At 36.9% G+C, this 144,179-nt stretch overlaps 1 long non-coding RNA gene across 3 annotated transcripts; it reads left to right on the forward strand.

The window, feature by feature from the left end:
• Positions 1 to 20,616: 20,616 nt before the first annotated feature.
• On the forward strand, positions 20,617 to 85,794 carry LOC144315525 (uncharacterized). Of its 3 annotated transcripts, none has more exons than XR_013381242.1 (4): positions 20,617 to 20,660; positions 41,303 to 41,404; positions 51,189 to 51,317; positions 85,207 to 85,794. It is a non-coding gene; the product is annotated as an uncharacterized LOC144315525 (long non-coding RNA). The 3 variants fall into 3 exon arrangements; XR_013381241.1 differs by lacking the exon at positions 85,207 to 85,794 and adding an exon at positions 53,833 to 55,100; XR_013381243.1 differs by lacking the exon at positions 51,189 to 51,317.
• The last annotated feature ends 58,385 nt before the right edge of the window (positions 85,795 to 144,179 follow it).

The raw sequence follows: 144,179 nt of genomic DNA on the forward strand, positions 1-144,179 counted from the left end.
CTCTCTCTCTCTCTCTGTGACTATCATAAAAAAATAATAATAATAAAAAAAAAAAAGAAGTGGGATAGACCACCACTCCATCTAAATTTTGGTTCAAATGTCAAAACTGATAAGGCCATATATACACCAAGAGGGTATGAAGATAATTATTACTCAAATGAGAAGGCTTTCTAGAGGGAGCAGAGCCCAACAGGTCTGAAAATGATTTGAGAGAATAAAGAGGGATTATTGACTTTGGCTTTTATTGTGATTAGAGGGTGGGGCTATCAGGTCCCAATAGGTGGTAGGGCTTTCCTTGTTTTGAATTTCCAAAAGAGGGAATGCACACACCTTTTCTTATCCAGATGTGGGACAAACTGGAAGGAGGGTGATGTCATTCTTGAATTCTGTCAGAAGTCAAATGTCAAAAATGAAGTCAGTAGATTTATTACAAATATTCTCATTAGTGTTCTACTAAAGTGACGGCCCAAGTAATAAATAAATCTTCTGACAAGGAAGCTGTTTTAATAAAGCCAATCTACACTGATGGGAGGAAAGAATCTTATATCTCAGCAGCACACCAGTAATAATTTTGGCAGCCAAAAAAGAGAAGAGTTAGTAGCACTAATAAAGCCTAAGTGAGGGAAAGGTTGGTAATCTAACAGAGGAAAGTGTTCCCTGTGTACATGTGTCAAGATGTATGTGGTTCTAAACAAAACAAGGAATACATACACACACAAACACACACACACACACACACACAAATCAATGTGGACCTAAAAGGATCAGAACAAAACCTATTCCATCTAAGAGGAAAGAAAGTAGAAAATATATCTTAGTTAAGTAACGACAACTCCTGTCTCTAAGATACTGTTATGTGACTGATATTAATGATACTTCCAGTGTTTTAATTCCCAATTATACAACATCAATGGAGTGCCTATTTTGACTATTGAAACTTTAAAATAGATTTGGGTCACACATCCTTGCAGTGTATCTATTGCTCAGCATTATTACTGTATCACTTAGGATGATTTTGACTGTAAGTAACAGTGTACCCAACTAAAACATGATTAAAAAGTAAAATCAAGACTTTTGCTTCAGCCCACATGGAGTAATACATCCCCTTATATAGAATAAAACGCTGCCTAACACAATAAACAAGCACAGGAAGATTCTGAAAGGTGGGGAGAAAATAGTGACCTCAGCCTTGAGAAATGTCATGGTGGTGAATTCTCTGGGTTTCCTTATCATCCTACATTTCCCAGATATGGTGCTACAGAAGCTTCTGATCCAGAATTGTCAACAAGTACAGACAAAAAGGAGCTCCAAGAAATGCCTGTTTCTCCTAGCCAGAAAGCTGGGAAAAGAGTAACTTAAAATCAGAAAATGTTTTTGGCAATACCAACCCTATTCCAACCACACAACCCCATCTCAAAGTTTAAGAGGGGGGGCAAAGCAGGAAACTAGTTTCTTGTTGGTGGTAGCACGTGGTGATTTAATTCTACATCAGGACAGGGCTGGTGAGGTCTAGTGATAGGCTGAGCCTCCATCTCCACCCACTAGCTAAAAGACTTTATAAGGTGGTTCAAGGCAGAGCTAGTTACCATTGGGCTTCAATACCACTCCCATAGCAGCAAGGTCTAGTGGGCCTCCATCTGCACCTGACATCCACAAGTGACCAAGGCCATGCAAATTAAGGTGGAAAGAACTCCATTTTCCTCCTCTTCTGATATCAGAGAGGCTCACCACCACTCAGCATCAATGAAACTGAGTGACATGGTTCAAGGTGAGGTGTTCAACACCCCAGCCCCCTTTTCCTACCATGGGAGCTAGGCTGCCCAGTGGGAGGCAAATTGCTGCACTCACTCTACAACAGCAAAGCAATGTAAGTTAGCCCCTGCATCCCCCTCCCCTAGTGACAATGAACCCACCCAGGAGCTGATCATAAGCCTCTACTTACAAGCAATCAGGAGGCGCAAATCAGTCCCCATTTTTACTGGGAAGGTGTCAACAGAGCTGAGATGGTTGCTAAGCTTCGAATCTATCCATGTACAATGAGACAATGTGAGTCAGCACTCCAATTTTGTAGAGGTGGTATTATCAGGGCCCAGCAGAGAGCTGAATATACAGCCCACCAGCCTCCTAGTGCTACATTTCAACAAGAGGACTGCTTACTAAACAATGAAGACTAAATAAGATCCACAGTCTCATAATGTAAAGTACACAATGTCCAGGATATAATGAAAAGATCACTCATCATACCAAGAAACAAACATGAATGAGAACAGGCAACAACAACAACAAAAAAAAACACCATTACCAAGATGAATCTAATATTGGAATTATCTGACAAAGATTTTCAAGCAGTAGTCATAGAAATGCTTCAGCAAACAAGTAACAGTTCTGTTGAAACAAATGAAAAAAGTCAGAAAAATCTCAATAAAAAGCAGAAATTACCAAAAGAACCAAAAGGAATTATAGAATTGAAAATACAGTAACAAAAATTAAAAATTCAGGGTTGCCCGGGTAGCTCAGTTAACTGTCTAGCTCTTGATTTCAGTTCAGATCATGATCTCAGGGTCATGAGATGGAGCCCCACATCAGGCTCTGTGCTCAGGAGAAATTCTGCTTGGGATTCTCCCTCCCTCTCCTTCTGCCCCTCCCCCAACTCATGCACATGAACCCATGCGTGTGCTCTCTCTCTTTCAAATGAATAAATAAATCTTTTTAAAAAATTAAAAATATATGGGTGGGCACCACAGTAGATGGAGATGACAGAGGATAGAATCAATGAAATGTAGTCCAGATCAAGAGAATTTCCCCTATCTAAAAATCATATGGAAAAAGGCTTAAAAAACTTTTTTAAAGATTTTATTTATTTATTCATGAGAGACACACACACAGAGAATCAAAGACATAGAGGGAGAAGCAGGCTCCATGCAGGGAGCCCAATGTGGGACTCAATCTGGATCCTGGGATCACGCCCTGAGCCAAAGTCAGACACTCAATGGCGGAGCCACCCAGGCATCCCAAGGCTAAAAAAATTAACAGTAAACCCACTTATTTAATCTCATCAAAATAATTCCAGAAGGAGGACATTTTTAGGTTTGTTTTGGCATCTTAGTGATAGCAATAATTCTGCTTGACTATCTTCAGTTTCTAAAACTTTTCTTCAAGCTTGTTGCTTTGTACCACAGATGGTTGCTGCAGTTCTGGGCCTCACATTCAATGACAAGAGAATTTTTTTTTTTTTGGTTTGGTTTTTGAATGTTGTTCTTTTTAGGGGAAAAAACATTCCCAGAAATCCATTTTATATGACTTCTTTTTAGCCATTTAAACATATATTAATCCTCTAGGTGAAAGAAATACAGTAAAACCAGGCATGTGACATTTTCAGCTTCTATGAAGAGTGACATACTCAGCCAGTAGTTGCAGGGAAAAGGCTGGGGAATGGTTTTTAGATCAGACCCAACAAAGTTTAACAAAGATTTCGATTTTTTTGTCACTTTTTCAGCTCCTAAAGAAAATTCGAAAATTTCACAGATCATTCCTTCCTCTTCCATTTCTAATGCCATAAAATTGTTTCAAACCCTACTGTTTCATCAGCTTCCCTTCCTTCAGTTTCAATCTGCTCAATCCACAAAATAAGCCATATTTTCAACAATACCTTTGATTACACCATTGTGTTATTCCAAACTCCACAGTAGTTCACAATTGCCTTTTCAACCAAATGAGATCATGAAATGATTTTTTTAAGCCTTTCCATTTAAAAAAAAAAAAAGTCTTTCTCTGGCATTCTCAAGGTCTGATCTCATCACAAGCATTTTAAGAATAATCACATTAAAAAAAGACAAAAACAGCAAAAATAAACTGAAAAATACAAAGATCATGAAATTCTTACAGTCAGGGATCTTTTGTCTGCAGTTCCTTATCCCCTTACTCTGATGCTACCTAAGGGGGAATTTTACTCGAATATCCCACTACTATTGACCCACATTCCCCACCACTTCATCTTCGGTTCCAAAGTGTCAAGTCTTAAGAAAGAAGAGGGCATCTCATTTCTGGGAGGTGACTTCTCCCCTAAGAAATTCAGACTAGTCAATGCCAATTTCAGTAAGTTATTCTGAACTGCACAAAAGTGATATTCTGTGAGCAGCACTTGATAGATCTACTTGATAAATGACCCAAAGCTTCTCCCACCATCTCATTTGTTTAAAAAAAAGAAATCCCTCTTGGTCTTTCTCTCAAGATGGAAGAGTAGGGTTCCTCAACTCACCTGGCCCCACAAACTTACCTAGATAACCTTCAAAACATCCTGAACACCTATGAATTCGACCTGAGATTTAAAAAGAGAACATCTGGAATGTTACAGAGAGAAAAGTTTAAGCTTCTAACAAGAGTGTATTTTATTTAAGTTGTGATTGGTATTTTTGACTCAGCCTGCTCATACAGCGACTCTGCACAGGACAGAACAACTAGAAGGAAGAATTCACCCCAAAGAAAGAACCAGAAACAATACTCTGTGCCAAAGAGTTACAGAATTTGGATTTCAATACGATGTCAGAAATTAGATTCAGAAGTACAATTATAAAGCTACTGGTGGCTCTGAAAAAGAGCATAAAGGACTCTAGAGACTTCATTACTGCAGAACTGAGATCTAATCAGGCCAAAATTAGAAACAGATTAAATGAGATGCAATCCATATTGGATGTTCTAACTGCTAGGGTTAATGAGCTGGAAGAGACAGTGAGTGACATAAAAGACAAGTTGATGGTAAGGAAGGAAAGAGAGGAAAAAGGGGAAAACAATTAATAGCCCATGATGAAAGGCTTAGGGAAATAAATGATACCTTGAGAAGGAAGAACACACGTATAATTGGGGTTCCAGATGAGACTGAGAGAGAGAGAGGACCACAAAGTATATTTGAACAAATCATATCTGAGAACTTCCCAAAACTGGGGAAGGAAACAGGCATTCATATCCAAGAGATAGAGAGGACCCCTCCAAAAAAACAAACAAACAAACAAAAAAACAAAACAATAAAAGCCATTCAACACCTCAACATTTCATAGTGAAACTTGAAAATTTCAAAGATAAAGAGACAATTCTTAAAGCACTACGAGACAAGAGATTCTCAACTTATATGGGGAGAAATATTAGATTAACGGCAGATCTCTCCACAGACACCGGCCAGGACAGAAAGTGTGAATGATATACACAAGGTACTACATGAGAAGAACATGCAGCCAAGAATACTTTATCCAGCAAGGCTTCATTCAGAATACAAGGAGAGATAAAAAGCTTCAGGATAGGGAGAAACTGAAAGAATATATGACCACCAAACCAGCTCTGCAAGAAATATTAAGGAAAACTCTGTAAAAGAAAGAGGAAGCCCAAAGAAACAATCCACAAAAACAGGGACTGAATAGGGGTTATGATGACACTAAATTCATATCTTTCAATAGTAACTCTGAACATAAATGGGCTAAATGATCCCATCAAAAGATGCAGGGTTTCAGTCTGGATAAAAAAGCAAGACCCATCTATTTGCTGTCTACAAGAGACTCATTTTAGACCTAAGGACACCTCCAGCCTGAAAATGAGAGATTGGAGCACCATTTACCATTCAAATGGTCCTCAAAAGAAAGCTGGGGTAGCTCTCCTCTTATATAAATTAAAGTTTATCCCAAAGACTGTAGTAAGAGATAAAGAGGGACACTATATCATACTTAAAGGATCTATCCAACAAGAAGACCTAACAATCATGAATATTTATGCCCCCAATGTGGGAGCTCCCAAGTATATCAATCAATTAATAACCAAAGACATGCTTAGATAATAATACACTAATAGTAGAAGACTTCAACAAGCACTTTTCAGCAAATGACAGATATTCTAAGCACAACATCACCAAATAAAGAAGGGCCTTAAATGATACACTGGACCAAATCGATTTCACAGATACATACAGAACTTTCCATCCAAATGAAAATGAATACACATTCTTCTCAAGTGCACATGGAACTTTCTCCACAATAGACCACATTTGGGTCACAAATCTGGTCTCAACTGACACCAAAAGATTGGGATTGTCCCCTGCACATTTTCAGAACACAATGCTTTGAAACTAGATCTCAGTTACAAGAAGAAATTTGGAAGAAACTCAAACACATGGAGGTTAAAGAGCATACTACTAAAAGATGAATGTGTCAACCAGAAATTAGAGAAGAATTGAAAACATTCATGGAAACTAATGAAAATGAAGATACAACCATTCAAAATCTTTGGGATACAGCAAAAGAAGTCCTAAGAGGGAAATATATTGCAATACAAGCATCCCTCAAAAAAACTGGAAAAAACTCAAATACACAAGCTAACCTTGCACCTAAAGGAATTGGAGAAAGAACAGCAAGTAAAACCTACACCATGTAGAAGAGAGATAATAAATATTTGAGCAGAACCTGAAGAAATGGAGACTAGAACTACTGTAGAACAGATCAACAAAACCAGGAGTTGGTTCTTTGAAAGAGTTAATAAGATATATAAATCCCTTGCCAGCCTTATTAAAAAGAAAAAAGACTCAAATTAATAAAATCATGAATGAAAAAGGAGAGATCACAACCAAGGAAATACAACAATTTTTAAAAATGTATTATGAGCAGCTATATGCCAACAAATTAGGCAATCTAGAAGAAATGGATGCATTTCTGGAAAACCAGAAATTACCAAAACTAGAAAAAGAAGAAATAGAAAACCTGAACAGGACAATAACCAATGGGGAAATTGAGGCAGTCATCAAAAATCTCCCAAGACTCAAAAGTCCAGGGCCTGATGGCTTCCCAGGGGAATTCTATTAAATGTTTAAGAAGAAATAACACCTGGGATCCCTGGGTGGCTCAGCAGTTTAGTGCCTGCCTTCAGACCAGGGTGTGATCCTGGAGTCCCAGGATCAAGTCCCACATCAGGCTCAGAGCCTGTTTCTCCCTCTGCCTATGTCTCTGCCTCTCTCTCTCTCTCTCTCTCTCTCTCTCTCTCTGCCTCTGTATCTCATGAATAAATAAATAAAATCTTTTAAAAGAAGAAGAAATAACACCTATTCTACTAAAGCTATTTCAAAGGATAGAAAGGGACAGAATACTTCCAAATTCATTTTATGAGGCTAGTATTACCTTGATTCCAAAACCAAAGACCCCACCAAAAAGGAGAATTATAGACGAATATCCCTGTTGAACACAGATGCAAAAATTCTCAGCAAGATACTAGCCAATAGTATCCAATAGTACATTAAGAAGATTATTCACCATGACCAAGTGGGATTTATCCCTAGGATGCAAGGATGGTTCAACACTCATAAAATAATCAACATGATAAATCACATCAACAAGAGAAAAAACAAGAACCATAATAGATGCAAAGAAAGCATTTGACAAAATACAGCATCCATTCCTGTTTAAAGTCTTCAAAGTGTAGGGATAGAGGGAACATTCCTCAGCATCTTAAAAGTCATATATGAAAAGCCCACAGCAAATATCATTCTCAATGGGGAAACACTGAGAACCTTTCCCCTAAGATCAGGAACATGACAGGGATGTCCACTCTCACCATTGCTATTCAACATAGTACTAGAAGCCCTATTCTCAGCAATCCGGTAACAAAAAGAAATAAAAGGCATTCAAATTGGCAAAGAAGAAGTCAAACTCTCCCTCTTCACAGATGACATGATACTGTATATAGAAAAATCCAAAAGACTCCACCCCAAGATTGCTAGAACTCATACGCCAATTCAGCAATGTGGCAGGATACAAAATCAATGCCCAGAAATCAGTGGCATTTCTATACACTAACAATGAGACTGAAGAAAGAGAAATTAAGGAGTCAATCCCACTTAAAATTGCACCCAAAAGCATAAGATACCTAGGAATAAACCTAACCAAAGAGGTAAAGGACCTATACCCTAAAAATTTTTCTTACAGAACACTTCTGAAAGAAATTGAGGAAGACATAAAGAGATGGAAAACATTCTATGCTCATAGATTGGAAGAAAAAATATTGTGAAAATGTCTATGCTACCCAGGGCAATTTACACGTTCAATGCAATCCCTATCAAAATACCATGAACTTTCTTCACAGAGTTGGAACAAATAAACTTGATTTGTATGGAATCAGAAAAGACCCCAAATAGCAGAGGAATGTTGAAAAAGAAAACCAATTCCAGGGGCATCACAATGCCAGATTTCAAGCTGTGATCCTCAAGACAGTGTGGTACTGGCACAAAACATACACATAGATCAATGGAACAGAATAGAGAACCCAGAAATGGGCCCTCAACTCTTTGGTCAACTAATATTCAACAAAGCAGGAAAGAATTTCCACTGGAAAAAGTACAGTCTCTTCAATAAATGGTGCTGGGAAAATTGGACAGCCACGTGCAGAAGAATGAAACTGGATCATTCTCTTACAGCAGACACAAAGATAAACTCAAAATGGATGAAAGATCTAAATAGTGAGACAAGAATCCATCAAAATCCTAGAGGAGAACACAGGCAACACCCTTTTTGAACTTAGCCACAGTAACTTCTTGCAAGATACATCTATGAAGGCAAGAGAAACAAAAGCAAAAATGAATTATTGGGACTTAATCAAGATAAAAAGCTTCTGTACAGCAAAAGAAACAGTCAACAAAACGCATAGACAATCTACAGAATGGAAGAAGATATTTGCAAATGACCTATCAGATAAAGGGCTAGCATCCAAGATCTATAAAGAACTTATTAAACTCAACACCCAAGGAACAAAAAAAAATCCAATCATGAAATGGGCAAAATATATGAACAGAAATTTCACCAAAGGGAACATACACATGGCCAACAAGCACATGAGAAAATGCTCTGCACCACTTGTCATCAGAGAAATACAAATCAAAACCACAATGAAATACCACCTCACACCAGTGAGAATGGAGAAAATTAACAAGACAATAAACAACAAATGTTGGAGAGGATGAGGAGAAAGGGGAACCCTCTTGCACTGTTGGTGGGAATGTGAACTGGTGCAGCCACTCTGGAAAACTGTGTGGAGGTTCCTCAAAGAGTTAAAAATAGAGCTACCCTATGACCCAGCAATTGCACTTCTGAGGATTTACCCCAAAGATACAGATGCAGTGAAAAAGCCAAGACATCTGCACCCCAATGTTTATAGCAGCAATGTCCACAATAGCCAAACTGTGGAAGGAGCCTCGGTGTCCATCGAAAGATGAATGGATAAAGAAGATGCGGTATATATATATACAATGGAATATTAGCCATCAGAAACAACAAATATCCACCATTTGCTTTGACGTGGATGGAACTGGAGGGTATTATGCGGAGTCAAGTAAGCCAATCGGAGAGGGAAAACATCATATCGTTTCACTCATAAGAGGAATATAAGAAATAGTGCAAGGGGTTATAAGGGAAAGTAGGGGAATGGAGTGGGAAATATCAGAGAGGGTGACAAACTATGAGAGACTCCTAATTCTGGGAAATGAACAAAGGGCTGTGGAAGGGGAGGTGGGTGGGGGGTTGGGGTAACTGAGTGATGGGCACTGAGGAGGACACTTGATAGGATGAGCACTGGGTGTTATACTATATGTTAGCAAATCGAACTTCAATAAAAACAAATGAAAAAAATTTAAGTTTTTAAATCCCTCTTTTCCTTTCTCCTTCTCTATTACAATTTCCATTAATTGTCATTATGGTTATATGTGTTATACCAAATATCAGATATAAGTGAAAAATGAATACCGTGAACATCAGGAAGAGAAAAAGAAAAGGAACTTAGCACACAATGATTTGTTTCATCACAAATACAAGCCACACTTCATTTTTTTAGATCTCATGCAAATCAGCCCATATGTTCATTTATTCATTCAACAAATATTTATTAAATATCTACTATGGATTGTCATATGAATTTGTTAGTTTGTAAATGAGTCAACTAGTAATGGAAATGTTAATAGTTCTAAATGTTCTAAATGTTAATAATGCATGTCAATATTTGTCTGAATCAATGTGGCCTCAGTACAACCACTGTTGTCACAAAGCTTGTGTGCTGACATCAAGATACAGAGGGGTGGAGACGAGGTCATACCTTGTTCCTTGGTAATCCAAGCCTGCAGAATGTGGTCTTCCTTGGTAATTCCATAAAGATTTGAAGAGTGTCTTGGATGCATCTAACACAAAACAAATTGAACTGATTTAGATTGAACTTCTGATAATTTTTAAAAACAAGATTTCTTACTATTCATAGCAAAGATTACATAAAATATCAAATTTATTAGTAAAGAAAACTAAAATTACAACTCAGACAAGTACCTGATATATTTACGGGTTTGAACATCACAGATAAAGCAGCCTTTAAGATTGTGAAAATCCTGTCCAAGAAATTATAGATTATATATATTATATGAGGGAAGAAACATACTAGATTACATTTACTGTAGCCCTGGCATGGGTTTAAAAAAGAATATTATGAACATTGCCAGTTTGAAACAGCTTCATCTTGGTGCCCAGAACAGAGTATAGAAAAAAATCATAATGGGTCTTTTTGATGGCTTTATTCTCCAAAAAAATAGAGGATGGTTTTACTTTAAGAATGAATTATCGTATATCCTGAAGTCAAATTTTAAAGGTCACAAATCCATGTGTAAAAACTGTAACTTTTATTTCTGTATCTTCTCTTGCTTTGGCATTCCTATTTCCATGATGGCAGCAGTCCAGGGGTGGAGGAGAGAAAAGGATTTTTTTAAATGCTAATTAAAAGTAATTCAGTTTCTTCCAAGTTAATAAAGTCCCATTCAAAAAATATAGTCTCTTTCAAGTAAATACTCATTCAAGTACAAGTTAAAATTCTTAGAGAAGTGTTCACACCATCTCATTAGCTCCTCCCGTACCCTTCACCCTCTACGTGTTGAGACCTGGGTGCTGAGGGAAATACGGCAGCCAAACAGAGGCTTATAGTCTTTATTCTGTCTTTTGGGACATAACAGCATCCAGAAAGATGTCTCTTGCCCTTTGAGGCAAAGTAGGTGTCTCCTGAATTGTGGCCAGTTCTGTTCCTAGGTATCAAACTGCACAGTATGCTGTGACTACTGTCCTTAACCATAAACTCCCACTGGAGGCTGCCTTTGCTCTACCACCTTCCTAACAGATTACACATTTCCCAGTTTCTCACCATATCCTCTTGCCTTACAGGACAAAGGGGATGCTTAGACATCCCATAAACCACCTCAAGTGGTGATAAGTGGAAGCAGAATAATCTCCAGCCAAACAGGACACTTCTCACCAAGCTACTGATGTGGGAAAGAGCATCAATAGTCATATACAAATAGCTCCAAATCTATGAGGATATTTTAACTATCCTCATCCACTTCCGATAAATTTCAAAGAAAATCTCTTAGAAATAGGGAAGCTCTCTTCTACCTTTCTCTCCCTGAATACTTCCACCTGCAATTCAACACTAAAAGTGTTTTTCTTCGCTTGCCTACCTACCAGACACCACCTCTGATTCTCATCCTCCTCCTCTCTAAGTGGTCTTCAACTAGAACTGTAATTTAGAAACCCTGCAAGAAGAAGAACTGGGTTGCTGAGAGGATAAGATACAATAGATAAGTTATAACATTCTCAGTGAGCAGTGGGAGAGTTACAAAAGCGCAGTCAGTGAGTAAAAGAACTATGAGTAAAAAAACAAAAACAAAAACAAAAAACAAGAACTATGAGTATCCTTCAATTTTAATGGTTTAGTGTTTCAAAACTGGATGTGACTATCATCATTAGGAAGGATTCCTCTGAATCATGTGAGATTAGAGGTCTCTTCCAGGGCCTTGGAGAGCTTGTAAGGTTGTGGATTTGGCATTGCTTTGGGAGTTTACCATTTTCAAGACCCAAAGGCACAGGTTTGCTAAGAGAAATCCAATTGTCAGGATGTTTTCTGATATGATATGGAAATTAAGGCTTTGTTGCCAATGATGACTCTATAATAAACTTGATAGCAATGATTAAGTGGTTATATGTGAAATCTCAGAGGTTACTATTTTTCATTATTCTTAGTTTTAAAATAGAGAAAAATAACATAACAAACTCAGATACCTCCACAACCTATTAGTTGTAGTACCTCTACAAAAATTTGTTAAAAAAAATTAGTACCTCCACAAAAGCTATTAATATTTTACCGTCTTTTTTCTCTAAAGTACAGGTAAAGTTCCATTTCTTTCTCGAAGTCTCTTACACATGTTACGTGTCAATTATATGTCAATTAAAAGCAAACAAACAGAAGCAGGAACAGCCAATGCCCCAATTCAAAAGCAGTCAGGCAGGAGGAATTCTCTATTACTAGGGAAGGATCAGTCATTTTGTTTTCTTCAGGTCTTCAGTTGATTGGATGAGGCCCTGCTTTACTCAGTCTACCAATTTAAATGCTAATCTTATCTAAAAATACTTTCACAGAAATACTGGGGATAGTATCTAACCAAATACCTGGGCACCCTGAGGCCCAGTCAAGTTGACACATAAAATTAACCATCATGCTTACTCACATATTTATCTGAAAAACATAGGAATGCACATCCACACCAAAAACTTTATGCATTTACTTTTACTGATTTATTCAAACTTTGGAAACTATCAAACATTCATCAGCTGGTGAAGAGATAAACAAGTTGTGGTATAACCATCAATGGATCACCATTTGGCAATTTTTGAAAAATACAGATACATGCTACAATACAAATAAATTTCAAAACATTATGCTGGGATCCCTGGGTGGCGCAGCAGTTTGGCGCCTGCCTTTGGCCCAGGGCGCGATCCTGGAGACCCAGGATCGAATCCCACATCAGGCTCCCGGTGCATGGAGCCTGCTTCTCCCTCTGCCTATGTCTCTGCCTCTCTCTCTCTTTCTCTGTGTGACTATCATAAATAAATTTTAAAAATTTTTAAAAAGCTGCCTTCAATTAAAAAAAAAAACATTATGCTAAGTGAAAAGGGCCATATTCAAAAGGCTATATATTATGATCAATTTATACGATTCACTGGAAAAGGCAAAACTATAGGAACAGGAAAGACATAAGTGGTTGCCAAGAACTGGGGATGTGAGAAGGACGTTGACTATAAATAAACACAAGGGAACTTTTGGGCTGATGGAAATATTCTATATCTCCATTATGGTGGTAGTCACATGCCATATGTTTGTTAAATTTCATCAGACTTTATCATATAATCAGGGTGAATTTTCCTTCATGTAAATTATACTTTAATAAAACCTACTTTATCATATAATCAGGGTGAATTTTCCTTCATGTAAATTATACTTTAATAAAACCTGATTTAAATAAATAGTACAAACTGTGAAGGGAAGGAAGTCCAATTTTGTGATGCTGTCTGGTTTATTAAGACTCTTCCACCATTCAATGCCTTCTTTACTTTTGCACTAAGCCTCCAAAAGATATTTTTGCTTCTCACTTAACCTTCTTTCCCAAACATGGTGCCTTAGCTAAGATTTCACCTCTGGTTCCACTTACCCGCCAACTCCCTTCATTTTGATTTTCGTGTAGCCAGTACTTTGATTCGATCTGCTCTGAGTAGGAGCAGATCTGACAGGGACCCTTTTCTTCAGAAAGTTTGTTCTTCCATGCTAAAACATCACTATTCTTTCCATTCTATGCAATTCCCACCATATTCCATTCTGAAGGAGCTCCCAAGATGGATCTTCTGGTGTTGTTCATTTCCAAACTTGTGAAAATTGGGTTTTATCGAATTGGCTGGTATTTACTCTGTAAATTATATGTAATTTTATTTGTTTTCCTTTGTTTATATGGTTTGGGAAATATAGAGAGATTTGTATTATCTTAACTGGTTTCCAGTTGTACTGCATTAATTTCATATATGTTGCTCTGCATGTTATCTGTTCTTAAGAATTTGTTGATTCTATGATCATATTTGGTAAATTTCCCATATGTTCTTGAAATATATGGGAAATACATTCTGGAATATACTCTTGAAAATAATGTGAATTATGGGGGGGGAGGGGGGCTATAGGAGCCATATAGTAGGTCATGCTTATTAACTGTATTGATAAATTCATCTGAAGCTTACCAAATTTTTTTCTGGTTAATGAAGAAATTTCTGATTACATGAGTGTCAAAATAATCCGTTAAGCGGATAGATTATTCAAATATAATACATATGAGTTTTCAAAATAAAATAACCTATGTGAAGTAACTTTGCAAAAGGGAGTGCTACATATATTATATTAACCACAAAAACAAAATAAAATATATGACAACATGGGGCATAAAAGTACCAATTAGAATTGTCCTGAAAAGAATTCATATTGGATAATACAGTCAGTGTGACTCAGAGCATTACTTAAAAGCCAAAAAGGCTGCCTTAAAACCTTTGTATAACAGTAGTCAAAAATAGTATAACCTTGATGTCTGAGTTACCAGAAGATTTTATCTTGATGTCAGTTCAACTAGAACAAGTACTGTTCCCAGGGCATTTCATGGATATATCATTTTAGCTCTTTCTCTTCCAGCAAAATGTTATTTGATTTTAATAAATCTCAAATAATCTTTCAGTATAAGACATAAACCTCCAAGACTTAAGAGTGTCAAAGCAACTTTTTCTAGCTATTTGACAGAGTCCTGGAAATTGAACTTTGAAGTATTTTTAAATTTTGATTACCAGGTTCTACTCACTAACAGGGTAGCTGGCAATGGAAGACTGGCAGCAGATGAGCAGAAGGTTTTATATTTTAAAGTTCATTGTTTTCATTTGTCTTTTCTGTGGAAGAGAATCACATCAGATATAAGGATTTCAAGCAAACATTATACAGTCAATGCAAGACATAATTGGGTGCCATGACAGTGGAGGAAGAAGGCCTCTAGTGTTTTTCCATAATATTCTACTCTATCAACTTATGAACCATTACTAGAGCTGGAACTGAAATATTTTGTCCCTTTGCTAAGGGTTCTGCTACTCCCTTATGCAGATGGGAAACAAAACCCTTCTTGAATAATACAAGACAAATTAGCTTTTCTCTAATGAATAAAGGGATTTTCAATGTCTTTCAAGGCTACATTTGACACACTGTATGGAATGAAGAAGGGCCAATTTTTTACTGTGCACATTTTTGCATTCCAAAGCTTTTCCTAATCACTTATCTTGAACAGAGGAAAAGATGGCAATTGGTTATGTTTTTAAGGTCACTCACTTTTAGATAGTTTGTGACTCTAGGAAGTTAGTAGCAAGGGGGATTCGCTCTGTCTACATAAGGACATTGGAAGTCATAAATTATGATTATGTGACTGTTTTAGTATTCTGTCTGAATGGAATTAAGGTGGTAGTCCAGGTCGCAAGTGGCCTGGAAGCCACTTTGACAGTCTTCTCAAAGAGGCATCAATAGCAAAAGTCAAAATCTGAAGAGAAGGTAATGTATGTTTGCATCAAGAAAATACTAAGGTAAATCCTGAAAACAAGATAGCATGAGAATATATCTACTGACCTAGTCAATGGCCATCCCTAATTTCAGCAAGAGGACATTCTATTAGCAAAGCACATTTTATCAGTGATATTTATATAATTTCACAGACTTGAGGGGTGAGATATTAGGTGGACACGGTTAGCTAGAATGAGCTTGCTTTTCTGAGAGTTTGAATTGAACTTTTAAATATACTTCCTGGGACAAAAAGCCAATATTAGATATAAATCTTCTCTGTTATTTGAATTTATGTGGGTTTTTTTTTTTTCCATCACCCACCAGATTGGGAAAGACCAAGGTTGGTCCCAAAGAGTTCCCTTTGAGACCGCTATTTGAAGCCTTTTTCTCTTACTCTTCTAGACAGAATGTAGCCTGTCATAGCCCCTGTAAGCTTCACTAAGACACTTAGCATTTCCTTGATGTTTTGGGAGGTTCAAGGGGTGGCAAGGAGGAATAGCCACATAGGTACCATATTTGCAATTGCTTTCCCTTGTTTACAAAAAGAAAGTCTTGTTTTCATCCAAGTTTATCAAAAATGTAACTTTTCCCTTATCTAGCTCAAGCTGTAAAAAAAAAAAAAAAAAATGGTGAGACTATAAAATGAAACAAAAGAGGGGCACCTGGGTGGCTTAGTGGCTTAAGCATCCGATTCTTGATTTCGGCTTAGGTCATGATCTCAGGATTGTGAAGTGAGCCCTGCTTCGGGATTCTGCACTGGAGCATGGAACTGCTTAAGATTCTCTCTTCCCCTCTCTTGCTGTCCCTACCCTGCCCCAACCTTTTCTCAAATAAATAAATAAATAAATAAACCTAAACAAAAGAAAAAAACAGGGAGAAGGCATTGTTTGTGAACAGACATGAAATCTTAAATGTGAAATTGGAAATCTTACTCCAAACAACATATTTTTGTTTTTTTAAATGAGATGCCTTCCCTCATCTCTTGAGAACTACAAAATGTCATTCCTCCCTTGCAATTTCTCCTACTGCCTCTATTTTCATTGTCAGGTGAACTCATTCTTTCATTAAATAAGTCAACCAAGATGAGAATGAATGCCCATTATTTGAGCAGATACCTGCAAACATGACTGGGCAGAAGTGGAGGAGCAAGTACCAATATGTCATGTTGACTCTAGATTTCTTTCTCCTAGAGAATCATCATTCTTGAATATAATATTTTTTGCATATTTAGGAGATATGCAGTAAAGAGCTTGATGATGCAATGGTCATGGTTGTTCTCAGAGAACAAAAGTTTTAACCATTCTTGCTAATTCAAGGTTAACTCAATTTATACAAGGAAAGTAGAAAGGACATCAAGGTTTGGCTATGGATTTAACTACTTTATCAAGGAATAAATTACCCAAGGTTGGAAAACCAAACATGAAACTTGGAGGCAGTGGGGTGACGAAGGCAGGTAAAATTTCGGAATTCTATAAAGTATTTACATACTGAAATATAAAGGATATAGATGTAGATATTTAAATTATATATGAAAATTCTCACTTATATTCTTTGAGAACAAGGGTCATAGGTTAATCGTTTTTGCATCAGCCTTAATTCCCCTGTTCCAGATTATTTCAGCCATTCCTGGGACCTTAAATGCCAGTGTATATCATGACAAGCAATGTATATTGGCATTTAAATGTATGACTTTCAAAATTCGTATCTACAGCCTGGTCTCTGTTGAGCTCCATACTAGCAAGTCTAAGTATTTGACCTGGATATTTAATTTAATAGGAATCTTAAAATGAGCCTGTCCAAAGCAGGATTCCTTATTCCCCCCCCCAAAAAAACCTGCTCCACACAGCATTTTTCATTCCTGTACATGAAACCACTACCCAATTACTAAAACCCCAGATAAAGATGTCATCCTCATTCTGCCTTTTCTCTTTTATCACCATCACTTAGCTCATCAGCAATTTCTATTGGCTCTATCTCCAAAATGTTACCCTCATTCACCCACTGTTTTTCAAGTTCACTACCATCACCTTTATCCAAGTACCATGATTCCTTGCCTCTTCTATGGCAGCAGCTCACTTTTGACCTGCTACAAACTCTTCCAAATAGTTTCTTAAAATGTAAACCAAATAATGTCATTGCACTGTTTTCTCACTACAGAGAGAAAAAAATCCCAACCCACCACCCTCACCTATAAGGCACTACATAATCTACCTTGACTAACTCTCTAGAGTCTAATACCAGCAAGTAAGACTACAGAGATAGGGCTGGCAATACATGTTAGTTACGTTTTAAAAACATTGAAAGGCCTTCAGAAAAGGAAAATGTGTTTAGGGAAAGCGAGTCCTCCAACTCATTTTTGGCTACTTTTCTAAGAACTGGAGATTTTCACTTACAATATAATCACCTCAAGAGAAAAAAAATCTAAGGTGTTAATGAGAAAACGCTAAACTGCAATTCCTCTCTCATAGAGAGCATAGGATCTAAGAAGAACTAACATGGAATTGAATAGCTATCCTGGGATATCACAGCATATACCCCAACAATTCTTCATCCCAAAATGTGATCTCCAACCTGTGACTATGCTGTCCCCAAACTGACCACCTACAAGGAGCTTGTGAAATGATCCGCCTCAATATTTCATTTCTTTGTAGTATCTCCTTTATCTTTGCAAAACAACTTGAATTGCACTGAAAGTTCATTAAAGTATTATCTTGGGAGCTCTTTTCAATATTAACTATTAAGTTCTAAGACTTGTAATTGAATCCTTTGGGCACTTTATTACCTGAAGGATATTGAGTGTAGCCTAAAACAGGTAACATTTTACCAAACCCAGACCAATGGTGGGAACTTTCAGGATGGGGCTCCAATGTGCATTTATTCATAGTTGTTGGTGTTGCTACTCAGAAGTTTCAATGGTAGTTTGAACTTCTCTAGGGTTAAACTGTGATTTCTCCTATGTATTGCTCTATAGTATTATGGATTTAGCCACTTTTGAGAGTATAAATAACAGCAAAAATCCTTCTTTAAATAAACATATAGTATATAGTCTCCTAAGCATAAGCATATAGTCTCCTAAGATGTCATGACAAAATACCACAGTCTAGGTGGTTTAAACAATAGAAATTTATTTCCTCACAGTTCTGGAAGGTGGAAGTCCAAGATCAACGCGCTAACAAGATCGGTTTCTAGAGATGTCTCTCTTTCTCATTGATAGACAGCTACCTTTTCACTATATCCTCATATATCCTCTTCTCTATGCATGCCCAGAGAGAGAGAATCTCTGATGTCTTTTCCTTTCCTAAGGACATCAGTCCTATCAGGTTAGGGCTTCAAACTTATGACCTCATTTAAACTCAATTACCTACCTAAAGGCCCTATCTTTAGAGATAGCCACAAGGTGATTAGGGTTTCAGCATATGAATTTTGGAAGGAACACAGTTCAGTCCCTAACAAAGAGATTTTGCAATATTAAAAGAAGCATCTTAACATAAATGTCTGTTAAAACCAAATGACCCAAATAACTGAACTATAAACTAAAAGTGGTGTCACAAATTTGGCACTATGGGACATGTAAACTGAGCTGAACTTTGTAGACAACATTGTAAATCTAGTTAATGCCAGTCAGAGCAAAATACATCACAACTTCAGCTTTAAATGAAATAATGTGCTTTATTTTTTGTTACTAAAATTCACTTATCATAAATTAGGTATAAATAAAGCATATAAGCAGCAAACTTTGTTTTTTTTTCTTTCAGAGAGGAGAACATTTAATGCACTGTAGGAGTAATTTACTAAATAGTACTTTAGCTTGTTACTAATTAAAGAGTGACTCAGGTCATGCATTTAAGTGTATAGAGCCCCAAATGTCTCATAAGTCAACAACACTACATAAACAACACTATTTTATCCTGAATTAGGCATGTTGAACGTTGCAAAGTTCAAACCTGCTAGAATACAAGCTTTATAACCTGCACTCCATTTCAAGTATCTTGAGCAAGGAAAGTTTGTTGGCATACATTTTTTTTTTTGCTTTGTTGATTCTGTGGTATAACACAATTGTTCAACCATACTAATAACTTTGACAATATCCCGAACTACCTCATCAAATTTATGAAGGCACTAGAACTTTGCCAAGCCATAACTCTCTAATTGGAGTCAAATAGCTGTTTCTTTGACACTAAGTGTTGCCCACCTAGATTTTGTAAACTAATTTGCTTAGCTAATGAGAACAGTGTGTCACAGTAGATGGAATTGGTCTGAAAATTAAAGCAGCAAATGTAACAGAGTTTTCTTTCCCAGGGAGGATTACTTTGAAATCTAATAAGGACACCACTGATTTTAAAAAGAGGTAGTTTAGGTTTCACTAGGATTTCCAGCACATATATTCTTGCATATATAAATGATAAGACCAATACATAAAGTTAGTCAGAGTCAAGGAGGATGTTCACTTATGTAATCATTTTCACTCCCAGGTTAATGGTATAGCTGAAAACTGACATGTCTAAAAATGGCTACTAAAATAACTCAGACAGCAAGTAAGAATTTGGAGCTGAGCAAAGTATAGAATTTTTGCTGATAATAGAATATTCAGAATTATAAAAACTTATACTAAGACAATTATTTACAGTTGGAAGCTTATTGAAGTTCCCTGGGGTATTTTGTATGTAAAATTAGGCCTTAACCATCTGTGAAATTGTGAACCTTTGCACACATCTATTTGCATAAGGACAAATAAATTTATAAATCTAGATCCAGGCTCTATCACTGTCTCTGGATTATAGTGTCAACTTTATCTCATAGCAGAGCATTTCAACAATGCCTTCAATGAATACTGAGACCTTCTATGTGCCAAACACTGGGCTAGGTGTAGGAGCTCACAGCCCAGGGGAAGAATAGACAATAAATAACTTAAGAAGCAGACTAAATAAAAAAAAAAAAAAAAGAAGCAGACTAAATAATTCCAGATTGTGGTTCATGCAGCAAACAAGAGAGTAATAAGTTAAAGAGTAATGGGGTATGAAGACAATACTATAAATAGAGTGATCAGAAAAGCCCTTTCTGGACATATGATACCTAAGTTGAGAACTAAAAGACGGAACCATCTATGTTAAGACAACAGAAGAGTCTTCCAGACTGTTGAAAAATCTGAAATGAATTGGAACGTGGCATTCTTGAAGAACAGTAGGGCCGGTGTGGCTTAACAGAAGGTAAGAGTAGTAGAAAGGAGTTAAGGTCAGGAAGCTAATTTTATAACAAGTGGCCCAACCCTAATGTCTACAGGAAGAGAGGACATGGGGGAGGGATATAATTTCCAACTTTCTATCCAGGAACAGGGAGAGGCAAAGTGGAGCTTCAAAGGTGCTAGAATAGAACAATCTCTGTGCTCCCTTAATATTATGATTATTTTTCTTTCTAGAGAAAGGGTCAGCAAACTTTTTATTTCTCAAGCAGGGGCTGAAAAGGGATTAAGTTATCAATATTTTAGGTTTTGTGGGCCATAAAGTCTCTGTCAAAACTATTCAGTGCTGCTGTTACATAAATAAATGAAGGAAGGTGATTATGTTCCAATAAAATTTTATTTATAAAAACAGGCAGTGGGCCAGCTTTGACCTGTAGGTTTGCTGAGCCCTATACGAGAATCTTTAAAGAATTTCACATCTGTGCAGTTCACTTCTACTTCAAAAATATTATCATTCTAACGTAGTATCTCTTTAAAAATACTAGGTTCCTTTTATTATACTGATGCTAACTGAAAAAAGAAATTCTCTGCGAAAGATCTGAGCTCCAAGCATTTAATACTTAAATTAATTTGCACATCCTCAACTGATACATGGTGTCAAGGAGGCTCCCACACTATGTTTTCATTATCTCACTTTTCCCATCATTCATACAGATTGCTCCTTGGTAATTTCATCCTTCATTTCAAAACTCTTGTTACGAGGCAATAAACCATTAATGCAGCACATATATCTTCCTGAAATCTAGATGAAGAACTTAATGAAGCTACAGGACACAAAATAATTGCCAGTAGAATACATTTTCCTAAATCCGTTATGGTATTATCAACAACTTAATGGTAGTATATATTTCCATGTAGGCTGCATATTAGGGAAGTATTAATAAAATTATAGTATTTAAAGAAATCACTACATCAGGGAAGAATTATGTGTTTGTTGCAGCGAAAACACACGAAAAGGGATAAAATGACACCTTTAAAAATGAAGATTGAATCCTGAGCTAAGAATAGAAAAGTAGATAATTTCATGGATGAGTTTTAGGTCAGAATAGGTCCATCAAATGCTAATGTTTCTTCCTCCAAAATACTATTCTTTGCTTAACCCCTTGTTTTCATGTGGACTGTTCCTCACTTTGATCAGATCCTCATCGCTTCTATGCCTGGTATAAAAATGCTTTTTTATCTCTAAGTCTCCTATTTCTAAGTGAGCCTATTATTCTGTAGCCCCTAGAACAAACTCTAAATAATATTTTCATTAATATTTTACGACTGTGCTTAAAAATTTTAGAGTAGCATACTCACTTATACATGGAATCTTAAAAACAAAACAAAAAAATGAACTCATAGATACAGAGAACAGATTGGCAGTTGTCAGAGGCAGGAAGTGGGGGTGGGGAAAATAGGTAAAGGGGGTTAAAAGGTACAAACTACCAGTTAAAAAATAAGTATGTCCTGAGGTTGTAATGTACTGCATGGTGAGTATAGGTAAAAATACTGTATTGTATATTTGAAAGTCACTAAGAGAGTAACTTTAAAAGTTCTCATCACAAATATATATATATATAACTGTAAGGTAATGGATGTTAACTAGACTTACTGTGATCATTTCACAATATATACAAATATTGAATCATTAGGGTTGTACATCTGAAATGAATATAATGTATGTCAATTATATCCCAATTTATTTTTTTTATATCCCAATTTAAAAAGAGAGACATACTAGTGTATTTTATTCCCTATACTCATAGTTTAAAAAAAAAAATCATTACAGTTCATTTAAAATTTTGTTGAGAGTAGCCTGGAAATCTCTCCCTAAAAGGTAACCATTTCTTATTGATTCTTTAGCTTTCCCTTGGAATTGACTTTGAACTACATCAATCTACCAGAATTTGCCTAATATATCTAAATCTCATTATTATTCTCTTCCTCTGCTCAGTACAACTCCCGCATACCTGCCTTGGTTTTCCAGTGGTGAAGCCATTCCCAACCTCACCAAGCATTAAGTCACTTCCTCTTCTCCCCTGCAGAATAGTGGCTATCCATCTAGTTTAAGATTATCACATTGTATTATAATTATGTGTTTATTCATCTATCTTCTCCCAAATGAACTATTCACTCTTAAGAGTAACAGTTTCACATTCATCTCTTTATTCCTATTGCCTGGTTCATAGTGGGCACTCAATATGTGATTATTGAATAAATTAACACATTAATCAGCAAAAAATCTTCAGCTATGTCAACTATTTATGTTTAATTTCACTATCTTGAAGATAAGAATCGCTTCCTAATCCAAGATGTGCTACTTCCAGAATTGAAATCGATTAAAGATTTCCTCTCTAGATGTTCCAACTCAGTAGGTCTGAAGGAAAGGCCCAAGAATCAACCCTTTTCATTAGCATCCTGGCTATTTTGTGGCAGATGGCCCACAGACAATGGTTTGAGAAACTCTGAAATGAGATACTTGGTAGCTGTTCTCAAGAGAGTACCTCAAGAGGTTTAGAGGCATGGTTGCCCTTTACTATGATTAATTTCATGTATGGATGAATATATGAAATGACATAATATTTTGATTCGGATTTTACACTAAGTTAGCTTTTCAAATGGATCTTATCTTTACTGAAAATATATTTATGTTCTGTGAAATAATACATAATACACAAGAAAGAGAAGAAAGCAATATTTGAAGAACTGCAAAGTTTCATTGGATAACCTTTGACTAATTCTAATGACTTAACTCTGATTTTTTAGGAAAATCTTTTGATTACATCATCTGTCCTAGATTTAGATACCTCATAAGCTGTGCTCAAATGGGTGCCAGGGCTTTAGTACAGACTTTTGTTCAAGTCCTTACAAGAGAATTTTATATCCAGCTGTTTATTCCTTATGATAATAGAGCACTGTTTTTTCTTCCACAGTTTGTTGGCATGCACTATAGTCAGCTCCCTATAGCAGCTTCTAGGAAGGAAATAGATTCCACCACTGGAAATTGGAGTCTCAGAAATTCTGTCATGTGAACAATCCAACTTAAAACTGCCAACAAATTCACCAGCAAAAACAGGATCTTCCAAAACAAGTCTGTGTTTTTCTATTTAGATCCAACCAAAGGACCATTCATTGGAAGAATTATATATTTTTCATTTTAAGGAGAAAATTTTTTGAGATATTTAAGTATAAAATAAAGTTTATGAAACACATACTAGTGGACAACCCAGTGTTTTCCAAATACTAAGCCATATGAAAGTTTTCTAGGACCAAAGGAAAATAAGGAAAAGAAGCCCTTAAGACAAGCATCAGTTGCTTCCTGTTCACAAAGTCACATCTAGAACAGAGCAAAAACGCAAATCAGAACTGAAGTCCCTTCTATCTCTATAGGAGTCAAGTCTTGTAACAACTTCTATAATTCTTTACAAAATGTACCTATATCAGGCCACTTTAGGAACAGTATTCTGAAAATGATTATCTTTAATTAGGTCATCAATACTGAGTGTTGAACTCTTTGGTCAGCATTTATTGTTACAAACATAACTATGAAACAGAAGGTGTAAGTTCTTTTTTTTTTTCTTTCAAGATTTATTTATTTATTTGAGAGAAAGAGCAGTAGGATGGGCAGAGGGAGAGAAACTCAACCAGACTCTGTGCTAAACACAGAGCCAGATGCAGGGTTCTATCCCATGACACTGAGATCATGACCTGAGCCAAAATCAGGACTGACTCCACCAACTGGGCCACCCAAGCACCCTGAGAATGTACGTTCTGATGCTGACCCCTCCCTGCAGCACTCTGTCCCTGGATCTCTGAAGATGTCTTCTGCCCTGAGTGGAACAGGAGCTATGAACATCCCTCCTCGATCATCTCTTCAGGCTAGCTGGTTCAGGATCACATATTAACTCATGTCTTAGAATGTAGAAAAGTTGTCCAGAAAGAAAATTGCCCATGGCATAAAAAATATTCAGAAACTGATGGTTATCTATTCACAAATAACCAGCTTACATTCCTATCCTTCAATAGTCTATTCTACTAGATTCCATAGTAGAATTAAAAAATAATTCAAAGATAGCATTAGTATTTCATTATATTCCATCTTATTCCATACTTGATTTAAGGCAGCCAGGAACTAACACTTAGTAAGCACTTGTATATCATGAAATGAGTCTTGTACTTTGCATATTTTCTCATTTATCCTAACAATTTGTTATATTTTAAAATTCCCATTTTACTGATGCTGAAATCAAGGCTGTCTGAGGTTACCCTGAATATTACACAGAAGCAATATTAGGATTGAAACCTACATCTGTTAGACTTCAGTCGATCACAACACCATGCTTTCAGCAGCCAGAATCTCTCTGAATGAAACTCTTTGGCAAACCTATTTCTGCTGATTTAAAGCTGACTCAGGTAGCAAAAGCAACGTAAGGGGACAAAATAATTTGTCAGGTACCTACTGTGTCAAGGGGAATCTACTTTGACAAGCTTGTCACTCAAAACATTTTGGATTTTCTTTTATTTTGTATACAAATGATTTCAGACACATATTGAAAGGTCAGTCATATTAGTTTGCAACTAATGTTTTCTTTGCTTTAAATCCAAATGATATAATTCACCTTCAACATACATCTTTCCCCCTAAGAGTCATCTCTAAGTTACTTCTATTTTCTACATATGTGATCTTTTGAGAGAGGACAAAAATTTGTCGATATTGAAGATATTCATAAGAAAATGCCACAGGCTACATCAATAATTTTAAGATAAGAGCTTGGGAAATAACCTGAACAGTAATAGTATCAATGGAATAAGTAATTAGCATTCTAATATGACTAATCTGAAGGACATTTATTTAAATGTAAAAATTCTGGTATATTTTGATGTTTTAGAAATTATACCATAGTTAATAATATTGTTCTATTGATTTCATGACTTTAAGTAAATTCAAATGCTAAAAAACACTAGTTCCCAGTCTGATGAAATGAAAGTACAACTGTAAAGATGATAAGAGAGAGACAGAGAGAGAAAGCCAGGGGAGATTATTCAGTATAAATCAGCATTTCCTAGGTATTGCTTTTGAAAAATTTGCTTTTATGTCTAATAAATCTTGACTGCCATTTTAATAAAAGCAAGTATCTGCTATTCATAGACCATCAATGAGTACTAAGTATGCATTTAAACCAGAGTTTTTGTAATTTGGAGGCCCAATGATACAAGAATTGTGGTGCTGAAATGGAGAAAAGAAGAAACTTATGATACACACTCTGGCAGTCTAGTCCCATCAATACATGGCACCTCTACAGCTATGTCTTTTTCTAAGAAAGTCACTCACAGACATTTTTTCCCCACGTAGTCCTCAGGAAGCCTCACAACTCTTCTCAATATAATAACCCCAGCTTATGCTTTTAGCAGATTAAAGTTGGCACTAAAGATGAAGCTCATCTCCTATCCTAGGAGAAGACACATGAGTATTATTGACTCTAGAGGAGAAATGGACATCTGAGTATAAGTTTGCACTCCCTCTACCACCACCACATATGAACCAATTAGGAGAGACATTACAATAGGTCCCATTCTTAAAGGAAGGACAGAACCAGTGTTTATTGAATGATTACTACATTCAGTTCTTAGAAAAGCTCTTACAGCTAAAGATTCTTTTTCTGCATTTTTAAGCTGAGAAAATGAAGTGCAAAGAGGTTAACTGTATCTGGTGGTGTCTGCTATAAATACATAGAGTGCCTTTCCTCATCTAGATATTCTAAGTAGTTGTAACTTGCAAATACAAGTTACATTAAGTTCATGTTAGCCCATCTCGCTTTTATTATTGTTTTTGCATTTTTTTCTCTTGATTAGTTTTACTTTTTCCATGTGTCCCATAACAGCAGCTGCAAAGAGTGATCATTCCACCTTATCCTTTTCAAATTCTGTGCCTCTAATTTCTGTCTTTTGTCTAATTGCAATAGCTGGTATCTTTAAAATGATAGTGCTGATCATGGAAATCCTCACCTTCTTCCATGTGTTTATGAGGAAATAGTACTGCTTCCTCCATCATGATTGATGTTATCTTTGGAGTTGACCCAACCATATTTTTTTATCATTAAGAATATTTTACTTAAGGTTTTAAGTCAAGAATGAACATGGACTTTTTTAGCAGCTTTACAGAGATATAATTCACAGGCTATCCAATCTAATGGCTTTTAGTATATTCAGAGTTGTGCAACCTATACAATCTAATAAAATTAGATTATTTAATCTAAATAATCTAATCTAATTTAGAATTTGATTTTCATTACCCCCGCCCTAAAAAAAACCTCAGGTCTATTAGTAGTCTCCCCCTTCCTGACTCCAGCCCCAACCTTAGACAACCACCAATCTACTTTTATTTCTATAGGTTTGCCAATTCTGGATATTTTATGTAAGCAGATCATACAATATATGGTCTTTGGGACTGGCTTACAACAAAATATTCACAGATGGTCATATGACCCACTTTACATCTATTACTAAGACAAAGTATGTTGATATTTTCTAATTAGAACCACCTTCACATTCTTGGAATGACCTCTTTAAATGACAACTGAATTACCTTTTGCTAGTAATTTACTTAGGATTTTTAAACCAATATTGTGTTGCATATTGTTTTATGTGATTTTTTGCTGGATTTTTGTTGGTAATAATGTTATGTATACTACTTCATAAAATGGATTTGGAAGATTTTCTTCTTCATCTAGGTTCTGGAGCAATTTAACTAGCATTGGATTTATCCCCTGTGTAGCTGTCTGAACAGGGTCCTTTTTAAAGGATTAACTTTAAGAACTTTATTTCTCCTTAGTTTTTCAAAGCTGTCTTCCTTTTTCTGGAATCTATTTTGGTAAACTTTATTTTCCTAGAAAACTATCCATTTCAAAATATTTCAACTGTATAAACATGGAGCTTAGAAAACCAGTCTGTGATTTACTTAATTTCATCTGCAACTGAAGTAATTTTTCTGTTTATTATTTCGTATATTTGTGCTTTCTCGCCTTTACTTTCCTATTTAACTGACATTTATCTCATTTATTTCTCAAGACTCAGCTTTGATACACATACAGCTTTACCACTTTTCAGTTTTTTAGTTTATTGATTTTTACTTTACCTTACTAATTCCATACTTCTGTTGTCCTTTTGGTCTTTTTCTAACTGCTTCAGTTATGTGTTTAATTCATTTATGATCATGCTTTCTTATTCATTAATGTAAATACATAATGCTTTATCCTGTAACCCTCGCTTTCACTATAAACCCTCTGTACTATTATGTAGTAGTTTCATTATCAACGAAATTATCACTCTGCTACTTCATGTTTATGAATTATTTAAGAGAAAACGTCAACATTTCTATGTGGTAGGACCTTTTTATTGATTGCTTAATTGATTGAAATATAGTTGGCACACAATGTTATATTAGCTTCAGGTATAAAACACAGAGATTCAACAACTCTGTAGGTCATGTTATGCTCACCACAGGTCTACTAACTGTAATGCTATGCTATTACAATACCATTAACTCTATTCCCTATACTGTTAACTCTTATCCCTGTAAATTGTTCATTCCCAAACTGGAATCCTGTACCTCCCACTCCCCCTCACCCATTTGGCCCAACCCTTTAGCCCCCTCCCCTCTGGCAACCACCAATTTGTTCTCTAGTCTGTTTCTGCTTTTGTTTGTTCCACATATAAGTGAAATAATATGGTATTTGTTTTCCATGTCTGACCTATTTCACTTAGCATAATACCTTCCAGATCTAATCTTGTTAGCAATGGCAAAATCTCATTCTCTTTTATGGCTCAGTAATACTCCATTATATATACATATACACGCAAACATATATGTGTGTGTATATATATATATATCATCACATATATATCTCATATATCATTTTTAAATATGTACTATATATACCACATATATGTAATATATATGTATATATCACAATCCATTGATCTATAGATTCATTCATCTCTTTATCCATTCATGTATGGATGGACACCTGGGTTTTCTCTATACCTTGATTATTGTAAATAATGCTGTGATAAACATAGAGGTGAATATATTTTTGAATTAGTGTTTTTTGTTTTCTTTGGGTAAATATTCATTAGCTAAATTACTGGATCATATGGTATTTTTACTTTTAATTTTTTTGAGGAACCTCCATACTGTTTTCCAAAGTGGTTGAAGGAATTTACACTCCCACCGACAGTGCATAAGGTTCCCTTTTCTTGTGTGGGACTTTTGATTTTCTGATTTTAAGTTCTAATTTATTGCATTTATATTACACAATTTTGTCTACACTATTTTATGACATATGATATAGTCATTCCTTGTGACTATCCCAAGACAGTTGAAAATACAGCATATTATCTATTTTTAAGGCACAAAGTTCAACATATACCAGTAAATCCACCTCATAAATCTATCTTGTACTTGTATTTTCCATATCCTTAGTGTTTGTTTTTACAATTTGTTTTTAGGTTTTATTTATTTCTTTCTTTATTTACTTGACAGAGAGAAAGCACAAGCAGGCAGAGCAGCAGGTAGAAAGAGAGGAGACGCAGACTCCCCACTGAGCAGGAAGCTCAATGTGGGGCTTGATCCCAGGGCCCTGAGATGATGGCCTGAGCTGAAGGCAGATGCTTAGCCTACTGAGCCACCCAGGAACCCCCTTAGTGTTTGTTTTTAATCCTTAGTTGTTTCTGTCCACTTGATTTTTTGTCCCTTTGATGAGTTAAAATCTATAATGACTACTGTGTTTCTACTTCTTCCTATAATTTCCTAGCATTTTCTTTATAAATGTTGATTTTATATTACTTAGGGCTCAATAATCATAATTTTTGTATTTATTTGAAAGTGTTCCCATTAACGGTATTGGTACTTTTCTTTGGTGTGTTTATTTTTTGCCATAAATTACATATAAATAGGCCAAATTCTCACTGTTAAACCTTCTGCCATCATTTTTTTCTCATCACTTGGAAAACTAAAGTTCATCCTCTCATGATTTCTTCCAGAAAAATTCATGAGAACAATATTCCCTAAGTTCTTACATATTTGATGTATGTATGTATTGTCTTTACACTTAAATGGCAGCTTGTCTGAGTATAAAATTTGGGGAACACATTTCTTTTCCTTGAAGACTATTAAGAATTGTTTCATTAGTATCAAATGCTGCTATACAACAATTTAAAGACAGGCTGATTTCTTTTCACTTTTAAGTGACTTAATTTTATTGCTTAGCTTCCCAAATGATTCTTTATTTTTGATGTCTCATTATTGCCTATTTCCTCGTTGGCATAGGCTAAACTGCTGTCATAAGTTACACAAACTCATTATGTAAGAGCTAAAAAAGAATAGAAATTATTTTCTTGTTAGGGGATAAATATTCCAGGTTAGAATTTAAGGAACTTCTTCTAATCCACGTGGCCATTCAGTTCTTGTTTCTTTGATCATTGTGGTCACAACAGCAGCCCACTGGAAGGAAGAAGGAGCACTGAGGAATGCTCATGTATATTATGTGGGCTATGTTAAAAATAGGACAGACACATAAATTCTGCTTACATGCCATTGACTAGAATGCAGTCATCTGACACAAAAGCGGCCAGAAAATGTGTTAAGTATCCAAGAAGAAAAATTTTAAAAGCTTTTTAGGTGGGCACTAGCAATTTTAGCCACAATCTGCTCCTGGACCACCATATAACTATGCAGATCCTACTGACCACACATAAAAAACATTCACTTCTCCCCAAGGGAAACACCCCAACATTATTCACTAATTTAATCTAACTGAAAGTCCATGATTTCTATCCTTTATATCAGGTCCAATTCTGGTTCCTTAAGAATTAACCATCTACAGATTAAAAATACAAGTTATCTAATCACCAATCTCATGAAAAAACACACATCCAACATACAATAATGGATTACAGACATGATAACCACAATAACAATTTCCATTTTAAAAAGGATAGAAGAGAAGCACCCAGTAATTACAGCAATGATGGAATCCAGCTAGGCAAGCATTGTGAAGTCTTAGCAAAGTTGGAAGTTTCTCAATTATATCTCAGAACTGCTCTCTCTAAAGAGTTTGCTGTTTCCCATATCCTCTTACTCTACCCTCCAGAAGATTCTTCTTTGTCTCTTATCCATGACCATATCTGAAGTGAGGATTGGGAAATATGACCCCCTTGGAAACTGTATATTGGAAACAATGTGTGCTAGAGAGGTATATTAGTCCAAGATCCAGCCCATACCCTTTCTATGGGCTACAATGGCAACAATGTGACCCAGAGCAAAGGATTAATGAAAATGTTGATTGGGCCTATGTAGCAGACTTTGATGGAATAAGAAGCCCGAATCCCTGAACGACTATGGAAAAGAGGTCCTCTTTCATGAACTTGGAATATTTGACCTTGACGATTATGTTAATAAGCAATGAATTCTTTTGTATTTTGATTATACTTGTTAAAGTACTCTAGCCTTCACTAATTAATATGGCAATTCATAATAGGAATGAGACAATGCCATAAATCTGACTTTAAATATATGATATTGGCTTAGAGGTTAGACAGTGAGTGGCAAAGAAAATGACATAAGCTAAAGAGCTAGAGACCCATGTTATGCGAGGGCAAGCCATTAAATATGATTCAATCCAATGAATAGAACTATGTCACATGGTCACTCCTAAACTAAGCAGAAAAGTATGATCTAGCTCTGTGCCCAGGAGTAGGAAGAGAAGATTTTGGTAGTCAGCAGTCTCTGGCAGATCCATCTTGTATCAGTTTTGTTTTGTTTTGTTTTAGGGTTTTTCTTGTTTTTTGTTTGTTTGTTTGTGTTGAGACTTGCTGTGCTCATTTACTCTGTAGATTTAATGCTTTTGTTCATGAAGAATGTTTTCAGAAGTCTTTGTACCAATCTAATACTTCCATTTTCTTCTTTAGGGCCTCCATTTAAACTTACATTTTATCTGCTTTGAGTATGTTTAATATCTACACCTACATTTAACCCAGGCCATTTACAAAGGGGATAAGCTATCAAGGAGTACTTGATGAAAAGAATTATTTCAGAAAATTCATTAAAATTTTCACAGGATTACCAAAACAAATGAATAAAGAAAAGTAAGCAGTTGTGGATAATATTACATATCTGGTAGACTCTTCTATTCATACTCCTTAATTCTAATCTGAATACTTATTATTATTACTTTATACTTAATTTTTCAAAACATGTGATACATATTTAGAAAAATTAGACTTCTAGGGCAACATTCCCTAAGTGACACACCATTCCTCTGACTTGTCCACTGTGCACACAAGAATCTTGGCTACAAAAGGTAATTAGAGCTGGAGTAATAGCACCCTATGAAGTCAACAAAAGAGGCATTGAGAAAAATTAAATGATTCCCATGAAAAAGGAACAAAATGGAAGTCTAATTACAAAATAAGCAAATGTGTATAAAAACTATAATGCTACAGTAGGATTGAGATATTAATTTTTTCATAACAATCTAGTTATTTTAAATAAACCAACCAAAGCTAAGAGAACAGTATCTAATCTGGTTCTCTGAATTTTCATTTTTGTTCACTGTCTACTTTCTCCTATTCCTTTTCTATGTATCTACCAAAATATTCTAAATTGAGACAGGACTTTCTTATGCCCGATTCTTTGTTATTATTATTCATTAAAATTATTCCATCTCTTAATTTATAATTTGATGTTAATCTTATATATCTAGGATTCATTTACTACACACTTAAGGAAATTGGTTTCACAAAAATGTTATTTTAAAACACATATTTCTTACTACTTATTTCCTTAAGAATCAACTCAACTTAGTCATTGGAGCACTCCAAGATTTCCCCCATTCTATTCCTTTGTTTTTTATTCTACACTGTCATGATGAAATATATTATATTTAATTTACAGTGGCAGAAATACTAATTCCTAGATTGGGTTGTGAGTTCACATTTAATCCTTCAATGAGCTGAAATATCATGGTTAGAATACAAGCTGTATCACAACAATAACATTTCCAGCAATTGAAGTAATTTGTGGATTTTACTATTCAACAATTCCACATATACATTTTACTATACTTTTACATACTCTCTTCTTTTGTCTTTCAAAATGATGACTTCATTTTTAACAATGTTGAGATTACATAGATACTAGAATCTTCTTTATTCTCTACATTGATATTTTACTGTTTTAATCACCTCCTTCCCACTCTATTGGTGAGAGAGGAATTCCCACCCTAGAGTTGGGCAAATGGCCCAACACACAGTACCCAACAGAGGACAAATGAGAGCAAGAGCAGGTATTAGTCACATACACTAGGAGAGAAGAACAATGGCCCAGGAGAGAACACTATACTGGGCCACGCAGCAATTGCACTGGGGGACAAAACAGTGAACAGCAGGGACTGTGGGAGGCAGGTGGGATGGCCCCCTCTTAATTCAAGGTTCCCACAGAAGAATGCAATTGGCTTGTTTGAATAATTCATAGAATGTGAAAGAAGTGAAACCCAACAGTCAGAAATAATCTAGAACTGCATTTGGTCATTTTAATACAGAGCATTGTTTGACTAGGAGATCTTATCTGCAGAAGCAAAGTGGGAAATGGAACTTGTAGTAAGACCTCTGAAAGCCCTTCTCATTTTACCAATCTCAGGCCTTATACCATATTTACCTGCATAAATATACAGTAGTAACCAAAGAACACAAACTCTACCAAATTTTCAGGCATAATTTTACTCACTGTGACTTATAAAATTTCTTAGATGTCATCTATCTTGAGGGAAAACAACTTCCTCTTATCAAATGTACGTACCAGTGATAGGGGAATTATTTGTTCCTTACAATTCTGGCAATGACTCAGTGCCTTAACAGTCCCTTCGTACCCAGAAAAGCAAGCTACTACTTTGTTATCTCAGTATGTCATCCCCAGTCTTGATGTTAAAGATGGTTTGTATTCCCTGAATAGTATTTGTGTACTACACTCATGTAGGCATACACATGCCTTCAATACAGCTCTGGGGATGTTCTCAATGGTGCATCTTCAGTTACCATTTCTTTCCTGTGGCAAGATTCAGAAATGCTTAAACCTCATGCTTCTCAAAAAGTGTTTTCTGAAACTGTTTCCTGTCTGATACAAAAACAATAAGCACCAACACCTCCTCAGGGGTGACTGTGTTAGGAAGATATTTGGAGTCCCACCAGGGTAATCTATCCGTAACTACTAAATAAGTGCTTTGAATATGGCTGAGAGATTTGGTTTCCTTATCCAGGTTAAACATATCCCAACAATATTGCTTATATTATTCTTTTTTCGTAATACAAAGGTAAATGTCAGTCCCTTCCAAGTAATCACAAATTCTTAATTTTAAAAAGTCTGAATTGATGTGGCTTTATTTTACTTTGGAATAAAAGAATATTCTATGTCAAGGGCCTGCTTAATAAGTGTCCTAGAGCCTAAGGGAATCTGACAAAGAATAAAAATCATTCCCAACTATTTTTAATAATAGAAAAAAGCTATATTTCTTTACTCAAAGTGTAGTTTTATTTGAAGGAACACTGGGGACTCAAGATTTTAGAAGATTATGGGCATATGAACATCATCCATTCTCAGCTTAAAGACCAAATTGCCAAAATAATTCAACCCTAGAATGCTATCAAAAGCCAGTTTGAATCTTCAGTAAATGAGTTAGCCACCTATTAGGGAGTCCTGGTGAAGGAAATGAACACAACAGGGAATAAAATCAGAAGATCTCTAGCTAAACATATCGAATATCAGCTTTCAGAGTCAGAGCTGCAAAGATGATCCATAGCAAGGTGAACCTGCTCTATAAGCAAAAGCTCGTAAGGGTTTTCTGACCTCTCAGTTTTGTGTAACACTGAAATGCATAAATGTAGTCTCAGACTCCTTAAGAAATGCATTTCTGTGCACTTATGCTTCATCTGGGCTTCTCTATTTTATTCTCTCCTGAAACTGCATTTGTTAAAGTATTACAGTTCATTTAATGCTGTATATGTAACTTTTGATTTATGCTATTACCCTTCTTTCTTGGCACATGGCACTGGTACTTCTCATTTCTACCACAAAATAAATCATCCAGATTTCGAAGAAAAGTCTATTCACAGTTGTTTATTTTTAAAGTCTCTGATGCATTGGTACTGGAAAGTGATACAAAATATCTAAATAAAATCAAGTTGTGTCTGGATGAAAAACCATCCAACAGCAAACTCACTAGCCTACAATCATATGATTTCTATATTGAGGCAAAATTTGCATAATTTGGTTTCAGGTAGCCCCCTTGGTCCTTCCTTACTTTCCTTCTTTATAGCATTTCTCTTTTATATGTTCCTGGACTCTGCTGCCATCACTTTCCATTAAATGAGATGATTTTTATACAAGTACCTAGCATGTGGCCAGATTATAGCACTCAACACCATTCCTCTTTGCTTGACTAACTACAAGATGAAATCTAGTAAATTACTTTACACCAAGGTATCAATGGCCTTCCAGTTCTCCCTTTGTAGTGGATACATTTTGCTATAAATCTGGGGTGCACCACTTCTCTCTCCTATACCAACTAAATGTTTTTCTTCAAAGAATTTTCCTTTCTCCTTTCCATGTTTCCGGGGGGGGGGGGGGGGGGGGCGGGTACCAATCCCAGCACATCTTTCTTTCTAGGTGCCAGAGTGGGCCAGTGGTCTGTTCTAGGCTTACTGGGTTCCTCTGACACATATCTGAATCTAAAGCAGAGAGCCAAAGGACAGATAATCAATAGGTGCCAAGTACTCAATGGTACTCAACTCTCTAGGGAGAAATCCCACAAGTTCCCACTATTAACAACCTAAGCCTTCCTAGCTCTTTACCCTTTCTGAGAAAGGACTATTCACCTCTGTCTTTAAATCAGTCACCTCTGACCAGTCACCTCATAATATCACATACTTTGCTTAAATCACTCAAATTCAGTTTCTGTGCATATAACCTAGGACACTTAACACACACCACCACTGCTGACACCACCACCACCCCAGAGTGGGGGTAGAGAAGAGCTTGCATTTTTTTAAGAGAAATCTAAAAGGCAAGATAATCATTCATTCAGGGATCCCTGGGTGGCGCAGCGGTTTGGCGCCTGCCTTTGGCCCAGGGCGCGATCCTGGAGACCCGGGATCAAATCCCACGTCGGGCTCCCGGTGCATGGAGCCTGCTTCTCCCTCTGCCTGTGTCTCTGCCTCTTTCTCTCTCTCTGTGTGACTATCATAAAAAAATAAAAAAAAAAAAAAAAAAAAAGATAATCATTCATTCAAATAAATAAGATTCTGATAGTGAAACATCAAGGGTCAGAAAGATAAAAATAAACAAAAAAAATGGGCTGAAGGGGGATCCCTAAGGGGCTCAGCGGTTTAGCACCTGCCTTCCGCCCAGGGTGTGATCCTAGAGTCCCGGGATAGAGTCCCAGGATCAAGGCCTACATCAGGCTCCCTGCATGGAGCCTGCTTCCTCTGCCTGTGTCTCTGCCTCTCTCTCTGTGTGTGTCTCTGACGAATAAATAGATAAAATCTTGAAAAAAAAAAAGAAAAAAATTAGGCTGAGGGCGAAAGTTTCTCATCCTTATATTCCTTGATTGATACTGTGTATCTAACTTATAGCCTTCTTAAACTCTTCAGAACCTAGAAATATTTAAAACACATCTAACTATTTTAATTCATCTGAGTTAATTTTTAAAGAAATGAAGAGATGAAAGGCTTCAGGATCTCCTTAGACATTAGAAAAAAATATTATATTTTTGATACACAAAATATGGCCTTAAATTATTTTTGTGTATGTATATAAATTTATATTTATTTATGTATATGTATTTATGTGTATTTGTGTGTGAATATATATGTATATATGAATTGCATTAAAATTTTGAAAGATTTTATGATGTATGAAATTCTTCAGGCTTCGAAACTCTGCCACTGTGGTGCTCAGGATAAGTAGCATTAGAGTCCAGGTTCCTTCTACTGAGGAACTCTGCATTCCTCCTAAGACCTACAAGTCATCTGCTGGATTGTCTCCATCTAGCTGGCTAATGAAGCAAAGAAAGAGAAGGTGGAGAATCATCACCATGATGAGGGAGACAGTCTGGAAGGGGCAAACATTATTTCCCCATACATCTTGTTTTCAAGAATCAGTTACATGACCCCACTTACATGCAGTGGGGTCAGGAAGATAGCTTAAATGTATTCATGAGGCATAGAAAAGGTTATGAGTACATGGCTAGTTATCTCTCACTTTACCTATTTCTGTAGAATCTTCCAGTGTGATATCAGCACTGTGTTTGTAAAAACTATGGTTTATGTTTAAACAATACTTCGGTTTTTTACTTTAACATTTTTCATAAACAGGTAAAACATAAAATTTTCATAGCAGAGAACAATTAAAGAATTGTTTAAAACTTGGTTTTACTCATTCTTCTAAAATTAAACAAAACATTCTGTGTGTGTCCATTTCTATCTGTCTCAATAAATAGTTGATGAAAGATAGGAGTGCCTTGCTGGCTCAATCAGTTAAGCATTTGACTCCTGATTTCAGCTCAGGTCATGATCTCAGGGTCATGAGATGGAGACACGAATCAGGCATTGGGGGTGGAACCCACTTAAGAGTTTCTCTCTCTCTCTCTCTCTCTCTCTCTCTCTTTCTCTCTCTCTCTCTCTCTCCCCACCCCTGCTTCTCCCTCTCTCTTACTCACACTCTAAAAAAAAGAGAGAGAGAGACAGATGGATGATATATAGACTATTTCTTTGTCTTTGATTAAGACTAAATAAGATAGGGGTGCCTGGGTGGCTCAATCAGCTAAATGCCCAACTCTTGAATTTAGCTCAGGTTGCGAGATCGAGCCCTGCAATAGACTCTGCACTCAATGGGGAGTCTGCTCAAGTTCTCTCTCTCTCTCTCTCTCTCTCTCTCTCTCTCTGCCCCTCCCCCATTCCCATGCTGTCACTCTCTCTCAAATAAATAGATCTTTTTCAAAAAAGTAAATAAAACTGGTTTGAAAGGTTAAATGAGCAGATATTTAAGTCCCTCCCTTATATTCAATACTTAGAGGAATTACAGATAAAAATAGAAAAATCGGTTTGACAACAGTGACATTAAAAACTACAAAAATAAAATAAAATGAAGTATTCAAATTGCTGGGAGAAAACTGTCAACCAAAACATCACATTCAGTAAAACAATAACCAATAATGAGGGATAAATAAAGACACTCTTACATAAAATTGAAAGAGACTAGTCCAAACATATTATTAATTGCAATATTTATAAATAGAATAAACTTTATTAAAAACAGTGAACATTTTTTAATCCAGCCATATGCTTTTTTGCAAAAAAATATATCTAAAACAGTTTAAGATTTAAGATGAAAGGATGGGAAAAGATGTAGTAGCAAATATTAATCAAAAGATAGCTACTATATGAATATCAAATTTTTATATACTAATAAGAGGGTCATAACAGCCTATAATGCACAAAAAACAAATTAGAAATGTAGCAATATTTCCTAAAAATATACTTACTAAAAAAATTTAAACATTTTACTTCTAGAAAAATTCTTACAAATATGTAAGAAGCGTTCAATATGGGGATATTCATTACAACAATGGGGGAAACGGTAAAAACCAAAACTAAAGGCAATAACAGGCATGCCCATCAAAAGGGAAGTGAGTTAATAAGTTGTAATGTTGTCATACCATACATACTTCAAAGTAGTTAAAGTAAACAAATCATATCTGTATCAATATGGATAAAAGTCTTAAGAGAAAATTGAATGAAAAAATTATTTTAAAAATTTGATAGGTTGTACAAATGTTCATAAATTATTTTCCCTTTATTCTATACATTTGCTGAGTAACTTTGAGACACTCTTTAGACTCTAGACTCATCTTTGTTAATTTCTTTGTTCAATTTGCCAGTTGAAAGTATGACCCAAGAGGAGATTTATAAACCACTTCAACCTTAGTGCTGACCCACTTGTGGATTTTTTTTAATATATTTAAAATTTTAATTCCAGTATAGTTAACATACAATGTTATGTTAGTTTCAGGTATACAATATAGTGATTCAACAATTCCATCCACTTGTGGATTTTATTTTTTTTTTTTTAAGATTTTATTTATTTATTCATGAGACACAGAGTCAGAAACACAGAGGAAGAAGTAGGCTCTATGCAGGAACCTGATGTAGGACTTGATCCGGGGACTCCAGGACCAGGCCCTGGGCCAAAGGCAGGCGCCAAACCGCTGAACCACGCAGGCGTCCCCACTTGTGGATTTTAGAACTCTTTTACCACCATGGGAATAAGCCTTGCTGCTGCAGGCTAAGAAACAATGTGAAACAAAGGCAAGCATTACCCACGAGTCCTTCTGGTCCAACCAATGCACAGCCAACTTGGGAGCGGAACATAGATGTGGGAGTAGACCAAGAAATGCTCAGTTAAGCCCAGCCCAAATTACGGACTCACAGACCATAAGGTAAACAAATGGCTATTGATTTAAACCACTACATTTGGGGATGATTTGTTATACAGAGAAAAGTAAGTGATATGCCCATGTAGAAATGAAACTTTGGCAGCCAACTTTGTGGCTCAGCAGTTTAGCGCCGCCTTCAACCCAGGGCCTGATGCTGGAGAACCAAGATCGAGTCCCACGTCGGGCTTCCTGCATGGAGCCTGCTTCTCCCTCTGCCTGTGTCTCTGCCTCTCTCTCTGTCTCTCATGAATAAATAAGTAAAATCTATTAAAAAAATGAAACTATATCATTTTCATAAGTTCACAAAACAAGGCTTGTGTAACTTGCTTAGCAGAATTATTAAACACAGATCGAGATATGCACATGGAAGTTCATGATAGTGATCAGTTTTGGAATGAAGGATGGGAATACAAGTAGGAAAGGATGAAGAAGCAATTTTTAAATTACCTATAGAATCATTTTTCTTAAAAAATAAAAGAACTGTCCAGAAGAAAACATAGGAGAAAATCTTTATGACTCTAGGGCAAAAGTGTTATGACACAAAATTCACAAACCATAAAAGAACAAAATATTGTTCAATTGGACCTCATCAAATTTTTAAAAGCTCTTTGCAAAACATTACTAAGAAAATATAAACATAAAGGAAACTGGAAAACGTATTTGCAATGCATATATCTGACAGAAGACTTGTATCCAGAATATAGTTTTTCAGAAATAAGAAAATAAATAGGTCATTTTTCTAATGGGAAAAATAAATAGGCCATTTTCCAATGGGAAACAAATACATGATGAGATGCTCAAAATTGTTAGCCATCAAGGAGGTGCAAATTAAAGCCACAATGAAATTTCACCAACCATCAGAATGGCTGAAATTAGAAAGACTGAAAATAACAAGTACTAAGTGAGGATATGGAGCAACTAGAACTCTAGTCGGAATATAAACTGGTACACTTTGGAGGAAAATATGGCAGCTCTTTTAAACTGGACTAACATCATACATCCCAGAAACCCTTCTTCTAGTATTCAGTGCATTTTTTAACTTATGTCCACATGAAGAATTGTACTTGAATGTTCCTAGTTGCTTTATTTATAATAGTCTAAACTTGGAACAATCCAAACAGTCATCAACAGGAGAAAGGATAAACAAAGTATACATCCATATAACTTTACACTACCTGCCAATAAAAAATAATTTCCTGATAAATGCAACATGGATGAATCTTGAAAACATTATGCTGAGCAAAAGAAGTCAGATACAAATAAGCACATACTATGATTCCACCTAGATACTATAGAATACAAACCTAATCTCATTATAGGAAACAGATTAGAGGTTGCCTGGGGGGGTCTAGGGTGGGAGATTGGACCAAGATAGGGTACAGGATAGCACCTGGATGGCACAGTCAGTCTTGGTTTTGGCTCAGGTCATGATCTCAGTGTCATGAGATCAAGCCTGCATCAGGGGGCTCTATGCTTGGGATTCTTCCCCTCTTCTTCTGCCTGTATCCACTGGTCTCTCAAATAAAATAATTAATTAAAGTCCAAAAAAAAAGCGCACCAGAAACTTTTGGGGAGCAATGGACATACATTTTTTATTGTGTTGGTGGTTACACAGGTGATATATTTACCAAAATTCATCAAACCATATGACCAAAGTGGGTGCATTTTATTGCATATAAATCACATCTCAATAATGTTGATTTCTTTAAAATATTTTAAAATATATGAAAAATATTGATAGTTTTAAATTCTGAATATTGAATGCTGTGTTATCCAGGGTGCTAACAAGATAGGGCAATCTCACCTAAAATTTGAAGAAAATTTCATGAAGGGAATTTTAAAAGAGATATGTGCAGGGGCGCCTTGGTGGCTCAGTGTTTGAGCATCTGCCTTCAGCTCAGGTCATGATCCTGGGGTCCTGGGATCAAGTCTTGCATCAAGCTCCTCATGGGCTTCTTCCTCTGCCTATGTCTCTGCTTCTCTCTCTGTGTCTCTCATGAATAAATAAATAAATATTTTTTTTAAAAAAAGAGGTATGGACAGAGTTAAGTATGTTGGGGCATTCAGGGATTTGTACCTACAGGCCAAAGCAACGAGAAGAGTATAAACTGTCCGGGTCCAGATGAATACCCGATGAACAACCCCTCTCATCCTCTCAGATACAGAAACAAAGACAATGAAGTAGGTAAGAGAGAACACAGACATTTGGATTTCTTAATGTTACTGGAGAAAATCTACTAGGAAACAATGACCAGAAATAAGGTTAAATAGGTTTTGAGTTTTTTTAAGCTGAGGGCATGGGTGTAGACAGGTAGGGCTTCATAAGCCAAAATAAGGACCTTAGTCTTTATCCTGAATCCATTCAAAAGTTTCATGTTAAGGAATGCATAAAAATAATTTCATTTTTAAATGATTACTCTAATTTTTTTCTTAGATTCTAAAAGTGTAATCACTATTAGGCATGGATTTTTTTCACTAAATTTGATTTAGAAATAGCATATACTGCAGCATCGCTGATATAGCAAGTTAGAACTATTATATATACAGTTCTTTTTTTTTTTTTTTTCAGTTGGTATTTATTTATTTATTTTTTTTTATTGGTGTTCAATTTACTAACATACAGAATAACACCCAGTGCCCGTCACCCATTCACTCCCACCCCCCGCCCTCCTCCCCTTCTACCACCCCTAGTTCGTTTCCCAGAGTTAGCAGTCTTTATGTTCTGTCTCCCTTTCTGATATTTCCCACACATTTCTTCTCCCTTCCCTTATTTTCCCTTTCACTATTATTTATATTCCCCAAATGAATGAGAACATATAATGTTTGTCCTTCTCCGACTGACTTACTTCACTCAGCATAATACCCTCCAGTTCCATCCACGTTGAAGCAAATGGTGGGTATTTGTCATTTCTAATAGCTGAGTAATATTCCATTGTATACATAAACCACATCTTCTTTATCCATTCATCTTTCGTTGGACACCGAGGCTCCTTCCACAGTTTGGCTATCGTGGCCATTGCTGCTAGAAACATCGGGGTGCAGGTGTCCCAGCGTTTCATTGCATTTGTATCTTTGGGGTAAATCCCCAACAGTGCAATTGCTGGGTCGTAGGGCAGGTATATTTTTAACTGTTTGAGGAACCTCCACACAGTTTTCCACAGTGGCTGCACCAGTTCACATTCCCACCAACAGTGTAAGAGGGTTCCCTTTTCTCCACATCCTCTCCAACATTTGTTGTTTCCTGCCTTGTTAATTTTTCCCATTCTCACTGGTGTGAGGTGGTATCTCATTGTGGTTTTGATTTGTATTTCCCTGATGGCAAGTGATGCAGAGCATTTTCTCATGTGCATGTTGGCCATGTCTATGTCTTCTTCTGTGAGATTTCTGTTCATGTCTTTTGCCCATTTCATGATTGGATTGTTTGTTTCTTTGGTGTTGAGTTTAATAAGTTCTTTATAGATCTTGGAAACTAGCCCTTTATCTGATATGTCATTTGCAAATATCTTCTCCCATTCTGTAGGTTGTCTTTGAGTTTTGTTGACTGTATCCTTTGCTGTGCAAAAGCTTCTTATCTTGATGAAGTCCCAATAGTTCATTTTTGCTTTTGTTTCTTTTGCCTTCGTGGATGTATCTTGCAAGAAGTTACTGTGGCCGAGTTCAAAAAGGGTGTTGCCTGTGTTCTTCTCTAGGATTTTGATGGAATCTTGCCTCACATTTAGATCTTTCATCCATTTTGAGTTTATCTTTGTGTATGGTGAAAGAGAGTGGTCTAGTTTCATTCTTCTGCATGTGGATGTCCAATTTTCCCAGCACCATTTATTGAAGAGACTGTCTTTCTTCCAATGGATAGTCTTTCCTCCTTTATCGAATATTAGTTGCCCATAAAGTTCAGGGTCCACTTCTGGATTCTCTATTCTGTTCCACTGATCTATGTGTCTGTTTTTGTGCCAGTACCACACTGTCTTGATGACCACAGCTTTGTAGTACAACCTGAAATCTGGCATTGTGATGCCCCCAGATATGGTTTTCTTTTTTAAAATTCCCCTGGCTATTCGGGGTCTTTTCTGATTCCACACAAATCTTAAAATAATTTGTTCTAACTCTCTGAAGAAAGTCCATGGTATTTTGATAGGGATTGCATTAAACGTGTATATTGCCCTGGGTAACATTGACATTTTCACAATATTAATTCTGCCAATCCATGAGCATGGAATATTTTTCCATCTCTTTGTGTCTTCCTCAATTTCTTTCAGAAGTGTTCTATAGTTTTGAGGGTATAGATCCTTTACATCTTTGGTGAGGTTTATTCCTAGGTATCTTATGCTTTTGGGTGCAATTGTAAATGGGATTGACTCCTTAATTTCTCTTTCTTCAGTCTCATTGTTAGTGTATAGAAATGCCACTGACTTCTGGGCATTGATTTTGTATCCTGCCACGCTACCGAATTGCTGTATGAGTTCTAGCAATCTTGGGGTGGAGACTTTTGGGTTTTCTATGTAGAGTATCATGTCATCGGCGAAGAGGGCGAGTTTGACTTCTTCTTTGCCAATTTGAATGCCTTTAATGTCTTTTTGTTGTCTGATTGCTGAGGCTAGGACTTCCAGTACTATGTTGAACAGCAGTGGTGAGAGTGGACATCCCTGTCTTGTTCCTGATCTTAGGGGAAAGGCTCCCAGTGCTTCCCCATTGAGAATGATATTTGCTGTGGGCTTTTCATAGATGGCTTTTAAGATGTCGAGGAATGTTCCCTCTATCCCTACACTCTGAAGAGTTTTGATCAGGAATGGATGCTGTATTTTGTCAAATGCTTTCTCTGCATCCAGTGAGAGGATCATATGGTTCTTGGTTTTTCTCTTGCTGATATGATGAATCACATTGATTGTTTTACGGGTGTTGAACCAGCCTTGTGTCCCAGGGATAAATCCTACTTGGTCATGGTGAATAATTTTCTTAATGTACTGTTGGATCCTATTGGCCAGTATCTTGTTGAGAATTTTTGCATCCATGTTCATCAGGGATATTGGTCTGTAATTCTCCTTTTTGGCGGGGTCTTTGTCTGGCTTTGGAATTAAGGTGATGCTGGCTTCATAGAACGAATTTGGAAGTACTCCATCTCTTTCTATCTTTCCAAACAGCTTTAGGAGAATAGGTATGATTTCTTCTTTAAACGTTTGATAAAATTCTCCTGGGAAGCCATCTGGCCCTGGACTCTTGTGTCTTGGGAGGTTTTTGATGACTGCTTCAATTTCCTCCCTGGTTATTGGTCTGTTCAGGTTTTCTATTTCTTCCTGTTCCAGTTTTGGTAGTTTGTGGCTTTCCAGGAATGCGTCCATTTCTTCTAGATTGCCTAATTTATTGGCGTATAGCTGTTCATAATAGGTTTTTAAAATCGTTTGTATTTCCTTGGTGTTGGTAGTGATCTCTCCTTTCTCATTCATGATTTTATTAATTTGAGTCTTCTCTCTCTTCTTTTTAATAAGGCTGGCTAATGGTTTATCTATCTTATTAATTCTTTCAAAGAACCAACTCCTGGTTCTGTTGATCTGTTCCACAGTTCTTCTGGTCTCGATTTCGTTGAGTTCTGCTCGAATCTTTATTAGCTCCCTTCTTCTCTTGGGTGTAGGATCTATTTGCTGTTTTTTCTCTAGCTCCTTTATGTGTAAGGTTAGCTTTTGTATTTGAGTTCTTTCCAATTTTTGAATGGATGCTTGTATTGCGATGTATTTCCCCCTTAGGACTGCTTTTGCTGCATCCCAAAGATTTTGAACGGTTGTATCTTCATTCTCATTAGTTTCCATGAATCTTTTTAATTCTTCCTTAATTTCCTGGTTGACCCTTTTATCTTTTAGCAGGATGGTCCTTAACCTCCATGTGTTTGAGGTCCTTCCAAACTTCTTGTTGTGATTTAGTTCTAATTTCAAGGCATTATGGTCCGAGAATATGCAGGGGACAATCCCAATCTTTTGGTATCGGTTCAGACCCGATTTGTGACCCAATATGTGGTCTATTCTGGAGAAAGTTCCATGTGCGCTTGAGAAGAATGTGTATTCAGTTGAGTTTGGATGTAAAGTTCTGTAGATATCTGTGAAATCCATCTGGTCCAGTGTATCATTTAAAGCTCTCGTTTCTTTGGAGATGTTTTGCTTAGAAGACCTATCGAGTATAGAAAGAGCTAGATTGAAGTCACCAAGTATAAGTGTATTATTATCTAAGTATTTCTTCACTTTGGTTAATAATTGATTTATATATTTGGCAGCTCCCACATTTGGAGCATATATATTGAGGATTGTTAAGTCCTCTTGTTGAATAGATCCTTTAAGTATGATATAGTGTCCCTCTTCATCTCTCACTACAGTCTTTGGGGTAAATTTTAGTTTATCTGATATAAGGATGGCTACCCCTGCTTTCTTTTGAGGACCATTCGAATGGTAAATGGTTCTCCAACCTTTTATTTTCAGGCTGTAGGTGTCCTTCTGTCTAAAATGAGTCTCTTGTAGACAGCAAATAGATGGGTCCTGCTTTTTTATCCAGTCTGAAACCCTGCGCCTTTTGATGGGGTCATTAAGCCCGTTCACATTCAGAGTTACTATTGAGAGATATGAGTTTAGTGTCATCATGATATCTATTCAGTCTTTGTTTTTGTGGACTGTTCCACTGAACTTCTTCTTAAAGGGGAATTTTAAGAGGCCCCCTTAAAATTTCTTGCAGAGCTGGTTTGGAGGTCACATATTCTTTTAGTTGCTGCCTGTCTTGGAAGCTCTTTATCTCTCCTTCCATTTTGAATGAGAGCCTTGCTGGATAAAGTATTCTTGGTTGCATGTTCTTTTCATTTAGGACCCTGAATATATCCTGCCAGCCCTTTCTGGCCTGCCAGGTCTCTGTGGAGAGGTCTGCTGTTACCCTAATACTCCTCCCCATAAAAGTCAGGGATTTCTTGTCTCTTGCTGCTTTAAGGATCTTCTCCTTATCTTTGGAATTTGCAAGCTTCACAATTAAATGTCGAGGTGTTGAACGGTTTTTATTGATTTTAGGGGGGGATCTCTCTATTTCCTGGATCTGAATGCCTGTTTCCCTTCCCAGATTAGGAAAGTTTTCAGCTAGAATTTGTTCAAATACATATTCTGGCCCTCTGTCCTTTTCGGCGCCCTCGGGAACCCCAATTAAACGTAGGTTTTTCTTCCTCAGGCTGTCGTTTATTTCCCTTAATCTATCTTCATGGTCTTTTAATTGTTTGTCTCTTTTTTCCTCAGTTTCCCTCTTTGCTGTCAACTTGTCTTCTAGGTCACTCACTCGTTCTTCCACCTCGTTAACCCTCGTCGTTAGGACTTCTAGTTTGGATTGCATCTCATTCAATTGGTTTTTAATTTCTGCCTGATTAGCTCTAAATTCTGCAGTCATGAAGTCTCTTGAGTCCTTTATACTTTTTTCTAGAGCCACCAGTAGCTGTATAATAGTGCTTCTGAATTGGCTTTCTGACATTGAATTGTAATCCAGATTTTGTAACTCTGTGGGAGAGAGGACTGTTTCTGATTCTTTCTTTTGAGGTGAGGTTTTCCTTCTAGTCATTTTGCTCAGTGCAGAGTGGCCAAAAGCAAGTTGTATTGGGAAAAAGAGAAAAAGAGAGGAGAGAAAGAAGGAAAGAAAAGAGAAAGAGAAAAAAAAAGGGAAGAAAAAGAAAGAAAAACGAAAAAAAAAAAAAGAAAAAGAGAAAGAAAAAGAAAGGAGAAAAAAAGGGGGTGGGGGAAGGAAACAAATCAAAAAGCAAAACAAAACAAAACAAAACAAAACAAAAAAAAAAAAAAGGAAGAACCACCGGGGAGTATCTTCTGATTCTGTGTACTTTAAGTCCCTTGGCTTCCCCTGGAAGTTGTCAGTCTAGCTGGTGTTCTGGGGGAGGGGCCTGTTGTGCTGATTCTCAGGTGTTAGCAGTTGGGGGAGCTGCTGTGCCCCTGCCTGGTGCAGGGCTCGGTGGGGGTTGTTTGCCCCGTGAGGCCGCAGGAGGAACAGCCCCAGTGGCGGGGCAGCTCTGGAGCCCTGGATTCAGCTCCGGCAGGAACTCCGTCTGCAGGGCCTGGAGGCTCCGGGGCGGGGCCGCTGATCTGCTCAGCTGGGGCAGGAGCGTCCTCGCTGTCCTGGGCCCTCCCGGCCTCTGCCTGTCCCGGGGGAGGCGGGATCCTGGGCTGTGTCCCGGCGCCCTGTGCTCCGGAGCCTGCGCTGTTGGATTCGCGCTCCCGGGCCGCGCAACCCCCTCCGCGGAGCTGCCGCCCGAGCCCCTCCGAGCTGCTCCTGGAACCGCGCAGGCCCCTCCGCACGGAGCCTCTTCTTCTGCCCGAGCCCCTCCGAGCTGCTCCCGGGGCCCCGCAGCCCCCTCCGCGGAGCCGCCGCCCGAGCCCCTCCAGCTGCTCCGGGTCCCGCCGTGCGCGCTGCAGCCCTTAGGGAGCTCGGCGCACTCTCCTGGGCGCGCAGTTGCTCTGTTACTGTCCCCGGGAGCCCGAGGGCCTCCTCGCCCTCCTGGTCCTGCTCCACCTCCCCACGAGCCCCTTTCCGCCCGGGAAGGTCGGTGCAGCTCCTGCTCCTCCGGGACGGGGCTCTCCTGTCCTGGGGACACTCGCCCCGGCCTCAGCCCGGCTCCTCGCGGGGCCCCTCCCCCTTGGAGGCCTTTGTTCCTTTATTTCTTTTTCCCCGTCTTCCTACCTTGATAGATGCGCGAACTCTTCTCACTGTAGCATTCCAGCTGGTCTCTCTTTAAATCTCAGGCCGAATTCATAGATTTTCAGGATAATTTGAAGGTTTTCTAGGTAGTTTGGTGGAGACAGGTGATTTGGAGACCCTACTCCTCCGCCATCTTGCTCCTCCCCCTCTATATATACAGTTCTGATGAAATATTTTCTAATTATTTTGTTTTTACCATTTTCTCTAGTTTTTAATTTGGTTCAGGGTGATTATTTTGAAGTAGAGTAGTTTAATTTGGTTAAAATTATTAATTATTTATTTTTGTGATTTAATCTGCTCCCTATTTGGAGGTATTGTTTTCAGCAATATTTTCTTCTTTATTGACTTTTTAAAATTACATCCTTTAATTCATCTAAAATTAATTTTACTATGTTATAAAATAGATGCTTAAAATGATAGTGAGTGCAGCAGCCAAGAAGCATTTAGCAGTGCCTTGCATATAATAGGCCACAGTGATGATTTGTAGAATGAGCCTTTGATTGTCAGGACTAATGATGATAACATTTTGCCCATGCATTTTAATGTTATAGACATCACTTTTATCATTAATTACACTCGAATATTCATACTACAGTGTTATAATAACAAGATGCAGTTCTTTTTTCATTAATTTTTAAAATTCAGTTATCTATTAATCATGATCAACCTTCTACAGTTAACTTAAAAATAATGAGTTGACTGTTTAAAAATTTTAATGGATTCATAAGTCATCTATGAATTTTTAGATGCAATGAGTGTGTGGTGTTGACCTAAATACCAAAAAGCAAGCACAGAATATATCCTAATTGACCTGAAAACAAACACTTTTCCAACTTATGTACCAATGCCAATGCTCCAATCCTATGGCTGTTTTTGGTTTTGTTTTTCCCTCATGATAAATGCACTCTTTAATCCCCATCACCTATTTAATCCATCCACCCATCCTCTCCCCTCTGGTAACCATCAGTTTGTTCTCTGCAGTTAAGAGCCTAATTCTTAGTTTCTCTCTCTCTCTCTCTCTCTCTCTCTCTTACTTTGCTTGTTTTGCTTCTTAAATTCCTCATATGAGTGAAATTATATGGTGTTTGTCTTTCTCTGACTTATTTTGCTTAGCATTTTACTCTCTAGTTAAATCAATGTTGTTGCAAATGGCAAGATTTCATTATTTTTATGGCTGAGTAATATTCCATTGGATGGATAGATAGATAGATAGATAGATAGATAGATAGATAGATAGACAGATAGATGATAGATAGATAGATAGATAGATAGATAGATAGATAGATAGATAGATAGATAACCTTTACCCTTTCATCCATCAAAGGACATTTGGGCTGCTTCTGTGTTTTGGCTATTGTAAGTAAGTAATACTGCTATAAACATAGTGGTTCATGTATCCTTTTAATTAGTGTTTTTGTATTCTTTGGGTAAATACCTAGCAGTGCAATTGCTACATCATAGGGTAGTTCTGTTTTTGACTTTTTGAAGAACCTCCATACTGTTTGCCACAGTGGCTGTACCAGTTAGCATTCCTACAAGAGTGTACAAGAGTTCCTGTTTCTCCACATCCTCACCAACACTTGTTGTTCCTTGTGTTCCATTCTGACAGATGTGAGGTGATACTTCATTACAGCTTTTTGATTTGCATTTCCCTGATAATGAGTGATGTTGAGCATCTTCTTATGTGTCTACTGGCCATCTGGATGTCTTCTTTGGAGAAATATCTGTTCCTGTCTTCTGTCCATTTTTAATTGGATTATTTATTTTTGGGGTGTTGAGTTTTGTAAGTTCTTTACTTATTCTGAATACTAACCCTTTATGACTATGTCATTTGCAAATATCTTCTCCCATTCTGAGGCTGCCTTTCAGTTTTGTTGATTGTTTCCTTTGTCTTGCAGAAGCTTTTTATTTTGATGTAGTCCCAATAGTTTAATTTTGCTTTTATTTTACTTTATTTTATTTTATCTTATTTTAAAGCCCAGAATCTGTGTCATCTTTTTCTCAAGAACACCATTCTTACAGCATCACAAATACTAAAATAACAATGGAGACATTTATAGTAAGGTGACAAAGGGAAGCTGTGTCTCCAGGACAACTCCAGTACTTATTCTTCATTACTCGAAGCAACACACAAAAATATGAACCAGAAAAGTGCCTAAAACCCAACTTAGACTGAATAAGAGAATAAACATACTTGCATCATTATTAAGTATATCCTATTATCTCATCCAATCTGCTGTATGTCTTTACCATAAAATGTTTTTAATTTCTGTCCAGAAGATAGGGAGCCCTTCAGTTACACCCAAAAGAGCGAAGCCATCCAGAAAGGAGACAGATCAAAAGCATCTGAGAGTAGTTGGGTCTACACAAAGGAAGCCACAATCATTGGGCAAGTGAGATCCAAAAAAGCAAATCTCTTCGCCTCTTAGCCTTTAATAGCTTATTTTTTAAATAGACACTTAGATTTAGATTATCTCTAGGAATTCTGAAGTTCCGTGCTTGGGAACCATGATGTTGGAGAAAAAGATAACAAAGATACTGGACAATGAAAACAAACCAGCTAATGACTGAGTGCAAAATGGAGCAGAGGTACAATGTTTGGAGAATGTGTCTCCAGAGGCCCAGGCATGATAGTGCATACAGACATACAGACATAGTGCATACAGACATACAGACATAGCTCAAGCATCTGGTGTGTAAGTTGGCAGCAGGAAAAAGTGAAAACATGGAGGGTGATTCTCAACAGCACCTGAATGTCTCTCGTAAGGATGTGCAAAATATTTCTGTAAGTAAATGGGAAGCCCTTCAATCAAACTGGGTTTGATCAAAGCCAAACTTTGATCTGACTCAACATCATCCTGAAACACAACTCTTTCTGATCACACCTGCTGTCATCAGAGGCAGCTATCCCCGCAAGAGTTGCATGCCCCCTTCCTCCCTATAGACTGCTTCAGGATATTGGTAAAGCCATTTCCCAAAACCATGTAAAAATTTAAACAATCTTTTTCATTTTTGAACGATAACATATTAATGTGTATAATATTTAAACAATATCAAAGGATATACAATGAAAAGTAAGACTTCCTCCTATGCCTAAGTATATCAATTTCCTGTGCATCCTACCACAGGACTTATATCATAGACACACACACACACACACACACACACATTAGAAGTATATACTTTTCTTACAAAATGGTATATACGTACAAATGAAGAAACTGAAAAGCTTCCTCATTTTGCTTTTGTCTGCCTAGGATTCCAATACATAGCTTTTCCATAGTATATATAACCAGCTCCTACTGATGAACCTCTGTTTCCAAACTATTGCTATCATAGACAAGGCTGCAGTGAATATCTATGCACATTCGTCATTTTGTACATTTGTAAGTAAACCTTCAGGATAAAACCCTCACTATGAGATTCCAGGGTTAAAGCAATCGTGTATGTATAATTTTTAGTATATATAATTTAGAGGACAACAATGGCTGAGTATACCTACTTGCATATCTTTAGCCAGACTTGTTTGTTTCAATTTCTACTCCTGCCACTACTTCTCTTTTTTTTTAAGATTTTATTTATTTATTCATGAGAGACACACGGAGAGAGGCCAAGACACAGGTAGAGGGAGAAGCAGGCTCCATGTGGGAAGACCAATGTGGGACTCGATCCCAGGACCCCAGGATCACACCCCGAGCCAAAGGCAGACACTCAACCACTGAGCCACCCAGGTCGTCCCTGCCACTTACTTACTTAGTGATTAGGCAAATTGCTCCTTTCTAGACTTCAATTTCACCATCTAAAAAAGAAATGATAATCATACTTGCTTTTCAGGATTATTTTAAGAACTAGTTAATGAATATATATAACACTCTTAGAATAGTGCCTGCCACAACATAAGCACTCAAAAATGCTAAGTATTTTTAGTTCAATTATTAGCCCATAGCACACACAAATGCAAGTTTGCATTATCAAATTTTTTCACCTTTGACAATCTAATAGCATTATCCCCTAACATACCATGGTTTTAATTTATATTAGGCTCCTATTTCAGAAGTAGTTAAGTATGTTTTCATACTTGTAATTTCACTTGTTATTTCTTTCTGTGGACTATTTATGATTTTACTCCTATTTTTGTTGGATTATTTATTGCTTCCTTATTGATGAATATAAAGTCTTTATAATTAAGATAATTAGCTTTTTGCCAATGATAGGCATTACAAATTTTTTTCTAAATTTCTTGTTATTTTTATTTTCTTAATAGTTATTTTTGCCATGCAAATGTTATTTTTATTTTTAGTCAAACTTATGAATCATTCTTTATATGGCTTCTGGATTTTATATGGCATTTAGAAATACTTTTTTACAGCAAAAATTACTTTTTAAATTTTTTCTATATTTTATCCTAATACTTTTATGGACTAACTTTTTACACTAAAATTTTTGCTTCTTATGAATTCAGGATAGGAGCCAATTCTATTTTTTTTCCAGATGGCTATGCAATTGTCCCAGCATCGTGCCTTGAATGAGTCATCTTTTCTCAACTGGTATCTCAATAACCACCTTTAACACACACCAGATTCACAAATTTATTGATCCTGCATCTGGACATTTTATTTTGTTTTATTCAACATTATTTATACAAGAACCAAAACCAACCTTTAAATAACTATATTATTATAATATATTTAATATCCTATAGGACAAACTATACATCCCCTCAGTGTGTACATTCAAAAAACAACAACTTTTTTTTCAGAAGTTTACTAGTAATTAGTATTTATTTTAACATAAGAAAATTAAAAACAGCTTGTGTAGTTTATTCTAAAATCTCCAAGGATAGTTTTCAAGGAGAATGTTAAACATACAGATTTACTGGGAGAGAATAAATATTTTAATAATATTGAGTTTTCATATCTAAGAGAAAATGTCTTTCTATTTATTTAACTCTTCTTGAGTATCTCAGTGGTATTCTAAATGTTCACTCATTTATATGTTTTATACTTATTAAGTTTATTCCCAGATATTTAATCACTTTGTGGTATGGTTAATAGGTGCTTCCCTTCAAACGTATTTTTCCATTCTGTTTTCTCTTCTATGTGGGAAAGCAACTACTTTTTCCTTTTATTTTTTATTTTTAAATATTGTATTTATTTATTTGAAAGAGTGATAGCAAGAGAGATCATGAGTAAGGAGGAGAGAGAGAAGCAGGCTCCCTGTGAGCATGGAGCCCGTTGTGGGGCTTGATCCCAGTTCCCCAGGCTCATGACCTGAGCTAAAAACAGAGCCTCCAACAGCCACCCAGGTGCCCTGCAACTACTTTTTTCTTGATTCATTCAGCCAACCCACTGAATTTTCTTATTGTTCTAGTAGATTTTCAAGTGACCCACCTGTATCTTTCCTTACTTTTTTTTTTTTTTTGAGAGAGACAGAGTAAGTGAGCTGGGGGAGGGGAGTAGGGCAGAGAAAGAAGGAGAGAGAGACTCTTAAGCAGGCTCCATGCCCAGCATGCAGCCTGATGCAGGGTTTGAGCACATGAAGCTAGAATCATGACCTGAACAGAAATCAAGAGTCACACTTAACAGATTGAGCCACACAGGCGCCCCTTACCCACTTGGGTTTGTTCTTTTTTTAAGATTTTATTAATTATTCATGAGAGACACACAGAGAGGCAGAGACACAGACAGAGGGAGAAGCAGGCTCCTTGCAGGAAGCCTGATGCGGGACTCGATCCCAGGCCTCCAGGATCAGGCTCTGGGCTGAAGGCGGCGCTAAACCACTGAGCCACCCGGGCTGCCCCCAACTTGGGTTTTTAATGCAACATTCCACACTACCTGCAAATATTTACTTTGTCTTCTTTTTTTGGAATTTACCCCTCTTTCTCTAATTTTATTACATTAGCCAGACTTCAATAAAGAACAGTGTCTTCATAGATCAATGTAACAGAATAGAGAATCCAGAAGTGGACCCTCAACATTATGGTCAACTAATATTCGACAAAGGATGAAAGACTATTCACTGGAAAAAAGACAGTCTCTTCAATAAATGGTGCTGGGAAAATTGGACATCCACATGCAGAAGAATGAAACTAGACCACTCTCTTGCACCATACACAAAGATAAACTCAAAATGGATGAAAGATCTGAATGTGAGACAAGATTCCATCAAAATCCTAGAGGAGAACACAGGAAACACCCTTTTCGAACTTGGCCATAGCAACTTCTTGCAAGATACATCCATGAAGGCAAGAGAAACAAAAGCAAAATGAACTATTGGGACTTCATCAAGATAAAAAGCTTCTGCACAGCAAAAGAAACAGTCAACAAAACTAAAAGACAACCTACAGAATGGGAGAAGATATTTGCAAATGACCTATCAGATAAAGGGCTAGTATCCAAGATCTATAAAGAACTTATTAAACTCAACAGCAAAGAAACAAACAATCCAATCATGAAATGGGCAAAAGACATGAACAGAAATTTCAGAGGAAGACCTAGACATGGCCAACAAGCACACAAGAAAATGCTCCGCATCACTTGCCATCAGGGAAATACAAATCAAAAGCACAATGAGATACCACCTCACACCAGTGAGAATGGGGAAAATTAACAAGACAGGAAACAACAAATGTTGGAGAGGATGTGGAGAAAGGGGAACCCTCTTGCACTGTTGGTGGGAATGTGAACTGGTGCAGCCACTCTGGAAAACTGTGTGGAGGTTCCTCAAAGAGTTAAACATAGAACTGCCCTATGACCCAGCAATTGCACTGCTGGGGATTTACCCCAAAGATACAGATGCAGTGAAATGCCGGGACACCTGCACCCCGATGTTTATAGCAGCAATGTCCATAATAGCCAAACTGTGGAAGGAGCCTCGGTGTCCATCGAAAGATGAATGGATAAAGAATCTGTGGTCTATGTATACGATGGAATATTACTCAGCCATTAAAAATGACAAATGACACCATTTGCTTCGATGTGGATGGAACTGGAGGGTATTATGCTGAGTGAAATAAGTCGATCGGAGAAGGACAAACATATGGTCTCATTCATTTGCGGAATATAAAAAATAGTGAAAGGGAATAAAGGGGAAAGGAGGAAAAAATGAGTGGGAAATATCAGAAAGGGAGACAGAACATGAGAGATTCCTAACTCTGGGAAACAAACTAGGGGTGGTAGAAAGGGAGGTGGGTGGGGGGGTGGGGGTGACTGGGTGACGGGCACTGAGAGGGGCACTTGATGGGATGAGCACTGGGTGTTATTCTATATGTTGGCAAATTTAACACCAATAAAAAATAAATTAAAAAAAAAAAGAACAGTGTCTTAATGAACATCCTTCTCTTTTCCTGAGGGAATGATTTCCTAAAGAAATGATTTCTATATATTTTAGACACTGTCCTTAAAATATGGAACAATAATTCTATTTTTATTATGTTAATGATATGTTGATATATTGCATGGTATCAAGAATTTCTTATCAAGAATGGAGGATGAATTACATCAAATGCTTTTTCAGCTATAAAAAGATAATCATAGTGGGGTCCCTGGGTAGCTCAGTCCATTCTCTGCCTTTGGCTTAAGTCATGATCTTAGGGTCCTGGGATCCAGCCCTGCATCAGGCTCCCTGCTCCTTGGGGAGCCTGCTTCTCCCTCTCTCTCTGCCTGTCTCTCCTCTTGCTTGTCTCTCCCCCTTTTACTGTCAAGTAAATAAATAAAACCTTTTAAAAGAGAGAGAGAGATGAAAGAACCATTTTAAAAAGAATCTTATGATTTTTTTTTGTATCTACTAATTTGGTGAGTTATACTATTGTGTTTTTTAATATTGAGCTATTCCTTTTATGTTTCAAATCTGTAACTCAGAAGCACTCTTTATTGCCTCTATGACTCTAATCTCTTGTTCTTGTTCTATTTGTGAGTTTCGTGAGGATACGGACTTGGGTAAAATTTCCCCAAGTGCTACAATGTATTAAAAAACACCACTGCACGCTTTTTACAGTATTTTAAATGGCATAGACTATCTGCTAAAACAGAAGGACAAGGACCCTGTACAGCATATTTTCACAGATGGAGTTCTCACCCTTGATCTAGGAAATGGGAGGTGGGGAGCATGGGATTAGGTAAATGGTTGGTTAGGAAGGAAAAACAGAATTGAATCAGAGTAAAAAAAAACGTTACCAGTAAAACAACAAATAATAAATCGATTTTTTTCTGGAGGCATCAATTACCTTGAAACTGAGGTCAAGAAACAAAAGCAAAAACAAGTTAGGACTTTGGGGTTTGAAAATAGAAATAAGTATATAAAATTTATGTGAGCTAGTGAAGTCTAGTAATTTTATAAAATCTTGTAGAAACAAAAATTAAAAGTTTTCTTTAAATATTAGTGTTCTGGGCACATGGGTGGCTCAGTGGTTGAGCATCTGCCTTTGGCTCAGGTCATGATCCCGGGGTCCTAGGATTGAGTATTGCATCGGGTTCCCTGCAGGGAGCCTGCTTCTCCCTCTGCCTATGTCTCTGCCTGTTTCTGTGTCTCTCATGAATGAATAAATAAAATATTTTTAAAATAAATAAATATTAGCTTTCTTTAAAATATTAACTTCTAAGATAATACCTACTGGAATTGTGAGTTGTTTCTGTGTTTTAGAGGATATCATGACTCTTTGTGACAGTAGTCTTCTTGGGGCCCTCAGAAGTATTCTGGTTGACTATTGCTAACATAAATCAGTTCCACCTTAAAATGACTCCAAAAATAAAAACTTAAACTGAGAGGGAGATGGGGAGCACATTTTATTTCTATTTTGGGGAAATTAAGGAAGAGGAATCATCACTGAAGAAGGAATACAAAACTGTACGAAGGAAAAGCTATGGGGGCTCCACCGTGTTACAGTAAAGTTGTTTTTACTATACTCTTTGTTGTATGCACCAGTGTGCAATTCCCACAATCACCAACAAAATCCTAATTGATGCTACTATAACTGTAGGCAATACCATACATCACAATCAAGTCCCCATGGAGTGATACCTTAAGCTTAGTAAGTGTTTCAGTTATCCCTCCAACCAATTCCCCACACAGTCATCAATACAGACTCATTCTATGTTACTCTTTTCTGCCTAAGAAAAATAACAGGATACCAAGGGAAGTACTTTTTCCTATTCAAAACTGTGACTATGAAGAATAAAATGCAATGATGTGGAGTCTGAGTTTTCGAAAGCAGGTACCCAGTTGCAAAGAACAGTCCAAAAGAGCAGTGGGGCAGAGCAAAATAAGTCTTGCTTTACTTTTCAGAATTTAGATTTGATATGAATGAATGAATGAGGATAAGAGAATGCCATTAAGGTGAGGTGAATATAAAAGTTCACTTATTTATTCAACCTATACTTAATATATGGCATATTTATATTGCAAAGTATGTGCAATAAGACATGTATATCATCTTATTCAGGCTGCTATAATAAAATACCATAGACTGGGTGGCTTAACAACAGATATTTATTTCTCACAGTTCTGGAGGCTGGGAAGTCCAAAATCAAGGTGCCAGGAGAGCTGGCATCTGATGAGAACCCTCTTGCTAGTTTACAAATGGCTGTATCCTCGCATGCATGGCAGAGAGAACTCAAGTCTCTTCCTCTTTTTATAAGGGCATAAATCCCATCACTAGACTGCATCTTCATTACCCTAATATAATTCTAATTACTTCCCAAAGCTCCCACCACCAAGTACCAGCACATTGGGAATTAGAGCTTCAACATATAGATTTGGGGGAATAATAAACATTCAGTCTAGAACATATATGCAATATATATACTCACATAATTAGAAAATATTAGAAAACTTAAAGAATAAACCATGAAATCCCATGAGTGGCAAGCCCCTCATCTCATTGACTAACCAATAAAAGATCCTCAGCTCTCAGTATACATACAGAATGAAAAAAAAAATCCACACTCTTGTGCTGAGAACAGGAGCTAAGATCTGAAAAATACTCATTGGCTAACATGAAAGCTAAAAGTGAATTACCTATGAGTCCATCACACTTAGGAAACCACACCAATCAGAGATACCCCTAGTTCAGATATTTAGGCTAAAACCGCCTTTAATCTTCATAGTTCAAATATCTCTGACACAAATATTAGTTTATATGTTTCAGTTAATCCTGCAATGCAGTTACATGATGCAGAAGAAAGTTTTGTGGGTGGTTTACTTGCAACCTAAAATAATATGTACCTTGGGAAACATGTTCTAAATCCCAAACAACTGTTTTAAAGAAACTAATTTTGAAAGAACTTAAAGAATTTAAAGGAAAATTAACTGAAAGACCCAATGTTAAAGAAATGTATGAAATCTTCTGGAAAGAGAGCCAAGTGCACCTTAGTTCCAAATGAGTAACCAGGGGCTAATATCCCTCTCAGTGTCTTTCTTTCTTTCTTTCTTTCTTTCTTTCTTTCTTTCTTTCTTTCTTTCTTTCTTTCTTTCTTTCTTTCTTTTATTTGACAGAGAGAGAGAGAGAGGACAAGCAGGTGGGAGGGGCGGAGGGAGAGGGAGAAGCAGAATCCCAGCTGAGCAAGGAGTCCAAAGATGATGACAATGAGGTGGGGCTAAATCCCAGGACCCTGAGATCATGACCTGAGCTGAAGACAGACACCTAACCAACTGAGCCACCCAGGCCTTTCCCCCCCACCACTCAACCCAGTGTCTTCTTCTCAATTTTTAATTGATTTTATGAGGTCAGTGAAAATGTGTAAGTCATGTTTGACATATCAGAATATAATTTTCTAGTGAAAAAGAACAGATATAAAAAAACTAAATTATTTGAGACTCTGCTATAAAGTACCATGATAACAACATGCTTCGAACAATGTATTTGTGAATTCTCATTGTCAAGTCTCTAAGAAGAGGGTGTGTTCTCACTTTGATTCTACAAGTGGTAAGCTCAGAGAAGATATGTGATTTGTCTGCACAATCACACAGCTGTGGTGATGCTTGGATGCACACTTCAGTCTTGTGAATCCAAGTTCAGGGTTCATAGGTCTCTACTACAGCAATCCCCAAGGGGTGGAGAAGAGATTAAGAAGAGCTAAGACATGGGATCCCTGGGTGGCGCAGCGGTTTGGCGCCTGCCTTTGGCCCAGAGCGTGATCCTGGAGACCCGGGATCGAATCCCACGTCGGGCTCCCAGTGCATGGAGCCTGCTTCTCCCTCTGCCTATGTCTCTGCCTCTCTCTCTTTCTCTCTCTGTGACTATCATGGATAAATAAAAATTTAAAAAAAAAAAAAAAAAAGGAGCTAAGACAATTATAGACAACCCCAACCCCAAGTAATTTTGGAAGTAAAATGAAACTTGAATTTGTCTATATCAGGCAAGAAGAACAGTAAAGAGAAGGACAATGAGGCCTTTGATAAATGGAAAAGAGGTTTGATAGTCTGACAATCTAAAAGGAGTGCTAAGGGGAACAATGGCTCTAGCAAAGACAAATACGGGGAGTAAATGATAAGGATAAACACAAAGAAAACCATACCAAATCACATTATAAACAAATTATTTAAAATGAATGATAAAGAGAAAAATCTTAAAATCAGCCAAAAGGAAAAAGATTTGTTATACACAGAGCAACAATTATATAAATTACAACTGACTTTATTTTTTTATTTTTTATTTAAATTTAATTAGCCAACATATAGTACATCATTAGTTTCAGATGTAGTGTTAGTAATCATCAGTTGCATATAACACCCAATGCTCCTCACATCATGTGCCTCCTTAATGCCCATCACCCAGTTACCCCATCCCCCAACCACCTCCCTTCCAGCAACCCTCAGTTTGTTTCCTATAGTTAAGAGTCTCTCATGATTTATCTCCCTATCTGATTCCCTGCCATTCAGTTTTCCCTCCCCTCCCCATGACTTTCTGCACCATTTCTTATATTCCATATATAAGTAAAACAATATGATAATTGCCTTTCTCTGATTGACTTATTTTGCTCAGCATAATACCCTCCATTTTCATCCACATCGATGTAAATGGTAAGATTTCATTCTTTTTGATGGCTGAGTAATATTCCATTATGTATTCATCCTTTCTGATGGCTGGGTAATATTCCAGCCATCAGAAAGTGATACACACACACACACACACACACACACACACACACCGCATCTTCTTTATCCATTCATCTGTCGATGGACATCTGGGATCTTTCCATAGTTTGGCTATTGTGGATATTGCTGCTATGAATATTGGAGTGCAGATGCCCCTTCGGATCACTACATTTGTATCTTTCGGGTAAATGCCTAGTAGTGCAATTGCTGGATCATAGGGTAGCTCTATTTTTAACTTCTTGAGGAACCTCTATACCATTTTCCAGAGTGGCTGTACCAGCTTGCGTTCCCACCAACAGTGTAAGAGTGTTTCCCTTTCTCCATATCCTCACCAACATTTGTTGTTCTCTGACTTACTCATTTTAGCCAATCGGACTGGTGTGAGGCAGTATCTCATTGTGGTTCTGATTTGTATTTTCCTGATGTCAAGTGATGCTGATCATTTTTTAATTATTTTTATTTATTTCTTCATAAGAGAGAGAGAGAGGCAGAGACACAGGCAGAGGGAGAAGCAGGCTCCATGCAGGGAGCCTGACGTGGGACTCGATCCCAGGTCTCCAGGATCACACCCTGGGCTGAAGGCAGTGCTAAACCACTGAGCCACCCAGGGTGCCTGATGCTGATCATTTTTTAATGTGTCTGTTTGCTGTTTGTATGTACTCCTTAGAGAAATGTCTGTTCATGTCTTCTGCCCATTTCTTGACTGGATTATTTGGTTTTTGGCTGTTGAGTTTGATAAGTTCTTTATAGATATTAGCCCTTTATCTGATATGTCATTTGTAAATATCCTCTCCCATCCTGTAAGTTGCCTTTTAGTTTTGTTGACTGTTTCCTTTGCTGTGCAAAAGCTTTTTATCTTGATGAAATCCTAATACTTCATTTTTGCTTTACAACTGACTTTCATCAGAAATAATACAAGGCAGGAAATGATGGAACCATATGTTTACAGTGCTGGGAGGCAGAGAGGAAACTATCAACCCAGAATTCTATATGCCCTAAATAAAAATACTCTTTAAAAATAAAAGTACAGGGGATCCCTGGGTGGCTCAGTGGTTTAGCGCCTGCCTTGGGCACAGGGCGTGATCCTGGAGTCCCAGGATCAAGTCCCACGTTGGGCTCCCTGCATGGAGCCTGCTTCTCCTTCTGCCTGTGTCTCTGCCTCCTCTCTCTCCCTATGTCTATCATGAATAAGTAAATGAAATCTTTAACAATAAATTAAAAATAATTTTAAAAATAAATAAATAAATAAAAGTACAGCAAATATATCTTCATAAAACACAGATTATAAAGTTAATTACCAGCAGACTTTCATTATAAGAAATGTTAAAGGAAGATTTTAGGTTGAAGGAAAATGATACCAAATGAAAATTAGGGTCTATACAAAGGAATGAAGGATGCCAGAAATGACAGATAGTAAGTGAGAGAACATAAAGGACTTTACATTTTCTTTAAAAGACAAATGACTGTATAAAATGAAGATATGTTTAATAGGTCTGGAAAATGTATGACAATAATAACAAAGATTTGAAGCAAGAAATAGAAGTATACTGTTGAAGTGCTCTAACAAGACCAGCAATACAAGGCTGATTTAACATTTAAAAATCAAATGATGTGATTTAACCACGTTTATAGAAGAAAAGATAAAAATCACATAATCCTTTTAGTAGATGCGGAGAACAGAGATGACTAAATTTAACACACTTTTATGAGTTTTTAAAAATCTAATAAGGCATAAATACAAAAACTTTCTTCAGCCTGGTAAAGACTATCCATAAAGAGCTTCAGGTGAGGTCATGCTTAATAGTGAAAGACTAAATGTTCTTCTCCAAGAACCAAAACAAGACAAAGATGTCTACTCTCACAATTGTAATTTAACATTGGACTGAAAGTTCCAACATGCTCAATAAAGGGGAGAAAGAAGAACAAAATGAAAGAAATAAAAGACATATAAATTATAAAGGAAGAAATAAAATACTCGTTATTCACAGACTAATTGTGTACATAGGAAAACAAATACTCTACCAAAATGCTATTATAACCAATTAATTAAATCAGAAAAGTCATAGGATTCAGGATCAACATGTAAAATCAATTCTAATTTTTTCACTAGTAATGAGTAACCAGGAAATCAAAGTTTTGAAAATATTATTTATAGTATCATCAAAAAACATATACTAACCAGAGATTAATTCAACATAGGAGCAACACCTTTTACCTTGAAAATCATATAACATCATTTAAATAAATTCAAGAAAAGCTAAAATAATGAAAGATACACCATATTCATGGACTAGAAGAGTCAGTGTTGCTGTGATGTCAGTTCTCCTCAAAATGGTCTATAAATTTAATGCAATAAAAATGCCAAGTGGCTTCATTGATAAACTTGGCCAGCTCATTCTAAAATTAATATAGAAATTCAAATGAAGAAAATAGCATTGCCAAAACAATTTTGGAATGCAAAAATAAAGCTGGATATTTTACCTTACTTGGATTCAAGTTTTAATATAAAGCTATAGTAATCAAGAAAATATGGTATTAGCATAAAGATAAATAACCAATTCAGAACTGGTAATGGTTATGCAAAATTAGGGGTTTGTGAAAATGCTTCAAACTGAACAAGTAAAATGAGTACATACAATTACATTCAAAAAAATTAATTTTTAAAAAGATAATTATCATTAATATGTGGATTAAGAAAGGAAATCACTGAAGTGTATGAGCAAAGGATCAATGATCACAATGTATCATTTTAAAATATCTGATGAAAAATTAATAAGCAGAACACTATTAAAATAGATAAAAACTGCATAATTGATAGTCATAATTTTGTTAATTGAAGTAGTTTAGACTATGAAATTTTCATTCTATATTGCTTTGATGTGGATTACTAGAACATGAATGCATAAAAATAAAGACATTTGTTGTAACTTTCAAGCCTTGAGGAGTCTCAACTAACCAAAAACTTCGAATATCTTGTTTCTGTATAAACCTGAGATTATAGATTTCAAGTTGTCTTTTGAGTAAAGGAAGAGGACTAAAGAAATATATAAATACATTTTAAAGATAAACATTGTATCTTCAGTAAATGAATTTTAGAATAAAACTCTGAAAGGAGATTTTTTTCCAAATAAAAAAAAAAAAGTCCTGAGTCTGTCATAAGACTCAAGAAACTTCATTTTCCTTAAACAACATCTAAGGAGATCCCATGGCAGCCTATAATTGTCATCTAAATGAGAGTCCTGGGAAATCATCACATTTTTACTGTGTTGAAATATTTTCCAAATATAATATGTATTTTCTGCTTAACTTCTCTTGTTATTCTAGGACTGAGAATTATTCTGTGACATGACCAGTGTAACTTTAAGAAGATATATAGCTTGAGGAAAGAGATTTAAAATTTCTCTGACATGATGGAAAAACTTTGCACTAAGTAACTAGAGGTATTTAAAAATGGAATTAGTATTCTCGATTATTATTCCTAATAGATTCAGATACATACTAACTAAAGGAGAGCTTCAAGTTACCAATTTTATCTAGGGATATTACGGTAAATATAACAGTTTCTGGAAAAAGAAAAATCACAAAGGCATGAATCTCCAAAGAGAAAGAGTATGAGAACTTTAATATATGTTTCCAATAGCTATTGTCAACCTGTGCACAACTCTAGGAAACAATTTCCATAACTCTATAACACTCCTCCTGAATGAATTATCTGTTGAAAATATAATTAAGGGAAATGATTATAGAGAGAGAGAGAAGCCACAGCATAGTTTCTGAATCTCTCCAATTCCATGAAAAATCATTTTAAGAAAAGAATAGGTATTAAAATACATCTTCTAGACACAATGAAAACAAACCGAAAAGATATGTTCACAGAACAGATGAAAACTCTAATCTGCCTGTATCATTAAAGAGGTGGGGGCTCAAGGACGGACATACCACCATACCAGAACCACATTCATTGAGAAAGGGTGCTTCCTCAGAGGAAGGAATACTGCACTCATAATCAGTATTTTTTTAAGTTGTCTACTACCTGCAATGGAGTGCTGATGAATAATAAACAACCAGCTCTTTAAATGGGGGGAAAGTTCCTGTTTTGTAGCAATTGCCAATTTCCACGGTGTAAATACTCCCACTATACCAAACATTAAGTTATCAATGTGGCATCACTGAATGCTGAATTGGGAACAATTCGCTTGTATGAGCTAATAGGAACCAGTTCCCATATATTAATTCTACATGTCAACAAAATGGATGACATTTAGTTAATTTTTGCATCAGGAAATAAAATGGCAATTCATTTCTTCTGAATTGGGAAGTAAACCCCAATAAATAAAAAAGACTCTACCCATTATCCACATAGTTCTCATGTCTTGGCCCTGTGAAAAAGTTCTTGAATGTATGTAATACATACCTCCGGAATAGTCAAGTAAGAACAATGAAACTTTCTTTTTATGGGGTTCAATAACAAAAATGGGATGTGGTAATGTATACCACATCCACACATATATGATCTGAGACAAAATGAATTTTTGGTTGTATAATGTTCCAAATGTCTGTCCCATTACAACCCTAAAATTTCTTGTTCAACAACCAGATATTTATGGGAAATGGAGGGGAGAAACCGAAGATGAAAGATAGGGAGGATTTGGAGAAGAGATAAAGATTCTTTCCATAGCTGCTAATAATGACAAGCAAGCTTGCAAATTTACCAAACCCTGAAAGATGTTTACATATTGAAAAATAGGAATAGTAGTGTTCCCATAAAGCAGAAAATTTTATGTTGGTCTTTGCTTTACTTATTTTCATAGTAACAGATACACGAAAACATTTTCAACATCACTAATAAGCAGGGAAATGTAAATCAAAAACTACAGTGACCTATCACCTAATACATATTTAAATAAGTATCATCAAGAAGACAACAGAAAAATGTTGGTGAAGATATGGAGAAAAGGGAACACTTGCACATTGTTGGTTGGAATGTAAATTCGCTAACGAGTTTCCTTAAAAAATTAAAAATAAATCTACCATATGATCCAACAATTCCATCTCTGGGTAAAGACCCAAAGAATAGTAAAACAGGCTATCAAAGAAACATTTGTTGGGACACCTGGGGGGTTCAGCGGTTGAGCCTTTGCCTTTGGCTCAGGGCGTGATCCTGGGATCCGGGAATCGAGTCCCACATCGGGGTCCCTGCATGGAGCTTACTTCTCCCTCTGCCTGTGTCTCTGTCTTTCTCTCTCTGTGTCTCCCACGAATAAATAAATAAAATCTTAAAAAACAACAACAACAAAGAAACATTTGCACTCCCATGTTTACTGTGGCATTATTCACAATAGCCAAGATATGGAAAGAACCTAGGTACCCACAGACAAATGAATGGATAAAGAAAGCATGATATATATGTGATAATTCAGCCATGAAGAAAAAGAAAGATACACTGCTGTTGTGACAACATGGATGGAGCACATTATGCTAAGTGAGAAAAGTCAGACAGAGAAAGATAAGTAATACATGCTGTCACTTGTTTGTGGAATCTAAAAAACCCAAACTTGTTAAAACAGAGAGTAAAATGGTAGCCAGTAGAAAAAGGGCTTAGGGGATAAAACAGGTATTTTTTTAAGGGTACAAACTTAAAACCAGCAGTAAATGAGTCCTAGGGACCTAATACACAGTATAGGGAATAAGCACAATGTCAAATTATAATCATCAAACTTGATAAAAGACTAGAACAAAATTATTCCAACCATTAAACAGAAGTGATAATTATCACTACAATGGCAATCCTATTACAATAAATAAATGTATCAATTTTTTAAACACAGCTGAAAATCCTTTGAAAACATTACTTTTTTATTTTGCTTCTCATTATTCATTACCACAAACTCAAGTAAATAATACTCCTCTTTAAAAAAAATTATGAGTATGTTAATTTCTACCAGCTCTTTAATTTTTTGTTGAGAGAGGGGGAGCAGCTGGTCTTGCTCCTGGGAAATTAAGAAGAAAAATTCATGGACAAAATTTCTAAAGCAATTATTGCTGGCTTTCCTGGCAATATAATAGTAGAAATCAATAGTTGTCCTTATGAAATGTATCTCCATGGACCAAAGGACACCAGAAGTGAATGGTGGCCCCAATTGTTTAGTTCCTTGATGATCTCCATCTTTGACAGCTGACAGCATTGAAATTGATAACACTGAGACAAAGAGAAAACATTATTAAATATTCCATTTACCAACAAATAGCTGTCCTTTGACATAACAAAATAAGTTTTCTTCTTTTTAAAGATTTTATTTAGTTATCCGTGAGAGACAGAGAGATGCAGAGACACAGGCAGAGGGAGAGGCAGGCTTCCCATAGGGAGCCTGCTATGGGACTCGATCCCAGGACCCTGGGATCACGACCCCAGTCAAAGGCAGACGCTTAACCACTGAACCACCCAGGTGCCCAATAAGGTGCCTTTAATGATTATTTTGGTGAGTAGAAGATGAGAGATAAGCAATTTTTTTCATTTATTTAACAAATGTTTATTGAATATCTGTCTCATGTCAGGCTATGGGCTGGCTTCTAGGCACGTATCACAAAATGAGGCAAATATCTGCCATTCCAAGTATACATGATAGTGCTGAAGCCAAAGAAGTAAACCAGAATATATAAACATATGACTGTATTGGGTGTTTTTAAAAGGAAATATGGAGTGGTGCATGAGTTTGTGAAAGGGATTGGAGGCACCTACAGCAACCTGAGGCAGTTAGGAAGGCTTCCTGGAAAAAGTGACATCTAAGACAAAGGATGAATAGGAGGTACTCAGGGAAATCAAAGTCAGGGGTAGAGAGCCAAAAATTCTTTAAGATAGAGAAAACAGCATATGCAATGGCACAGGGATAGGAGAAAATAAGGTGTTTTTGTAGAAGTAATTCAAAATACTAATTCCATACATGTCTAAAAATTACAGACACTAGTAAAGATTTCATGGGCAAAATTTTATCAAGGAAAAAATAATATAATGGCATTACATATGCATTTTAGAAAATGAATAAAAACTATTAAAAATTGGTGTTACTTTGTTAAAAAATTGTATAAGAGCAAAGTTCTTAATGACATAAAAGAAGAATCACAAACATCCACGGATAGAGAACAGACAAAACTTGGTGACATATTCATACAACAATGAAAATGTATGAATTACAACTACCTGAAACAACATAAGAACTTGAAAACATGTTTAGCAAAAAATAAATAAATACACAAATAAAGCATGTCTCGGTAAATTATATAGAGTAAAATATATTTTCATGAAGCTGAATGACAAGCAAAGCTAATTGATATATTTAGGCATACACATACATATTATAAAAATATTTTTTCAAAAGCAATGTGAAAATATCAATTTAGGAAGAGTGGTTGCCTTTGTGACACAGAATGATTGATACAGGTGACAAGAAGGCAGAGAGACAGTGGAAGAAAGGTAATTAATAGGTAGCTAAAGGTTTTAGTATTCTAGTTCTTGGATTAAGTGAACTCATAAATGTTCCTTATGCAATTATTATTTGTAACTAACATATGTAATATAGGACATTATTTTTGCAAATGTTACAGATTTTAAAAGATAACAAAGGGGAAAAAGTTTAAAAGAAAATCACAATCCTAACTTTACTTCCGTTCAGTTATTCAGAAAACATTTCCAGGACATTAGGACATTATCATCAAGTTCATTAATTTGACTTTATCAATACTTTGATTAGGAGCAAAATTCTTAATCACAGAAAAGTAGAAACACCCCAAATATCCACTGACAAAGCACGGATAGATAAAACTGGTATATCCATATAGCAATATAATAAACTGAATTAAATTTAATGATATATTTACAGCCTTGTCTTGCAATCTTCCACAAAATGACTCCCACTTTACCAATGATCTCAGTGCTTGGTTTACACATATCTTTTCTTTTCTCATTGCACCATCTACACACCCAACCACACATCTACCAGAGGAAGGAAGATTGCTGGTCTTCGGTTACAGGAGTCTCTAAGGACATCATATGCAGAAAACATCACAGATTGACCAATTTTCAAATTTATTTAGTTGAATATTTTTTAATATCTATGGAGTCCCAATCTTTCTTTCTAGGTAATACAGAAACAATAGTGAATAAACAAAATAAGTTCCTGTTCCTATGAAGCTCACATTTTGGTCAAGAAACACGTTTCCGAATAGCCCTGAGAATAAAAGTCTGTGCTTTGGAAGGACTGGCTCAGGAGGAAAGTGTGGGAATTGTCATAAGTGGTAAAATTCAATGCCACATAGGAAAAAAAAGGAGAAGGGGGAATGTAAAAGGGAAAGAGAGAGAGGAGAGGAGAGCAAGATCCAGAACCCAGAGCTTAAGAGCGCCAATATTTAAAGCTCAGTTGAAGGAGGTGCCTGAGAAAGATTCTAGGAGGATCTCCTGAACCATAGATCTAAACGCCTACTTATGATCCCCATGTGGCTGTCTCTCACATGCATTTCAAAATTAACATGTCCAAAACCGAAACTGAGACAAAATGACAAGTGATTTAAGAGAAGCATCAGAAGAGAAGCAGAACGTTTCCAAAAGGAAAAGATGATCCACCATGTTCAATGCTGGAAAGAAATTAAAAAGGATAAGAGATCAAATACATAACTGTGCTATCCCAAGTATGCTAGGCAAAACCTAGAAGTGTAAGGAGGACAGTGGGGCTGGTGCCCAGGGTGTGACTTCAAGAATACGCTGCACTGGACCCCAAGGAATTGTGTGTATCAAGGAGAGTTTGATTCCTTAGGTAGGTCAAGAGCCTTTGAGGCATTTGCCAGCAGGGGCATTGTCTGTTCAAATCTGCATGATACACACTTTAGAAATGTCATTCTAAGTTCACAGACAGAAAAATCTTCACTCCCATATTATTATAACAAATACATTCTTGCCTTCCTCTTTATCATGTAATCTATGACTAGATGAAGACTGAGGGAAAGGGAGGCTGAGAGGGAGAAAAGAAAGTAGAGAAGATACAACCTGCCCATGAGTGTGCTTCCTCCTAACATAGAGACTGTGGGGTGATCTAAGAGTCCAGTGGGACAAAGTCATATAAAGATGCTTCAAGCCAAAGCAGGCTGCACAGGTGCAGTCACAAAGAAGGAAATACACAAGGAGATGGGAGCAAGGGGAGAAAACACTGAAAAATGACTTTAGGTGACATGATGCCTTTAAATCTAAAATCAACTTCTCTCTTTTTATATTAATCTCAAAGTGGAAAATTAGACCCCACTTAAAAAATTCCAAGGTGGCACAAGACACATATTTCTGTTAATGATGTCCTTTAGCAATCAAAGAATTATCACCTTAGAAGCCTCAAAATATACAGTTTGGAGGATTTCAGGTGCATTCTCTTTGGAAACATCATGACACTTATACTGACTTTCTAGAGCTGAGAAATGCTTCCTCTAAATTGGAGTTAATTTGTGCTTCAGGTACCAGTAGCTGAGCTCTCTCACCTCTCTCTCTCTCTCTCTCTCTCTGGGGCGTTGGCTTAGAAGTGCAAGTTCTTCAAAACTTCTGCTAAGCCAGCTGCTGACAGGCTAATGAGGCACATCAGAGAGCAGGCTCCAAAGTGCAAGTACACAGGAACAGCTGCTCTTATACCAGAATGGAATACGCTCTGAAGTCTACTTATCCAGCTGCTGAGAAGAGCAGCAAAATTAGGATCAAAATCAATTTTCTAAATAGAAAAATTCATGGAATGATTCACAATTTACTTTAAGATAGAAGACTTTATTTTTTAAAGGTTTTATTTATTTATTAATGAGAGACAGACAGAGAGAGAGAGAGAGGCAGAGGGAGGATCAGGCTTCCTGCAAGGAGCCCGATGTGGACCCCGGGATCACGCCCTGAGCCGAAGGCAGATGCTCAACCGCTGAGCCACCCAGGCATCCCAAGACAGAAGACTTTAAACCCCACCTTCCCGGTTATACCCCACCAGAGAATCCAACAACAATGGTCTGTCAGCTCAGTTCTGAGGTATAAATTATTCTTACTCTCTTGGGCCCATAATACCATGAATAGGAAAAGCACTGAATTTGGGGGGGGGGGGGGGAGACTGTGCTCTTTCACTTAAAACTGTGCTCATTGAGTCTCTGGCCCTGGACAAATCAATGAACTTCAAGCAATGCATATTTTCTCACCTGTGAAAAACTCAGAGAAAAAGTCACATTTCAAAGGATTTGTATGATGGAAAAAAAAACCAAAGTATCTCAAAATCCTTGGGAGGGCTTCACTTCTGGTTTAGATGAAGAAAATCACAAAATATTATCATCCTCACCTGACCAACTTAAACTGTATAAGCTACAAAATCATGGCTTATTAAAAACACATCAAAAAAATAAAAATAAACACATTAAAGAAATATGGACTCCAACTCCAAAGGACAAAACTATAAAAATGAGTAACAATCTAATATTTGTCAGCCAAATAAATGAATAAATAAAATGTGGTATATCAATAAAATGGAATGTTATTTGCAAAAAAAGAAGTACTCATACAAGCTATAACATACAGGAATCTTAAAAATATTCTGCTAACCGAAAGAAGGATCACATAGAATGATTCCATATGTTAAATAGTCAGGATAGGTAAATCTATACAGAGAGAAAGTAAATTAGTGATTTCCTAGGTTTAGGGAAGGTGTAATGTGAAAATGGGGAACTGATGGCTAAAGGGTATAGACTCTGGAAAATGGAATTTTAAATAAAACAATACCACTTAGGGCACCTGGGTGGCCCAGTGGTTGAGCACCTGCCTTTGGCTCAGATCATGACCCTGAGGTCCTGGGGTCCTGGAGTCCTGGGGTCAAGTTCTGCATCAGGATCCTCACACAGAGTCTGCTTCTCCCTCTGCCCATGTCTCTGCCTCTCTCTGTGTCTCTCATGTATTCATTCAATAAATAAAACCTTTAAAATAATACCACCTAATAGAAGACGGACAATACCAAGAGATGGTAAAATAATGTGGTGCAGCTAAAACGTTCCTGTGTTGCCAGTCATGGTAAAGGTTAGTAAAATCAAATTTGAAAACTACTTGGCAGTATCTACGAAAATTTAATATAGGGCAGCCCAGGTGGCTTAGCACTTTAGTGCCCATCTTGAGGCCAGGGCCTGATCCTGGAGACCTGGGATCGAGTCCCATGTCAGGCTCCCTGCATAGAGCCTGCTTCTCCCTCTGCCTGTGTCTCTGTCTCTCTCTACCTCTCTCTCTCTCTCTCTGCCTCTTTCTCTCTCTCTCTGTCTCTCATGAATAAATTAAATAAATAAATAAAATTTAATATATGCCTAGTCTATGAGCCAACAATTCTACTCCTTTGTATATACCCAATATAAATGATTGCTTTAGATCTACCAACAGTCATGTAGAAGATTGTTTATAGCAGCTTTACCCATAATAGTAAGAAATGGAAATAATCCATATGCCCATCAAGAGTAGAATGAATAAGTAATTTGGAACTTATTTATACCTTAAAAACTACTTAGCAACTTAAAAGAATGTACTATTTCTAAATATAATACATTTTAAAACCTAGTAGAAAAAAAATAAAAATAAAACCTAGTAGACATAATATTGAGTGAACAAAACCAGATACAAATGGGCACAACTTTATCAAACTGTACACTTAAGATCTGCGCATTTATATTTCATTTAAAGTGTTTTCTTAAAAGTTATGTGGTTTAGCTTTTAACTAACTTTTAATTCTCATAAAGGAGTTTTCCACAATGGTAGAGGCAAGAGCCAAGTGGTACTGAACTGAAGAGTAAATACAGAGGTGAAGAAGTAGAGTCTGTCCATATAGATGAATCTTTCAAAAGATTTTGAAAAATGAAAGTAAGATAAAAGATAAACTTGAGGAGTGGGATCTACAGAAAAAAATTCCTGTTATTGGTTCAAGGAGACACTGACACGTGCTCAGAAGTTAGGATACAAAAATGTAATGGAGAGAGATGATGAAAGACCTAGAATTGATAGTTTAGCTTAGGCTTTCATGTTAGTCTTGGGTTCCAGTCTCACCTCAATCACTTACTCCTTATAAGGCACATGGTACTTAATCAGTTCAAGATCAGTTCCTCATCTATAAAATGGAAAGAAATAATCTTAATTTGTTAAGTGTTGCTGTGAGCTGTGAGCTCAATAAATGCTACTCTATCTACTCAAAGCCATTAGGAAGAACAGAATTAAGAACATAGGTATAGAAAATGAACTTATGAAATATCAGGAAAGAAGGAAATAATAAACAGAAAAAAGAAACATTAAGTTTTAAATAGCATGTGAGTAGCAGTTTCTTTACTTTTTCACAGTGAAATTATCTTTTACTAAAATAGAGCCAAATTCAATTCTTACACAAGAGATCCTCAGGCCCTTTATTTTTTTTTAATTTTTTTTTTATTTATTTATGATAGTCACATCACAGAGAGAGAGAGAGAAGCAGGCTCCATGCACCGGAAGCCTGACGTGGGATTCGATCCCGGGTCTCCAGGATCGTGCCCTGGGCCAAAGGCAGGCGCTAAACCACTGTGCCACCCAGGGATCCCTCAGGCCCTTTATAAAACACTGAATATTGAGATTCCGACTTCCAGGAATATAGTATTAGAATAGGAAGTCCAGTTTTCACTAGTCCTTGTTTTCACTATAGCCCTTTCCTTACATGGGAAGTGAAGTGGTAACAATTAGCATGAAGGAAGGAAAGAAAGAAGAGAAAGAAGAGAAAAGCAGGAAGGAAGGAAGGAAGGAAGGAAGGAAGGAAGGAAGGAAGGAAGGAAGGAAGGAAGGAAGGAAGGAAGGAAGGAAGTTGTGTTAATATCTGCCTGAAATAAAACTATTTCAAACAGTAGCTATTTTAAAATATTGGAGTTGGCAGTATTTATTGGTCTAATGCTTTTAAGCATAATAAAACTACATTGCTTACCTTGACATGTAGAAACAAAAATCCAATAAAAGCACGAGAAAGAGATAAATAAAAATTATATCAAAGAACACGCTTATTCTTAAAATTTGGATGTTCCTATACATTGCAATAAAAACAATCTTTAAATTTTAAATAAGTATATTCACCTTTACTTAATTTGAGGGAAATCTATATCATTTTACTGGGTGTAAGAGGAAAACAAATCTGGAGGTGTCTCCTTTCAACAAGGCTTTTCTTTCCCACTTATTTCCAGACCCTAAAGGAAAAGGGAAGTGTGACAAGCTGAGAAATGCAGGTGCAAGTAATTGACTAGGCGAGTGTTCTATTGTCATAGAAGCAAAGCGCATCAAATTAATGAGGCCCACAGAGACCCAGAAGGCTGGGGCCAATCGGAAGCTTTCCTTGGCATGCTTCAGCATGTGCTTTGGGCAACCTGGTAGCCCTTTTGTTTATATCCTAGACAAGCTAAAATTTCCAGAAAAGAGAAATCATCTTCATATCCTCATGGCGTGCAAAAGTTTGGCTCTCGAAGAGCACATGTTTAAAACCCAAAAGTCATTATTTGTGTTCCACACCAATTGTCAGGTGGGGGAGATATGATTCAATTAAAAATTTGTTTAACTGTTTCTTGATGATGTTTGTTAGTATACAGTGTGTTTTTAAAAATGTAAGGAAGTACCAAGGAGTCAGAAAAATTAAGATCTAATGCCACTACTGGCTACTTTTCTCTTGAGGCAAGTCATATAATGTAAGATTCTGTTTCCTTTTATATAAAAAAGAAATAGCTGAATTAATGATCTTTTCCTTCCTCTCCCAAAATTTCACCAACTACACTCAGGAATTTCTTTTTTTTTTTTTTTTTTTTAGGAATTTCTTAAAATATTATATACACTTTGTAAATTGTTTACTTCTTTAATAAGAAGAGCAATGGAGCTTGCGTTACAAAAAAAAAAAAGAAGAGCAATGGATGTTTTACATCTCTAACAGTCTGAAAAGCCTATGGATCTAAAAGAAATGGTTAAGACACAGTTTTTTAAAAATTAATATTTTTCCAGTTTTCTTGAGAAATAATTGACACACATCACTGTATAACTTTAAAACATACAGCATGATGGTTTTATATCTATTGTGAAATGATTACTATAATATGTCCAGTTAACATCATCTTCTCAAATAGATATGAAAAGAAAAAAATGTTCTCTTTGTGATGAGATCTCCTAGAACAGTTTCTTATATATCATACAGTAAGATTATGTTGTACATTATGATCTAATGTAAGATACTTATTTATCTTATAACTGGAAGTTTGTACATTTTGACCATCTTCCTCTAATTTCTTCCCCCACCACACCCCCAGGTAACCACAAGTCTCATCTCTTCTCTTGTGAGTTTGGAGTTTTTTTGTTTTCTTTTTTTTGCTACACATTGTGAGATCATACAAGATTTGCCTTTCTGTCTCTGATTTCACTTAGCACAATGCCTTCAATATTGATCTGTGTTGTCAATACAGATGTGTGTATCTGTGTCACAGATGGTAGCATTTGCTCATTTTTATGGCTGAATAGTATTCTATTGTTATAAAAACCACAGCTTCTTTACCCATTCATCCTTTGATAGACACTTAAGTTAGTTCCATGTCTTGGCAATTGTAAATAATGCTGCTACGAACATAGGGGTACATATATCTTTTCAAGTTAGTGTTTTTATCTCTTTTGGAGACCCTACTCTTCCGCCATCTTGCTCCTCCCTCTGTTTTTATTTCTTTTGGATATATTCTCAGAAGTGGAATTGCTGGATCATAAGGTAACGCTGCTTTTAAATTCTGAGGAACCCCCATACTAGTTTTCATGGTGGCTGTACCAATTTACATTCCCAGCAACATTGCATGAGGGTTCCCTTTTCCCACACCCACATCACATACATTATCTCTTGTCTTTTTGATGATGGCCATTCCAACAGATGTAAGGTAATATTTCATCATGGTTTTGACTTTCATTTCCCTAATGACTAGTATGTGCAGCACTAGTTCATGTTCCTGTTGGCCATTTATATAGCTTCTTTAGAAAAATGGCTATGTAGGTCTTTTGCCCATTTTTTTATTAAATGGATTATTTGGAGCTGCTATTAGGTTATATGCGTTCTTTATGTATTTTGAGTATTAACCCCTTATCAGATGTATAGTTTGTAAATATTGTTTCCCACTCTATAGGTTGTCTCTTCACTTTGTCAATGATTTCTTTAGCTGTGCAAAACCTTTTTAGTTTGATATAGTCCCCACTTATTTATTTTTTATTTCATTGTTTGTGCTTTGGGTATCATATCCAAAAATCATTACCAAGATGTCAAGGAGCTTTATTCCTATACTTTCTCCTATGAGTTTCATGATTTCAGGTCTTACATTTAAGTATCTAATCCATTTTGAGCTAACTTTTGTGAGTAGTATAAGATATGAGTCCAGTTTCATTCATCTACATGTGAATATGCAATTATTCCAGCACCATTCATTGAAGAGACTATCTGTTCCATTGAGTATGCTTGGCTCCCTTAGCAAATATTAGTTGGCCACATATACATATATGCTTGGGTTTATTTCTAGACTCTGGGTTCTGTTCCATTGGCCAATTTTTCTGTTTTTTATGCAAGGATCATACTGTTTTGATGACTATAGCTTTACAATATAGCTTTAAGTCAGTAAGCGTGATGCCTCCTCCTTTGTTCTTTCTTGGGATTTTTGGGGGATCTTTTGCAGTTCCATATAAATTTTAGCATTGTTTTTTTCTTTTTTGCCTCCATAAAAAATGCCACTGGAAACATGATGAGACTTGCACTGAATATATACATGGAATTTGGTAGTATTAACTCCTTAACAACATCAATTCTTCCCTTCAATAAACACAGAATGCCTTTCCACTTATTTGTGTCTTCTTCAACTTATTTCATCAATGTCTTGCAGTTCTCAAAGTAGACATCTTTTGCCTCCTCAGTTAAATTTACTCCTAAGTATTTTTTGATGGTATTATAAATGGAATTAATTTTTTCAGAAAATTCATAGTTAGTGTACACAACCACTACAGATTTTTTATGTTAATTTTGTATCTTGCAACTTTAGTGAATTCTTGGATTAAATCTAATAGTATTTCTGGTTGAGTCTTTAAGATTTTCCACATACAAAATATTATTATCTGCAAATAGAGACAATTTTACTTCTTCCTTTCCAATTTTGATACTTTTTTTTTTATTTTTGCATGATTGCACTAGCTAAGACTTCTAGTACTATGTGATATAGGAGCAATGAGTCTGAGCATGTCTATCTTGTTCCTGATCTTAAAGGAGAAGCTTTCAACCTTTCACCATTAAAATGTTAGCTCTGGGCTTGTCATATGTGCCCTTTACTATGTTGAGATCTGTTCCTTTTATGCCTAATTTGTTGAGTTTTTATCATGAATGGTTGTTGAATTTTGTCAAATGCTTTCCCAATGGTTGAATCCCACAGACTGCCCTGCAGTCCCTGTGATTCAAGATCAGGAGGGGCTTCCACACACAACTCACAATGCTGGTGGGAGGAGGTGCTGATTGTTCCACCTGGGTTTCTTTTTCCACTGGAGGAAATGGAGGCTCAGGAGGACCTCTCTGCATGATGCTGGGGGAGGGGTAATGTAATTGACATGTAGCCACTTCTCTTGCCCTTCTAATATAGCCTTGTCTCTGTTTTGTGGTGCAGGGGTGCCTCAGCCACACACTCATGTTCTAGGATCCTCTCAGTGGTATCTTATACTTGAATAGTTGTTAGTTGTTCTAATGAGGGAGACTGAAGCTCAAGCAGCCTATGTCACCATCTTGGTAATGTCACTTCTCAAATGTCAAAAATTAAGATTTCAATTATGTACAAATCATTTGCACATGAACAAGAATAAGACAATAATATGCAAAAGTGGAAATAATTATTACAGTGGTGGGAAGTAGGGTTTTTTTTTTCTTTTTTTAATTGATGTTCATCACAGTAGCCTACTAAAAATACTCTTAGGCCTTTGAGTATTGAAAATAAAGTGATAATTCTTGGACCCAGAGCAAATCGTGACTGCGTTTCTGCCTCTGTTAGCCCCAGCACACTGTAGTAAAGGCTGATGCTGCGGCATATACTAAAAACATTGCTGCTGCAGGTGCAGATTCAGGATTACCTTGAGCTCTCACCTCCTAGTTAACAAGGCAATACTCACAAGACAAGAAAGGCTAGCCACCACTTCCCAAAGTAAAAAAGAAAATAGTATGAAAAAGAGATTTTTATTTCTGGGTGTCTTTCTCCAAATGGAAAAGATAAGGTACCAAAGTGAATGAGGACATTAAAAATCGAGTTCATAGTCAGTTTAAAGTGCAAGTAGATTGGCCAGTGGAGAGTTTGTTTTTCTTGAAACAAAATCAAATACAACTAGCCATGATCTCATACGAGAAGTTAATCTAAGAACATTAATAAACTGGTTCCAAATAAAACATTCTGCTTGAGTCCCCTTTGGCCAGTTTCTAGCTATGTATCTTTAGGCAAGTCACATATCCCCAGTACTTTCATTCCTGCCATTTGTAAAACAGGAAAGATAACAACTTCCCAACCTAATTCTCTGCACCCCAGTGGAGGTGAAATGGGCTAATTTATTGGAAAATTCTTCAACACATAAGAAATGCCTTAAAAAATAAGGCAGGTTCTTTTAAATTATTGAAAATATAACATCTCATTGTATAAGTATTTGGTCTTTTCCTTGTTGTAACTCTGCTACTTGGTTATGTAATTTAAGTGTGGGAGGCAATTCTGGAATGATATTGTGAGTAACTCAGTGAAACCTCTCTCCTGGAAAGATAAGCAGGTCAAAATTAACAAAAACAATTATTCAAAGTCTCTGGAGATTGATCAAAGGGCTTACAACAAATTGGCAAGCATGTATTTAACAAAATTAATGGAAATTTAATAAAAACAATTGGATACATGGTGACAACTGACCTAAGGGCTGTAGCAAGTTTACAACAAATTGGCAAACATTTATTCAACAAAATTGATAGAAGCTTAATAAGAACAGTGAGATGAGGAGATCCCTGGGTGGCTCAGCAGCTGAGCGCCTGTCTTCGGCCCAGGGCGTGATCCTGAAGTTCCGGGATAGAGTTTCCATGCAGGGAGCCCACTTCTCCCTCTGCCTGTGTCTCTATCTCTCTCTCTCTGTCTCTCATGAATAAATAAATAAAATCTTTAAAAGAAAAAAAAAGAACAGTGGGATGCTGTTGCATCTGAGCTAGTGACTACACCAATCCACCAACAATTCTGCCTTGAGAACTATTTCAGCAGGCCCAGTGGGCTCAGTAGCCAAAGAGCAGTTCCCATCTCCCCAGTTCCTTGAGATGGGAGAGCACTCTGGTAGTATCAGCAGCCAGTGTGCATTAGCAAATCTCATCTCCCACAGCTCCATGCTGCAGGGCCTACATAGAGTTGGTGGCAGCTGGGTGTCATCTGTCATGCCAAATCATCTCTCACTATTTAATATGGAGCCAAGCAGTTTAGTCCCCCTTTCCTTCATAGCTCTGAGCTGCCCAACTGTACTTTGCAGTCAAGTGGAAGCTCCCATTTCCCCCAGCTTCCTAATACAGAGACCATGCAGCAGTTAATAAATATCAGCAGTTTTCCTTCATCTTCAGCACTGAGTTATAGAAGATCCATACTGGGTAGTGGCCACAGCCAGGCGGTGGCACCAGGGCCTGCCTCTTCCCACAAATACACAAATAAAGCTCTATCTCCAATGGAAAGGATCCAGGCAGGACAAGAAGTGAAAAATAAGGGCAGCCCCAGTGGCTCAGCAGTTTAGCGCCGCCTTCAGCCCAGGGCATGATCTTGGAGACCCAGGATTGAGTCCCGCATCAGGCTCCCTGCATGAAGCCTGCTTCTCCATCTGGCTGTGTGTGTCTCTCTTGAATAAATAAAATTTTTAGGAAAAAAAGAAGTGAAAAATAAGTTCTCTATCCCTCAACTAGTTCCTGCTTCATTAGATAAGAGGTTCTTCCCCGGAAAGGGTCAAAACAAGCCTCAAAGACTGGTAACAACTTCTATCAATGGATTTAACTATCATTGTATCAGAATATGGAACAATTAATGCCCTAAGATGTTGTCAAAAATGAAAAAGCAATTATCTAGCAACTAGTGGAGGCTACAGGTGGGTGTGATACAAAGAGAGGAAGATCTGAAACTTAAAGGGGGAAAAGGGACTGTCAAAAAGAGTCTAGCTAAACACACAATCATCTCTGGTAGTCAGGAAAACTACGTGCATGCCCAAGGTTCTGCCTTCTGAGGAGATATCAGAGGCTATACATTTCAGGGGAAATAGATCTCATCAAACTAGTCCAGCCAAGACACTAAACAGTAAGGAAAAAAGCAACAACAAAAAGCCTGCAAGGGATCAGTATCCAAAAATGATTTGGTGTACATGTGAGATATACAGACATTTAAAGAAAGAGGAACCCATACACAAAAGAGAAAAAGCAGGCAACGAAAATTATATTTGAGGGGACCCAGATGTTGGAGTTAGTAGACAAGGACTTCAAGGCAACTATTATAAATATATTCAAAGATCTAAAAGAAACCACACTTAAGAAATTTTTTAAAATATGATGCCAATGTCCTATCACATAGAGTATATCAACAGAGAAAAAGAAACTATAAAGACAAAAAAATGGAGTTTGAAAGTGTAATAACAAAAAAATGAAAATTTTATTAGCGGTGCTTAGCAGAAGATTTGAGACAGCAGAAGAAAGAATCAGCAAACTTGAAAAAAAATTTATAGAAATTATGCAATCTGTAAAACAGAGAAAAAAGAATGAAGTAAAATGAAGTCTCAGGGAATGGTAGGATACTATCGAGCATTCCAAATAATGTCTAATGGAAGTACCATAAAAAAAAGGAGGAAAAAACATTTCCAGATAAGCAAAACCTAAGAGAATCTGTTGCTAGTTGATCCACCTTACAAGAAATACTAAGGAATATTCTTTAAACTAAATAAAGGATATCAGCAATTTGAATCCATATAAGAAAAGAAAAAGTACCAGTAAAGGTAATTCTGTAGGTAATTATAAAAGACAGTTTAATTGCATATTTCTTCACTTAACTATATAATTGTATTGTTGGGCTTTAACATGTAGAAATGCAATGTATTTGACAATTACAGCACAAAAGAGGTGGGCAAAAACAAAGCTGTATTGGAATAAGAAAACAACCCCAGATGGTAAGTCAAAAGCATAAGAAGAAATGAAAAACCATAAATGGCAATAAGAAGGCCAATATAACAAACTCTATGAATATATACATGTCCTTTTCTCTTGTTTCAGCTTAATTTAGTTGTAGTTCTTCATAACCATCGAGGAGCAAAGAGGTATTCCAATACATTCCTGAAACTATAATTACCAAATAGTATAGCCACAGCACTAGCTACATGTGGGAAATATTAGCATTTATATAACGTCATAAAAATTCATTCACAGATGTGTGTAGAATATAGATATGTCTCCCACACACACACTTTATTCACCCAATTCCAAATTAGCAAAGGTACTCAATTACAAACACCACAAAGTTACCAGTGAATATAGTCTTAGAATGATATTTATTTGGTAAGTATTAAAGCAAAATCCGATCACTATTTGGTACCAATATGATTCTTTTTTTCAAAGAACATTTCTCCTGATTTATTTCCACTCATGCATACCATTTAAGGATATAATATACCCTTTGGTGGAGCAAATAAGCTTTCTCAATTAAAAATGGAGAGAATGCCATTAGTCCTACCATGTAGGTTTTTTCTAAGACCTGGTTTTTGTCATAGTACACTACTTGTTCTCTATAATCAAAATCTGTCACATGGTGAGACAAGCTTTCTTAGCTTTCTTTTAACATTATAGGATAATAATTTGGCTGTTTAGACCATTCATAGTTTAGTAAACAACTAAAATATAAATTCTCAAAACTTCCAAGAGGAAGAAAAAATTTACTTAATCTAGAATTCCTCACCTCTCAGACCATCTATAATATGAGGAGGCCTATACAAAACATTTACATGATTGTTAATTCAGCATTTGACACTTCAGGAAATCTTCATACACACTTGACTAACTAGGATTTATTGGTATGATTTAAAGTGAGTCCCCATGGAGTTGCATGACAAGAAAACATTGATAGGAAATAGTATTGAGCAAAGCAGCATAACTGTCATCTATGAGCTGTGGGAATCTAGAGATGTATGGTGATCTATACACTAAAACAACAGAACCATAAAAGTCTTAATTCTGGGTCTGCATCAAATTAGTTTTTGTGAGGCTTAATCTAGGTCCAGTACACAAAAGAGAGAAGGACTTTGATGATGTATTAAATCCTCAGGTATACATAAGGCAATTGTTAAATTATCTTTAAGAATGCTCAGGAATTGGGGCACCTGGGTGGCTCAGTGGTTGAGCATCTGCCTTTGGTTCAGGTTGTGATCCTGGGGTCCTGGGATGAGTCCTGTATCCGGCTTCCCGCAGGGAACCAACCGACTTCTCTTCCCTCTGCCTATGCCTCTCGGTGTCTCGCTGTGTCTCTCATAAGTAAATAAATAAAATCTTTTTTAAAAAAATCTCTTAGAAACTTCCTCAAAAAGAGAATTATAATTGCATACAGCTATATTGCAAAATTACCATCACCAAAATTATCCCCAGGGACCTGTTCTTTGTAGACCTACCAGCCTTCAATCTTACCATTTCAATAAAGAAATAGAAGAGCCTAAATTTGACAGTGACATCACAAACAAGGTGAGTAAGAACAAAACCATATGTGAGTAAGGAAATGGCACCAAAGGCCTGATGTCATCTTCTGGGATGTTCCACTCCTAAGTTCATCCTAGGACAGCCAGCATGTTTCTTGTTTGTCTGCACTGGTACTAATTGGTTTAAATTGCCTTGGATTTTATGGATCAAAATTTTCTCTAAACTTCCTTTAAATGCAATAACCAAGTTTAATCATTCCCCTTTCCCATAATATGCACTTTCCAAAAAAAATTATCTAAAAAGTCTTAGTTAAAGAAAAAGATAATAATAACAACTGCATTGATATTACATGGCACTTTTTCTTAATCCCCTTACATGTTTTTAGCTGTATGGTAAATGTTAATGTATTACCTCACTTATTAGTCCGAAACAATCATTAAGGATAAGTGATTCTATTTCCTTATTTTTTACATATGAAGAAAGGCCAAGTGACCTGCCAAAACTTGTGCAGTTAATAAATAGTGGAACCAAGATCCTCAGACTCAGGCTGCCTGGCTCCATAATCTGCTCTCCTACATTTCTGCTATTCTTCCCCCAAAGGATATATTAGCATCGTACATTTAATTCTCATACACAATATGATTAAAGAAAGAACACAAATACAAAGACATATAAAATAAAAGATATCAAATAGTAAGCATACAAGAGAAAGAAAACATAAGTAGGAGGATTGAATTTTATACACATGTACTATGAAGAATTACAATAATGAATGTGATATAAAAATTATATATGTTGGGTGTTATTCTGTATGTTGGTAAATTGAACACCAATAAAAATAAATTTATTTTAAAAAATTATATATGCATATAAAATGAATTATGTCCTGATGTTATAAAACAAATGATCAAAGAACAAATACACAAAATGTTCGCAATTAATTAAATTCACTTCATTTTTTAAAATAAATGGCTACTGGGCAGCCCCAGTGGCACAGCAGTTTGGCGCTGCCTTTGGCCTGGGGTGTGATCCTAGAAACCCAGGATCGAGTCCCATGTCGGGCTCTCTGCATGGAGCCTGCTTCTCTCCCTCTCCCTCTGCCTGTTTCTCTGCCTCTCTCTCTCTGTCTGTCATGAATAAATAAAATATTTTAAAAATAAATAAATAAATAAATTGCTACATCAAGTCTTTTTCATCCCTTTGTTCCACAAATATTTGGGAGGCACAAAATATAATGCTAGGAATGAAGGAAATGCACACACCCCCCACACACACACACAATCAGCATGGAAGGCAATCAAGCGACAGCACTGAGAGATGAGTGCATATGACTGAGGATGTGTAGGAAGCCACTGAAGCACAATTCAGGGCATCTGAAATAAGTTCCACATGGTCAGGAAGACTTCCCAGAGGAAACAAAGCACAAGTGAGACCTGAGGATAAAGATGAGTTGGCCAGGTGAGGAGGAGGAGTTCAGAAACAGCACAGGCTTAGAGGCAAAAGAGGGTATATGCTCAAGAAATGGAAAACAAGTTCATAATGACTGCTCACTGACATTTAGTGTCACTACTACTTTCCTACCATCATATTTACCATTTTCTCTTTTCAAGGGAGCATAAAGTGGGAAAAGAGCCCCACGTTTGGTGCCAGATGGGGTCAAATTAACATTTGGTTCTGCACTTATAATCTGATTTTAGACAAGTTGTTCAGCGTCCCTAAGCTTCAGGCTTATTAATGGCAAATAGTAATGGCAACATCTAACTTGGGCAGTCCTCATTAAAATGTATGTGACTACAATTGGGAAAATGGCTGGTACAGAAACATCAATAAACAAGTTTCCCTCCTGAATCATAGAGACTACATTTGCCTCAAGCTTTTCCTAAGAATTTGAAGGGTTTCTTTGTGTTTACAGTTTTGAACTGATGACATTTGCCTTTTTTTTTTTTTTTATGATAGTCACAGAGAGAGAGAGAGAGAGGCAGAGACACAGGCAGAGGGAGAAGCAGGCTCCATGCACCGGGAGCCCGATGTGGGATTCGATCCCGGGTCTCCAGGATCGCGCCCTGGGCCAAAGGCAGGCGCCAAACCACTGCGCCACACAGGGATCCCAACATTTGCCTTTTTATTTAATCTACTGTTGTTTTTACTAATTGTGTAATTTGGATACAAATTGAAAGAGATCCTAGAGAATTATCTACAGCTTCATCAAAGTGGGGTCCTGATTACTGACATCTCAGGCAGGCCACTGTTTCACTGTGTAAGATGGTCCTGTGCATTGCAGCTTGTTTTCCAACCCAAACTGACAACTGCTAGTAAATCCCGTCATTGTGACAAATAAAAATGCTCCCTGGGAGGTCGTTATCACCTTATTTAAGAACCCACTCATATTTCTCTCTCTCTCTCTCTCTCTCTCTCTATCTCTCTCTCTCCCTCTCTCTCCCTCACACACACACACACACACACACACCCCTACACACACCTCTTTTACCAATTAAAAACCTAAGGATAAAGGCTGAAGTCATTTCCACAAGGTTAAAAGCTAGTAAGCATCAAGAACAAGATTTGATTATGGTTTTTTTTTTAAGATTTATTTATTTGAGGGAGAGAGAACAGGCAACCAGGGGGAGAGGCAAAGGGAGAGGGACATAAGCAAACTCCCCACTGTGCTGGGGCTGAGAAGGTATAGGGTGCAGCAGAGATCATGACCTGAGCTGAAATCAAGAGTGGGAGGCCTAACTGACTGAGCCACCAAGGCACCCTTGTTTCTTGATTTTGAGTACAGATTTCTTCTAATCCTAATCAGTCTCACAATGTAACATTCCCTATTTTTTTAAACGTATTTAATTAAATTTTTAAGTATTTTGATTTTTTAAATTTTTTAATTTATTTTTTTAATTCTTAATAATGTATTTACCAAAAGGGATTTGTGTGTGTGTGTGTGTGTGTGTGTGTGTGTGTGTGCGCGTGTATTTCATTTCACAAATGTTGCATTAAGGGATTTCTGACTTAAGAGTCATGGGAAAGCAAGTGGGCCATTTCATTATTCCATTAGGAAGAGTTCAACAACTTTAGTCAATTTTCCTTTCAGTGCATTCTATGGTAGCAAGAGTTCTAAGGAAGCAAACAGAAAGTGTGAGAATGGTTGGATTCTCTTTTGTCACAAGAGTCTGTGTAATACACAATCTCTGCTCCATCTAACTAAGCTATAACTAGAGATAACCCTCAATCCAGTAGTGCATCATGGCCTACATGCTAAAAAAAATTTACTACAAAAACATCACTCCTTAGCTACTGTGCAGACAGGTTTTACACATCTTAGTTGTATCAACTTTAACAAGAGTTAAACTCTATTTTTGGAGATATAATCACTCATATCTCTCACCACATGCCATTAGACATAGATTTTTAAGTTCCTTGGATCATTAAATATGGTTTGTATTTTCAGGAAATTCACCTTCAGGGCTGTACTCTGGGTGTAAATGACACAATCTGTGTCAACAAAGCTTTTATAAACATCTCTGAACTCCACTGAATATCCGAATATCATGTGCGTGTATTTACTTCTAATCAGTTGGCCTGACAACAGCTGCCTTTCTCCAAATCCCAAAGTCCTGAGGGGCATGACTATTCATAAAGGGTCAGTGAACTACAGAATCTGGAGATTTTAAGAAGACAGAAGGTTAGTCGTAACTCTGAATTTAAAATAAGGATATCAAACTTTGTTTCCCCTGAAGATTAAAAAAGAAAAGAAGAGTTGTATAACAGAACGCTAGACATAAAGAAGTCGCCCACATTTTGAGTCACAACACACAAGAAAAAGCTACTAAGAGCTACATTTGGAAAACTCTACTTTAGCAGAAGAAAGAGCCTGTCTTCTGAATAAAACACTTTGCAGGTCTCTTCGTGATCCACAACTCCATGAAGCTAACTTCAAGAGAAAATGAAAATCACAGACTATCTCTTGTTTCTGAAGTCTCAAGACTTTGGTGACATCAAGGTAATATGTTGTTTTTAATACATATGCAAATAAAGATCTCCCAAATTCCTTTATCTACTTTTAACAGATTTCTGTTTCTCATTTGGCCTCTGTTCACCCAATCCCGTATATAGCAAAAGTGGAAGGTCAATGGAATTACACTTACAATTATATTAACTGTATTCCTTGCAAGTGTCATTCTTAAATAATATCCCAGATCTAATAATTAATGAGAAAACACAACCTTCCTCTCCTTTCCATTAGTGCAATTAACAAAAACTGGGATATTCAAAATATATATCTCATTTTTATACTTGTAACTTATGCATTTTTTTAAGTTTGGTTTTTAAGCTAAGAAAATTGAATTGTCAAAGAACAATTACGACCACATGCCACACAAGCAACAGTTGTGAAAAGCATAATAGGTTGTGACCAACAAAATGCTGAGCTTTAGTCCACATAGAAGCTAAATACCTTTCTGAAGATATATAATCAAATAGCTAGGTATGTAATTTTTTTTTGGTTCTTTGAAAACATTTTATTTTGTGAGAAATAAATTTCCATTGTTTATAAACTATCCAGTTTATGGTATTTTGTTATAGCAAACATAATATTTTTATATAGCAAACAAAATATTATAATCACTTTCTTATACCAATTCCTTTTTTTAATCTAAAAATCCTTTTTATTAAACTTTATTTTTTTTATTTAAATTCTAGTTAGCTGACATACAGTTCATTATTTGTTCTGGAGTATAGTTTAGTGGCAGGCGGTAATTTTGGGGGATACATATACATTTTTAATTTGCCTCACTAGAAAAGAACCATGAGAGCAGCAGATAAAGGAAACCTCAGCTGAATTATTCTTCATGGGTAGAAAAAGGACATTCTACTTAACAAATGTTTTTCCAATAACTTATAGCACTTCTGAAAACTATTATATCCATGAATCATTTTATATTCCATATTCAGCTAAAGCTTCTCTAACACCATCACTCTGTCTTATTAGAAGAACATTTTATAGGGACGCCTAGGTGGTGCAGTCGATTGAGGTCAGAATTTTGGTTTTGGTTCAGGTCATGATCCTCGGGTTGTGAGATTGAGCCCCATGTCAGTCCCCATGCTCAGTACCTAGTCCCCTTAGGACTCTCCCTCGCCCTCTCCCCCTCACCCCTGCACTTTCTCTCTCTAAAATAAACAAATAAATATTTTTTAAAAAAAGAGAGAGAACATTTTATAATTAGAATACATTACCAAAAGGTCATCATAGCTCTTTTCCTTAATATAAGCATATCTCAATTAAACATATAAATCCCTATAGCTTAGCAGTAGGCAAAATCCCAAATTTTTTTCTTTCAAAAAAAAATAATAATAATTTCCTTACCATGGTATATGCAATGCATCACACATCAGAGGGTAGAGAGCCCTCTGATAATGAGAAAGTTTAAAATTACATTCACAGAGTAATTTGATATCAATTAATATTAAAGAATCCATCTAGAAGACTCATCTCTAAGTAATGTCTTTGACCCAGATAAGAATATGCTTATCTTCTTCCCAATTTGTCCTCACTCCGTTCTCCAATCCTACTTTTACCTAGATCAAAATACTCCGTTTTGCCTTCTATATTCAACCCCAAATTTTCCTTCATGGACCACCCTACAGATAGTATTCTCCATTTTGGAACAGACAGTAACCAGGGGAAAAAATGGCCTAATTGGCAACTTTAGTCCAACCCTCTAACAACCCCAAATATACATAATAGAAACAGCCAATATTCACTGAGTATATTTCTACTGGCCCTTCTCTAAATGCTTCACATGTGTTAACTTCTTGTATTTCTATAACATTTGCATAAAATAAACACTACTACTCCCTCCATTTTATAGATGATAAGACTGAGACACAGAGAACTTATGAAACTTCCCCAAGGTCAAACATCTAGGATAAAATAAATAGAACTGGCATTTGAACCCAGGCATAATCTGGCACCAGAAACCATGTTATTAATAACAGTGCTATATTGACTCAGGTTTTTTTAAAATGAACAATGTTTTGTTATGCCAACAAAGTGTGGAGCCATTTGAAATAAATGTACAGAGTAAAGTAAAGCAAATAATCGGGCCATGAGGGTGGGGCCCTCATGAATTAAACTAGTGCCCTATAAAAGAGACCACAGAGATCTCCCTTGTCCTTCTACCTTGTAAGAACACAGAAAGAATATAGCTGACTATGAACCAAGAAGCAGATCCTCCTCACCAGACATGGAATCTCCCAGCACCTTATCTCGGACTTCCCAACCCCCAGACTATGAGAAATGAATGTTTGGTATGTAAACCACCCAGTCTGGTATTTTTGTTAGATCAGCCTGAATAGACTAAGACAGAGTACATTAACTTTTTTCTTTTAATGATATGCTGATATAGATGATATTCAAAGAAATTTAAGTAAACTAGTGACACTATTTATCTTCTCAATTTCCTTGGATTCAAATGTACCACACACAGTAAATTCTGAAAGTTAGTGCAGGTACAAGAGAGTATGAACCAGTTGAGCCTCTGGTTGACTGCCTTTACTGGGTTCCATGATCCTGTTTTTGGTGTGTGTGTCTGTGTGTGTCTGTGTTTAAATCAATAAGAGGATGTCTCTTAAGAGCAAAAATGACCTGACAAGCCATTCATGGGGTAAGGATAGAGTAAATAAAGAGAATTCTTCAAGGCCTCAACATTTAGGGGCTCCATGGTGCTAGTGACTCAGTAACAACTTAAGGAAACACAGTGAGAAAGAACTTGCTTGTGCTACCAGCTAGTGCTAAGAAAACATACCTGAGGCTCAAATACACAAAATTGGCCAGTGACATAATTTCTTCTCATTGTCTCTACAAAAGAACAGCATTGTCTTGTTAGACTTGCAAAAATTAGAGGCTGGCAACGTAATTATGTATTCTACCCCTAAAATTATACCTATGCTTAGTGATCACATTTTTAGATTTAATATCACTTCCTCAAAGAAATCTTTGTTACCATTCTACCGAAAGGAGCATCCTTTCCCCAACCATCCTTTATCCTTTTACTCCATTGATTTTCTTCCTAAAATTTACCACCTAATAGTATCTGTGTGTCCATATTCCATCTTCCTCTTGGGGAAGATAAAGCCTTAGAACTCTTTTTATTTGTTATTGCATCCCCATTGCCTGAGACAGTGCCTAGTTTTGGTTAAAAGAGTTAATATTATCCTTTCCTAATTATTACTTTTATTTTAGCAGTCTTGCTTTTAATATAACTCTTTCAAACAACGATCTAATCTCTAATCCTTAAAACTCAAAACATTATCATCTCTTGATATTACATATCTCATTGTCAAAAGTCAAATCAAAATTAATCTGATAAAAAAGCAAAGAAACCAATTTCTATGCAAATTTTAGTACAAAAAGTTTTCATTGGAATATGGCTGGAAATAAATATAGCTTTGAAGTCAGAAAAATATTGTTTGACTCTGGTTCTCGAGGTTTTCTGTTTTCTTCCTTTATCAGAATAGCTGAATAGATATTTCCAGATGTAGATGTTATAATGGTAAAGATGAGTAAGATACAATCTATACCTTAAATGTATTGTTTGGTAGAAATAAAAAGACACAGATCATTTATGCTACTTCAAGAGCAGACAAAAGAGGAATTTAGAATAAATAAACCTTTCTTCCTGAAATGTAGAGTTCCTGAAATATAACCAGTCCACTTGTCAAAAATTTATAGGAGAAAAATTTCTTCCTACATCTGGATGTGTGAAACCTCAAGTAGAAAAGTGCTTCTTTATTTAGCAAGGTGAAAGTTTTCTTTTCTTTCCGTATGTGGTTTTTATTATGCCTTTTAATGTCCAATTTGTTCATGTTAGTTTGAATCAGTCCCATTAATGATGCTGGAAGAGGTTAATACTGCAGTAATTTCCAGAGTTAATACTGCAGTTATTTAATTTCCTCCACATGAGAGAACAGATAAAATAACATAAAAAGAATTGAAGGTACAAACAGTTGGTAATTCCAATTACCACTTCACTTCTCAAATTTTGTAGATGCTTGCTTAGGACACCCACCAGAGACTATTCAAGGGGGAAAAAACTTTAACTCCAGTTTGTGGATTCCGCCACTTATTAGGAATTACCGTAAAAGAAAGATGATTGAGTTTCTGCTAAGATTAGAGATTTGGCTATTTGTGAATGTCAATTATGCCCTCTATAATTACCACAAATAGAGGAAAAATACAAGATCTGGAAATTCTCATCCTGGATGGCTAGTAGAGTCACCTTAGATGGGCCTTTTAACTTCTCTTGGCCTAAGTTTCATTATCTGGGGATGGAAAAATAAAAAGATTGAAGAAGATAATTTCTATGGTTTCTTCAAGTTCCAAGTTTTCTAAGCATATGTTATGAATAATTAAAAAGTTGCTATTATCTCTCCAAATAATTGAAGCAAACCACTACTGTGGCCTGTATGCACTGCAGTACTTTTCCCCATGTAAACATCATCAGCAATAATATTCAGTGCAAACCACTTTTTGGAGATACAAAGTTCACAATATGACTAAGAAAATTTTTAAAAACATGAAAAATTACCTATCAGAACAAGTTAAATAAGGCTGCTAACTATCAAAAGACTGGCATATGTTAATGGCACCCAAATCTGGATAGTAATGAAAGTCATCAGAAATTTAAAACAAAACAAAACAAAACAAAAACATAGAAGCAGAGTATCTCAACATGGGGCCCAAGAATTTTTTTTTAATTTCCTCATGTGAGTTTCTAATGTGTAGTCAAGTTTGTGAACCACTATTATAAACAATAAATGTTATGAGTTCTGAACACTAAGGGACCTCTGAGCTCTAAATTAGTTTGGGAAAGCTAATAATAATGTGTATTGTTGAAATTGATTCTTTTTTTTTTTTTTGATCAGCCAGTAATTGTTCAAACAAAACTGATAGTAGTAATTCCTTAGGGGTATGATAATCAGCCAAACTTTTCATACAGCAAGTGAACTGCATTCAAATAGACGCATACATTCTCTCTCAAATCTCATAACAATAATAATTATTATACCTTATATTTGCATAGTGTTTTATGGATTGTAATCTGCTTAACATGAATTCTCATTTGAAGCCTATTTAGTTAGGTTATCCACCACCCCCCCTTTAAAAATCAGGACATTAAAGCTCAGAGATAATTATTCCAGTATCACACAAATAAGTAGATGCTTCGATTTAAACAAAAGTTTTTCTGACACCAACTACTTCTTATCTAATCTCATAAACATTAAAATTTGTTCTTGACATAGGATACCATTTAAAACTATGCAGTACTAAACTTGCATGTTTGTATAACAGAAGTTTATTTAATTCAGGCTGATAAGAAATCTTTTTTCTCAAAGACTTGCATATATTTTTAATTAATATGACTGCTGAGTCAGAATCTCTTTTACCTCAACAGCTCAAATTAATATTCAGAGTGATCTTAATTCTACTTTTTAAGCCCCATCCAAAAACCTGAGGAAAACTCACTGCGAGCCATGACAATGGGTAGAAATTATTTCTCCCACTAGGAAGCAAACAAACCTGAATGCAAAAGAAGGAAGTTTTATAAACAAAAGAAAACCAAAAACTGTAGCTATCGTCCAAGAGAAAATTTCACAGGCCCATCTTATAATAATAGCAGAACAACATGAAACAGAGTAGAAGAGCACAGACTTTGGAGTCAGATGAATCAGGCTTTAAATGAGAATGTGCTACTTGATAGTCACATCAGATTGGATAAGTGATTTTACAAATGGAGATACAGGAGTTCTAGCCTATTATGTGCTTTCTATTGCTGCTATAAGAAATTACCACAAATTTAGTGGCTTAAAACAATACAAATTTATCTTGCAGTTTGGAAGTCAGAAGTCTGAAGCAGATCTCACTGGACTAAAATTAGGATGTTGTCAAGGCTATAGTCCTTCTAGAAGCTCTTGGAAGAATCCCTTTCCTTGCATTTTTCAGCTTCTAGAGACTGCACCCATTCCTTGGCTCATGGCCACTTCCATCTTCAAAGCCAGCAATGACTGATCAAGTCTCTCACACTGCCATCATTCTAACACCAACTCTGCATCTTCTCTCCCACATTTTTTTAAGATTTTATTTATTGGGGCAGCCTGGATGGCTTAGCGATTTAGTGCCCACTTTCAGCCCAGGGCCTGATCCTGCCTCTTTCTGTGTCTCTTGTGAATAAATAAAGAGAGAGAGAGGCAGAGACACAGGCAGAGAGAGAAGCAGGCTCCATGCAGGGAGCCCAACGTGGGACTCGATCCCAGGTCTCCAGGATCAGGCCCTGGGCCGAAAGTGGGCAGTAAATCACTAAGCCACCCGGGCTGCCCTCTCTTCCACATTTAAAGATCTTTGTGATTATACTGGGCCCATCTGGATAATCCAGGATAAGCTCCCAATGTTAAGGTCAGAAGATTAGCAATATTCATTCTATCTCCAACTGTAATTCCCCTTTCCCATGTAATATAATATATTCGTTCCCAGATTCCAAGAGAAAACAACAACTAAGAAGCAAAGGCAAACCAGGGAAAGGTCTAAGACACTGGCTCCCTGGGTTCCCCTTCCTGCTTTGGACATATGCTCTCTGATGCAGAATAATAGATGAGATCTCTAAGGACACCCCACATAGTAAGGAGCATTCAAGTCATAAAACATCTCCATTTTATGCCACCAAATAGTTGTATGACGTATATGACATTTGCCAGGGAGCCATGCCTTATAAATCGAGAGATTGTTGGTTTGCTTACCATAAACAATCCTAAACCAGAGATATCGTAATCAAGGCATCCATAGATTAGGAATATCCTCTGAGAAAATACCACTAGTCTATCTCCCTGAAGGTCCATCTATTTTCATGTTTACAAGGAGATTATACTGAGCCACGTCCCTTTTCTCTTGCTTCCCAGGAAGATTCCCCTAGTAGTCAGGGAAGATAGTCACAGGCCAGATACCTCAACTCCTTCCTCCTCAGGAAGGCTACTATAGGTTGATAAATAAATGATTTATATAAAATCCCTAAAACAGTGTCCTGCACTCAATCCATACTTAGTATTAGCTATTATCATTACTATTACCAATCATCATATCAAGTGAAAATCTATAAACTTTATTATAAATCATTGAAGAAATCTTTGAGTGCTCACATGACATTTAAGACAAGCGTCCTTCTTCTAGATGTATAGACTCTAGTAGAGGTTCATAAGTAATTACAACAGGCTAGACTATGTTTGGCTATATAAGAAATACAGACTAAAAACACAACAAAAATTCACAGAATAAAGCAAATGAGGAATGTTTCACACAGATGGTGGTAGAGGCTATGGGGATGACTGGTGCTGGTAAACAGAAGAAAAGAGACTAACCGAATGACAGGTTTTACTGCAGCCCAAGATTAGTTTTCTAGCAGGAGGAGTCTAGAAAGACAGGATTGATTCTACTGGGAATTTTAAAGACCACTTGAGCCAAGAGCTTCAAATGCCAATCTAAAGAGCATAGGTTTCCTCCTACAGGAGACTCACTGAATGGTTTTGATTGAAGTGTGACATCATGAAAATGGTTGTTATGAAAGTCAGAATATGGCATTTGGAGGTGGGTTTTTTTGTTTGGAGATACATCTAAGGACTCAGCCATTTTTCCATTTGTCCCAAAATGAAGACTAGATCATCTGTTCTCTGCTCTGGGTTTTACTGGAAAATATAAGAAATCCACCAGAGTCTGACAAAGCAGGGTTCTTTCAGGACTTTCAGTGGAATCAAAAGACCTGGATTTTCATTTCATTTACCAACAAATAATGAAACCATCTCTCTAAGCATTAATTTCCTGTTCTGCAAAATAGAAATAATAATATCAATGTTGCATGTTTACCTCAAGGATAGAAATAATATTATGTTTCCTAATACTATTTTCAGTACATTTTGGAATACAACAAACGGTAGTTATTATTTTCTTCCATAGAATAGAGAATTCTACCCTTTGAGGTTGTCCCAATTGGCTTCAGTTTTATTGCCTCTACTTAACCATACTTAACCAGTGCCTCCAGGAATAAAGTCTTCATGTTTTTAGGAGAGTAGAGGCCTCCCACTTCCACTTTACAGTCTACTCTGGGAAACAAGATGCCAGTACCTCCAACTGTCTAGATACAGAACAAAAGTGGTGATTCACCCCTGACATTCTTCCAAACTGGCCTGGTGTTTCTTTTCCATGGAATTAACCCCTACTCTTTCAAGGACTCTAGCTGTTTATTCATTGCCTTGCAGTTCATTTCCCTTGAGTAGAAGACAAGCTTAGCAAATCGCCTCACGATGCCATGTATTGTCACTACCCCAAGCCCAGTTGCATTTTAAGCATGTTCCCAAACTAGCCTACCTTGCAATATCTTTACAATTTTTCTAGGAATGAGCACATGATTCTTGCATCTAGATAATTCAGGTTACTCACCTGAATGACCTTAGCCTCTTAGACTCACAGTTGTTAGGAGGGAAGAAAAGTCAGTGAGATAGTGAGACAGTTAAATAATATAGCAAACACTCAAATATTATAAGCAAATATGGAGAGATATTTATTAGTGTTTTCTGTTTCCCATTTTCTGGTGCAAAAATTACTCCCTTAAGGTACCAATGTACCACCAGACACTTTTTGTCATATGATTGTTTAGAGTTGGAATTTGACCAAAGTGAAATCAATCAAAGCTCTGATATGGTCACCAGCCTGAAGTCTTCATGGCCATAGATAGAGTAATAGGTCACTGCCAAAGAACTGCTCTGGATCCTTCATCATTCAAATTCCCAGAAAGAGAATCTAACTGTTCATTAGCAAGTCAATGCATTGAGTGGCTTTGGGTCAGATGTCCATCTCTGACCAATATTGAGTTGAATGGTAAAATTGCAAAAAGAGGTAGGAGTCACCAAAAAAAAAAAAAAAGAATCCTTTAGAACTGTAATCCTAAAATTGAATGAACAAATAAGATTAAATAAAACACATCTGAATGGAAAGTGTTACTCACGTATGGCAGCTAACAACTAATATTGTTTAAAGTAAAAGAATGATCAAAGGCCCTTTGATGCTACTAGTATAGCATAGCTATGACGATGAAAGACTTGAAAGTAAAGAAAGTAAAGGTACTTCTCTCTTCCCAGGTACCAGGTTATACAGGCAGTATTTCCTAAAGGAGTTAATCTTCCACGTGATACTTCCAGCAAAACTTTCTTGGCCAAAGATGATTGGTTTTCTAGAACTAAATACTACCTCTCCTATTCTACCAGGTGCAGAGACAGAGGACACACCAAATAGCTTAGGGTAAAGTATAGAAAGCCACCAGCAAGGACAAGGACAACCCCCACAATAAATCCAGAAGGATGAGGTCTTTAACAACTAGCAAAGCCCTGGCTTTGACCCAAAAAGGTCTACAGTAAAAACACAAAAGTCCCTACCATTTGCTTAGCAACCAGAACCACAATTCTCTAGAGGCTAACAACCAGAGTTTCTGAAGAAATAGATCAAGACATTGTGGAATGGATCCAGAAATCAGGATAAAGTAGGACCCCAGAAAACTGAGCCAAAAAAACAACATGTGCTTCATTAAGGATGACTGGCTACTTCTGGCCAGTGGAAAGATGCCAACTTTCCAGATGAAAAAAAAGGTTTCAGTGATCTAAAAAGCTCACAGTATAAGCAAAAAAAAAAAAAATGTAGATAGCTATATCTGCTCTGTAAACATTGTTATAACCCTCCACAAGTTGTATGAATCAAGTATTTCTTATACAACTCCTTTTCCTAAAAGATATATACTGCCTTATGTATCTTGTAGGGAACTGCTGATATGGCTAAATCCAAGTAGAACTGAACAATAACATCCTTTCTGTAACAATAAGCATGTAAAACTATAATTCTAATTGGTTCTATAACTGATCCACCTCCAGGTTTGAAAAGATAAAAGATGAAAACTTGTTAAGAGAATGGATCTTTCATAAATGTTTTTACCACACACACCAAAAAAAGTGATAATAATAAAGGGGATAGGAGAAAACTGAGAGGTGATGGATATCTTATGGCCTTGATAGTGGTGATGGTTTCAGAAGTATATACATATCCCTAAACTCATCAAGTTGTATGCATTAAATTTGTACAGCTTTTTGCATGTCAATCATGTCTCAGTAAAGTAGGAAGAAAGAAGAGGAGGAAGAGGAGGGGAGGTGAAGTGGAAGGGAAGAAAGAGGGGGAGAAGAAGAATCATCCAGGAAACAATTGTCTCTCTTACTGCTAACAGCAATTACTTGTCATTTTTTCTAGTGCTGTTTTCCATCTTGGATTATTTTAGGTAACAGGAATCACTGTTTATTGCTTATTGCTTTATACAATGCATTTCTACAAAAGAAAGCAGCACTTATGACCTTGATTAGAGACATTGTCTTTAATTATGTTGTATGTTAAATTCCGAAAAAAAGATTAAAAAACAACAACTAACCCTGACTGATGGAGTAAAGTTACCTTTTCATGAATGTATCATTTTTCAATCTCAGCTACTGCTGAGAAAATGTGGATTGGCCGTATCTACAATCTGTGTGTGTGTGTGTGCGTGTGTGTACCCACACATACATAGATATATGAAGCCGAACACTTACATGAATTGTTTTTTTTTTATTTATTGGAGTTCAATTTGCCAACATATAGCATAACATCCAGTGCTCATCTCATCAAGTGCCCGTCACCTAGTCACCCCCACCCCCTGCCCACCTCCCTTTCCACCACCCCTTGTTCATTTCCCAGAGTTAGGAGTCTCTCATGTTACATGAATTGTTTAAATATTTTCCAATAAGTAACTCCTGGGCAGCCCGAGTGGCTCAGCGGTTTAGTGTCGCCTTCGGCCCAAGGTGTGATCCTGGAGACCGGGGATCGAGTCCCACATTGTGTTCCCTGCATGGATCCTGCTTCTCCCTTTGTCTGTGTCTCTGCCTCTCCTTCTCTCTCTGTGTCTCTAATGAATAAATAAATAAAATCTTTAAATAAATAAATAAATAAATAAATAAATCCCTATCACCCCTAGCCCAGCACATTCCTCCTCTTTCTTGTTTCATTAACAAGCCACTTTACAAAATACCTTTACCAAATACAGGGCTGAGAGATGAGGGACATGGGGTAGAAAGATGGCAGGGAGGATATTGCTAATACAAGTTGAATACATAAATACACTAATCATCCAGAGCATGCTCCACTACTCAGCAGCTGACATTATACTATGAGATCAGCTCAGCCCCTGGTTCCTGCTCCTGTCAACTGAACCCATATTTATCAAGGCCTTACTCTATACCTAACACTGTGGTGAGAAGCTGCAGAGGGACGAAGAGTGATGGAGAGAGGGAGAGGGAGAGAGGAAGACAGACAGATCCTGCCTGAGGAATGCTGCTCTGGTTGAAGTGCACGTATGGAAAACAACTGAAGATCACTACACAAGCTTTGCTGTGCTCTTCCTTCTTTTGACCAGTAATTTCTTAGGGGGTTCACTGTCTATTGTTACTGCTACCACAAGGCATTTGAGAGAATTGGAAACCAAATAATTCAGTTGTTTTTCTCCTATTTAATAGATCTGAGAAAAGTCTCAATAGCTGAGGAGGGGAAAAAGGTAAAAACTATTAATAGAAAGAACGTATAAGGTTATCTATGAGTGTCCTATTTGTGTTATAACATTTCTGGATTAGTATGAAAAATCAAATAATAGCTTTACTGGGCACTATAACATATTAAAATGTTATATGCGAAATATGATACAGATATATAAATGTTCTATATATAAAAAGTCTCTTTTCAAGGTCCCAGTTTAAGACTCACAATGAGTTACATATTTAGAATATTATAAAAGCACAAGGTCTTTGTATTAGGTAGACTTTATATTGAATACTGAATTGCACTGAATATTGAATTCTCTGAATTCCTACTTATGACTCATGTGAAACGGGAGAAAAGTTAATTTTTCTTAGCCTCAATTTCTTCTGTCAAACAAGGATAACTATGACTATTTTGAAGGAAATAGTGAAGATTAAAGTAAATGATATGAACAAGTTAACCTAGTACAATGCCAGGTACATAGCAAGTAACTAATAAATGCCACTTTTCCTTCTCTCTAAACATAGCAGTAAGCAAAAATATGATCTAAAGCTTTAAAGGACAAATATCTAGAAATAGAATTTTTATGTTGCTCAATATTAAGAAAAGAACACAGTTGCACTCAATTTAAAATATCATCCTGAGGCAGAGTTTCGTGAACATGTGCAGAGTACTCTCTGTCCATTCATGGTACTTGGCATAGACCTCTGCCAATTAATCATGTGCATGTCAGTCTCTTCCAACCTACTATGTGCTCTACAAGGTTGACATCTAAATCTTATATATAAACTCAGATTGTTAAATGTCTATATGAATGTGTGAATGGGCAGCACATAAGAACTAGGTGATAGGAATTCTGAAATCCTTCCAATATGAATAAAACACACCGCTATATAGCAAATAAGCTCCTACAAACTTACTAAAATACAAAACCTACAAAAATGAAATAAAGTCTAAGTGAAAAATAAAGATACTTCAGTAATGACAAAAATGCTTATGTTAAAATACTAAGTGGGAAAAAATACATTTTGCATGTCTGGAATGAAAACTGTGTTGAATTTTTTTTTAACTATATGCCAAAAAAAAAAAAAAAAAGACAGAAGGAGACACAAACAGTAGTGGTCATGATCAATACTTGGATTTTTTTTTTAAGATTTTCTTTATTCATGAGAGGCACAGAGAGGCAGAAACACAGGCAGAGGGAAAAGCAGGCTCCTCAAGGGGAGCCCGATGTAGGACTCAATCTCAGGACCCGGAGATCACTCCCTGAGCCAAAAGCAGATTCTCAACCACTGAGCCACCCAGGCGTCCCTGTTTTCTATAATTAAAAGTCTGTTTCAAACAAAAGAGTCTGTTTCTCTCCACCACCACCCTTTTTTTTACTTTTGCTCATTTAACTTCCACATATGAGTGAAATCATATGGTAATTGTCTTTCTCTGACTGGCTTATTTTGCTTAACAATATATTCTCTAGCTCCATCCATGTCTTTGCAAATGGCAAGATTTCATTCATTTTACGCCTGAATAAGAATTCCATTGTGAGATATATATATATATATATATATATATATATATATATATATATATATATATTCTATCATTCTATCATTTGATCCATTTACCAATTGATCTATTTACCTTCTTTATCCATCTACCAATTGATCCATTCAGCAACTTGGGCTGCTTCCACATCTGGGCTATTGTAAACGATGCTGCTATACACATAGGGATGCAAGAATATCTTTGAATTGGTGTTTTTGTATTCTTTGGGTAAATACCCAGTAGTGTTACTGCTGGATTGTAGGGTAGTTCTATTTTTGACTTTTTATGGAGGAATCTCCATACTGTCTTCCATAGTGGCTGCTGCACCAGTTTGCATTCTCACCAACAGTGCACAAGGGTTCCTTTTTCTCCACATCCTACCAACACCTGTTGTTTATTGTGCTGTTGATTTCAACCATTCTGACAGGTGTGAGGTGATATCTCATTGTGATTTCGATTTGCATTTCCCTGATGATAAATGATGTTGAGCAACTTTTCATGTGTCTGCTGGCCATCTGTATGTTTTCTTTGGAGAAATGTCTGTTCATGTCCTCTGCCCATTTTTCAATTAGATTATTTGTTTTCTTGGGTGTTGATTTGTGTGTGTGGGTGTGTGTGTGTGTGTGTGTGTATATATAAATTCTTTATATATTTTGGATACTAACCCTCTTTTCAGGTATGTCATTTGCAAATATCTTCTCCCATTCACTGATTGAATTGTTCCCTTCACTGTGTGGAAGCTTTTTTATTTATTTATTTCTTAAAGATTTTATTTGTTCATGAGAGAGAGAAAGAGAAGCATAGACATAGGCAGAGGGAGAAGCAGGCCCCATGCAGGGAGTCTGATGTGGGACTCAATCCTGGATCCCAAGATCACACCCTGAGCCAAAGGCAGACACGCAACCAATGAGCCACCAGGCATCCTGAAGCTTTTTTATTTTGATGCAATCCCAATAGTTTATAGTTTTGCTTTTGATTCCTTTGCCTCTGGAGACATATCTAGAAAAAAGAATCTACAGCTAATGTCAAAGAGGTTACTGCCTATGCTCTCTTCTAGGACTTTTATGGTTTTAGGTCTCACATTTAAGTCTTTCATACATTTTGGATTTATTTTTATGTATGCTGTATGGTGTAAGAAAGTGGTCTACTTTCTTTTGCATATTGCTGTCCAGTTTTCCCAACATCATTTGTTCCCAACATCATTGTCTTTTTCCCATTGGATATTCTTTCCAGCTTTGTCAAAGATTAATTGACCATGTAGTTGTGGGTTTATTTCTCGGTTTTCTGTTCTGTTCCACTGACAATTTGACTATTTTTGTGCCAGTGCCATAACGACTGTTTTGATTACTATAGTTTTGTACTATAATTTTAAGATCTATTTATTTATTTATTTATTTATTTATTTATTTATTTATTTATGAAAGACAGAGAGAGAGAGAGAGAGAGAGAGGCAGAGACACAGGCAGAGGGAGAAACAGGCTCCATGTTTTGGAGCCCGATGCAGGACTCGATCCCAGGACTCCAGGACCACGCCCTGGGCTGAAGGCAGGCACTAAACCACTGAGACACCCAGGGATCCCCCCTGTACTATAATTTGAAGTCCAGAATTATGATGCCTCTAGCTTTGCCTTTTTTTTTTTTTTAAGATTGCTTTGGCTATTTGGGATCTTTAACGGTTCCATACAAATTTAGAACTATCTGCTCCAAAGTGAAATCCTTTGTCTCCATTTCCTCCTCTACAATCAAAAGGATGGGAGGAAGGGGGCATGCTTAATCCATATTTCCAATCCTCCTAATCACCCAAACCAGAAAGCTTACTTTACTCTGTATTCCTCTCCCTCATTCTCCATATCCCATAGGTCACTAAATGCTATTCTAACAATCTCTCAAAACTCTCCATCCTGCTTATCCCCAAAATCACAGCTCCAATCCAGTTCCTCATCATTTCCTGAAGACTATCCAAATAATTACCCTAATCCCTAATTTTTTTCCTTGCTTCCAATCTCACTTCAACTCTCAATCCATGTCTCACATTTCCTACATTGTTATTTCAAAAATGCAAATCTGGTCATACTCCTTGATGACTTCTTCAATGGTTCCCCAAATGCTTATGGATAAAAGTTTAAATTCTGCATGGTTTTGACATTCTTCATCATCTGGTCTCTGCCTACTTCTCCATTTTAACTTACCACCACTACCTTCTTCATCCTTTAGGCTCTCAGTACACCAAATGATAAGCAGACTTCTTAAGAGTCTGAATGAAGCCTCTAAAATGCTCCTTCTGCCTGGAGCAGCACACTGTCTTCTTTCCTCCAATTTCTACCCTGCAAAATATTCCTTCTCCTTCAAAAATGAACTAAATATCTCCCCTTCTATAAATAATATTCTTATGCTCCAATCTTGAATGTAATGCTATTTCCTGTATATTCCCATATCTTTTCCTTTCCCCATCATAACACAACCTTTTCTTCTGCCTATAATACTCCCTCATGGCAATCCTTATCCAATATCCATACAGTTAATGCCTCTTCAATCTTTAGATGTATCCAAACATCACTTCCTAAAGAAGATTTCAGGGACTCCTAATTACATCAGGCTTCTTTTGGGGGGAAAGCTACCTCAAAACTGTGTCTTTATTCTTTCCCAGAATTTCTTTAGTTTGCAATTATATATTCAATACAATGATTTCTTTATTAAGGTCTCTTTCCCCATTAGTCTCAGTGGCAGCCCTCTGGTTTATTATTTCAGTAATTTGCTTGATAATACCATTGCATGGGACGCCTGGGTGGCTCAGTGGTTAAGCATCTGTCTTCCGCTCAGGGCGTGATCCTGGAGTCCAGGGATCAAGTCCCACATCGGGCTCCCTGCAAACAGATAGTGAGTCAGGATATAACTCCAAGACTATGTGGCTTTGAAGTCCAAGCTTGAAAAATCACCACCATATAAATATGTGTTGAATAAATTATCTTTTTCATCAATTATATTTAATCCATAAGACTATAGGTGAATTTTACTTGCTTCATGTATTTTTATATTTTCTAAATTGTCTATAATGTTAATGTATCGATCTATAACATAAAATGTAAATGTTTATCTAAAAGAAATTTTAGATCAACCAAATTTTATATAAATATTTTAAAGTATGCTTTGCTTTACACCAAAGATGTTCAAAGAATACAGAAAAATAAGATTAAAGTAAATTATAAGAGATAGTTAACATTTCACACTCATTAGGAGACTATTATTTTTAAAAATATAGAAAATAGCAAGTATTGATGAGGATGTGGTTAAAATGAAATTCTTGTATATCAGTGAAAATGAAAATGGTTCCACTGCTATGGAAAGATGTATGGTAGTTCCTCAAAACTTAAACATGGAATAACTATGTGATTCAGCAATTCTACTTGTAGGTATAAATATAGCCAAATGAACTAAAAGTAAGGACTTGAACAGATATGTATCTGTACATCAGTGTTCATAGCAGCATTATTTACAACAGCCAAAAGGTGAATATAGCCTAACTTCCACCAACAAATGAACAGATAAAAGGTGATACATGTAATTGAATATTACTCAATCTTTTTTTCTTGAAGATTTTATTTATTCATGACAGACACACAGAGAGAGGCAGAGACATAGGCAGAGGGAGAAGCAGGTTCTCTGCGGGGAGCCTGATGTGGGACTTGATTCCAGGACCCTGGGATCACGACCTGAGCCAAAGGCAGATGCTCAACCACTGAGCCATCCAGGCGCCTCTCAATTAAAAAAAAAAAAAATGAGAGGAGGGGCAATGTGGCGGAAGAGTAGGGTCCCCAAATCACCTGTCCCCACCAAATTACCTAGATAACCTTCAAATTATCCTGAAAATCTACAAATTTGGTTGAGAATTAAAGAGAGAACACCTGTAATGCTACAGTGAGAAGAGTTCGTGCTTCTATCAAGGTAGGAAGACGGGGAAAAAGAAATAAAGAAACAAAAGGCCTCCAAGGGGCAGGGGCCCGCGAGGAGCCGGGCTGAGGCCGGGGCGAGTGTCCCCAGGACAGGAGAGCCCCGCCCCGGAGGAGCAGGAGCTGCACCAACCTTCCCGGGCGGAAAGGGGCTCGCAGGGAGGTGGAGCAGGACCCCAGGAGGGAGGGGATGCCCTCGGGCTCCCGGGGACACTAACAGACACCTGCGCCCCGGGAGAGTGCGCCGAGCTCCCTAAGGGCTGCAGCGCGCGGCGGGACCCGGAGCAGCTCAGGGGGATCGGGGGCGGCTCCGCGGAGAGGGCTGCGGGGCGGGAGCAGCTCGGGGGGCTCGGGCGGCGGCTCCCCGGAGGGGGCTGCGGGGCGGGAGCACGAATCCACCAGCGCAGGCCCCAGAGCACAGGGCTCGGGGACACAGCCCAGGATCACGCCTCCCCCCGGGACAGGCAGAGGCCGGGAGGGCCCAGGACAGCAAGGACGCTCCTGCCCCGGGCTGAGCAGATCAGCGGCCCCGCCCGGAGCCTCCAGGCCCTGCAGACGGAGAGCTCCGGAGTTCCTGCGGGAGCTGACTCCAGGGCTGCAGAGCTGGCCCCGCCACTAGGGCTGTTCCTCCTGGGGCCTCACGGGGTAAACAACCCCCACTGAGCCCTGCACCAGGCAGGGGCAGAGCAGCTCCCCCAAGTGCTAACACCTGAAAATCAGCACAACAGGCCCCTCCCCCAGAAGACCAGCTAGACGGACAACTTCCAGGGGAAGTCAAGGGACTTAAAGTACACAGAATCAGAAGATACTCCCCCATGTTTTTGTCTTTGTTTTTGTTGTTTTTTTTGCTTGTTTGTTTTTCTTTGCTTTTTGATTTGTTTCCTTCCCCCACCCTTTTTTTTCTTTCTTTCTTTTTTTCTTCTCCTTTTCTTTCTTTTTTCTTCCTCTTTTCTTTTTTCTTTTTCTCTTTTCTTTCCTTCTTTCTCTCCTCTCTTTTTCTCCTTTTCCCAATACAACTTGCTTTTGGCCACTCTGTACTGAGCAAAATGACTAGAAGGAAAACCTCACCTCAAAAGAAAGAATCAGAAACAGTCCTCTCTCCCACAGAGTTACAGAATCTGGATTACAATTCAATGTCAGAAAGCCAATTCAGAAGCACTATTATACAGCTACTATTATACAGCTACTGGCTCTAGAAAAAAGCATAAAGGACTCAAGAGACTTCATGACTGCAGAATTTAGATCCAATCAGGCAGAAATTAAAAATCAATTGAATGAGATGCAATCCAAACTAGAAGTCCTAACAAGGAGGGTTAACGAGGTGGAAGAACGAGTGAGTGACATAGAAGACAAGTTGATGGCAAAGAGGGAAACTGAGGAAAAAAGAGACACACAATTAAAAGACTATGAAGATAGATTAAGGGAAATAAAAGACAGCCTGAGGAAGAAAAACCTACATTTAATTGGGGTTCCCGAGGGCACTGAAAGGGACAGAGGGCCAGGATATGTATTTGAACGAATTCTAGCTGAAAACTTTCCTAATCTGGGAAGGGAAACAGGCATTCAGATCCAGGAAATAGATCCCCCCCTAAAATCAATAAAAAACCGTTCAAAACCTCGACATTTAATAGTTAAGCTTGCAAACTCCAAAGATAAACAGAAGATCCTTAAAGCAGCAAGAGACAAGAAATCCCTGACGTTTATGGGGAGGAGTATTAGGGTAACAGCAGACCTCTCCACAGAGACCTGGCAGGCCAGAAAGGGCTGGCAGGATATATTCAGGGTCCTAAATGAGAAGAACATGCAACCAAGAATACTTTATCCAGCAAGGCTCTCATTCAAAATGGAAGGAGAGATAAAGACCTTCCAAGACAGGCAGGAACTGAAAGAATATGTGACCTCCAGACCAGCTCTGCAAGAAATTTTAAGGGGGACTCTTAAAAATCCCCTTTAAGAAGAAGTTCAGTGGAACAAGCCACAAAAACAAGGACTGAATAGATATCATGATGACACTAAACTCCTATCTCTCAATAGTAACTCTGAAGGTGAACGGGCTTAATGACCCCATCAAAAGGCGCAGGGTGTCAGACTGGATAAAAAAGCAGGACCCATCTATTTGCTGTCTACAAGAGACTCATTTTAGACAGAAGGACACCTACAGCCTGAAAATAAAAGGTTGGAGAACCATTTACCATTCAAATGATCCTCAAAAGAAAGCAGGGGTAGCCATCCTTATATCAGATAAACTAAAATTTACCCCGAAGACTGTAGTGAGAGATGAAGAGGGACACTATATCATACTTAAAGGATCTATCCAACAAGAGGACTTTACAATCCTCAATATATATGCCCCGAATGTGGGAGCTGCCAAATATATAAATCAATTAATAACCAAAGTGAAGAAATACTTAGATAATAATACACTTATACTTGGTGACTTCAATCTAGCTCTTTTTGTACTCGATAGGTCTTCTAAGCACAACATCCCCAAAGAAACGAGAGCTTTAAATGATACACTGGACCAGATGGATTTCACAGATATCTACAGAACTTTACATCCAACCTCACCTGAATACACATTCTTCTCAAGTGCACATGGAACTTTCTCCAGAATAGACCACATTCTGGGTCACAAATCGGGTCTGAACCGATACCAAATGATTGGGATCATCCCCTGCATATTCTCAGACCATAATGCCTTGAAATTAGAACTAAATCACAACAAGAAGTTTGGAAGGACCTCAAACACGTGGAGGTTAAGGACCATCTTGCTAAAAGATGAAAGGGTCAACCAGGAAATTAAGGAAGAATTGAAAAGATTCATGGAAACTAATGAGAATGAAGGTACAACCGTTCAAAATCTTTGGGATGCAGCAAAAGCAGTCCTAAGGGGGAAATACATCGCAATACAAGCATCCATTCAAAAACTGGAAAGAACTCAAATACAAAAGCTAACCTTACACATAAAGGAGCTAGAGAAAAAACAGCAAATAGATCCTACACCCAACAGAAGAGAGTTAATAAAGATTCGAGCAGAACTCAATGAAATCGAGACCAGAAGAAATGTGGAACAGTTCAACAGAACCAGGTGTTGGTTCTTTAAAAGAATTAATAAGAGAGATAAACCATTAGCCAGCCTTATTCAAAAGAAGAGAGAGAAGACTCAAATTAAGAAAATCATGAATGAGAAAGGAGAGATCACTACCAACACCAAGGAAATACAAACGATTTTAAAAACATATTATAAACAGCTATACGCCAATAAATTAGGCAATCTGGAAGAAATGGACGCATTCCTGGAAAGCCACAAACTACCAAAACTGGAACAGGAAGAAATAGAAAACCTGAACAGGCCAATAACCAGGGAGGAAATTGAAGCAGTCATCAAAAACCTCCCAAGACACAAAAGTCCAGGGCCAGATGGCTTCCCCGGGGAATTCTATCAACCTTTTAAAGAAGAAATCATACCTATTCTACTAAAGCTGTTTGGAAAGATAGAAGGAGATGGAGTACTTCCAAATTCGTTCTATGAGGCCAGCATCACCTTAATTCCAAAACCAGACAAAGACCCCACCAAAAAGGAGAATTACAGACCAATATCCCTGATGAACATGGATGCAAAAATTCTCAACAAGATACTAGCCAATAGGATCCAACAATACATTAAGAAAATTATTCACCATAACCAAGTAGGATTTATCCCCGGGGAAACAAGGCTGTTTCAATACTCGTAAAACAATCAATGTGATTCATGATATCAGCAAGAGAAAAATCAAGAACCATATGATCCTTTCATTAGATGCAGAGAAAGCATTTGACAAAATACAGCATCCATTCCTGATCAAAACTCTTCAGAGTGTAGGGATAGAGGGAACATTCCTAAACATCTTAAAAGCCATCTACGAAAAGCCCACAGCAAATATCATTCTCAATGGGGAAGCACTGGGAGCCTTTCCCCTAAGACCAGGAACAAGACAGGGATGTCCACTCTCACCACTGCTATTCAACATAGTACTGGAAGTCCTAGCCTCAGCCATCAGACAACAAAAAGACATTAAAGGCATTCAAATTGGCAAAGAAGAAGTCAAACTCTCCTTCTTCGCCGATGACATGATACTCTACATAGAAAACCCAAAGGTCTCCACCCCAAGATTGCTAGAACTCATACAGCAATTTGGTAGCATGGCAGGATACAAAATCAATGCCCAGAAATCAGTGGCATTTCTATACACTAACAATGAGACTGAAGAAAGAGAAATTAAGGAGTCAATCCCATTTACAATTGCACCCAAAAGCATAAGATACCTAGGAATAAACCTAACCAAAGAGGTAAAGGATCTATACCCTAAAAACTATAGAACACTTCTGAAAGAAATTGAGGAAGACACAAAGAGATGGAAAAATATTCCATGCTCATGGATTGGCAGAATTAATATTGTGAAAATGTCAATGTTACCCAGGACAATTTACACGTTTAATGCAATCCCTATCAAAATACCATGGACTTTCTTCAGAGAGTTAGAACAAATTATTTTAAGATTTGTGTGGAATCAGAAAAGATCCCGAATAGCCAGGGGAATTTTAAAAAAGAAAACCATAGCTGGGGGCATCACAATGCCAGATTTCAGGTTGTACTACAAAGCTGTGGTCATCAAGACAGTGTGGTACTGGCACAAAAACAGACACATAGATCAATGGAACAGAATAGAGAATCCAGAAGTGGACCCTCAACTTTATGGTCAACTAATATTCGATAAAGGAGGAAAGACTATACATTTGAAGAAAGACCGTCTCTTCAATAAATGGTGCTGGGAAAATTGGACACCCACATGCAGAAGAATGAAACTAGACCACTCTCTTGCACCATACACAAAGATAAACTCAAAATGGATGAAAGATCTAAATGTGAGACAAGATTCCATCAAAATCCTAGAGGAGAACACAGGCAACACCCTTTTTGAACTCGGCCACAGTAACTTCTTGCAAGATACATCCACGAAGGCAAAAGAAACAAAAGCAAAAATGAACTATTGGGACTTCATCAAGATAAGAAGCTTTTGCACAGCAAAGGATACAGTCAACAAAACTAAAAGACAACCTACAGAATGGGAGAAGATATTTGCAAATGACGTATCAGATAAAGGGCTAGTTTCCAAGATCTATAAAGAACTTCTTAAACTCAACACCAAAGAAACAAACAATCCAATCATGAAATGGGCAAAAGACATGAAGAGAAATCTCACAGAGGAAGACATAGACATGGCCAACACGCACATGAGAAAATGCTCTGCATCACTTGCCATCAGGGAAATACAAATCAAAACCACAGATACCACCTCACACCAGTGAGAATGGGGAAAATTAACAAGGCAGGAAACCACAAACGTTGGAGAGGATGCGGAGAAAGGGGAACCGTTTTTGCACTGTTGGTGGGAATGTGAACTGGTGCAGCCACTCTGGAAAACTGTGTGGAGGTTCCTCAAAGAGTTAAAAATAGACCTGCCCTACGACCCAGCAATTGGACTGTTGGGGATTTACCCCAAAGATACAGATGCAATGAAACGCCGGGACACCTGCACCCCGATGTTTAGAGCTGCAATGTCCACAATAGCCAAACTGTGGAAGGAGCCTTGGTGTCCATCGAAAGATGAATGGATAAAGAAGATATGGTTTATGTATATAATGGAATATTACTCAGCCATTAGAAACGACAAATACCTACCATTTGCTTCAACGTGGATGGAACTGGAAGGTATTATGCTGAGTGAAGTAAGTCAATCGGAGAAGGACAAACATTGTATGTTCTCATTCATTTGGTGAATATAAATAATAGTGAAAGGGAATATAAGGGAAGGGAGAAGAAATGTGTGGGAAATATCAGAAAGGGAGACAGAACATAAAGACTCCTAACTCTGGGAAATGAACTAGGGGTGGTGGAAGGGGAAGAGGGCGGGGGGTGGGGTTCAATAGGTGACGGGCACTGAGGGGGGCACTTGACGGGATGAGCACTGGGTGTTATTGTGTATGTTGGTAAATTGAACACCAATAAAAAATAAATTTATTAAAAAAATGAAATTCTGATGCATGAAACAACATGGATAAATCTTGAAGACATTATGCTACATAAAATAAGCCAGACACAAAAGGACAAAAATTGTATGATTCCACATTTATAAAGTACCTAGAGTAGTCAAATTCATAGAGACAGAAAGTTGAATAGCAGTTGCCGGAGCCTAAGGAGAGGAAGGAGAGGAGAAACGTGAGTTACTGTTTAATGAGGACAGAGTTTCAGTTTGGGATGTTAAAAAAGTTCTGAAGACGGATGGTGCTGATGGTTGCACAGCACTGTGAATGTACTTAATGCCACTGAACTGTGCAATTAAACATGGTTAATATGGTAAAATTTGCTATCTATATTTGCCACAATTTTTTAAAAGAAAGAACAGGGCAGCCCGTGTGGCTCAGTGGTTAGCGCCGCCTTCGGCCCAGGGTGTAGTCCCACATCAGGCTCCCTACATGGAATGGAGCCTGCTTCTCCCTCTGCCTGTGTCTGCCTCTCTCTCTGTCTCTCTCTCTGTGTGTGTGTGTGTGTGTGTGTGTGTGTGTGTGTGTCTCATGAATAAATAAATAAAATCTTAAAAGAAAGAAACAAAGAATCAAAACAGATATATTCTTAAAGACCTGGGAGAAATTTCTGCCAGAAAAAATAATTATAAAGGAAAGAGTATGTGGCAAACAGGGTCAACGCCTGCTCATATCCGTCTCTACATGTTGAAGATTGCTTACTAGAAACACCTGTGTCTCCTTGTCTGCAAGTTGTTTCTAACCATGGAAATAAGTTGTTAGAGAGTTAATGCCCCAGGAAGGCACCCTCAAGCCACTGCTGGATGGGAACAAGTATCTCAGCTTCTTTGCCTCTCTGTGAGGATAACTGAGCTATGTTCTACATGTATCCCAGAAATCCCTAGTAACACAGCTACAGTCAGACACCTCAGTAACTTGCTTGATAACACACCATTGGCTTTCTTCTCTGTCTCCCTTCTTCATTCCCCTATATTCCCTAGAATCATCTCCCAAATAAACTGTCTGCATTCAAGTCCTGGATGAAACAAAACCAAGACACAAAATTGTAAGGCCCTGATGAAAGTACCCCCACAAACAGCACAGAAAGGGGCATACCATGAGAGAAAAAAAATACTCATTTTAACATCCACGTGGCCTAGAGTTGGAAAAAAATTAAACAATACAAAAGTGGGCATACACAAACTGGCTTGCAATACTGTGCCTATACATTTAAATAAACAATATATCAAATCATAAAACTTAGAAGTGTGGTTTGGCATATCTTTATTTAATAAATACATGACTGCTTATTGTAAAGCTGGCTTTATAATTCTATTGATGTATCTTTAAAGAAAATCTTCTTTTATGGATTCTTTCGCAAATAGCTTCATAGTGGCACTAACACCACTGCAGTTTGCTGTAAAGCTCTCCTTACTCTATATGCTAAAGATAAAATCTCCAGCCTGTTTAGAACTAAAAGCTTACTGAGTGATATAAAGTACTAACAATATGTTTGCTATTAGCTCTGATATATCCCTTCTGTCAGAGAACAAAACCACACTGAGAAAATCCTCAATTCAATGCTGTTTAAAAGGAAAACACCATATAATAAAAGCTTTAACAAGCCTCCTCTCTTCAGATTAACAATCAATCCTCATTGCTTATTAAGTCACTTCGATGTCACTATTGGAGAAGGGCTATATAGGTAATTATCTGTTCTGGTCTGCAATTGAAGTCCCAATATCCAACCACTTCTGATTTACAATTAAGTCCCTAAAGTCCATGCTGATTCAAGGGAAAAGGTGAATACCAAATGCGTGGCTTTAAATGAGGACTGATGTTTTCTCACTTTTCTCCATCATCCCATTTCCCACTCTCCCTTGAGCAAATTCATCACTTCTGACAGTCCCCCTGTAAGGGGAGGTGCCATCTCCATTGGGCAAGGGATTTAACCAACTATTGGAGAGCCAGAGGGGAATGGAGCCTGAACAACTGACTCATGCATCACAGCTTGAACCACCAGACCGAGCTTCCGCCCTGAGAAGGAGATGAATCAGTCAACAGTGATTCATCTCACCAAGGAAAATGTGTTTTCCCTGTGACGGAGAAGTTCATTTTAAACATAATAATACAGAAAATGTAAAAGTTAATGAAAAGAACAGCCTGTTTAAATTCAACAGCCATGTAGGCTTCTCAATTAAACATACAAATATGTACTGTCACATGACCTGAAAAAAGTAATAAAGTGTGAACACTGTTCATAGAAATGTCTGAAAACAACTATTAAGATTTCAGTTAAAAACATCATCAAAAGAGCATGGATACAGCAGGGATATGTGCACCTTAACCTATATAAATAAACTAAACTCTAAAAACATTTTAACTTTAAAAGTTTAAACTAGGGACGCCTAGGTGGCTCAGCGGTTGATCACTCCTTTGGCCCAAGGAGTGATCCTGGAGTCCAGGGATCGAGGCTCACATTGGGCTCCATGCATGGAGCCTGCTTCTCTCTCTGCCTTTGTCTCTGCCTCTTTCTGTGTGTCTCTCATGAATAAGTAAATAAAAGCTTTAACTATCATTAAAGAGGACTCCTTTAGAGAATAATACTCACCTTTGGCAAAATCACAAAAGAAGAGAATTTTTATTATAAGCAATTTGGTGCAAATGGCTGGCTAAATTCATACATTAATTTAACAAAAATAATGACAGCTGCCATTTATTGAATGCCTACTATGTACCATCTCAAATTTTCTTAACAACTCCCAAAATAAATTATATGCATTTTATTGAGGAGGGTTTGGAGGTTCAAGAAAGTTCAATGATTTGTCCAAAGTGAAGTAAGCCTCTGGTCTGCAATTCAAACTTAAGCTATTCTTGTTCCAAAATAATCCTGACAATTCTTCACTATTCCATACTCTTTTCCTGAGATATCCGAAGCTTACCTGCACGTTTAGCAATGACAGTATAATGTGGACACTCAAAATCAAATCAGTGCATTATATGTTCTTTATCAGAGCTCTTCCTTCCCCTCACTCACACAGGCACATGCGCACACACACACATACATATACCCTACTGACAACAACCGGTTATTAGAACTATGAGTTTTTACAGCAAACTCGTTATTATTCCCACCCAGATCATTCAACTATTTTAACTGTATACTGTACAGTAGACTCAAATAGAATTAAGATTTTTCTTACATGATTAAGAGGAAGATAACCGTAAAAGAAGTAAATCTGAGATCAATGTACACATCCCTAAATTAAAGCTTCCGATCTTAGCTTTGGTTGCTCAAGGATCCAGCCACATTTATACCTCTAGTTTTGTAGTTCTGATCTTTAATCTGTATTATAAAGTATTTTAACAGTTGTTTTCATACAGGCCAAACCATGGGCACTTTACCACACTTTTCTAAGGTAAGATATAGTGTCTACTAACTCTTGTAAAGCCTTTCATACAAATAAGCCTGGTATACTTAAGACATTCACCAGGATCCTCAGCTCCATGTGACAATGTGGCCAGTTTTTAAGTTTGATGGAATAAGTAGGATTATAATACATAGTAAATTCCATATACTACTACAAATATTATTATTATTATTATAGTAATAAGTGCTAACAATTAATCTTCTCAACCCTCTAGTGTCAGTACTATTATCATCCATGTGTTATAAATAGAGTATTCTCAGGATGCATACATTATACCTTGGAAGGATTAAGTAACTCAGATAATCAGTGATATCCAAAGCCAGAAATGCCTACACTATTACGCATTGTGACTTACTGCTTCCCGATTTCCATGGAGATCTACAAGGTATTATTATATCTTTGCAGTGTCCTTGAGGCCAAGCTTAATTGTTCAACCTCACAACTGCAAGCCGTGCATGAGTTAGAGTACTGACAACTGTATTTCTAAAAGTGCTCACAATGAAGCATTCACTAATTAGGATCAACTTCAAATCCACTTCAGAGTGAAGTACTATTACTAGCATATGTTAGCCAGTCTCTATAGTCACTGGGCCAAGTGCTATGCACTGTCCATACCACAGCCGCCAGAGGCAGCTATCACTGCAGACTCCTGCCCTCAGAGGCAGCGCTGGGAGCTGTCCATAGTCCTGACTGACAACTCCGAGCTCCAGTCTGCTTTCACTTATTTCCACTCAGATTCTGTCTACTAACCAAACTCCAGTCTTCCTGTCCATAGATCCTGCTTCTAAACAAGTCTTTACATATCTTCAGTCCTATTACAATATTGCTTTGTCCAGAGTTCCACCTCCTGACCATGCATCTTTTCTAAGCCCTGCCTGCACTACCATGATCTCACCATAGCTTCATTTCCTGCTTGGATTCTTGACAAATCAGCTGACAACTATCTTGTCTAAGGTACTCTTTAAGAAATGGAAATATAAACATTGGGGTGTATGTGTCCTGCCATTTCACTGCATCTGTATCTTTGGGGTAAATCCCCAGCAGTGCACTTGACGGGATGAGCACTGGGTGTTATGCTATATGTTGGCAAATCAAACTCCAATAAAAAAAATACAAAAAAAAAAGAAATGGAAATATAAGTTAGACTACAGAGTAAATAGTAGGGATATGAGGATTACCCTTGTCATCTGTCCATTCTTATTGCTTAAGATATAGGGAAGGGGGTCCCCCCCTCTAGTAATCACAAAGCTTTCAGCCAAGTGTTACTTGAAAGTTGTTATTAAAATGAAGTCATAGATGAGAAGAGAAGAACTAGCATGGGAGACACTGATGAAACTGACTTGGGTTGTGGTGCGAAGCAAAAGATACAAGGAAGGTCCTATGGGGAAGCTAAGCCCAAATCATGCTATTTGTTTTCTAGTAGATTCTGGAAGCTAAGCAGCAGGTCCTAACAACAGCAACAAAAACACATTAAAGGGAGGAAATAATTTATAAGTTATTTAACACAAAAGAAAATAAAAATATAAATACTTTATCTTTGCTTAACATACTATTTGTAGCTCTATTACCTTTGCAAACATAAGTTTCCAGGCCTAAGTTATTAATGAAATGCTGTCTCATTAATTTAAAGTGTTTGATATATAAATAACTTTCACAAACTAATTCAAACTAGCATTGTATGACACTAGTCTCAGAGATAGTGTGAAATTTGCTTTAAAGATTGCTGCTTGCTGTCCAATAATTATACACTGTGACATTGCAGGAGGATTCTTGCTTGGCCTCCATCTTAAATTAGAAAACATTAAGCCAGTTTAAAAAAAAAAAAAAAAAAAAGATGTACCAGCATGATGCACCCTAGCAAATGCATAAACACATTTAAATTTATTTAACTAATTGCCCCCTTGGTAGCCAGGTATTTATAGCCTTAAATTGTTTACTTTTTTAGAAATACCACTGTGGGAATCATCTCATGGTCATTTTTCTCACAACACAGCAATTTATTCTTGTCACAAAACTGGTATTTTGTGGTAAATGGGTTCACCCTAATGACCACAGCTCAGCACTAATTAGCATTTTTTAATATTTAATTTATTTATTCATGACAGACAGAGAGAAAGAGAGGCAGAGACACAGGCAGAGGGAGAAGCAGGCGCCCTGCAGGGAGCCTGATGTGAGACTCGATCCCGATCCCCGGTCTCCAGGATCACACCCCAGGCTGAAGGTGGCACTAAACTGCTGGGCCACTGGGGCTGCCCAATAACTAGCATTTTAATAAAAGTTAGGTACAATAGTGAACAAATACATGCATCCTCTTGCTAGCAAAGGTATAAATACAAAAATCAGTGTGGGATTTAACTTCTTAATATAAAACCTAAAAAGTTTAAGGAACTTTAAAAAAGATGAGAATTTAGGAAGAAAAATACTTATCTTCTGACTGAACCTCAAGGGCAATAGGCAAACTCTTTTTTTAAATATTATGTTATTTAGAATTTGTTAGTGCTTGCTTCGGCAGCACATATACTAAAATATATAGAATTTGTTATTTAATATTATGTCATTCTCAAACCCAAGTTAGAGAATTGTTGATTGCCTTCATGTTCACTGTGTTTTCCTGGAGGGGTCAGAGTTGTAGGGTTGGTGTCTCCCACTACCAATACTTCCCTTTTCTTCTAGGATAAATCTGTGGAATTCTTCTAGAAAGTTCCATAAGGATCATCTAGTGTAACCTTTCATTTCACAGATGAGAAGGAAAGCCAAGAGATGCCAAAGGACTTTTCCAAAGCTACACAGGCAAAGCTAGAACCTAAAACTTCTGACAACATATAAAATGTTCTTTCCACTATACTAATCTGCTTCATATAGAATTTGTGTTTCTAGCTGTCTTTTAGATAAACTTGACCACTGTTGTGTAAGTGAGGCAAAAAGAGTTCTACCATAACTATAAGCGAACAAAGAACTAACTGTTGCCTCTGAATTTTAACTAAGATTCTTGGGGTTTTTTTCTTGGTTTCTACTGAAAAAGAATAGAAATTTTTATAAATCTATTCCTATTTCTATTATTTTTCAAATATATTTTATTTCTTAACTCCATCCAGAAACTGAAAGTCTAGAAAACCTTTACTTTATCAAAATGCTATGTGATTTTATAATTTTGATTGTGTAAGAAAGAATAATCTATGATCCTTAGGCCACACACTCTAAATTCTAAACACACAGACATTTATATCTTAAGTTACATTTTATTAAGTTTGCTAACTTATCCCTTTCAAACTCTACTCTGAATTCTCACCAAAGACTCTTCCTTTCTAAATGCCAAAACAGAATTTCACAAAAATGGACCTAATAGTGTTTAGAGGTAAAATGGTGAGACGCCCTAGGATTGGTTTGTTTGTTTGTTTGTTTGTTTGTTTGTGATATAATTGACAGATAACATTATATTACTCTCAGGTGTGCAACATAACAATTCAATATATGTGTATATTATCTAGTTAAGACCCATTGCCACACATAGTTACAAAACTTTTTTCTTGTGATAAGAACTTTTAAGATTTACTCACTTAGCAACTTTCAAATATACAATAATGTTATTAATTATAATCACCATGCTGTACACTACATTGCCAGGATTTATTTATTTTATAACTGGAAGTTTGTACCTTTTGACCCCTTTCACCCATTTCATCTACTTCCACTGCCAGTCCCTGACAACCACCAGTCTTATTCTCTGCTATCTAGGAGCTCAGGTTGTTTTTGTTTTGTTTATTTATTTGTTTGTTTTAGATTGTTTTATATCTCCCCCGCAAATGAGATCATTTGGTAATTTTCTCTTATCTGATTTCTTTCACTTAGCATAATGCCCTCAAGGTCTATAAATGTTGTTGCAAATAATGCCCCAGTCTTTATACAAAGAAACAGAGAAGGATATTTAGAGAGCCAAACACTTCCCAAAAAAATCTCATAAAATACTTTTTAAAACATGGATATGATATCATACAAAACTTAGAAAGGAATTTCTAAAAAGGCAGAAGTGAGAAATTAGCACAAGTGAGTGGCAAGGAATACAGAAAAAGAGAAGATTATGAATACTCTATTCATCAAATAATTGGGGGAAAAGAAATTGCATATCATAATTTAATTGTCATAAGAATGTTTGGTCATAATTTTTGTTCAGTTATTATCAGAGGTGATTGTATATGTATTACTACTATATGACATTACAACAACAACAACAACAACAAAATCCTACTGCCTAATTTAAGGAAAGAAAATTACTCAAATAGGGATCCCTGGGTGGCGCAGCGGTTTGGCGCCTGCCTTTGGCCCAGGGCGCAATCCTGGAGACCAGGGATCGAATCCCACATCGGGCTCCCAGTGCATGGAGCCTGTTTCTCCCTCTGCCTGTGTCTCTGCCTCTCTCTCTCTCTTTCTCTCTCTCTCTCTCTATCATAAATAAATAAAAATTTAAAAAAAGAAAATTACTCAAATACAAACAGAACAGTGAGTTAATGTGCACTCCAGAAGATACCATGATCTAGCCAATATTTTCTATAGTAACTACATGATTCCCAGATAATAAACTTTTTCCATAAGGAAAGAATTCCCCTAATGGCCATGCATGTGACTCTTAAATTGCTAGAGGATTTCAAGATGTCCAGCCCAGACTCAGCATCTCCAAACAATAAAAAGTGTATAGAATGTACAAGTGTCAGGTTCAGACAGGTCAGAAACAAAGACCAAGAAGATCAACCAAGATGGTATAGTCAAGGTAAGAAGAAACCCAAAGACTGGAGAAATGGAAGGATAGAAGGTAAAGGAAGGTAATCCAGATCCCAGGGTAAGGTATCAGGAGGCAAAAAAATAGTGACTCAGGCAGAAGTCCTTTTCCTGGTAGATCAGACCCTTCCCAACCTGGTTCTCATTTGCCTCTTCAGCCTCATGCCTCAGAAATACTCACACTGTCACAGTTCTGTGCCTCTGTTTGGCATTCTCTTTCTTAATTCACTCAGAAAATTTAACTCTCCTCAGGACAGAATTCAATATCACCCCCACACACACAAATAAATTGGCTTTGAATATGCCCAGGAGGCTTGGCCACACCATCATAATGCTCCCAATGTACTTTATGCAAACCAGCATCATAACATGTATTGTTATATTTTAGCTGCTTGTGTGGCAAGTGACCCCATTTGCTAAAATCTCCCTGAGAGCAGGTACTGCCTCTTAATCACTGATTTCCCAAAAACACCAAGAACACAGTGCCTAATGCATCACAAGTTCTCAAATATTTGAATAAATGAACTCCTCTATAATAACACTTATGTTCTAATATAATGATTTATATTCTGTATTTCCTTAAGAATAGAAGCTATCATATTCATTCTCTTCCTCTAGTGCTTAGCTCAAGTTCTGCCAAAGTACATATGCTCAATAAATATTTAACAAATTAGCAAATGAGTGAAAAGCTCTTCTTCAATTGTTTATACAGACCAAGTCTAAGAAGAATTATACAAAGTCCCAAAAGGTGCTTTGAATATTGGAATAACAACAGCAATATAAGAGACACAGCAACTTATTAGCTGTATCTCCTCAATCAATCTCTCTGTGCCTCAGTTAAGGTCACTAGCTATAAACTGGGGATAGTCATACCTAGTGTTATTAATAGTAATAGCATTGTCGTGAAGATTGGAAGATTACCTAACACATAGAAAGCACTATCACAGTATCGTTACTGCTCCTGCTGCTGCTGCTGTTAGAGCTCTGAATTAGCAAGGAAAGTTTTAAAATGAGAGTAAGTGAGCAGCAATCTATCAAGAAGGGCTCATGTCTCTTCTTATTAAGCAGAGTAGAATTGACCAAAACACAAAGGAAGCAATCAAAAGTCCCAGCCATAAAATATATTGGCCATTTGACTTTGCTTATATCATTCACCAGTATATATGTCGGTAACATCTTTATTCATTCAATAGATACATGTGAGCAACTACTATGCAAAATACTAGAGGTACTATGGTAAACAATACACACATGAAGGGTTACAGACTAGTGAACCCAATTCCTTCCACTCTAAAATGAGAGTGTTATTCTGAAGATTCAAGATAAGAGTATCATCTCCTGGTGTGCTTGCGTGGTTCAGTTGGTTAAGCTTTGCATGCTGCTCAGGTCACGATCTCATGGTCCTGGGATTGAGCTCCATGTCAGGCTCCCTGCTCAGCGGGGGGTCTGCTTCTCCCACTCCCTCTACTTCCTCCCCCCTGCTCATGCTCTCTCTCTCTCTCTCTCTTTCATGAATGAATGAATGAATAAATAAATAAATAAATAAATAAAATTTATTTTATTAATAAATCTTTTTAAAAAAAGACTATCATTTTTCAAACTACTTCCAAAAATTATGCCCACTTCTCTCCTCTGCTGGGACCTGCTATACTGAGCCAGTGTTAGTAATGTGGCTATGGTGTGTCTACCAAGTGTATAACTAGAGGGAAGGTAAAGAATAATTAGATTAGATGTTCTACGTGATTCATCCCACAGTTTCAGTATCATGAGTAAACCACACTGTAAAGTTATTACTCTAAGAGGACTTTATTGCCCTGAAACCACAGCCTTCACACACAACTATCAATTCACAAATACATACTGTTTGGTAAAAAAAAAAAAAAAAAAACATGAAACTAAGAAAACTGAATATTAAAAATCTGTCTTTTCTGCTGACAGAACAACATCTATCCTTTTGTGAGTGAGTGAGTTTTCCACTCTTTGTAGATACTTATGTAAAAATAAAATAAATCATAAAGAAAATTAAAGGTTAGCAACACAAAAGAGTTAGATGTACAACAATAAAGCAAGCCTATGAAAATGCAGTATGGGTTTAAATGGAGAGAAGATATCTGGGAACCAAGAACCTATTAGTAAGCTACATGTTAAGAAAAGCCAGAATTGTATTCAGTACAGAGGCTGGGCAAAAAGCTGTTCAGTTAAGTGACACTGGTCAAAATAGTCCCACTAGTGTGGAAGTTGGGTATTAGAAAAGTTCTTTCAAGAGAAGAACAGTCACCAAAGTAATGTGCGAAAGGACAAATTAAATCTCAATAAATGAACAAAGTGCAATAAGGCCAAAAGAAAGATCAAGTGTTTTTCAAGTGATTGATGTGATTAAAGTTAGAACAATGAACATTCTGCTACTGAGATGCAAATTAGACAGTAGAAAAATTATGCACCATCATGATACTCTGACAAGTGTCTTAGATCTTTTTCCTTGAGAAAAGTAAAATATGCTATCTGATATGTATGTAAGCTCTACTTCACCTTTAAAAAACCTTTGTCTAAAGTAAGAAAAAAGTTACTTATCAACATGTCTAAAATACCAGCAAACTCTTTACTAAGTTTGGCAGCCCCATGATTGTGGTAATAATACAGATAAATTTTCCCTTCATAATGATAACACTTAAAAACAGAAGTGTAAATACTTCCACAAAGCTGGAATAGAGTGAGTAAATACCAAAACTCCTTTTTCCAAATTTTTAAGAACTATTTTACAAAACCATATTAAACATATTTGTGTATTCACACTTGTGTACATATATACCCTTACACATACAACAGTACTCAAAATTAATGTTAAAAGATTAATATGCACCAGATTCACATGCAACTTCCCACAAGATTCCACACTCATTGGAAAAGAGTTAGGAAGAGCATCCAACCAAAAGTCTGCAAAGAGTTAGGAAGAGCATCCAACCAAAAGTTTAGGAAGAGCATCCAACCAAAAGCCACCTGGATGGCTCAGTGGTTGAACGTCTTCCTTTGGCTCAAGTCCTGATCCCTGGGCCCTGGGATCAAGTCCCACATCAGGCTTCCTGCAGGGAGCCTGCTTCTCCCTCTGCCTATGTCTCTGCCTTTCTCTGTGTGTCTCTCATGAATGAATAAATAAAATCATTTTTAAAAAGTCTACATTCTAAACTAAAGTTGCACAACAGGAAGGTGAATAAGAGGAAGCCCCATCAACTCCTCATGCCCGCAGCAAGCAGAATTAACCCTTATCAAGAAAGTAAAGACCAGAACCATTCAATGGAGCCTGTAAAAAAGAATCTACTTTACACTGCCTCATCTCTGGGGTCAGTAGCCCTCAGAGAAAGTGCTGTGAAACAGACCTTTTCACACATTGCTGATAAAACTGTAAATTAAAAAACCGTTCAGGAGATTTATCTAGCAATATGTTTTAAGAGTCTGAAAAAATGTTCTTTGCCTTTCACTCAATAAACTCAAAGCTTAAGAAAGAACCTTAAAGATGGGAAATAAGCCTAATTCATAGAACAAAAAATTGGGAACTACCTAAATATGCCCTGTTATGTAAAATCTACCTAGTGGAATATCGTGTGTCCACTTAAAGTAAATACACATATGTAGACAGATAGATATATAAAATAAGAAATTTTATGCTCTATTATAAGTAAAGTAATAAAGAGGCAAAATTATTCATAATACATATTCACAATATGTAACATCTTTAGCTGTGGGGCAGATTGGCCACACTAAAACCTTAAAAAGCTTATCAAACTCATAAAGCTAATCATTCCCATAACACTTCTCATCCCCATTCTTTTTTGCCACCTTCAGAAACCAAACTTCCAGCCCCACCATTATTAACCACTCAATTATTTCCATATAATTCTGTAGATCCTCCATCAAACTCTTGTCCCACTTCTTCCTGCCTTTCCAAATCCTTCCCTTCACCTTCTTCCATCCCTGAAAACACTATTCGCGGCAATTCTCTTCATTAGAGGCTGTTTCTTTTCTTTTTTTACCACTTGTACCTCAGAACTCCATGCTCCCCATTACCATCTATGTCATACCTCCTCTCTTCTACAAACTGCCCCATTATCACCAACACAGATTACTATCTTATACTTCATGGTGTATTAAAATAGCTGTAATTAGATGAAATCTACATTTTTCCACCATCAATTCCACCAACTTACCTGTATTGCTACACATACCACCTTCTTACCTATTACAAGGTCAACAACCTCTCCACTTGTACTCGGAATCCATTCTGGCTTCTAAAGCATTTTGTTCATCCAATTCTCTCTAGCATCAATTTCCCCCTCTACTGCCTCATTACCATTTGGCAAACAAACATGACTTCATAACCTCCTCTTAAACTTCTTAAAGTAAACTTATTAAAATAAAGAGTGGTGCCTGGGTGCCTCAGTCGGTTAAGCACCCGACTCTTGGTTTCGGCTCAGGTCATGATCTCAGGGTCCTGGGATGGAGCCCCATGTCAGCTCCACACTCACCGCAGAGGGATACTCCCTCCCCCTCTGCCCCTTCTCTCTCTATCTCAAATATAAATAAAATCTTTAAATAAATAAATAAATAAATAAATAAATAAATAAATAAATAAATAAATAGAAAACATCCCTTTCTCCAGACTCTTCCAACTATGACCACGTTTTCCTCCTCCCCTTCATAGCAACATTCCCGAATATAATTAATTCAATTCATTGTCTCCATTTCATTTTTCTCTATGTATTCATATCAAGCTTTCCTCCTCACCACTCCACTGAAACATGATATATGAAGGTCAGCAAAGACCTCTATCCTGCCAAAACATCTCAGCAACATTTGACACAGTTAGCCACTGCCTAGTTCTTGAAACAATGTCTACAATAGGCTTCTGAATACTACTCTTATCCAACTTCCCACGTCCCTCACTGGCCACTTTTTTCTGCTTCTCTGAAGTGAGCAGGTCCTCACTGTCCACCAGCTTGCTAATTTTTAAAGTGTAAGGCCTCCATACACAGATTTCTGTACCGACAGCCTCTGCCTGAGGGAGCTCATCCAATCCCATAGCTTTAAATACCTCAAATGTAAGTAGAACAACTCTTAAAATTTGTATCACTGCCCCAGACTATATCAGAATCAGGATATTTGGCAGGAATCTCACGTGAAAACTGGTCAAAACAGAACTACTGATTCCCATTCTGTAGACACTTCCCACCCCTACCCCCAAACATTCTCCATATCTCAGGATCTGGTATCACAACTATCTAGGTACCTTGTCAAAACCCAAAAATTATCCTGACTCCTCTTCCCCTCAACCTCAGGTGAAATTCATCAGTAAGTTCTATCATATCAACCTCTAAAATGTATGCAGCATCTAACCATTTCTCATTGACTTTTCTGTTCTGCTGCAGGCCTGACCACCATTATTTTTCACCTGAACTAGTCAAATAGTTTCCTAGCTAGTTTCTCTATTTCTGCTCTTGCTCCCCTACAGTCCATTCTCCAACCAACAGCCAGAGTGATATATCTAAAGCATATATATGATCTTATGATTCCCCTACTTAAAATCCTCCTTAGGATTTTTTTTAAGATTTTATTTATTTATTCATGAGAGACACAGAGAGAGAGTCAGAGATATCGGCAGAGGGAGAAAGCAGGCCCCCTTTGGGAAGCCTGATGTGGGACTTGATCCCAGGACCCCAGGATCACAATCTGAGCCAAAGGCAGATGCTCAACCACTGAGCCACCCAGGTGCCCCCTGTTCAGGTTATTTAAAGCAGAATAAAATTCAACCTCTTTACCATGGACTTTGAGGATCTATATGATCTGGCTCCTGCTTCCCTCTGTCCTCATTTTGTTTTGTTTTCTACTTTTCTTACTATGATTTATACACACTTTTTTTTCCTGTCCTCAAATCTGCCATCCTCCTTCCCAGGTCAGGGCCATGGTGCTTGCAGTTCCTACAGCTGGGAATGCTCTGTTACAACTAATTAATAATCATAATCATAATCATATCTCAAATTTACTAAGACTTCATAGGTACCAAGCCCCACGCTAAGAGCTTTATAGTATTAACTCATTTGTACTGGTCTGGGTCCTTTAAGAAGAAGATGCCAAAATAGAACCAAGTATGTAAGAAATTTATTAGGAGAGATATCTTCATGAGAAAATGAGGAGGGAGCAGGAAGAAGCCAGGAGAGATGCCAGACCATGATGCAAGTCTGATACCAGGTAAAGAAGAGAAGGGGCAGCCCTGGTGGCTCGGTAGTTTAGCGCCACCTTCAGCCCAGAGCCTGATCTTGGAGACCCAGGATCAAGTCCCACATAAGGCTCCCTGCATGGAGCCTGCTTCTCTCTCTGCCTGTGTCTCTGCCTCTCTCTCTCTCTCTCTCTCTCTCTCTGTGTGTGTGTGTGTGTGTGTGTGTGTGTGTGTTTCTCAAGAATAAATAAATAAAATATTTTTTAAAAATTAAAGAAAAGGAAGGAGGAAAGAGATAAGGAAGAAAGGAGATATATCTTAATTTGTCACACAAAAGTTTACCAAGGCTCAAGTCAAAGTCACCTGTAGAAGGAGTCCTATGTCAAAAAAAAAAAGAAAAGAAGGAGTCCTATGTCTCTCAGGAATGGATCTACCTTCCTGTCTCCACCATGTTTGGTCGTTGGCTGAGCAAAGCCCTCACAGGAGCTGTCATCTTGGTACAAATGCAGTAATGGGCTTCATGGTGCAATGGCAATCTCTCCAGTCAGAAACCTGAAAGGCACATTCTCCTGGGCACCATATCTTTAATCTTCTCCAAAGCCCTATGAAGAAGGATTTATTCTTTCCATTTAAAGATGAGAAAATGAGGCACAAAAGGTCACCCATTTAGCATATGACAGAGCCAATGGGAAGATTCAGGTTGTGGGGCTCCAGGTCCCTCATACCAAATACCACCTCCTCAGAAAAATAAGATCCCAGAAAAAGCAAGGCCTTGCCCTCCCCCAAATTTTGCTCTATTTATTGTATCTTCTTAGCACATTTTAGTACATAAAATCATCAATTTTACATGTTTCACTTTGTCTTCCCTCCACTAAGATAGTAGACTTCCTGTAGATCTAGTTGGCAGAAGTGGGTGCAAGAGGGGGTAAAGTGAACAGTCAGGAATGATTCTCAGATTTCTAACTTTAGCAACTGAGTGGATAACAAGTTGAAAATTTTCCTAATTCAACAGCCAAAACCAAACATGAAAAAAACTCTAGACACACTCATATTAAAATCAAGAACACACTTAAAATCCCCTCTCTTACCTCTGTTTACTATAGACCCATCTAGAAGTTCTAAAAGAATAGAGCAAAAACTTTAACACGTTATGTCTTTTGGAAAGGAAAAAAAAAAGGAGTGATTTTATTATCTACCTAATAAAATCCAAGAGAATTAACTAAAAAAAAAAAGAAAAAGAAAAAGAAAACTAATATAAGTATACAAAGGACTTAGAGTTTTCCTAAATACTAATAGTAACTATTTAGAAGTACAATGGAGAAAAGATTACATTCATAATACAAATATATATATAATATTTGGCAATATGATTAACAAAATATTAAAACCTCTATGAAGACAATGACTAGACTTTACACCAAGAAATTTAAAATACTATTATATACAGAGGCCATATTCCTTTTTTTTTTTTTTGATTTTTTATTTATTTATGATAGTCACAGAGAGAGAAAGAGAGAGAGGCAGAGACACAGGCAGAGGGAGAAGCAGGCTCCATGCACCGGAAGCCCGATGTGGGACTCGATCCCGGGTCTCCAGGATCGCGCCCTGGGCCAAAGGCAGGCGCCAAACCGCTGCGCCACCCAGGGATCCCCAGAGGCCATATTCCTGAATAGATAAACTTAATAACTAAGGATGTAAATTCTTCCAAAATTAGTTTCCAGTTCTTCCAAAATGTAGTTTACAGATCTACTTCAGTTGTATATAAATATTAGCAGAAATTGTTTCAAAACATGATGGATGAATTCCAAAATTCTTTGAGACTGAATAATTAAAAAAAAAAAAAGCAAAGACTATCAGGAATGGCGATATCTTACCAGATCTTAAAATGTATTACAAAACACAACAGCCTATAAATTCAACAGTCTGCAGCATGGTTCTATAAGAACTTTACAATCAAATTTATGACTATAAACACATAAAATGTAAAAATCTACTATCTTTTATAGCATACATAAAACTTTTGTACATGAAAATACAGGCATACAGACTCGTAGAAGAAACCAACACATAGCACTCACTTAAAAGAGGAAAGGCAGGTCGTTATCTCAAGTCACATCTATTAACTTAAATAAAGATCCAAGTTAAAGATAAAATCATAAAACAACTAAAAATAAAAATAATACCTGATCTCATAAAAGAGAGATACATTTCTATGACAATATTGTAAAGGTATTAAAATCATTTTGAAAAATATTTAATAACTTTCGAAAACATGACTTAAGTAAGCAAAATCAAAATGACATAATAAAAAGAAAGCTCTCTATCAAAATAATTATTATTTGAGTCTTCACTATTGAAGAGAGAAGGAAAATTCATTGAAATATAAAAGTATTCTTTTATTAATTGGCCACTTACAGATGTTCCCAAATGTGCCTTTCTACTTAACTATACTGACCATTCTGGTAAAATAGATATAGATAGATGATAGATAGATAGATAGATAGATAGATAGATAGATAGATGATAGATAGTCAGTCAACCATAGCTATTTATCAGATGTATATATCCCCTGGGAAAATTAGTCCTTAGGAAAATTGATAAAGCTCTTGAGTGTTTTAACATAAATGGTAGTATGTATATATATATATATATATATATAAATATATATATATATATATATATAAAGGATGCATGACAACAGACAATTTTGTCCAAAAAATTAAGCTAAAACACCTGATTGATTTCTTGTTTTTCATTAACAATGAATTGACAGGTAAAACTAACATTAATTGTCAGTTGGTGTTCATATGTTGTTTTCATTTTCATCTTGTTTTTCAACACTAAGTTCCAATCAAACCTTTTCCCCACTTTGGCTGACAAAATTTTAAGATGGCTCCAAGATTCCTGCCCACTGTTATACCTATACCTAAAGATAAGATAGTTTTCTCATGACTATTGTTGTACTATGTAGCAGAAGGGATGCTGCAGATTAATTAAGCTCTCTAATTACTTGACATTGAGTTCATGAAAAAAGAAATTATCCTGGTGGACCTGACTTACTCAGGCAATCCCTTAAAATGGACTGGAGGGGGATCCCTGGGTGGCACAGCGGTTTGGCGCCTGCCTTTGGCCCAGGGCGCGATCCTGGAGACCCGGGATCGAATCCCACGTCGGGCTCCCGGTACATGGAGCCTGCTTCTCCCTCTGCCTGTGTCTCTGCCTCTCTCTCTCTCTCTCTCTCTCTCTCTCTCTGTGATTATCATAAATAAATAAAAATTTTTTAAAAAATGGACTGGAGGGATTGGAATTGTAAGAGACATTCTCTTCCTAGGACTGGAGAGGCAAAATGCCTTAGTGTGAAGAGGGCCATGTGGCAGAGCACAGAGGGCAGCCTCTAAGAGCTGAGAATGGCCTCCAGTTGGCAGCCATCAGGAAACCAGGAACTTTACTCCTACATCTGATAGAAACTGAGTTTTGTCAATCACCAGTGACCTGGGAAGAGGCCCCGAGGTCCATATGAGATTGCAGCCCCATGTGACAGATACCTTGACACCCACCAAGTGAGACACTGAGCAAAGGACCCAACAAAAACCCATATTTAAGATCTGTGTAAACTGTAAAATAATTTGTGTGTTGTTTTAAGTTACTAAATTTGTGATAATGTGTTACACAACAGCAGAAAAGCAAGACTCCTACTTTGACTATGACATTTTAATTCCCATCTTAAAGTATATATTCATATTAGATGTCACTTTTCTGGTACCAATTACCATGGATAATAAGGACCTTATATACTTGAGTGATTATTTGATAATTGTCTGTCTCTCTATCAGATTTCAAGCTCTGTAGGAGGCAGAAAGTATATCTGTTTTGCTCACCATTACAGCCTCACAGCCAGCACAGAGCAATTACTCAATATAAGTGTTGAATAAAAGAATGTCCTCATTATTTGGTTTCATGTCTCTCATGAGCCCCTGAAAGTATCTGTTAGAAAGAAGAAGAAAGAAAGAAAGAAAAAAGAAAGAGAGAGAGAGAGAAAGAAAGAAAGAAAGAAAGAAAGAAAGAAAGAAAGAAAGAAAGAAAGAAAGAAGAAAGGAAAATGCCTCTATTCTCTCTTCAAAGAATACACGTGAAAATCTGGAAAATACAACATGCAAAAGACTCATCTGGCAACCCACAATCAGAGAAATGCTTTGGCCCTGTGGGAAGGCACTGAGCGGTCTTGGGTAAAGCTGCCAATAGTGCCAGGCTGCAAAAAGCAGCTTCAGCTATGAGCCTAAAGCCAGATGTTCTAGACACATCAGCTCTGCCTCCATTCATCGCCTGCCTCTCCAGCTCCTGACAGCTAGACATCTGCTCTTTGTTGATGAAGATTCCACACTATGCACCTCTAAGACAGCCCACTTTCAGGCACAATGTCTATTGCCTCAGCTCATCTAGATGCAGTACGGAACACTGCTCAGCCAGTGTCCTTTGTTGGCCATTCTTTGCCCCATAGGACCTCTGAGCTGTTCTTGCCTCCCAGTTTTACCACTTCCACATATCTTCTCCTTACCATCAAATGCTACACTCCCCAAGACTGGGCTTTTGCCTTAGTTCCTCAATTTCTGCCCTTTTTTTAAGATTTATTTATTTATTTATTTATTTATTTTAGAGAGAGAGAGAGAACGTGGTGGGGGGGGGGGGCGTGCAGAAGGAAAGCGAGAATCTCAACCAGACTCCCCAATGACCAGAGAGCCCAGTGTGGGGCTCGATATCACAACCCTGAGATCAGATCTTACAGCCCTGAGATCATGACCTGAACTGAAACCAAGAGTCTGACCCTTAACCACCTGGGCCACCCAGGCACCCCTCAATCCCCATCTTATGCTGCTATTCACTTCCCGACAGCCTGAAGCCCCATCTCTGAACTCTAATCTGGTCACTTGTCCATAGATTGTTGTGTCCTCCTCCAGCCTGGATTGACGACACTGGATTCCCCAGCCTGGGCTTCAGATAGAAAGTCTGTGTCATGGTTACCTCAAGCACAGCTGAGCTGCCCTTTGACTGTACTATGCCAGTGCTCAGTCAAGACTGCACTCCTACCTACTTCCACCATTATTCCACAGAAAATAAGTCTCCAACCTACTTTGACCTCCTTTTCTCCTTCTTATTCACCTCTTTTTGCCAGGAGAAACCAGAAGACTTGCAAACTCTCTCACTCCACATCCCAGTGTGATATAATAAGGAACCCCACATAGTAGGGAATATTCTCACATATAGATCTCAACAAAGAATTCATTCATAATTAGACACATTTTAAATTTGTTTTTATATTACCTAAAATTGTAAGAATATTTATTCTGTGCCCACCTTACCTCATTGCCTCATGTCAAATACCACCTCATGAGCATTTTATATTGGTGGAAATTTAAATTTAACATTTATATAAGTATTTTCACTATTACTATACTATACTATACTATTTCACTATTACTATACATCTACCTAATGTCTTCTGAAAACATAATTTCAGGTTTTATTAAATGTATTTTAAGCATTTTTTTTCTGAAGACATTTGACCAGTAATGTAATAAAATAAAGTTTAAATTTGTTAGCAAGTTTTTTTTTTGGACATATATTCTTTCACATAATAATCTCTTTTCAACACACTGCTTTCTGCACATGTCATATTCATAAAGTGAAATACCAAGTTTGATGGCAATTAGTGGCTTTCAAAACCGCTAATATTTAATGAGTTCAACCTAAGGTATCAAACCTTAATTAATCAAAATATAAATTGTTACTCCCATTACAACTACTATATATTTATTTATAAAATGTATAAAAGCTGTATGTGTAGTTTTCTGCCTTCTATAGTCAATTAACTACCTGGTATCTATTAATTTTCTTTCCTAAAATTGGCCACAATTTAAAAGCAAATTTTGAACAACTTAAAATTTATTTTTTTTTTGAACAACTTAAAATTTAAATACAAAACCACTTTCATAGGCATTATTTCAAGATGTTAATATCCTTTTTTCCCTTTAGTAACCAAGATATTATCTTTGAACATCATTAACTAGTTTCACGAATCCTTTCAGGAATTTAAATTTTTTTTAATTCTTTTTAAGATTTTATTTATTTATTCATGAGAGACACAGAGAGTCAGGGACACAGGCAGAGGGAGAAGCAGGCTCTCTGGGGGGAGCCCCTTGCAGGAGTCAGTCCCAGGACTGCAGGGATCAGCCCTGAGCCAAAGGCAGACGCTCAACCACTGAGCCACCCAGGTGCCCCTGTTTTTTTAAATTTTTAAAAAACTTTCAACCTTACTACATAATAGACTTAACTGGGGAGCTTTTAAAAGGCCCACCACCAAAGTCCTTGATCCAAGAGGTCAGACATAGGACCCAAGTATTACCATTTTTGAAAACTCCCCGGGTGATTCTAATGCCTAGCCCGTCTGAAGACTGCTGCCATACTGTAACCACAGACACAAGATGAAAGTTAGGTGTGAGGTAATTCAAGAAGCACAGAATGGTGGTAAAAGATACTTGTTAAGGCTGGCCTAAGGACTAGGCTCTACCCAATGCTCCTACTTCTGCCATGGGTGTACTCTCTGAGTATTCTGCAGGCTTAGACACCCCCATTTAGGAGAGAAAGGACACTTCTACCACTGGTAGGACAATGCTGTCTCCAGGTGTGTTGAGATGAGAAACAGACCCAGCTGATGGAGGTTCAGAGATGGTGTTTGAGGTTCCCCAACACCTTGCTCTACCTGTTGTGTCACATGTCCTGTGTTTACTGAAGGAGGGATGACTGGTTCTAGAGAAGCATTTTCTTCACTTATTTACACAGAGATATCCTACTCAGACATACTCTTTCTCTCTCTCTCTTTCCCATCAACCTCTTTGATAGAATGTTTTCACTTATTTTTCTGAACACAATACATATTAGAAATTGTTATTTATTCATATTTATGGAAATGGTCTCAGGTTATCTCAGATTCCCTTTAGCATACATTCCCCACTGCAGCTCCTTAGTTGCTCCACTTCAAGTACTAAGGGTTTTCATGCTCTCTTTACATCCTTTCCCTCTAAACCTATTCTTAACAGGTGGTATAACAAGTCACCTTAACACTAGTGTGTGTTGAATTCGATATATTCTCTTTAGACTCCAAATCTAATGGTGGAACTAAAGGTTTTGTCCTCTTTTTAAAAGGATTATATACAAGCAAAGGATATTTCTTTTGAATGGGTAGTCTTTCCTGGCAAAACTGAATCAACACCCAACAGGGAGCCATTGACTCCTACACTCCATACTAAGATTACCAGTAAGCTAAGTGTTCATTAAAATCATAATATTAGATAGAGAGATAAAGAAAGGAAAAAAATTGACCTTTAATTTGGTTCATTTGCTTTGATCCAAACAACTGAAGAAAACTGGATTGCTCCATTCCACTGTTCCCACATCATCTTTTCAAAATTGTCCAATTAAAACTATTTTGCACAATGTAGGAAATGAAACCCTGTAGAGAAAGGACCAAGAAATTATCAAACTTCATTTTCAAATATTTCCATCCTACAAATATTATGCTAAAGAAAATCATTTTAATTAGAAAAACACATGGGAAAACTCATAATAAGCACTAAGTAACTAGATTTGCAGAGATTTTTCTCCAGGCATGGAGCTTCAATGTCAATAAATCAAGCCAGAGAAGAATTTCTGAGATGTATTGTTACTGATTTCTCACCAAAAAGGGGGGCCATTTAAAAGAGAAACATCATTCACTTTTACTGGAACACCCAACTTGAGCCAAATGTAATCATATTTACCTTCTTTATTTTCCTTAAAATATTATTTTGGTCAAGAAATTTTTTTTCCTTTATGCAACATCAGCCTTACTTATTCTTTGCCTAATAAATAATTTCTTCCTCTATTCTCATGTCATAAGAAATGGTAGCTGTATATCATGTATACACCATGCACCCATTTGTACATTAGCCAGAAGCAAATGTATTTCTAAGTGCTTCTGTGAGTCACCAAAGATGCTATCTAAGATTAATGTGTCTCCATCATTAACCTTGACTTACAAAACTTCTATCACTAAGGGAATATTTTTTAAACTCTTATGTGTACTTTAATTAATACATTTTTTAAAGGAAACTTCAAATTTAACTTATCTGCCAAGACAGAAGAAATTCTCATCCAAAACTGTGTATGTGTTAAATATATATACATAATATTCACAGACACACTTTTACACTTTTTCTAATTTCTTTCATCAATTAATATTTATAAGCATAATAATTTGGAAGTCAATCTGAGACAGGGATACAATCTCTAGATAAGACAACACAGATGGTGGCATGCATTCTTGCAGACTATTTTTACATTGACTCTCTTACAGGCAATCTGTTTTATCAGCTTTCCAATGGATCCACAGTCAGAAGAACTCCAAAAAAGAAAATTCCAAGATTCTAAAAACACTTGGCTGTGAACAGACTTAGTGGGCATAGCTTCTCTGTTTGCCAAGTCTCTGGGATACAAAGAACTAAAAATATAGCCCAGCATTTCCTTCCCCCAACCTGTTTAAGCATCTTGTTACTGTATTGCTATATACTAATGTAGTCACTACCAAACTGACTCTGCTGCAAGTGGATGCATGAGCTTTGGGCTGTAACGATAATAAAAATGCTACACAGTGTGATGAAAATGTATTAGGCATAAGAGCTATGCGATCAATGAGCGGATTAACAAATAGGATGACACACACAAGCAATATCATAGGGTCAGGGTTCAGGAACAATCTGGCTGTACGCTGTTATCTCAAAATGATCACAAGTAGACCAGACATGGAGCCTATTTGTTATACGCATATAGTAAATGAATATGTAATCGCTAGGGTAACATTAAGAGAACAGCCAGCTTCATGTCTAACCATTAATGATTGGTAATAAAAGTGACAGTGTTTGTTCAAGAGGCAAAAAAAAAAAGCTGTTTCCTATTGAAGGGAACGCAACACAATTTAGTCCAAAGCCATTCATCTATGCAAGGATAGTGCCAACCTTGCCTAATGCAAAATAAATGAGTCTGGGTCTAAGCTATGCTTTTAGTGGTTAAAGATGCCTATTTCAACCCGTCAAGGCTCTGAATGTTGAACTGTGGTAACACAAAGGCAAGAAAACAAGTTAAATACAAATAAGAAAGCATTACTAGAGATTCCAGGTTATTATTACTAATTAGAAATAATACTAGCACTTAGAATCACATACTAAGAGTCTTTTTTTTAGAAGATTTATTTATTGATTGATTGATTGATTGATTGATTTAAGAGAGAGAGTGAGTGTGTGTGTGTGTGTGTGTGTGAGCAGAGGGAGGGGCAGAGAGAGAGGGGGTAGAAGATAAACAAGACTCCCTGCTGAGCACAGAGCCCACAGCACCTGGAGGCTCAAGGCCCAGGGCTTGATCTCTCAACCCTGAGATCCTGACCTGAGCCAAAATCAAGTCCAAGCCTTAACAAATTGAGACACCTAGGCACCCCACATACTAACAGTCTTAATGTCACTGTTTCTAGAAACGGAAGACTGAACTCTGTTAAATAGCCAAATAAAGAATTTCTTAAGAAGCTACTTCACTATTTTAATAAGTAACTAAATTAATAGGCACACTAAGTTGGAGCAATTGCGATATGCACAGGAAAACAAAATGAATTTTATTGGTTGGGGGAAAATGTTCAAACAAAATATTAATTCCTATGATTCCTTGAATTTCAACAATATCTGTTAAAAAGTGCTTCTGGGGACATAATACTAACATATAGTATAAAAAAAAGGCAAATGTTTTCAAAAGGTTTAGAATGCAATCTGTCCACATAAATTAATGCTTTATTTTGGTTATATAACTTCATCTAATTATAATTGCATTTGAAGGAAACTTAATTTTCTAGGTCAAGAAAATTGCCATAGAAAGTCTAAAATTTCTCAGATCAGTGGCAAACTCACCAAAGAGGATATATTATTAGAGATACATACATGCTCATATACACAGCATTATCCTTCTTCTAAAATTACCAGCAAGAGTTCAAATATAGCCAGCCCCAAACATTGTGAAGGTAAAAGTGAAAAAAACACAATTGTCTTCTGGGTATGCAATCCCTTACATTTTTCTGATGACATAAAGGTAAGCCACCACACAATAGGGAAATTTTGAAGCAACACTTAACCAGGAAAACAAAATAGCCTGAAATGAATTATAAAGACCTTCCATGGTTACCAAAACTTTCATGGGAAAACTTGATTGCTATGCATTCATTTGATAGAGTTAAAAATACTCCAGCTGAATGGCATCATAAAGTGGCCTTCATGTTATCATCTTGACTTATAACCCATCTTAGTTCTAATATATAAGTGGTGTTCCAATTTTAGCCTGACAAATGTGGAAACACCAGTGAACTGTATATATAATGGGGTAAAAAACATGAAGCTAAGCAGCAAGATCCTTGTATTTTAGGTCTGTCTTGTCTCTACTAGCTGGCCTTCATAATGAAGATAACTACTCAACCTCTCAGTGTCTCTGTTTTCTCTACTGTAAAATGAGGCAGTTGAACTAGATGACCTCAAAATATCCTACCCCAGCTTTGATGATTTATTTTTTTTAATATTTGTTTATTTATTTATTTATGATAGACATAGAGAGGGAGAGAGGCAGAAACACAGGAGGAGGGAGAAGCAGGCTCCATGCCAGGAGCCCGATGCAGGACTCGATCCCGGGACTCCAGGATCACGCCCTGGGCCAAAGGCAGGCGCTAAACCGCTGAGCCACCCAGGGATCCCTAGCTTTGATGATTTAAAATAATACTTCAGTCTACTCAAATATTTACCTATCCCACTACAAAATGCTTTCTAGAATAAAAAGTAAAACAACCAACAAGTATTTATTGAATGCTTAATAAGAGCTAGGTAAATTACCTAATTGTTGGGGAAAACACCCTAATCCAACACAATGCAATCTGAAAGAATGCTGGGTTTCAGTTTTAAAATTGTGTGTAAGTGTGAGGGGGGTAGGCATAAGACCTACAATTCTTACTTATTTGTATTCTGTGATGAACTGAAATGAGGCTTCAAATAAGAGAATTATTTATTTTATTAATGAAATGCACTACAGTGGTATTCCATGCTGTTGGTTTGCATAAAATTTGAAAATAATTTTAAAGCATTTCCCACTGTTTTTAAATGTTTCTTAAAATCTAATGAAATTTTATTCTGTAATTTTGAAAACCCAGTTACTCCAGCTTTTAAATACAAAATTAAATGTTTGTGGTGTTACCTATCCAGTAGTTCAAGAAAATACACTAAAATGTTCGTATTGTTTAAAATAAGACATCAACAGAGGAGAAAGAACTATACTATGAGATATATATTTTCAAATCAAATCATAGATATAAAAAATCCTGTTTCTTCTATAATTGGAAGCATAAAGTTATATCTGTGTTTGCTATTTATTTCTGCCCTTAAATTTGTCCAGTTTTACAAACTGTAAGTTATAATTTCCTCTGAATATCAGCCGAAGATTTAGGATAGCTCCACTATTAATAGAATATGTCAACCGATCTCTATTTATAAAGTCATCAAACCCCAGTTTGTTTCCACCTGACCAGGCTCCAAAAGGGTGAAAGCAGCAGGAAAGTTTGTATACTACAGTACAAAGGAACTACAAATGGGTCAAGAGCAAACTGCATAGAAAGAGGCACAATGTGAGTGCCCATGTGTGGCAACTTGCTCGTCTAGACGCGTATAGAATAGCTAACTCACAAGGTAAAATTTCCAGATTATGCTAAAGCTTTATTTAATCCTTTCCCTATCATTCCTTCTGTGTGTTTCAGAATAATTTTTATAAATGATTATAAAATAAAATAATGTATGTGAATATATAAACAATACATATTGTAAAATAATATAATGATATGTTAATTATATATAATAATGTAATGATTGCCCTACACCAAGGAGATATGCCCAATAGATGTGCCTTTAATTTATGTATCTAGTTTATAGTTTTCTATATCTTCCCTTATAGTCATGCTAGCCATTATCTTTTCTTATTTCTTTATGCTATTTATTAGCTCTTCAACCTCTGAAATGTTTGTTAATGCTTTGTCTAAAGCAGAAACAAATTCTTAAGAGCCTAGAATTTTGTAGAGTCAAATACAAAATTCATAGGCTTTGATGCGTAAACTTTGTATCAACTGTTTACTTACTTATGAGTTTTGTCCTTATTCTTTCTGAGAATTATGACTCTATTTCAGAGTTGGGTAGTTTAAATCTTATTACTAGACTGCATTAATATTATTATTTATGTATGTTTGTTCCCTGTAATCATCTTCTATCTGTTAAATCCTTTCTCAAGATTTAGGTTTTTTTCATTCTTGGCAAGTGTTGATATTTTAAAAACAACTGAACTGTAAAGTATGACTAAAAATTATTGGAAGATTTCACAGAAGTATTTTTAGAGGAGCAGGGGAACACTGTGGACACAAGATAACTATTTGCTATATAAAAGTTTTTCTAACTTGAAAATGCTCATAAAAATTACTGGCCAATACTAACAAAAATACAGATATTTCCATCATTTTACAGCCTTAGATTACTGACAATAAGAAAAAATAGATTATTCCATTCTCTTTAAACCAAAAGCATTTTACAACTCAAAAAAGTCTAAAGAACTACTACAAAGTAATATAAGGGTAGACTACTGCATTTTTATGAACATTTATTTTTAAGTTCAGAACCACAGATATGAAGAAAATCAAACAAATCAAACATCAACCCACATGTTAAATCAAGTGCAAATGTACCTTACCATATAGGATAGTGAGATACACTAAAAGTAATTAAGTTAATTATGTGGCCATCACAAAATCTTTTCTAGCGTATTCATTATAATTTTAAAGATGCTTCAATTCCATTTCCAATGGATCATCAATTTTTTTCTGACATTTTAGCTCTAGGCCTCTCTGCTAAGCTATTAAGTCAAGCAACTAATGATGTACAGAATGCAAAAATACATAAGGGGCATTATTACAATTAAAACATATTTTTTCAGTGCAAATTATTGTCCCATATAACTGCTTCATAAACCTGAGTTTAATAACTCAGAATAATAAAACATGAATCAGAATTAAAGATACAAAAATAAGGATGTTTTAGCTAGAAAAGTCATTCCCTAAGTTGATATTCTGTATCACTGCTTTGAACTATTATGACTATTTTAAAATTTAACACTCATAAGTCAATTTTATATCCAAGTTAAGGCAACTTCTCATTACCACCCAAGTTTAGGCAGTAATTTTGCCTAAATGCACTCAATAATCATATTAACATAAAACTATGAGTCTCAGACCAAAAAACTAATAGCTAAGAAATAAATAAAATCAGAAGTTTATTTTCTACTGATAAAAAATTAGAAGACATGAACCATCATGCACTAAGTAGCATAACATTAAAATATATCAAACAAAGCTTAACATAAATACAAGAAAAAAACTGAAAGAATCATAATTTATGCTATATTTCCTAAAAAGAATACATTATCCTTTAAAATGTCTCTAAAATACTTATAAAAAATAAATGGTAGTAGAAAACTTTAGAAAATTTGTTAGTTTTTAATTCCTGTATCAACTTCAGAGAAAAACTCAATAGAGTTGTAAAAGGATAAAGTATATAGGTTATACACTCTGACAATAATGCAATTAAATTATAAATTAACAAAACAATACAGTTTTAAATGAAAATTTCTGATTACTTTTTAAAAAACAAAACTGTATCTTATGTAACAAATATTTGATTCAAAAGGAAATATTACAAAGCTAAGAAGACTAAATTTATTCAATCAACATTCATTAGGCCCCTACTATATACCATATGCCGCACTTTGAAATCACAAAGAATGAGAAATCAGCAAAGCTTTCATAAGAATTAAAGTCAAATAAAATTAAAGTCAAATAAAAGAGAGGCATAAAAGAAGCAAAAAAACAAAAATAAAGTATATCACACATGCTCTAATAGAATGCACCAAGCGTAGTGAGTATCTAAGGCATTGAGGGGCTAATTGTACTTTGGCTAGGAAATAAGTTCCATGAAATAAATCATCTTTAAAATAATATCTTGAAATATGAAGTGTTAAGAGCACTATAGGGCTTGGTGACTTGAAATGGGACTCTTATGCAGTGGAAAAAGATGTGAATCATACTGGCAAGGTCAGGAGTGATGTAATGTTAATCTGAGTCTTAAAGGATGAACAAGAGTTTAGCAAATAAACAAGAGAATAAAGGAAAGAACATATAGAAACACAAAAATCACATGATATATTTAAGAAATTGCCACAAGTTATGATAAGTGAACCAGAAGTTTGATGGTCAAACATAGTGAAAGAAAAGGTTGAAGTGGTAGGAGGCACATATTAAAGATGTTATGGATGAGAAATTAGACTTTATCCAGGCATGGTGAGCATCCAACAACCTGCACATATCACCAATATGTGTTTGCTGAATCAATGTATTCATTACATATTGCTGTGTAACTATTTGCCCCAAAACTTTGATAGTTAAAACAATAAACAATTACTTCACAGAGTTTCAGAGGATCCGGAATCTAGGAGTGGGTTAGCTAGGTGGATACAGCTCAAAGTCTGTGGCTGGAGATTATGCTTTTGGTTTCACTCAAGTGGCTTTTGGCAGGAAGCTACGGTTCTTTTGCTTCCACAGACCTGTTCACAACATGGCTTCCTCCAAAGTAAGTGATTTGAGGAATGGAGAGTAAGCAAGCAACAAAACACTCAGGATGGAAGCTTCAGTCTTTTGTAACTTAATCTTAGAAATCATTTACCATTCCTTCTGTCATACGCTGGTCACACTCACCAAATGAAATACAATGTGAATTAACAAGAGTTTGAATATCAGAAGGTGGCAATCACTAGAGATGATCTTGAAGTCTGATTACAACGGTGAAGAAACAGTTCCAAAGCAACAAAATCTTCTGGAGATCAGGGGCAAGGAAGATGCTGTGGGTAGCAAATTAGATCAAAAGTGACTATCAACTTTCACTCCTGGCCAAGATGAAAGGACCAGATTTATCTTCCCATGTGGGAAAAAAAAAAAAAGTATATGAAACAAAGGTTTCAAAACATGAGGGAAAAGACAGTGATTCCTGAGAGATAAGAAACAAATGAGAGGAGTTTTAGGACTGCCCAGAGTACTGTCTGGAGAGAGTTTCCAGGGAATGTCACAAAAGGAGGAACCAAGGCAGACCCCAACAGTCATTCAGACTCAAGAAGATGGAGCTGAAAGGCTGGGGAGGGCAAAGTGACTAGAGTTTGCAGGGCAGAGTAATGAGAAGGAGAGAGTGCACCGGGGTACAGCTCCAGAAATCTTCAGGGGCTCCTCTCTGAAGAAAGTTCCGTTCCTACTCTTCAGCTGAGTACTGGTCATGCATGTATGGAAACTATCTAAGGCAGAAGAAATAACCAACTGAAAGGATAAGAAGTAACAATACTTAGAACTCACAGAGACCTGGGAATAACTCCTGTGTCCATAAGGTAAAAAAAAAAAAAAAATTTAGTCATTTACAAGATACTGGGTAGAAAGCTTCAAAGAATTTTGCCTCAAATAGTGAGGAAAACTTACACCAAGACTAACTGCTCTGATTCCACTTAGCCACATTCAAAAATATGACTGTGGTACTGCCTTCGAGGAATTTAATGACATACGAAAACAAAGTGCAAAAGTATCTACAGTAATAGAAAAACATCTGGCATCCAACAAGGTAAAATTCACAATGGGTAGTAACCAATCTAAAACTGTGGGGCAAAAAACAAAACAAAACAAAACAAAAAACTATGGGGCATGCAAAGAAGGTAAATATTCATAATAAGAAAGAAAAAAGATTAATCATCAAAACCAACCTAGAAATGACATTCAATAATATTATAATAGAATAGAAATAGTAATAACATAATTGAATTAGTAGACAAGAACATCAAAACAATTATTTTATGTCTAAAAAGATCACGTTAATTGGACACCTAAAAATACTTAAAAGACCTAAATTAAGGGGATCCCTGGGTGGCGCAGCGGTTTGGCGTCTGCCTTTGGCCCAGGGCACGATCCTGGAGACCCGGGATCGAATCCCACATCGGGCTCCCGGTGCATGGAGCCTGCTTCTCCCTCTGCCTGTGTCTCTGCCTCTCTCTCTTTCTCTCTCTGTGACTATCATAAATAAATAAAAATTTTAAAAAAGACCTAAATTAAGCTTCTAGAGTTGAAAACTAAAGTATCCTAAATGAAAAGAAAAATGGAATGGGATTAACTGCTGCATAGACACTGCAAAAAAAAAATATTAGTCAAGTTGAAGACATAATAATAGACAACCTCAAGTAGCCTTATATACTTATAGCTGGAGTCCCTGAAAAAGGAGAGAAGTATAAGGGAGAAAAAGTTAAGTAATGATGGCTGAAATGAAATTTGATGAAAACTATAGAAGCACAACAAACCTCAAATACCAAAATGAAAAAAGAAAAAGAAGAAAAACATACCAGGGCACATCATAATCAAATTGCTTAAAACCAGTGACAAAAAGAAAATCTTAAATGCAGACAGAGGGGGGAAAAATTATACAGAGGAACAAAGATAAAGATTACAACAATTTCCTCTCCAAAACAATGCAAGCCAGAAGAGACTAAGCCACATTTTTAAAGTTTATTTTTTTATTTTTTTTTTAATTTTTATTTATTTATGATAGTCATACAGAGAGAGAGAGAGAGGCAGAGACACAGGCAGAGGGAGAAGCAGGCTACATGCATCGGGACCTGACGTGGGATTCGATCCCGGGTCTCCAGGATCGCGCCCTGGGCCAAAGGCAGGCGCCAAACCACTGCGCCACCCCGGGATCCCTTTAAAGTTTTTTTTTTTTTCCTTTAAAGTTTAATACACAATTCTTGCCCACTGAAAATATCTTTCAAGCACAAAGGTAAGACACAATCACAGATGTGTGTGTACGCATGGGTTCGTATCGATGCACACATTATTTCACCTGGACACTTAGAGGGCTTAGTAACCATGACACCCCAGCAGGAACAACCACAGCTAGTACCCCGATGTTGGGTTCTTTATCAGTTTGTTAGTACTGCCATAATAAAGTACCACAGACCAACTGGTTTAAACAACAGGAATTTATTGCCTCACTGTTCTGGAAGCTGGAAAATGAAGATCAAGATGTCAGCAGGATTGGGTTTTTCCCAAGGCTGTAAAGGGAAAGTCTGTTCCATGCCTGTTATTTACCTTCTGGTGGTTTGCAATAAATCTTTGGCATTCCTTGGCTTGTAGAGGCATCACTCCAGCCTCTGGCTTCATGTTTATATAGTGTTCTCCCAGGATTAGGAGCATCTTGCAGAACCAGAAATTAAGAAAGTACCTCAGAATAAGATATTATCAAAATGGTAACACAGGAGGCTCTAGAATTTCTCTCCTCCTACAGATGCACTGAGTATATAGCTACATGTGGAACAATTCCCTCTCAGAAAAATCCAGAAACAATTAATTGACTCCTACACAATGGGCTACTGAGAAAATATTCATAGAAATGGGTAGTAAAGCCTGAGACAATTCTTGCCATAAATCCCATCCCTGGCACAGCACATTCCGATTGGAAAAGAATCTCCAATTCCCCAGCTCTGAGGAATAAAGGGTTTGGGGCCATACATATATCACCCCAAGTTTTAAGACAGCCATCCAAGAAACAGGCCCTCAAATCATCTAGCTCTGAACACCAACAGACTTGCATTCATGAGTCTCACAGGACTACAGAAAACAAAGTAGCAGTTGTTAAAAGGACACACAGGCACTTTCCATGGCTATAACCTGAGGCTCAGTGGAGAGGAAACCAACAGAAATGCCTTTCTCCCAGTTTTTCCCAAGGAGTTTGACTACGTTATTTACCAACTACTGTTGGGGTCTAGCTTCCAATTAGCTGGCATCTAAGTGCTGACTGTGCTAGTTCCCAGAGCCTATAAGAATCAGCGGGCACTTTCCTGACTTCCCCATCTGGCTTGCTCCAAAAATAAAACCAAGTAACAATATCCCCCTGCAAGGAGCTGATCCACACATCTAGCCCTCTAACTTTTGCAGCTGCACCCATGGGATGGGCCCTCAAATCACCTAGTTCTGATAGTCAACAAAGCTCAGCATTCACAAGTCCCATAGAACTATTTTAAATAAAACAAGAAGCTCTCCAGTGGGCATAGAGGCAGTTTCTACAGCTATCCTCACCTCCCAGGCAGTGCAGAGGAAGCAGACAAAAATGCTCTCTCCTAGTTTCTCCCTCAAAGAGATCTGCCTGCAAACTTTCCCACTGCTGCCTAGGATTACAATGTTCAATCAAGCTGCATAAGGGAACTGACCATGATCCTTCTGGGAGCCTGAAAGAGCTGATGGACACATCTTCCTTGTTTCTACCAGTTCACTCAAACAGTAAAGTCTCCGGCTTCTCCCTGGAATGAGTTTGTTCACATATCTAGCACACCAATCATTACACCTGACATTCAAACCACCTATCTCTAAGAGCTGATGGGGCTCAGCATTCACAAGACCCCTGGAACACATAAAGAGGTTGTTCTGTATGAGAACACAAGCTTTCCCAGTGACTATTCCCTTTGGCTCAGCACAGAGTAAGTAAGTTAAAAATACCCAGCTCCCAGTTTCCCCATGATAAAAGCTAGATGGCATATCTAACATCTTGACTTTACCAGCTGTTGCCTAAAGTTCTTCCAGTTAGCCTGTATCAGGGAGCTGAAAGGTAATTAGTAGTCATCTGGGGGCCTGAAGACACATATGGGCATTTCCCCTACCTTTGGGACACTAACAGGTCTTGGCACACCTTCAACTACTGTGAGCAAATAAGAACAAAGAGAACACTTTAGAAAATCACAAAGGAGAGGCAACCAGGAGCTCAGCCCAGGCTGATTGACAAGATTCATCTCCTATATAAGATCAGTCTGTCAAGACTAGGAGAGGTGGCCCTTTTATCTAATGCACAGAAACCAACACGGAGAGTAAAAGAAAAAGAAGAAACAAGGGAATATGTTTCAAACAAAAGAACAAGATATGTCTTCAGAAATTGATTTTAATGGGGCATCTGGGTGGCTCAGCTGTTGAGCATCTGCCTTTGGCTCAGGTCATGATCCTGGGATCATGTCCCACATCGGGCTCCCCACGGGGAACCTGCTTCTCCCTCTGCCTATGTCTCTGCCTCTCTCTCTCTCTCTGTCTCTCACGAATAAATAAATAAAATCTTTAAAAAAAAAAAAAGAAATTGATCTTAATGAAATAAAAATAAGTGATTTATCTGACATAAAGATCATCACTGAAGCCTGAGGAGTAATGCATGAACAAATTGAAAATTTTAACAAAGAAACAGAATAGAACAATTTAAATAGAATAATTTTGAAAGTACCAAACAAAGATCATAGAACTAAAAAGTAAATAACTGAACTGAAAAAATAATAGAGGGTTTCACCAACAGACAAAACCAAGTGGAAGAAAGAACGAGTGAACTTAATGTCAGGGTGGAGGAATTCATCTAATCATAAGAGCAAAGAAGAAAAAGAAAATGAAAATAATAAAGGGAGCTTAATGGACTTATGGGACAACAAGTGAGCCAATCCATGTATTATAGAGGTCCCACAGGAGAGGAAAGGAAATTGAAAAAGGAACAGAAAAATTATGCAAAGAAATAATGGCTAACAACCTCTCTAATCAGGGGAAAGAAAGACGTTCAGATTCAGGAAGACCAAAAAGTACCAAATAAGATAAATCCAAAGAGATCCAACTGAGAAACACAAACTGTCAAAAGACGAAGAGAATCTTAAAAACTGAAAAAGAAAAGCAACTTATTATGTACAAGAGAACACCCATGAGAAAATAAGTAGACTTTTCAGCAGGCCAAAAGGAAGTGGAGTAATCTATTCCAAGTACTGAAAGAAAAAATTAAGAATACTCTACACAGCAAAGTAGTCCTCCAAAATTGAAAGAGTTTCCAGAATAAACTAAAGCTAAAGGAGTTCAACCCCAAGATTTGCCTTACAAGACATTTTAAAGGAATTTCTTCAAGCTGAAATGAAAAACTGGTAATTAGTAACATAAAAAGGTATGAAAGTATGAAACAGTGGTAAAGGTAAATATATAGTTATATTCAGAACACTCTAATTGTGATGGGTAAATCATTTTGTAATTCCAGTATTTCACAATGGACTAAATTAGAAATCAAGAACAGAAAGATATCTGGAAAATCCCCAAACGTGAAAATTAAACACAAATAGGAGAGAGGGGAATAGAGAAGAATAGATTAGAAAACATGGGCAGCCGGGTGGCTCAGCAGTTTAGCGCCACCTTCAGCTCAGGGCCTGATCCTGGAGACCCAGGATCAAGTACCACGTCAGGCTTCCTGCATGGAGCCTACTTCTCCCTCTGCCTGTGTCTCTGCTTCTCTCTCAGTCTCTCTCTCTCTCTCTTTCATGAATAAATAAATAAAATCTTTAAAAAAAGAAAACAATGAAAAGCTATATTATAAATTACTTCAAAGTAAATGAAAACTAAAACATATATCAAAATGTGTGGACTATAACTAAAGTAGTACTTGGAAGGAAATTCATAACACTAAATTATTATATCATAAAATAAAGGTATAAAGTCAGTTACCTCAGCTTAAGAAGTTAGAAAAAGAACAGAAAATTAAAAGCAAATAAGAAGGAGACAAGAATGATCAGAGTGGAAATCAATGAACT

Source organism: Canis aureus, chromosome 6 (assembly GCF_053574225.1).
Source record: "Canis aureus isolate CA01 chromosome 6, VMU_Caureus_v.1.0, whole genome shotgun sequence".
NCBI lineage: Eukaryota > Metazoa > Chordata > Mammalia > Carnivora > Canidae > Canis > Canis aureus.